Source organism: Lichenostomus cassidix, chromosome 2, assembly GCF_008360975.1.
Source record: "Lichenostomus cassidix isolate B80296 chromosome 2, HeHo_3.0, whole genome shotgun sequence".
Classification (NCBI taxonomy): Eukaryota; Metazoa; Chordata; class Aves; order Passeriformes; family Meliphagidae; genus Lichenostomus; species Lichenostomus cassidix.
In genome coordinates this window covers 5205656-5349130 of record NC_139482.1, presented here as the reverse complement: position 1 = coordinate 5349130, position 143475 = coordinate 5205656, and the positions used below count along the sequence as shown (strand labels likewise).

The 143475-nt window shown below is 44.5% G+C and overlaps 1 protein-coding gene across 3 annotated transcripts; it reads left to right on the top strand.

Annotated features, from left to right (window-relative positions):
• The first annotated feature begins 37999 nt into the window (after window positions 1–37999).
• Window positions 38000–143180, top strand: ACVR2B (activin A receptor type 2B). 3 transcript variants are annotated; one of them, XM_085050206.1, is made up of 12 exons: window positions 38000–38259; window positions 38779–38983; window positions 114027–114234; window positions 118187–118296; window positions 119859–120010; window positions 121437–121580; window positions 122672–122815; window positions 123658–123806; window positions 127378–127492; window positions 129998–130136; window positions 132454–132584; window positions 134145–143180. In XM_085050206.1, exons 2-12 carry the CDS (start codon window positions 38932–38934, stop codon window positions 134337–134339), a joined length of 1539 nt encoding a protein of 512 aa, XP_084906332.1. In that variant the 5' UTR covers window positions 38000–38259; window positions 38779–38931; the 3' UTR covers window positions 134340–143180. The 3 variants fall into 3 exon arrangements, with proteins under 3 accessions (XP_084906332.1, XP_084906331.1, XP_084906333.1); XM_085050205.1 differs by lacking the exon at window positions 38000–38259 and having other exon boundaries at window positions 38539–38983; XM_085050207.1 differs by lacking the exons at window positions 38000–38259; window positions 38779–38983 and adding an exon at window positions 77758–77835.
• Window positions 143181–143475: the final 295 nt, after the last annotated feature.

The window sequence follows — 143475 nt, the reverse complement described above, 5'->3', positions numbered from 1 at the left end:
AGCATACTCCTCTGGCCCCCACCTATTTTTTTTTCCATTTTCCTTCCTTTTTCCCCCTGTTTCAATCAAATTTTGGGGACAAAAACACCCCGTGCTGGTTCTGACCGGGCTTACAACTGACAGAGCTCTTCACAGCTCAACACCCCTGATGTCCTGCCTGTGCCAAAGGGGTCTCATTGTGTAAGGGGTTTCCTTCTGAATAGCACAAAGCAAAACAGCCAAGCACTGGGATTACTGGGCTGCTGAAGGGAGACAATGGGGAAACAAAACTCAGGCCGGAGAGACATTTATTTTTCGGAGGGGCATGGCTGCCCTTACACAATCCCTTTTAAAGCACTGTGAAGTTTCTCTAACACAATCCAGTCCTGCAGCCAGGCAGAAATCCAGCGTGTTCAAAAGCTTTTCATTCCATCTTTAATGCAAAAAATGTGCACTCATCTACTACTGCAAACTGCAAGGGTATTTAAGGTATAGGAAGTTCTAACAGCAGGCTTTGGGGTGTCTCTGCTGGAGCACCTCTGGATGTTTCAGGCACAGAATGATGAGGGCAGGCAGCTCTTTCCATGTTGACGAGCTGATGTGGAAGTCTGAGTGGGTGCAGGTTTTGGTGTTCTGCTGCCTGCTGACTGAGCACATCTCTGTCATTCCCTGTCTTCTACCGGCTTGCTTTTGCCTTCCCACCTAGATTTTGGTTCTATTTCCCCCCAAACCACCTGAGGTTTTTCTGACTGGGGGCAAGGAGAGGGTACGTTCCTCTCTTTCTGGCTGTGATGGGGATTTTCATCTGCAGAGGGGTGAAAAGGGAGTGTTAATTCTGGGGATGAGGGGGTGCTGTTAGGGTCAGGGTTTGCTGGCTGTTGGGGATTCAGGTTGTGACTGTGTTTTATCCCTTGTAGGAATTTTCTCTGTGTCACCTTCCCTAGGCTGGAAGTTGACCTTGCAGCCATCCAGGAGCACTGAACACTATCTCACTTGTCACACGGGCTGGGAATGAGGGAATGAGCCCCTGGATGTGCCCGAGGGATTCATTTCCTCTTAGCTTCCTACATGCCAGGCTGTGACTCTCTCCCTGCCCTTGGCATAATGGGAAAAATGCTGGAGAGGGAGCACTGAGCATCCCACGGGGCTGCTTGCTATAGGGCTAGCTCTTGGCACTCTTTTGTTCCTCTACAAAGGCATGTGGGATGGGGGGAAGCCAATCCCATCATAAGTAAACAAATGCGCTGAGTTAAATTTTTTAAATGGAGTCATAAATAAAGAACTATCAGTGGAGAAATCCCTAAAGACACTGTTTTTGCTAAGGTTTTTTTTTTAATGTTGGCAGCTTCAGCAACTTTTGCAGAGATGTCAGAGTAAATAGCCTGCGATCCTACAGCATCTTATAAAAGTCTTTAACAACAAGAAGATTTTTATGCTTTCATATAATGTGTGTTCCTAATAGACATTCTGTTCATGTCTCCTTATTTTATGTAGTGTAGAAAAAAATAATAATCCCTGTCAGCAGCATATCTCAAAATGTACATCTTTAGCAATTTCTGACTTGAGAAAGAAAGAACTTGGTGTCTTTTGGACTGAAGATGATCAGGGTTTTCTGGAATTTGGAACATCCCATGGTTTCTGCACCAGCTGTAAAAGTGGAGGGAGGGGAAGAGATATTTATTCTGTTTAACTTAGCAAACAGAAATTTACTTGAGACTTAATCACACTGTGCAGGTAAATTTCCTGATAGACTATTAGAAGGCTCTTTCATCTTGCAGATTAAAGGCTACCTGGAAAAGCTGTTGCACAGTGAGGCAAAGGGTGCATCAACTCTCCTGTTCAGTAAGTACAAGGAGGCCAATTTCACTTTCAAAGTGGACCAAATTTTTCTCATGAGTAGAATTACTACAAGCAGCATTAGTACTGTGTGCTATATATTTACAACTTGTATTTGGGATAGGGTTGTTTTTCCCCAACAGAAGAGATCAAAACCATGATGAAATACAGTAGCTGAAAGATGAATATCTCAAAATTCAGCCTAAAAATGAGCATACACACATAACCATAGGCATTTTTAGCTCCTGGAACAACTTACCTAAATTCCCCATCATCTGACAGCTTTAAATCAAGTCTGGATGTGTTCCTAGAAAATACACTAAATTAGCTAAAAGTCAAGAGTCTGATTCGTGATTCCCACAGGGAGAATCTGCAGTCTACATTATGAGGGAGGTGAGACCAAATGGGCAGAATGGTCTCAGGGATGTTGAAGCCAAAGAACAACATGTTCTACACCACTCTCGACCAACTGCATCTCCCTGCAGAGGGAGTGACTTCATAAATCACATTTATTTCCTTGTGGTATCAATTCCTTTTCCTGGAGTTGAGTTCCTTCACCAAGGCTGGCAAGAAACTTTAAGGCTCGAGGTAAATACAGGTTTTGTGGGACTGCTGATCCCATTTTCTGCACAGGTCCAGCTTGAGGGCACAACACCTTTCAGACCCACAGTTCCATATAACTGTGGGAGCTCTGCTGGTTGTGTATAGGGACAACTCAAGCCTTGCCTGTACTGGAGCTACCTTCAGCCCTCTCTGAAAAGGCTCTTTCTCTTTTCCTATGTTTGCAAACCATCACCATCATAAACCATCACAAACCATCATAAAGCATTTCCTTTAATGCTGTAAATTGTCAGACTGCTGCTTCCATGACTGTGTTTGCCCTCTACACTTTTCAACACTTCTTTCATGGATCTCTCTTGCCTTCATTTCAGGCTATTATCAAATCCATGTTAAGATAGTGATACTTAAAAATGCTTTTCGATGAGGTAGGAATCATCCCAGCTACAGTTGCATCTGGTTTTGCTGCAAAGGCATTTGAACTGTCCCTACATGGATAATCTTGGAGACATTGTGAAGGCAGAGAAGGAATTTGGAAAGGGTGTCTCCACCAAATCTGAAGAAGTGACTGCAATTGAGGTGGATGCCTAATGAGCTTGGGCAGATTTCCATGCTGCTGTGGGTATTGAAGGCTTGATTAAAGCCAGGGCACCCATGTGCTGCTGCACAGACCATTCAGAAGTAGATTTGACATCTCCCATTACTCCACATGTCCATTCTATGGTGTTCATAAGGCTGTCTAAAGAGGGCTAAGACTGGGCCAAAGGAATGACTGCCACCCTAGAAATCATGATCATTTCTTACCAAACCAATCTCTGACACTGTGGAATGGTTTCCAGAGGCAGGTCTATTGCTTAGGACATGTAAATCTAGATCTGGAGACAATAAAAATCGGTGACAGGATATGACCATCCAAAAGGCAACCTCCACTCCACTTTTATTGAAACCATGAATGGAAATATGAGACCATCCCTGGCAGATGGCACTGGACCTGTTCTGCAAGATTCTGCCCAGACCCCACCCTCCCAACTGCTACCAGCTACTGGGTGAGACACGTTTCTCAAGCAAGCTGAACAGAGTCCTTCCAATCTTCTGCTGAGCCACAAGGAAGTCATTGTTCCACCAGGATGTAACAAGGGGTGATTTAGATTATCCTGTTCATATCTGTGCTGCCCATGCTAATTTGGCATCCAAGGGCACTTAAGCATTTAGAGGGCTTTTTGCACAAGCAGCAGAGTAATAGGCAGGGGGTTTTATTTGCTTCTAAAACCTCTGCAGACAAATTCATATCTTTAGTGCACAGAGCTTCAGGAATTATCTTGGTGGTTATAGTGTCTTTGAAGCACAGAACATCCTGGATACCAAAAGCAAAAGACAAGTACCAACAGGAAGTAGATGGAATTAGGGTTGCCTAGCTGTGTGGAGATGTGAAGTGAGGCTGGGTTCAGACAAGGACCTTCTTGTTGGATCGTGATTTTCTTGTTTGAACTGTTCTGCATTAGCACTTTCTGATCCAGCAAATCTATTGTAGATAAGCCACGTGTGTGCCTGCTTATAATGGTTGGTAAAAACAGAATTGGGAGTGCAGCAGTAACCAAAGGTATGGATAGCCCTTGCCTACTCCCAGAACTGGGGAATTTGCAGCTGGAGCAATACACTGGGGACCCAAATTTATGTTCCCTGGACAAAGTAAATTTTGTGTATTGTAGTTCTAAAAGTTTCAGTTGGCAGATCATGGAAACTCCAGTGAGTCTATAAAAACCACAGATCTTCTTAAAGTGCCTTTGGAGAAAGCAAAAGCAAATAGTTTGAATATGGGTTGACTTCCTGATTTGCTTCCCTTCTGTTTACCAGGACCCACACCCTGTCTCATTCCCTTTATTCTCTTTATACATCAAATGGCTGAATAGCTACTGTGAGTAAATCTGTCATTATGACCTTACTTACCTATTAGACCAACTTTCCTGTTGGATGCAATTTGTAGGATCCTAACTTTGCAGACCTAAGGCAATTTGGGTGATTGTGTCGATATAAACCAAAGCTTGTGCATTTTGAAATGTTGCAACCAAATGATCCCATCTGTACTTGGGAGTCTGCAGCAGGCTAACTTACTGTTGTCTTTTTGTCTTTTGCAGTGACTATGAAACTGCTCTGGTATGGAACTGCATTTTGGCTGACCTAAAGCTTAGCCCCCATAGCTTTCAGCTCCCTTGCAAGACGAGGTTTGTAAACCCAATGGGAAACTTGGCATTTTGCTTTTTAATGATTTCTAGGAAGACTGACCACTTAGTGACAGTATCTCCTGCTGTTTTCCAAACATCTCAAGTATTCTATGCTTCAATATCACTGTAAGCTTCCAAGCTGACAGGAAGGTAAGTTTATCTCTAGCTCTTCCCTAGTTTTCAGGCATTTCAGTTTTTTTGTTAAGTACAGGAAGACCAAGAGAAGATTGCTGTCATCTTCCAATTCAAGCTTTGCCCAAACTCCTGATAATGAAATATGGTGTTGCCTGGTTTCTTCCTGCACAGCGTTTAAGTGGGATACAATGAAATCTTCATCAACATTGAAAATTAAAATTAAATTCCCCTGCTGCTTATTTGTACTGTGTTTTGAAAGTATAGGCAGATTTATTTTTTTTTTTACAAGTTGGATTTTCCTGGATCTGTGTTCAAGATCTGAATACAGGTTAATAAGGGTTTTCTAAACACCAGTCTCCTCTTCCTGTAACTGGTGAGCTTTGCTTAGTAGTTCTGAAAAATCACGTCCATTGCTAAAATGTGCTGCCAGACAGAATTTGATATCTATTGTTAAAGTTCATTAGACTGAAGCCAAAAAAAAAAAATCCCCGTCTGGTTTGGTGCAAAGCTCTTTTTCCCCTGAGTGCCTTTGGCTATGAATTCTGCATATTCAAATTTTAAAGTATCATTCATTTTCTATTTGGTGATAAATGCTTTCCCGTGTAAGAGTCTTTTGATTGCTCTGCTAATTAAAGTGGATAGTTTCCTTTTATGTTAGGTGGCTGGGCTCCTGGGTAACTGCAGTTTGCAGGGAACAGCCAAGGTTACATGGCAGTGTTTATTACCTTTGCTCTCATCACCAACGGGTACATGTTCTGCAGCTCCAAATTCTCAGTAAGAAAATGAATTAAGAAAATGAGGAATTTGTCATTTTGGAAGCTTTTTGGTCTTCCTTTCCTAGTAATGGTTTTTTATCTCTTTGCTTTTCCATCTTCATTACGCTGTGAGGAAGTTTTAATGACTTAAATGGCACAGAGACAGAAGTGGGAATGGAAATTCCATGTTGTCCCTTTTTTTTCCCCCCTGAGCCTATTTGCTCAGCATAGATACTTGTGATAGGGACACATAAAAGTGGGCTTGGAAACTCACTCTTTTTGAGAATGTTGTTTTAGTTGGCAAATGATGCTGTGCCTTCTCTTCACAAATTTCTCTCTCTTGATCTGAGCTGCTCTGGCAAGTGCAGGGGGCTTGATATGAAATATTAGAGAAAACATCCTGAACAGGACAGAAAGTGAATATCTATGTCCAGTCCAGTGCTGTCAAAGTGTATCATTGGGGTCTTTAGCTGTTCTCACATTGTCGGGGTGACCAGGAATTCTGCTGATGGTGTGGAAGTGTTTTTGGTGAGGGGAAACCTCCCTGTTTTTTTTAAAGTCTATGGAAGATGGTCTTCAGAACGTCCATGGTGCAGGAAGGAGTACAGAACCTAAAGGCCACCTCCAGAGCCAGTGGCTAAAGGGATCTTAGACTCAACAGCACCAAAACTAATGGACCAAAATGTGGGTTTAATCTTACATCACAATGACAGCTCTTAAGGAAACTCTGCCAGTTGTCTTCAAGAGAAATTTGGAGATATCTAGAGACCTAGATTGACTGTTTTGTACTGAATGCTAGTTATCCCTTTCAGACCACAGTTTCCCCTGTCCTGAGTAGTGGCAGAAATTGTCAACCTTGCAGGTCACTTCAGCAAGGGAAAGCCACCATGGATGCCACATCTGCATATAGGGCAACTTGTTTCAGACAGACCCCTGAAGCAGCAGGAGCCATAAACTGAAAACTCTGTAACAGAACAATTTTCAGACTGCATGGGAGTAGAGGAAACCCAGATTGAAAGTCTTTAGGCTTGAATGCTTTGATCCTCACAGGACCTCTTATAACCTGAGCTGTGAACAACTCCCCCCCCCCAAATGAACTGGCTTTTGAGATTAAGAGTTTGAAAGGCAATGTGTGCTGATACCCCATAACCTTGTCTTCAGGTTATCATGTGAGGAAAAAAAAATCAAATAATTTTGCCCAATTATTTGCTCTCTGCCTACCCAGGTTAAAGTGCTGGGGTCCAAGATGAGATCAGTCCTACCCCAAAATGCAACCTTCCTCTTTGTACCTCCAGCAGCAGACTGCATGGCATATTGCATTATATATAAAGCTACACTGTGCACACTGCTTTGATTTGTCTACAGTAACCAGGAATTTCCTTTTATAACCCAGACAGTACATATTGTCTATATGATTTCCCTAGAACCATCTCTCCTGCTGTCCCTGAGGCAGAGGCACTGTGTGAATCACCAGCAGGATTAAAGAAGCTGCTGCAGTCTTCATGTTCTGCACTTCTGCAGATTTGCCCCTTCCTAAGGAACAGAAACAAAGAGCTCAGAGCTCAGGAACCTGCACAGCACAGCACAGCCTCCAGACTTGTTTACACAAGGTTTCCCATTTCTAGGAGCTGAAAGAGAGCCATCACCTCCACCTGCAGGGATGCCAGCACACTTAAACAGGAGGGATCATGACTCTTATTCCACATTTTCTGTCTGTAATTGCAGTGACAGATGAGCAGTACTATGTGTTCAAAGCCAGGACATTCTCAGGTGGGTGCCTTTGAAATTCCCCTCCTTACACACTGAGGCTTGGAGCTCAGGATTTTGCCTTGGGACCATCCCTGCCCACCAGCTGTCATCGCTGAACAGTGAGTCTGACTTTTGTCAGACTGTTCTGAAACCCCCCTTAAAACATGGAGGGACACAGGGGAAAAATCCACACTGCAACATCCACAAGTCCAACACCCTTTCACTCTGACTGTAATGGCTCTAACAAGCTGCCATTCATTACCAGGCAGCCTTACATGGAAAACAAATGTTGTTCATTTTCCAGGTATCCTCTTGTGGGCAGGATGCTGTCTGCCCTGTGGAGGTTAATTTGCTATTTTAGAAGTGCCACTTCAGGGTAATATGCTGCTAATAGGTAGCCAGCAGGTCCTGAAAACAAATATTCAACCAAATAACTCTAGAAAGCAGAAATTTCTCTGGATATTATGGCGTCACCATGAATCCTCCTAATAATGCATTTTAAGCCTGGCTGCATTGGTTCACTGCAGTTGTAATTCCAGAGCCCCTGTAGAGCTGATGTGGATCAGGGGAGTTGTTTAAGAGATGGTTTCATTCAGAAGCTGGATGAGAAGAACTGCTTGTTAGGCACAGGGCAAGAGCCTGTGTGAGGATTTTTTAAGTGTTCAGGTAGCCTTCCAGCTCAACACATCTCTGTCTTTGAGGCAGCAAAGTCAGGTATGGGAGTAGAGACTCAGGCCAAAACTCTGACACCAGTATGTAGGTGGGAGACTGTGTCAGGGAGTGCTGCTCTCTGAGTCCTCAGTCGGGGTTTGAAGTCCCTTTCTGTGACTCCCTGATCTTATTATGGGATGACTACTGTGAAGTCTGGGAGAAACATTTTGTTATTCCGTATTTCTTCTTTGCACAGCCAAGATCTGCAGCCTGGTATGTCTGCTCTGAATGACTGAGCCCCAAGGTCTTTGGGTAGAGTCATTACAGTCATCTGCAGTTCTGCTGAAGCCAGAAAATTGGACTTGAACTAATCAAGCTCCAGATTTCTTGGTGACCAAGAGAGGGGTTCCAACGCACTGTCCTTCACCGAGATTTTCAACAGAGGTTGCATTAAGATTTTTTGTCTATTCCTGCCTTGGGAAGTCATAGGGCCATAGAAAGGTTGGAAGAGACCTTAAAGATCATCTCATTCCAGCCCTCCTGCCCTGGGCAGGGACACTTTCCACCAGACCAGGTTGCTCAGAGCCCTGCTCAGCCTGGCCATAAACACTTCTGGGAATGAGATACACAACTTCTCTGGGCAGCCTCTGCCAGGTCCTCACCACCCTCACAGGAAAGAAGACCCAGAGCTGAACTTAGCTTCATACAGGTGTGCCTTTATTTCCTCCAGTTCTGGTAACCACTGGTAATGAAAGCCTTGTGCCATTGTGGGGGTTTTGTCTCCTCTGTGAGAAGACAAACTCATGGTCAGACCCACAGCTGTGTGTTTGTGATCAAGGGGAAAGAGTTCTCAGCAACTTTGATGAACATTGGTTTGTGTTTCCCACCATGCAACCCCAAGAGGTAAAAAGGAAGTTCTGGAAGGAGTGATGTTTGATGTTCATATCACATCAGTAATTGCTCATTATGGCATGCAGAACAAAGTGAGCTGGATGATTTTCCTTGATGAGAACACTTTTTCTATAGGATTCTTGGTGGCACCCTTGTTAAGGTTAAGGTCAGAAAAACCCCTTAAATGCATTGCTAGTGCTATGAACAGAACCATGAGGAGCAGGTGAGTTTGCTACACCAGGAGTGCAACTGTAAAGAATTTTAAATCAATATAGGTCTAATCTAAACTGAACTGAGCTTTAGGGATTAATTAAATCTTAATTACAGATCAAACCGCACAGCCACAGTTATTTCTAAATTCAGAGGATGAGCATTCATGCGAGTGCTAGAAACTAAATATCACCTTTTTGCATTACTGTTATTAAACATTACACATTCATAACCTTTTCAGTTGTAAATTATTAATGTGTGTAGTTATACTTTTAATTAAGACAAAGTCTTAGGGACACATTCTACTACTGTTATTTATCTTGGGCCCTTTTCCATCAGGAGTTCTCTTAACTTCAGTGGGTTGGTTCTGTGATAAAGGTACTATTAATTTACATTTATTTTTGGAAGAGTGCATAGCATGTTAGACCATTCAACAAGGGAACATTTAAGTCCAAAACAACTTGAAATGTAGGACTGACAGGCAGGAAGACACAGACTAATAGAGAAGAAAGAGTGATACAGGAAAAGGATGGGAAAGCAAGGTGATAAAATTTATGGCTAACATCACTCCTGTGTCCACAATAAGTGATAAAGAATTTCTGAAGGTCATAACTGAAATAGGCAAGTGGACAGCATGAAGGGACCTGACAAGTCAGTATTAGCAGCAGCCTTATTTTGTGGGCTTAGCTGTGGATCAAGGTCTTACTTTGTTAGGCACCATATAAACCCACATCAAGGTGAGAGACCTTGCCCTGCTATCCTTCAGCTAAACCATTGCTGTTGAATGGAAAATAATCCATATGGAAGGGGCAGAAGGGAATATGAGAACACTTATCAGCTGCAGATGCAGCACTGTCATAAGACTGCTGCAATGATAGATGGCAGAGGGTCTCAGGGTAATTTAAAGGGACTTCAAAAGGTTTACAAAAAACTTCTATTAATTAAAAAGATATTAAGTAGGGGAAAAAAATCCCTAGTTATGTTAACTTTTATTGGCTCAATACCAGTCCTCTGTGGGGGCTGGTGAATATTTATCTCTGCAGCCACCAATTACAGGTGCCTCCTCCACCCTGGAGGACCTGAAGTGCTGGCAGCAGTAGGAGGTGCAGCTCCCTATTTGGAGCATTGCACTGGAAATATGAGCTCAGAGGGGGAATGCCCTTGCAGAAAGCTTCAGAAACAATGAATTATCTTACTAACAGCATTGACCAACAGAAAGTATCTCTGAATCATTATTGCACCCTCCTCACTTAAGTTTTCAGCTTGGGTGCAGCTTCTGTCAAGCAGGCAAACAAAAGGTTAGGATGTGTAAGAAATGGGATGGAGTAAATTTCAGCATGGTATAAAACCAAGGCTTCTCTCTCATCTGGAATGCTATAAGTCACTGCCAAGGGAATTAAAGGATGTTCAGATAAGGATGACAAGAATAATTTGAGACTTGGGGGGAAAAAAAATCTTATATGGAGAGAGATTGAAAAGATAAGTGGTGTTTACGGTGGAAGGGAGCTAAATAGAAGGGCTGTGATAAAAGCTCGTGCTGTCAGGCCTGTGGCAAGGGAAAGAGGGGGAATGGTGAGAGGAACCCAAGAGATGTGAAAATGTCTGAGCCTACAGGCAGAGGTGCTGCTGAGCCCACTGGGGAAGGTTTCAGGGTGATGGGAGAGCTGGGAGCATCAGGAAGGAGCCAGGAATCCTGCTTGGCTGGAGGATGTGAGGCATCCAAAGGGAAGGGAGACTCATGCTGGAGTTTTTTCATGTCTCCCAACACACAGTGCAAAATAGAGTAGAAGGCAGGAAATTCAAGATTAGATGTCACCATGGAGTGTGTGACTGGTTTGTGGAGCTCAGTTCCCCTGCATGTTGTGGTGGTCAAGGTCTTAGGGAGATTCAGGAGGGGACTGACCATTCATATGGAGAATTAAAACCCAGTTCTGCCACAGTGAGCATGAACAGACTGTTTGGAGTAAACAGCCATCCTCCAGCCCCAGAAATCACATCATCTTCTAACCCTTAGGGGCTGAGGTGAGACCTTCATGCAGAATGAGGTCTCCAGAGGGTTTCCTTGCACACAGCCTCACCCAGCCTGAGACAATGCCCAGGGCAGGATAGAGGCAGCTTGGGTTTGCTGTGTCCAGCTGCCTGTTCTGAGGTCCAGTGAGTGTACAGTGAGAGGGAATGTGCTCTGAGAAGGTCAGCTCTCATGCAATTAAAGTTTTCTCCAGGGCTTGGGGAAAGCCAGGTGCCTCAGCACTGCATCTCTGAAGGCAGATGAGGAGCCCTGGGCTGTCTCACATCTCCACTGCAGGTTCCTTGGGTGCTTTTCTCCACATCATGTTTTCCTCACATGTAAAATGGCATCAATGACACTGACCACACTGGAATCTTTGATAATCTACTACTAAAAGGTGCCCCACAAGTATTAACAACCTATATTTTTTGGGCACATCACATTTGCTCAGAATTTGTTCCCAGCAAGAAGATCCAGATCCCATCCTTGCTCCAAACAAGAGTTAAGCATCTCCTCTCCATCTCATTCAGAAAACCATTTCAGCAGGAGGCCAAATTAAGTTTATCCAAAAGCATTTAATTTAGCTTCACTAAGACAGTTATCCTATATTAGATAAATACCCACTGGATTTTAAGAGCATATTTATTTGAAGATTAACTGTAAGGCAGAGTTGTTTATCCAGTGGAACAACTGGATTAATGAGGTGAGAACTGAAGCACCTATCCTATTCTTCTACAACTGATGACCAAACTTTGATATTTCTGTGTTTTAATTTCTCCTAAGACACTTTCCCTTGTGTTTCTGCTCCTCTTGTCCAAGCAAAGCTGCTGCCCTCAGTCTGTCCAGCTTCAGAACAGGGAAATCAGCTCAAAATGGGTCAGTAGGGTCAAAGATATTAAAGAAGTCTTTGGGATGCAATCTGAAGTCTTTGTTGTCCTTCTTGCCCTGCTCCCAGGGCTCATCTCTTCCAGTTTTTCTGCATTACAGGATCCCTGAAGACCTAAAATCTTTATTCTTCAGCTTCTTCCAAAACTTCAGTCTTTGTTTTGCAGTAGTTTTGTATCCATTTGTCCAATAATGCTCCTCAAAGCAAATTCTTTCCATTAGCCAGAAGCAGCATGTTCAGTTCCCTGGAGATCTGTGTCTAGTTCCATCTGAAATTGTCAAACTTCTCCCACTGGCTGCAGCAGAAGAGTAAAAGTAGGTTTTAATGCCCCAAAAGTCCTGGATATCCTTACATCCATTTACCACATACCTACTTTTTGACAACCAAACCATGCATTTCTGTGCTTCATTAGATGCCTCCTCCTTCACTTTGGGATATGAGAAATAGAATTTGGGATGTGAAAACATTATGGCTGTGAATTTAGACTTTCAAAGTAGAGGAACCAAGTGTCAGGTCCTGTTGATTTTTCAGCTTATTCTCTGAGTTTGTTTGAAAATACCAGCCCTGCTCCTTGCAAGACCACAGGTAGCAGCTACTACCTGTAGCATCAACAAACCAGCCATGATAGCCTTGCCTGAGCCAGCTCAAAGAGCTGCTTTAATCACAATTGCAGCAAAACATTCACCTCTACAAATCAGTGATAAGAAAATCAAACTCTCCAACATACCTCTGATCAGGGAAACATGAAACATTTTTACAGAAAAGACAACTGATATTCTAGACCAAAGATGTGCAGCAGACTAGTCCTTGTGGGTGTTCGTGAAATGGATTTAACTCCAAATTTGGTGCTAGTTTGGCAGAGTTTTGATCATTGTTCTCCATCCACCTAAACCTCTCATCCCGTTTTTTATGCAATGGCACATGGAAAATGATGAGTTAGTTGGCAAAAACAAGAATAAGCAGTAGACTGTGAGAAGGGCAAGGAGTTATCTTGAGAAGATATGAATCAGTTGAGTTGAGCAGTGACTTCTTTAGGGGATAAAAGACACAGATAGATCTTGGCACCAAGGGTAGAAGGGAGGGAAAGAAATGTGTTGGTGACATCAAACTGAGAGGCATTATCAGTCCTGAAGGGGCTCCAGATATCCTACAGGAATATCTGGATGACCTCACAGATTAAAATAGCAGAAAAGGGGTGAAACTGTAAACCCTGAATGCACTTTGCATTAATTCCTGACACAATCAAAGATTCTGTGGATTCACTGAGATTGCAGAGAAAGACCCAGATGCATTGGTTAATCATGAGATGTCTGAGCTACTGACATCACATCATGTCATGCCAGGAAAATGCAAGCCTGTGATGCATCAGGAGACATTTCTAGCAAAGCTACAGCTGTATTAATGTCACTGTACACGTGGCTGGCAAAGCCTCCTCTGCAGCAGTGTGTACAATTCCCACCCCTGGTGTTCAGAACTGATGAATTCAGATGGAGACAGGAAGGACCACTGATCAGGGAAACATCAAACTGCTCTGCAAGTGCAGATTACAAATGTGACTCCTTCTGCCTGGGAAAGACAAATGTACATAATGATGTCTTATAAACCTATCAGGAAGGTAAACATTAAGGGGGGAATAGACCTATTAGCCTGAAGGACAACACTATCAGAAGAATAAACAAGAATGAATTGTCCATAAATTTAAGGGAGTAAGGACAAAGAAGTGTTCAAACAACAGAAGTGAGTCTGTAGTAACACCTTTTCAAAGCCATGGAGGGAAACCCCTGGTTAGGTGCAATTTGGAGTATGATCATTTCTGTAAAGGAAAATATGGAATACCTGCCTCAGTAGGGACTTGTTAATAAAAACCCCGAAAAACAAAAACAAAGAACCCCAACAAAACAAAAAGAGGCACTTTTAAACTTTGAATAACTTTCTTTTTGTTTAAATTCAAGTTCATTGCACATGATAATGTTGCATGGATATGAAGGGGGGAGATAGAAACCTTTTTAAGTAGAACTCCAGAACTCACACTGAAAGGAAGACCTCACTGACATGCACTGCTGCTGTTGCTTAACTATTCTTCATACACTAAACCCAAGAGACCCATTTCTCCAGGCATTCTACAAGTGCATAAGTGCAGCCCCTGCCCCAAAATCTTACAAACTAAGGCAGGACCTTTTGTTTTGTTAAAAATGTTTTATGGTGTCTCAGGATTCTTTCCACAGGGGGCCAAAGTACTGAAATAAATTCAAAATATGCTTTTAGTGCTCAACTGATATATTAAACTGGATTATAGAGTTGTATCATAGGAAATTATCCTTGTGCTTCAGTTCCATTAGCCTACTTTAAACATCAGTATTAAAAGCGGATACTTACTTAAATACCAAACAGTGCCTGGGTTATAATCTGTTTCTCTGATATCATAGATCATTTGCAAGCCACAAAGCCCCTTTGATCTTGCAGAATGCTCAGCTGAACTTAAAAGGAAATTAAATGCAGAGCTCAATTTTTCATTAAATTGTCACCCACTGTTTTAGAGTTATGACTCTTCAGATCTGTTTCTCCTAACAGGTGGACAAACAGAATGTTAATACTGTGGTATCTGTGGAGTTATAAAATCTGCACTGGCCAAGAGATTTTCTAATTATTATCACTTCTTTATTAGCAAGGCTAAAGCCTCATTTTTCATAACAGTCCCAGGACACCCTAAAACACGACTGAAAAATCAGGTCTGTAAAAAACTGGGGACAATTCTGTAACCTCTGATGGTTTAAAGCAATAAGAGCTGAACACATTTTATAAAATTGGAGCTACAGAGATCAGAGATTATGTGCAATTAAAGAAGTTCTTAATGGATGTTTTGCCTTCATAAAAAAAAAAACCAAAAAAACTGGTAACAACTCCTTAAGACCTGCAGTACAGTCTCAGACTTTGACTGCAAACCCAAAACTGCAGCATGAATTCTTGCAGGTGCCTCTGCCCAGGGACACCCACAGGTAAAGAACCCACCTCCCTGAGGGATTCCCAGCTTGCTGTGTCTCACCCAGCAGGACTGCAGGAATTATTCTGCACCCTAGGACTGCATCTCCAGCTCCCAAAATGCTGGCTGTGCAGGGACTGTGAGAGGCTGGGCTGGGAAGCTGGGTGACAGAAGCCATAGGTGTGTGTGGCATGACTGCCTTGCTATCTCACCCTCAGAGAAAAGATCTGTAGCAGCTCCATCAAGACAGCCTTTGGTGTCTTTAATCCAAGCTGTGGCAGCTCCCCATTTTAGGCTTGAAAGCCTCCAGGTTTGGCCAAGATTGTGGTGGTAATAGATCAGTTCATCCAGCTGCCTATTAAGGGCACAGTCAGATGCTGCAGATACAGCACAGACTGGCTGGAGGGGAGAGGAGATTAGAACTCTGCCTGTTGAATGCAGCCATTAGTAACATCCATCCTTTTGGATTGGGGTTGGGGTCAAGATGTGCTAAGAGCAAAGTGGAATTAAAAGCTGAGTTGGATCTGTGAATTACCTGTTCTCCAAACTCCAGTTTTGACATTCCAGAAAGGTGCTGGTGAAAGGGAATGACTGCAGTGAGCAAGGTTACTCTCTGTAGCACTTTGTCTGAATGAGGCACACTTCTGTGCTTTTAATTTCTTTGTTTGCAGTTGGACTTTGCTTTAAACTGAGATTTTTTTTTTTAATTTAATTTTTAATTGCAGCAGTCTTTAAATTGGGGAAATTTGGGGTGGATTCTGTCAGGTCCAGCAAGTCCTGTTCTTGGAAATCTCAATTTTCATGGCAGGGTTTTGAATAAATCTCACTAAGAGCTTTCAGAAAACTTTCTGTTTTGAGGACTTGGCTGAGCTTTTGTTTGTTCACACAGGCATCCCTCTCTCCCAGGAAATGGGTCCGGATCTAACATCTTCATCTGTGCACAGCCTGGCTGGCTCATGGGTTGTCAGGAGCAGCACTGCTAGTTGTGTTTATTGCTTTTATACCAGAGCCATTCAGAAATGAAGAGCAGAAGATGTTTTCAAACAGTGCAAGGAAAGAAATGGTGAGGATGTCTGGGCCTAGGTGGGGAGGCAGACACCCTTTTCATCCTGAATTTCAATGAGACAGTGAAAGCACAGCTGCTATTTCCCAGAAGAAGACTTTGAAAATACTGGGGAAATGCTTTTATTATAGGAATCTAGCCAATGCTCCTACAATAAAAACTAAGGGCAACAATTTCCTCTGAGCCAGAGAGAGAAGACACACTTTGTTTGCCCTCTTTACACAGAGAGTGTGGAAGGAGCAGTATTTAAGGATGCTTTGGTAAAATTAAGATGGAAGTGTATGAATTCCATATCCAAGACCTATTGGGAAGCACTGTTAGTTGGGTATCACAAAAAATTGCAACTGAAGGCTGTCAGCCCAGGCTGGTTTTAGCTGAACCCTGGGGAAAGTAGGGGCTTTGAGTGTAGCCTGGTGGAAAAAAAATCTCAAAAAGTTGCCTTTTCCAGGTATATATCTACAAGGCCATAGCTGTACTGGAAAAAAATTCCTAACCAAAGGGTTGTAAGTGAATCCCCTCTGAGAAATGTCCTCTTCTCTTGACATGCTCTCCACACTCTCATTTTTGACAACATGAGAGGACTTAGCATCAAGCTGCACCAGGGGAGATTCAGTTTGGACATCAGGAGAAATTTCTTCATGGCAAGTGTTGTTAAATGTTGGAATGGGCTGCCCAGGGCTGTGGTGGAGTCACCAGCTCAAGGAATGACTGGACATGACACTCAGTGCCATGGTGGATTTGACATGGTGGGTCAGTCAAAGGTTGCACTCGATGGTCTCAGAGGGTTTTTCCCAACCTAAATGATTCTGTGATTCTGTGACACCTGAGTGAGAGCAATTCTACTGACATAGACTTGGTTGATCCTGATCGATTCCTCTATCTGAGTGGTTTGGAAATCTTTCCCCAGTTAGTAAACCAGTGCTAAAGAAATAACTCCAAACTCCTTTTGAGATTCCAACAGCTCAGATCCAGCTCCTGGTGACATTACCATCCATCAGTGGTGAAGATATGCCAAGACTGAGTTTCTCTTGAGGTCTTTCTCCTGGACCACCCATTGAGCCTTTCAGGACATGCAGTTGCCCTCACACAAAGAGAACATCCCTGCCTAGAAGAGAGCTTTAGGAGGAGGCTGAAAAAACAACAGATGGGTGCGAACACAGCGGAAGAGCAGGAGGTAACAGCAAGAGAGTTAAAACTGGCTTGGAAATACCTTGGACCTCTTGACCCCTGCCCCATCCCCACTGTGGTGGTTCAGCTATTGTGTGCAAAAAAAGAGCAGGGAGGAGCAGCTTTAAAAATGGCACTGCAGTCAAAGGACTTTTTAAAAATTCTTTACGCTTAGTCTCCATTAGTCTTGTAATGTTAATTAGGTCTCCTGGGAAGTAAGTGTTCTTCCAGGACAGCCTTTTGCTGGGAGGCAGAGTATGGATTGGAGGGAAGATGATCATTCTTTGGGAACAGAAGGCTCAGAAATCCCCTCTGATAATTGATAGGTCTGGCTTACTCGCAGATTCCGTGGGATAATACCTGTCTATCTGGGTGGGAGAACCACAACCCAGGAAATCGAGCAGCGAGGGTTAAGTCTTTCTTTGTGTGGCCATAATTTTTTAACTTCAAAAAATAGTGGGCCTTTAACAAACCAACCCTTACCCTCTGGTGGCTGGAGGACTCCTTAGGGCTCTGACTAACATCAGTGATGTGTTTGATATGTTTAATGCTTAGATTCAACTTACTAACTACCAATAATTAGCACTTAACCAGAAATACTTGGCCTCTGAAAGTGAGAGGAGATCCTCATTACAGAAGCACTTCAAACCCTGTGACAGCAGGAAAGGCTCCACCCAAGGGGATCATCATTTGCATCATGGTGCTTAGAGGGTCTCGATCCATTTAAGTATTTCCAAGGAACAGTTTACTGACAAATAAAAAAAACTTTGCCCCATCTTCCAGGCTCAGGAGAGCAAAGCTACCAGTATATTACATGACTACACCACATAACCTCCAGACAGAATATGTTATTAGGATTTATTAGGTTATAATCCTTTTTTGATTAAAAATTATAAATCAGCTCATGTTTGATGTTAACCCATAAATGCATAGCACATGTCAAGCAAAGCACAGTGTACATGGCCCCTGGGCATGCATGGAGGATCCCACCCTGCTGCTCCCATCACTTTGCACAAAATAATGGACTCGATCAAAGCAGTGTGGCCCTGGCTGTGCCGGGGATGTGGCTTTCAAGAGGTTAACTCTCAGAGATGGGGCATGCTAAGCTGTTGCATTTGATTTATTGTCCCTCCTTTGTTCTTGTTTCTCCTTGAAACATAAAAGCTTGCAGCCCACAGACTCTTGACATTTCTTTTAAATGCTCTTGTCATTCAGAAATTGCCACAGTCATCTCCTGTAACTTTGCACTCAGTGTTCCCAGCCTGTTTGGGGTTACTTGCAGAAGTTGAAAAGGAAATACGAATAGATTACAGAGTTCAGTCCTGCAAGGTGGAGATCTCCTAGCTCTGAACCAATAAAACACTTAACCATTTCCTTAACTTCCAGGATGGGGGTAGTCTGACAGAAGTGTGTGGCCAATAACTGAATTATAATCCTGAGAATGAAGTGGTGAAGATGTCTGCAAAATAAACAGCCACTCCAGCTGCCGAGGGCAGGTGATGCTCTGTGGGATTTTTACAGAATCTTGTTGCTTCAGGAGCACAACTGTGGCTTGCACTGGAACCTACCACTTTAATGCTTTCCTAAAAATGTGCCTTTCTAGTATCTCTAGGTCCCTGGGCACTTTGAATTCCCTATTGCTCAGCACAGCTGTTTTTCTGCTCATCTGACCATACCATGCAGGTCTCCTTCTCTCTGGCACTTGCTCATGAGGGATGGAGAGTCTTTCAAAGTGCAAGACAGTTTAGGGGGCTTGGAACTTATTATCCCAGACCCAAACAACTCCCTGGGAAACTCATTCTCTGGGCTTTGTAGTCATCCAGGGTTAAGAATAAAATCCGAGGGCTAAGAATAAAAGTTAGGAAAACCCTGAACTTTTGGGAAAGCACCTTTATTTGCTTCAAGACAGTGCAAGAATGCCAGGCTGCCAGGTGGAGCTTTCATACCTTTATGAGCCATTGCACTAACAGCATATTTTTTAGCTCTATTAGCTAGATATATAAACAGTGATGGAGCTAATCAGCTTGTAAATGGTGCTACACTCAATATGAAAACAAGTGTAGTGTCACCTTCAATATTGCCTTCTGAAAGGCAGCCAAACAGAGGGAAGACACTTATTAGGACTTTCTATCTCCTGACCTGAGTGGTGCAGTGGATCCCAGATGGTGCTTGGGTTTGGTTTCTTGCCTGTTGTGAACCTTATCCTGCAACCAGTGTTCATGTCCAGGATAAGTTCTCTGTGATCTAATCCCTGTAAACATTTTTTTTTTCTTGGACGTTTTCTTCATTTATCCTTTTTGGTGAAATTTATGTTTTTGTGACTTATGCTTCCAAAATACTTTTCTTTCAGCCCTGAGCTCTAGGGCTGAATACTAGCCTACTCTGAATACTAGCTGACTCTTCCAAGGGCACATGGAACTCGTATTTCCAAGCTGAATCCTGACAGTTTGCTGGGCAAGAAAGTTGGGGGTTTTTTGTCTCACGCATGCTGCAAATTGGAATAAAAATCTCAACCTTTTCAAGTTGTTTGTGGCTGGATGTAGCAGTTGTTTCAATGAAGAGATCATGCTAGAAAAGCAAGGCAGGGTGATGGCAGTGGAGGGTTTCAGACCTCCTCCAGCAGATGAAAGGAATGGACCTGAGTTCTCACCTTCTTGGGTGATTGAAGATGAGGTATTCATGGAAAAGATGGTCCCTTTTCTTTCCACTGTAGCACCTTGCCCTCTGGCTGGGGCATCCTGCACATTTTGGGCACCAGAGTGTGGGTATGGCACCTGGATGCCATAGTGAAGACAGGGACATCCCCAGGAATGGAGGAAAGCAAAACTTCAGAGAGTCTTTTCAGGTTATTTTATCAGGGAAATGTGGACACAGCTTTGCAGGCACCTGAGTGGGATGGCATTATTTTTTTCCCAGATCTCTCAGTTCAGATGAGGTGTCTATATTCTTTGCAACTGCTGTTTTAAATGTTGCCCTTTGGGATTTGCAAGATGAGGCCTCAGGTGGCTTCAGGAAGCTGTGGTGCACTGAAGAGGCACAGCTTTGTCTCAGAAATCCTGGCTAAGATAGCAGTGACAAGTGACATGAAAGGTGTGTTTTGCATGATGTACGTGGAAAAGCCAATTACATGTAATTAATGTTGGTTAAATGCTTTGAAGATGAAAAGCTTTTATAGAACTGTGATTAACATCTCTTCTGTCAAAATGATTGTCTTTCTAATGTTTTAAGAAGCTTAATAGCATGCTTCAGCTTTTCAGTGTTTATCTCTGAGATGTGATGACCCCATGGAAAGCATTCACTGGAAAACTATATAAGAAAGGCCTTCAGTGGGAGTTGATGTTGGCCACAAACCAAGAGTAAAGACTGAGACACTGTGAGATAGAGATGATCTGCCTGCTGACAGCTCAGTGTCTTACAAAGGTCCCTAATCAGCAAACCAGTTGAACAATGCTAAAGTATTGTTTGATACAAGGCCTTAATTGTGGGTGCTCACTGGAAGACAGCTCATGGAGCCTCTGGAAAGCTGGTCTGTGTGTGCTGGATCCAGGTGTAGAAGGTGCATGGGGAGGAGTACCAGCCCAGGCTTAGCAGGAGCCCAACACCTGGCACAGCACTGGACTGACACCTCCAAATGGGAATTTTGCCATTGGTTTCAATGAATGCAAGAAATGACTACATTTTAGCATGCATAAAAACAAGCTGTTATTGACTGAAGGCTTATAGTCAATTGTCTTGCTCTGACATATTTTGCTTTCCACTGTAAATAAAGCGGATTTGATTGTAAACCACTCACAGGAGATGAGAAACAATAAGGGCCGGACACTGAACAATGGGTGTTCTGAGAAAATAGTGAGTTCATACATTGGCAGTTGTTGTTATTTTCTGAAAATGAGTGCAGATGTTTTACTGTGCTGAAATCACTCAAGACTTTTATGGCAGAAAGAGGACATGGAGTAAATAAACTGGTGACAGGTATAATGAAAGATATTCCATTTATTTGCCTGTTCAGAGTTATTTTATTCAAGGGAGCCTTGTTTTGCCTACTACAGGCAAATCCTTGAGCCCATCTTGAAGGAGTATCTTCCCGGAAAGAAGAATCGTGCAAGATCATTTAGCAAGCCTGGGACTTCTGGATGACAATCAAATAGATTACTTAATTCTTTGTAAGCAATTCCTAGAAAGCATCAGTTCCCAGAAAAGACATATATGAAGGCTCTGCTCTTTATTTGCTGGTGGGGAAACACAAAAGCTGTGCCCCCAGTAGTGCCTTTGAATTGTTCTTGGTGCTGTTGCCAAGAAAAGTGTCCAGATATCACTGAACATCAGCCAGATAAAGGTCAGGGAGGTTTGCAGGCCTACAGGAGGGAGCAGAGATCATACTGTTTTCCTCTGCCAGTCAGTTATTTTCCTATATGAGGTGATCCATTTGGGTTAGGATCAGTCCCTGCAGCTTTTCCCTGTTCAGTGAAGGCTGCCAGATAGCTGAGCTGCTGGGACCATCTTCTCCTCCAACGTACAGCCAACCTGTCAAAACCCTTCCCTGCACTGCCCTGCTGGCAGTTGTGCATGAGGGGTGCTGGGGTCACTATTGGGATCAATTGCACCCATATTTGCTACTCAGTACCAGGACAGTGCCACTCTGATCTGTCATCCCTCAGGACAGCTCTCTTGGTGTTCAACAGATCCCTCAGAAGCACCAGGGATGGGTCTGGGGGCATTCAGGACTCACAAGGTGCCACCTTTACCCAGAGCAAGGTCCGTGCTTACCTTGTCAGTCTACACAAGGCAAAGCAGGTGAGACAACTTCAGCTTCACTTGGACCTGCTAACACATGGGGAAGAGAGATGAGGTCCTCAGGGCTTATCTCTGTCAGTTCACATTTGTTAATACTCTGTCTGCTTTGCCTTCACTAGGATTTTACCTCAGGTTAATTACTCTGTATTTGCTAATGCCATGTAGGAACATGCATTTTTCCCCCGGTGAAAGGAAGCTGGATCCAGAGAAGAGCTCACTTTTCCTGCAGCTTGCTGGAGCACTGGCATCTTTGTCTTTCAAAAATGCAATTGGAAAAAATGTCAAAACCCTTCCCTCATAGCTGTTGCCTGAAGTGGGGATTCACACCTCTCCCAACAGGCACCAAGGAATGCTGCTGGAAACCAGCCTTGTACCTACCCCTGGCATTTGTTGTGGTCAGGTTTTCAAGTCCACCACCTTTCCTAAACACTAAATGCCCAGAAAAAAAGTTTTAGAGAGAGAACTGCAAGACAACCAACCTTTCCCTCAAAGGGAGGCATATGATAACTTCAGCTTTTGTTCTTGTGACCTGCCCTTGCAAGACTGAAAAGAGCTTTGAGCACACACCCAGGAGAGCAGGAAATCTCTCCTACGGATCACTTGTAAAATGGCCTGGTTTGAAAAACATGCTGCAGAAAGAATGAAGCCTGACTGCAAAGGAGAGCGGGGTTTTTTTTTTTCACCCATGAATAGGATTTCAAACTAGCAGCCAAAGTGAATCATTATACATCCTTGCCATATGCCACTTTCAATCAATAAGGCCTTATGCTCTGCTAACAATCATCCTAAACTATACCTATTAACAAGAATGCACATTTTCGTAGTAATATTCCATGCACGTCACTGCACACAGACTGCAAACAGTTGAGAGTGATCACAGCCGAAGGGAGATGGCTCCTGAAACAACGTGTGGACACACACCACACTGTAGAGGCTGCCACTCTTACATGTGTAGGCTGGTTTTCTTGCTTTTTTGCTCCCACAGTCTGATGGGTTTTTTCTCTCTTTCAAGCACACGCTTTCTTGATGACCCAGACAGTTTATTTCCTGATGACCCAAGACTTCCTCAGAAGCAGCTGATGCTCTGAGGATAAGGTGCAGCAATAGCCATGGGGAATGAGATATGGCTTCAACAGCATCCCTTCAGTTTGGAGTGAGATGACAGCAATCATCATGAACTAATCATCGGTATGATGAGTTCACACCTGAACTAATCTCTCTGTGAAGATATGAAAACCTGGTATAAACCAGACGCAGGTTTTGAGATGAGTGCTGCAGGAGCAGGAAGCACAGACTTATTTCCTACTGACCACAGGGCATCTCTGTTTCCCACCTGCTGTTTCTTTTGTCTTCTTACCATTGCAAACTCCTCCTGAGGGGTGTCGCTTCCCCAAAAATACCGTGCTTGCCAGAGTAGTTATTGACTGAAATGCCACAGCCTGAGCTGCTCAGAGCAGCCAAGTCCCACACTACAGGCACAAAGCTCTCGGCATGCTCACCCCAGGAAAGCAGAAATCTGCTCTTGGGCAGGTCACCCGTGGCTCCCTCGTGAGTCAATGGAGAGCTGATCAATACTGTCGATGGAGTCTAGGGTGATTCATCTCTTCCTAAAGGAGATGGTTAAAACACAGCAGATGAATGGCATAATAAACCCACTTGTTCCTCCTTCTTGCCTGGAAAGCCCAGCGTGAGAGCTGGGTCTCTCAGAAGCCTGCTCTGTAAATATCTGCAGTGAGTTGAGTCTAATCTCACCATCACTCTCACGCCCTTCCCCTGCCCTGCTGCTCTCGGTGCTCCTCAGGCGTTTGCTGGTGCAGCTCTCCCTGCTCCCTGCAGTGCACAGAGATTTACAGCAGAGTGGCAGTCCCAAACCCAGGCAGCTAAAACATTCACAGCCCCTGTGTGCCCCTAAGACCCCAAGACCCCAATTCCATGTGAGTCAGAGCTGTGCACTGGGATTGCATCAGCGCTGGGTGTCTGGCAGTGCAGAGCTCCACACAGACTATACAAAGTCCTGATGTCTGTGCATCCTGGATTAGTAGAGCATGTTCAGCATGGCAAATCCTAATACAACGGCCTTCAGATGCTACCACATCAAAACCCCTTCTATCTTCCTCTCAAAGAGTGAATTTAAGCTTTGCTTATTCCTGTTTTATAACTAAAGGCTGTTTCTGCAGCCCTTGTGTAGATAATTACACATGGTCTGTGTGACACTCTTCCTGAGTAATCCTCGTGTGTTTTGCAGGGTTCAACACAAAAATTCTTTGCTAATCAAAAGGTATTACTGCTCGGATGTTTCTGTGCTGCAAAATAACCCCCAGTCAATCAAAACTCCTTCAAACAACCCTCTCTGTTTTTTATTTTGCAGCCCTGTTTCCTGTGAGTGAAGGTGGGAAAGGAGAACGTGCTTACCTTTCAGCACAAAGCTGTGCAACTTTGGGTGTCAGTGGTACCTCTAAAATACAGCTGAGGTGCTGCAGTGCCCTTTTTCTGGCTTTCTGTGCAAGTACACATCCATAACAGCATCATCTGTTGCAAAGGTTGCACTTTGTTTCCTCCTCTCTGGCACAGTGTTCACTCATTGAATCAAGAAGTCCTTATTCCTCAGACAATTCCTCTTGCCTTTGATGAAGATTTGCAATCCCGGAAGGACTGTGCAAAATTTATACTCCTAATTTTTCGTATTTGGAGATGTTAATGATGTACAAGCTACTGGATTTGGTACAAGAGAACTGGCCAAACTGCTGCAGTCTATTTTATGAGTGAAGTAAATACACACGATCAAAGGATTACCTCTGGCTTGAAAAGGCATTAATGCTGCTAATATCAGCTGAAGTAATTAAACCACATGTATTTGTTGAAACATTTAGTGTAGGTGTTGACCCTATGGCATCCTCTCCCTTCTTTTCAAAATCCCCAGACATTTCGACATTGGTGAGATCTTTAGGAATGAGGGCAGTGAAGTTGGGAAGAAAATAAGTTTTGCCGTCACAGGAATGCTCAAGACCATGTAATAAACACACTTATCCCAAACTGGGATGAAATCTCAAAACCACAGCCCCACAATTCAATCCCCACAATGACAAAACCAGACAGTCCCCAGTTTCACATCTGGAAAATACAGACAAACACCTCCAAACACGTTTGGCTGCTGTTTCTGGCTGATACAAGCTGCACCTGCTCCCAGAGCAGCCCTGCATCCCTGGGGATCCTGTGGAGGCACAGAGAGGGATGCAGGTCCTCCCTTATGGCAGCTGCTTGGGGGTAAAGCAAACAGAGGGCTTTAGCTGGGGCTGAGCAAACAAGGTGGATATTTCATGCAGAAATGTTCCTTTTCCATTACTTCAAAGGGCTGTGGCTGGTTGAGAGATGGATTCACATCTGCCTGTGGCAATTCCTCCCTGTGGTGTCCCCAGGCAGGACACGTTGGGTGTTTGGGACACAGGACTGCCTGCTGTCCTCTCTGACTTTGCAGGAAGGATGACAACTGTTGAGAGAATTATTTCATTGCTCCACACTACACCCAGAACAGAGCTCAATCTCGTGCTCAAGTGTGTTGTTTCAGACACAGCCTGTGGGGCTGACTCTGCATGGACATGTTGGGCTGAGTTGGGAGCAAACTCAACTCCCTGAGCTGCAGCTAATTAGAAGGTGCTTCCAGTGGGTGAGAGAAGAGCTTTAGCCAAACTGTGATTTCCAGCTAGATTCAAATCCACACTCCCAGTAAGTGCACAAGTGTGTTTCCTACCCTGCACAGACATTTATTAGTATTTGTGTGTTGTCAGTTTTTTCATCCCTCATTTCCCTTTACATAGTTTTATTTTTCCCAGTCAGTAAGAGTGATTTTATTGTTCTAAATTAGATTTTTTTAGGTTCCCCATAGTAATTAATGCACTTTTCTTCAGCAGTATAACCTATTACAGTAGTTAAAATATTAAATCATGACTGTTGCCAGATCTAAGGGAGCAAGAAACATAGGATTTTCAATAGCCACTTTGTCTTCATCTTTTGAATTAGTTTGCAGCCTGCTTTACATTTTTGGGTAAGTAATAAGATTTGTTGATTTGAATGAAGAACAATATAAAAATAAATTGCATTGTACTTTTAATTACATAGTCTTAATTTTTTGTGGTGACACTCCAGGCTCTCATATAATGTTGTTTAATGTTTACATCTCGTTATTGATTTGATAATTTAAATACAGAAATGAGGTTTAATTTGCAAATTTCTACATTCATTGTCGGGGTGCTGTGCTCATTATGGAATCAGGGGAATTCTGTATTTTCCCCCATCTCCCTCATGCACAGACAGGGATGTATGTTCTATATTTGCTTTCTCTTAGGCAGGAAATCTCAGCTACAGAGATGTTTTCTTTTTCCACTGTTGTGAAATTGTGATCCTCCCTGTGCTTGACATTTCAAACCAGGGGGCTTGGTGTGAAATGAGCTGCTCTCCCCCTTTAGAAGGGGTAAAAAAGGGAGCCCCTTTTTTGGGACTCCTTGGAGGTGGTTGAAGATGGTGGTGGGTAGTGGACATACTAACCTTGATGGATTTTTTTCTTCACCTGGAAATCAAATATCCTCAGAGCACTGAGAGGGGTTTGAGTCTACCCTCCCCACTGGGGCAGAGTGGAAACAGATCTTGCAAAACTCCACAGAAAACACAGATGAACCCAGCTGGATCTCCCTAGCTTTAGGGTGAGGATGATGTCCTACTGCTCCCCAGGTGTCATTCAGGAACATCTGTGAGAATGCAACCAAACACCAGCAAACCTTCCCTCCTCCATCAAACCAACATCTCTAACTCACATCTTCACTCACCTCAGCTCTCCTGGAAAGGAGCCATGGACATCTCTCCATCCTACCCCAGGCACTGCCAGCCCCTGGGCTAAATTCCCCCTCTACAAACAATTTTTGAGGTGGTGGTATTGTAGTTTTAGTGCTCCAAGCATATTTCAGAGTTTCTACAAGTTAAGCAAAATTAAACTTTTCTTTCAAAAATCCATCACCACAAAACTGTTTTCCCCTCCTCTTCATTAATTATTTACTTTCTGTGGAATAAATGCACCAACTGAGGACAGAATCATTATTAAAATCTCAGTTAACAACACAATATTACTTTGGTCCTTTCATTTCCTCCACTATTATAAAATTCAAGATTCATTTCATCTATTAATATTAGCAATCTATTTTTTTTTTTAATTTTGCCCAGGCACAAATTAAAAGGGGAATGATATTACGGAAGCGGCACTAGAACTTATGCCTTTTTATTCTTTTTTGTAAAATCCACTTTTCCCTTTCCACCAGTTCTTTCTTTGCATCTAATATTGGTGTCTTTTGCATTGATATTCCGGGTGACTTCATTTGATATCTGACATTGCTCCCATGGAAGTCAACTGGAAGGAGCCAACAGAATTTATTGGAAGGTGATTAAAATTAAGTGTCAATGAAGAGAAAGCTGGTACATGGGCTTGGGAGCAAGGGAGGTGGACTCTGGTCTGAGCCCTGCCAAGAAATTGCTCTGTGACTCTGTGCAAGCCATTTTATTTCTCTGTTCTGCAGTTTCCATGTGTTTAAAATAGGAACAGGAGTGTTTGCTGCTCATTGTTCAAGTCTCCCAGCAAATAAAACGTGATGTATCAGGGCTAACTGAGCAGGCAGGCACAGATCCTTCTCTCAGGAAAGCTGTGTCCTGGAGCAGCAGCAGACAGTGAAGACAGGGCAGAACAGAGACACACTATTTTTTTTGAGGGCTTTACAAATTGCTCCTGTTCCCTTTATAACAGATCATTGTCATTGGGCTCTAATGAGACTTCCTCTGTGCCTCTGTAACACTAAATTTAACCTGTGATATTCCTCATGTGCAGCATCTCCTTGCGAGGGAAAAGCTGGATTTTCAATGCTTTAGAATAACCAACTTCTGTAGTTACAGGTACTTCTTAGCTTGATTCTGTGCCTCCACAATCCTGGGAGCTGCACATCAGCTCAGTATGCATGAGATTCCTCCTGCAATCCTCTTGATGACAAACAGGGGATTGCTACTGTGGCAGGTCTTCCCCAACGCTGAAGAGCTGAATTCCAATGATTTCAGTGGCAACTGGAAGAAAGAGGGAAAAGCCCAGCTGGATAAATCCCTTTAAGAGGATCCCAGTACAATCAACAACACCTCAACCATCCCTGCAGTGAGGACTTTGTCAAACAACTTCCTGCAGTGCCAGTTCCACAAGAGCCTGTGGGAGCATCCCTGAGCTGAACTATCCACAGCCCTGGAAATTGTTTCCTGAACTTTTACCTATGCTGTTCCTACTGGTGCTGAAGCCCATTTCTCACCCTGCTTGCAGAAGGGTCAAGGACACATTGTGCTGCTCCTCTCTGCATCAGCCTTTCAGGTATTTGGCAACTTGTTTTGTCTCAGCTCAGTCTTCTCTTCAGACCTTACACTTTTCTCTCTCAGCTTTACCTGAAAGTTAAGTTTTCTACACCTCCAGACACTCCTCATGCACTTCTTTGGGCTTTACCCAGCTAGGCCATTTGTTTCCTGAGGTGTGGAAATTGTCCTTGAGCCAAGACCATTTCCAGGTTGAATGGAAAGGTCACCCTGTGTCTTCTGCAATGTCCCCTCAGAACAAGCATCCGAGGAGTACTGCTGGATTTTTGCAGCACTGGGTTTCTGCTGTACTCCCAAGCATCACAGTCGTGGATCTTTTTCCACATGGCAGAAGCCTGGCCAATTGCTCTCCATCTTGCATTTGAGAAATTGATTTTAACTCCCCTGCCAGGGAGTGCAACATTTTAATTACTTCTGTGGATAAAGTCCGTTGTTCCCATTCTGATCTGGACTTAAGAGATAAGTAAAGAAAAGCCTATCAGAAATTCTGCAGAAACTTGAGCTGGAACCCAAGGCAGCAGAATACCCCAACCAGTACCTCTGCCATGTGTCCTTCACCCTTCTCATCCTTGTCTCATGCTATCCTTGATTTTTTTGGTTTTTTTGTTTTTTTAAATCTTCCTTCTCCCTCAGTTATTACTGAATTCTTTTCACACCTGGCATTAGTAGCCACTTGCAAGCATTTAACTATTGTAGGTGGGTCTGTGCACCATCCCACAGAATGGATAGGCCACAAGAAATAGAAAAGAGTGTTTGTTTCCTGTGTTATTGATAATTTCCCAGCTGCCAGTACCTGTTTCTCAACACCAGTGAGTGGCAAAAATAAAGGACAAGGTCAGTGGCCTCTGGGAGCAAAAGAGGGCTGGGTACATAAAGGGCCAGGAAAGTCAAGATATAAAGTGCAGTCTTCCTGCCAAAGGACCTAATCCCTATTTAGGGAGCACCAAGACACCTACAAATAGATAAAAACTTGAGGCTGGCTATAAAAATATTTCTGTTTCATTCGTCTGAAATCCACAGAGAGGCACTGCTGATGCCAAGAACCCATAATACCCTGGCATCACAACCTGCAGGGCTGTCTGCTCTCACTTGTGAATACATTTATCACTGATAATGTGCCAAAATGTCCCAGAGTTGAATACTGGGGGGCACTGGGAAGGAAAGCAAGTTCTCACAGGGTGCAGCAGGACTTTATCTGCGTCTGTAGTGGCAATGTGTCACTCTCATGTCCCTACAAAATTGACAGACCAGTGAGTGGAACCTTAATGGACTAGTTTTTATACTTCATGTTTGTTATGACACATGGAATGTCCTCTGCAGAAAGTGCACTAAGGCAGCTTGGCAAGAAGTAGGTGGCAGGCAGGTAAAGAGGCAAGACAAAGATGGAAGCACATGAAAGGCAGAAATTGCTTGGGTGAGTCCATCAAGGAGTTCTTCAGCACCCCAAAGACATGCAGTGTAACTGGGATGCCTGAATCCAGAGAAGCCTCCCAGAGCTGAGGAGTGGATGACAGAGATGTTGGCATGGGGAGTCCAGGACTTCAGCAAGGGAATTTAGCCCCTGAGATATGGTTAGGCAGTGAGGGTCGTGCTGCACAACCAGAAACAGAAGGAATGGACAAAAGAATTGGATTGTTTTGGCTTTGGCAGGATGAAGAGAGACAGTCTTCCCACGTGAAAAAGCTGAAAAAGAGAGAAAAAGAGGAATCTTTCCCCATGTACTCAGTGAGGACCAAACTATGTCACGAAAGGCTGAGGTTACACAGGAGAGAAAAAGTATTGGGAAACTCATAATGCCTTGGAAGGCTGGAGGTTGGATGAGCATTTACCAGGAATGCTATAGGTCAGTTAACCACTGCCAGAGGGAGGAGGATGGATGGGATAATACATGAAGATCCTGAAGATCCCTTCCCCTGTTAGCTCCCTGCTTGCACACTGCCAGCATGTGGGATGAACTTCCTCCAGGAGGGTTATATCAGCATTTCCCCACAAGACAGACACTTTATGGCGTAAAAACAAACTCCCAATAAAGACAAAGGAAAACTACCTCGTTATAATGTCCAATTCATTACTCAATACCATGTAACACAATAATGTTGCACTTTAAATCTCAGTGCATCTGCCTTGCTCTATTTATATTGTGGTCTTGAGTGTTTATCATCTCCTGCTAATGGCAATAGAGCATGTGCCACAAAAACTTAATTATTTGCCTTCTCTGAGAGGGTATTTTTCCTGATTAAAGCCTTCCTGAGAGCAAGGCAGGAAGCACTCAACCCCACCGGGCATTCTTATACCCTAACCACTGAAATCTGGGACAAAGGCCAATAATCTGGGACAAACTCTAAAAATACACCAACCACTCCAGGACATATTTTATTGGTCCTTCCACACATGCCTTGAGTGTGTCAGGAGGCACAAGGCCACAGGTAACAGTGAAAGTTAACCCTGCAGTGCAGTCCAGCTGGCTGCAGGAGGGATTGGGATTCTTTCCTTCAGCAAAGCCATTTCAAAGGGACAGGGCACCTCTGCAAGAACTTTCCTGTTGTTAAACCTTAATTGCAACCAGTTTAAAACCCCCAAGTCGAGCTTTTTAAATAAAAACCTGGAATTTGAAAGATGTTCTTCTGCCAACTAAACACCTGGGGAGAGAGGAAGGCGAGGGAGCAGGAGAGATGACAGGCTTTGGCTCTAGGCTGCTGTAGCCACCATATGTGCTTTAAAAGGCCTGCATTGCATTTCCAGGTAAAATATCAACACCTGAACACAATGTGGGTAAATAATTCCTATCTTCTTTTACAGGGGATGGTAACTTCAGCAGAAAATGTTGGGGGGCATTCTAAGGGCTCTTCCCACTGCACAGATTGTTATATTCCCAGGCTCTTTTTCAGGTGTTGCAAAACCCCAGAGGTTCTGCTGGCAGCCACCCAAAGGTGTGGGTGGCTTCAGGCTGCCTTGACCTGGCCCAAACACCCTCCAAGCTCAGAGCAGGTTTAACACCTTGCCCTTCCCCCAGACAGTGTGAGAAACGTGGGCTGCTGTGCACAGCAAAGTGGGACGACCAGGGCAACTCAGCAGCTCCTGAACCCCATGTTTGCAGTGTCACACCTTGGCTGGCCTTATGCCAACGATAGGGACATTTTCTTCAGCCTTTCTGCTTGTCCATCTCACCCAGAGGCTTTGTAGACAGCATGCATGCAAGCAAAATGATCTGACGATGGGACCTGCATTTATTTACCTTCAGCTTTTAATGGATGGAGGTCAGAATGCTTTATGGCCACAGAGCAAGAGATTAATAGATTGCCATTACTGGGGGCTGTCAGTCAACAGGGTTGTCACCAAGAAGTGATTCCTGTGTTACTACACCAATTTGGGAACACATTTTCCTGACAGGCAACCAGGCAGTCTTAAACAGAAGGAATTTTGCTGCCATGGCATTGGTAAACTGTTTGAATGGTCACGTACCATCAGCCAGTAGAAATAGCTTTCTTCCACTGAATTTAAGCTGCATTGACTTCAACTGGCTGCAACATAGATTCTTAGAAGTTGGAAATATCTACTTTTTTATGAGCTTAACATCATCAATGCTTTAATTTGGATTTTGCAGGGAATCTCAGGGAGAGAGAGCTTTAAAGTAGGACATGTCTAAAGTTTGGGATTGTAGTCTGCTTATATATATATAGATATATATTTCTGTCTCTAAACTGTGCTTTTCCTGACTCCTGGTCACTGGCTTTGGAACAGCCAGAGCTTTTGTACCCAAGGCTGAGGGAAGGCCCTCTGTGAGCTGTGAAAGCAGCACAGCCTGGTGTTTCAGGGGAATTTGAATGCTGGTTTCTCAATGCTAAAAGGCACAGTAGTGCTTGAGGGCATAAGACAAAGCTGGCAGCCACAGTAGCCTTAAGTACAGTGCATCTCAATGAAGAAAATACCTGAAAGGAACCTCAAATATCGGGCAGTCCTTTGGCACTGTGACCTGGGTTAAAAAAGGATAGAAAATGCCGTCCTTTACCAATTAAACACATCCCATCACTGCAGAATTAGTCATGTGATGCCCATAATCCTCCTTGTGTGAGCACAGAAGTCTCCAACTCAAATGTGGGCACACTTTGGTACCCAGCAAGCTGGCATGACTTGGGGGTATGGATTAGAGGCTGGACTCTCCTTTTTGGGGATGGGTAACATGCCAAAGGTACAGTTACTATCCAGCATCAGCTGTCCTCCAGAGCCTTCACACAATTAAGTTCCTCACCCAAAAGGCCAGACAAGTTCTTCTGGATTTAAAAAGAAATAATTATACAACGACTGCTGGTTACAGTGGTAAAAATAATGAGCTATGCCCCAGAAGTCCTAACAAAACTCATGGATGAGTAAAACGACCCTGAAGTTCCAACCTGAACAAAGCTTTGGCACGTGGCTCTGATGCCAGCTGACATGTGCCAGTGGCTGCTATTTACACTCTAATCAAAATACAACTGCAAACCAAGGGAAAAGTTCAAATTCTGGGGGACGGCAGAACTGCCGGATTGTGGGCATTTCAGTAACAAATCCCTTTGCTCTGTATATTCCCTGCTAATTTGTCAACATCTGATGCCTTGCTCTTTAGTCTGGAGCTAAGAAAAGCTATCAAAAAATATAGTTTAGGGCCCATTCTGTCTGCTGTATCACTTGCTATTTTTGCCAGCCGCACTGAAGCCAGACTGCAAAGGGCAAATTTGTAAACATGGGTGGGCTTTTTTAGTGTGAAGCCCAAGGGCTTGCACAGACAGTAGCAAAGACTATCTGCATCCACGTCTGGAAGTTCAGGCTCTAATTTCAAGCGGCTTCAAATATAGAAATTCCAGCAAAGTTAATTGTAGCTGCATTATGGAGAGGTGACAGCAGCGAGTCCTTAGAAAGCTGGGGAAGGTCTAAATCTGCCTCAGTTGTGTTCCCTTTGGAGTCAGGCAAATCCACTGGGAGCAGAGTCAAGCTAATACTGGGTAAAAATCCTACTGGGAAATTCTGCAGGTGAGGTTTGATTTTGCTGACCACACAGCAACAGCATTTCTTGAAAATAAGGACAAAGCTCCTCAGCTAAACCACCTTTTCTCCACATGATGAGAACTATGCAACGTCACCCTGCTGTATCAACTGGCCTGTGCTTTTAAAAGCTTCCTAATTCTGCTCACAGCTGAGAACTTGCCTTACCATTATATTAAGAAGCAGCTCCATAGTGTGGGTTGGTTATTACCGGGAAGTGCTTAATTACAATAAAATGTGTAGTTAAAAGTGACAATTTATTTACTCGAGGTTATGAATATAAATTGGTTTTCCTTACCCATGCATTTTGAAACGGGGAGGTAGAGGCTGGCATCCCAGGAGATTCTTCAGGCTGGGTGATTTTCTGCAAGTAGCTTTAGGGACCAATGTGGAAACTGAAGCCTGAGAACCAGTCTGCTGCCTCGAGGCCACAGCACACAATTCCCACCTGTTGCAAGTAATGTGAGTTTTGCTTAAGAACACTGGAAACAGGTCCCTCTAATTGCACCAGAGCTGTGTAACCTGCAGTGAACCAACACTGAGCTGAAAAATGAATCCCCACTCATGAACACTTGAAGAGATAAAGAAAACGTTGGGCCCTCTCCTCCCAGTATTTTGTGTTTTGTAACACCTCTGCCAGTATAAATTTCCATTCACTGAAGAAATTACACTTCATGAGTGCTACAATAGGGTTTTAAGACAAATGACATGCGAGCACTGCAGTTTTGTGCAGGCTTAAGTGATCCAAGTACCTTAATCACGTGCGTGGTATCAAAATACATGAGTTTGACTTGTTACAACAGTCACACGAGAAAGATTGAGTGTCATGTGAGGCTGCAAAGCATAAACCATCTCAGCTAAAATTTATTTTTGCACGGGAGGGTTTTCTACCCGTTAAGCATAATTATTTAAAAGCGGTCTGAGCTGTGCAGGTCTAATAAGTGGAAACAGAAAACAGCTCTTGAAAACGCTGCTGGTAAGGGCACTTCTTGCAAGCACTGCCTGCTCTTAGCACTTGCTGCCTTTATTCATCGCTATTTCCGAAATTCTTGGAAGGCAGATGAAGATTTTAAGTATCATCTTGCCAAAGCTGCGACATTGTTTCTAGCGACTAAACTCCTGGCCTTTTGTGTTGCGAGTAGAGAAAACATTTCAGCTTTTCGGGTAAGGAAACACCTCCCTGTGAAACAATGTAAACAAGATGGGGAGCAATTAATTAAATGAAATTTCAGGGTGTGGTCAGCTTTGGGCAAAAATCCCCCGAGTTTCATGGGTGGGTCGGTTCACTCTGTGATGCAGCAGGAGCTGCAGAGAGGCCACGCTGAGCTTGTCCCACCGGGTGGCTTTGGGACAACATCCGAAACGCCCTGGGCTCGTTTCCTCAAAAGCGATGACAGCCGCGTGATAAACGCGCTCCCAAATCGCTGCCTGCAAAGCACCGACTCAGGTGCTGCGGAACGAGGCTTTTCATAGCACGGGGATTAAAAATAGGAGCAGCGCTGGCCGCGGAGGGTTTGCAGCCCGAGCGATCCTGTGTTACTCACCCCGCCTGCTCCCGAGGGCTGATGTTTTCTTGGAGCGAGCTAAATGTCTCGTTTTGGCTAATCGTGGGGGTGATGGTACAGCGAAGCACTAGGTCATGTTTTGTCACGCCACACATTTCTCCATACTTCAGCCACGTGGTAGCTGTTTAACAACTTATTCCCCAAACGAAATAGGCAGAAATATTGACCTGTTATTTGCTTTCTAATGAAATAAGCATCTTTATAGGAAATACTGACCTATTGTTTGTCACTTCTCTTGAGGCTCCAAACGCATCCTGGGCTGCTGCAGCCCACGGCCAGGACTTTTACTTCTCCTTTGCCAACTGTTCTGCATTGCCTTTTGCATCTTGCCCGGCCTTCTCAGTGATTTGTGCCACAAGCAAGGGACAAACATTTTGGTGGCAAACATTTTGGTGACAAAATCAGTCCCCACTGTGTGCAGAGTTAAGAAGCAACAAACCCAAACCCTACTTGTGTGTTTCTGAGCAAAGAGTGATCACCCCTGACCCATCCCTTTGACAGACACAGATTATTTTCTGTCCTTGGTTTTACCAGCTGTGTGGCAATATCCACCTTTATTTCTCTGTGCCATAGAACAAGCTCAGAACTAGCTCTTTGTGGGCTTCTTTTTCCATGTTTTTTGCTCTAAAAATTATTTTCTTGAGCCTTTCATGAAGCTTTACTAATTGCATTGCCCTTCAGTGCATGTGTTAGCTGTAACTTTTCCCCCAAGAGTATCGTGTTTAAAGTCACAACCACTGTATTCCTGCCAATGTATTCCTCTTAACTTACAGGAAACCTATGAATGAGGTATGATACCATGAATGACACTATTAATCACTTTATTGCAACTGCACCCAGGAATCCCATTCACTGTCAAGACCTTGTTACGCAAGTGCTGTACGTATATAAAAACAGTCTCCAGCTTCAAAGTGGTTACAAGCCTTTGTAAAAGCTTCCTGAAGTTTTCTGCAAACTTGTTACTGTAGGAAGAAAAAAAAATTACATGTCTTCTTGGAACAAAACATTTCTCAAACTTTTAGAGGAATGATTCATGTTTACTCTTATCTCCCTCCAGAGGAAAAAGAAAATGAGTTTAGGAATATTTTCAGCCTTAGTCCCCATTGGACAAATTCGAGGGAGCTGACCTGAGATTCACTGCCGTGCACAGCATCCATCCATGCCACAGCCCTTTCTCTGATGAGTCAGTGGACCTCACAGACCCAAAGCCTTGGGAATGACCCAACTTCAGCATCTTCCCCTTTCCCTTTCTTCCCCTTAAGATTCCTTTGGTGCTCCCTATTGCCATATTATTTAGCTAGAAATAAAATAAACTGCGGAGACCGTTCAATCCCTGTAATCTTGGCAACGGAGAAAACCTTATTTATTAACCCTGAAACGGCCTGAAAATGGATTCTGCTGAGGTGCCCCTTCAGCCCTGGGGACCCTGGACACTGTCACTGAGCCACTGCTCCTACTGGATCTTGGAGTCAAGGGGCTGATGTCTGTGCAGGGGGCTCCAGGACACGAGCAGGGAGCACACATTTGCACACATCTGAAGAGGAGGATTGTTTTTTCTACAAGGTTACAGTTCATTCCTTCCCCTGGTGGGGGCTGTGCTACCCTCTCCTCTGGGAAGACAAGGGGCCAGAGAATTTCTCCAAGACACTGAGGTGGCTTTGCCCTGTGCTACCCCACCCTCCACCCCATGCACAGCCCTGCCCTCCACCATTCCCTGACCCTAATTCCCCCCACAACCACCCCCTGCCCTTAAAACCTCCCCTGCCCACCCCTCTGCCAACCCCTGCCCCTGTTCCTAATGCTCCCAGTCATTCCCTGTCCCTAAACCTGTGTGCTGCAGCCTCCTGCCCCTAAACCTTACCACAATCTCCTGCCCCTAACCACACACATCCTCTGCCACCCCCTGCTCCTATCCACTTCCCTAAACCTCACCCCCCAGGCCCTTCCACCACCCCCTGCCCTACTTGCACTTCCTGCAACCCCTGCCCCTGAATCTGCCCCTATCCACACACACATCTTCCTGACCCTATTCCCCCAAACCTTCCTTTCCAGCCACTGCCCCTAAAACTCCCCGTACCCCTAGACCTCCCTTCCTCTCCTCCCTGCCCCTAAATCTCCCCTCTTTTCCTAGGCTTCCTCCCTGCAGCCCTTTGCCTCCAAACCTGCTTCTATCCACACACACACCCTGCCATGTTCTGTCCCTAAACCTTCCCCCTGCGGCACTCTGTCCCTAAACCTGCCCCTATCCACACACATCCTCCACCTTGTTCTGCCCCTAAATCATTTCTCCTGCCCGCCCCCTCGACCATCCCCTGCCCTATTTGCATTCCCCACACCCCCTCGCCCCATAGCCTCTTCCTGCCACTCCCTTGCCCCTAAACCTGCCCTTATCCACACAGACTCTCTGCCACCTTCTGGCCCTAAATCTCCACCCCCAATCCCCTGCCCCTAAACCTCCCCCTCCAGCTGCTGACTCTAAAACTGCTCCTATGCACACACACCTTCAGCCATCTTCTGCCCCTAAATCTCCCCCCGCGCAGCAGCCCTCTGTTCCTAAACCTGCCCCTATTCACAGGCACCCCCTGCACTTTTGCCCTAAACCTCTCCCTCCATCCCCTAAATCTCCCAAACCTTCCCCCTGCAGTCCTCTGCCCCCTTATGCCCCTAAATGTCCCAAACCTTCCCTCTGCAGTCCCCTGCCCCAATCCACACACACCCTCTGCCCCCATATGCCCCTAAATCTCCACTCCCACATTCTGCCCCTAACCACACACACACACCTCCACTCCCACCCTCTGCCCCTAAATCTCCACTCCGCAGCCCCCTGCCCCTAAACGTGCCCATATCCACACACACGTTCTCTGCCCCCTTACGCCCCCAAATCTCCCCTCCCGCCCCCCGCCCTGCCCCTGCCCGGTGCCCAGCGCTCCCCGCGGGGCGCGGCAGTGACGGGCAGCGCCGCTCCCCACTCAGCGCCCGCGGAGCCCCCGCGCCGCACCGCCCCCTCCAGCCCCTTTGTATCCAACATCCGGGTTTCCCCGCTGGCTCCGCGCTGCCTTCTCCCTTTTTTTAGAAGCCATTTTGGACGCGGTTCAGGCTTTTTTTTTTTTTAATTATTAAAAGAAAACCCCCCCAAACAACAACAACAACAACAACAAAACCCCAAACCCCAGCAAAGCTCCCTTCCCGCTCCAACGCTGTTTCTCTGTTTTCTCTTCTCGCCTCCCCATCCCGCACATGGCACCTCCCGCCGCGCCCCCGCGCCCGCCGCCCCGCGCAGCCCCGCGATGCCGCTGCCCCCCGCCTCCACCTCCTCCTCCTCCTCCTCCTCCAGCCCCCCGCGGCCGCTCCGCGCCCCCTCCGCCGTCCCTTGCCTGCCGCTCCGCAGCCTCCCGGGATGCGGGGTGCGTACCAGCCGCGCACGGTCCCGCTCCTGCCGCCGCCGCGCTCGCTGCGTGCGCGGGGAGCGCGCGTGGGTTGCGCGGGGACGAGGAGGAGGAGGAGGAGGAAGGGGGGATGCGCTGCGTGTGCGGGGGAAGGGGGGAGCGCGCAAGCTGCGCGGGCACTGCGCGGGAACAGCGAGGGGGGGCGTGTGCGTGTGCGCGCTCGCCCCTCGCTGCTGGGGGAGCCGGAGGGGCTGGGTTGGGAGGAGGAGGAGGAGGAGGGGGAAGGGGAAGAGGAGGAGGAGGAGGAGGAGGAGGGGGAGTCGGTGTGTGGTGCACGCCGCGCTCCCAGCACAAAAGCCCAGGGAAAGAAACTCTTGGAAAGCTGGGAGCGAACGGTGGGGCCGGGCAGGAGCAGGTCGAACCGTCCGGGTCCGTTCGTCTCCACTGGATACATTTTGCTACTGCGAAGGAATTAAATCCGATTTTCTTTTTCTTTTTTTTTCTTTTTTTCTTTTTTTTCCCACCCCCTACCCCCAGGATTTTTTTCTTCTTTTTTTCTTTTTGAGAGCGAGAGGGAGGGCAGAGCCGCGCTTCTCCCCCCTCCTTTCACGCGCTCGATCTTTTTATTTTTATTTTTGTTTCCCTTGGGGATAGAGGTGCACGCGAGGAAAAAAAAAAAAGTAAAGGACTATGTTTGCTTCGTGGCTGACTTTCGCCGTGCTCTGGGGAACTTTCTGTGCAGGTAAGAGCCTTTCGGCGTGTTTACCTCCCGCTCGGGCTCTCGGTCGCGTCTCCAAATGCAGAATTGAATGGGCCGTGCGGTTATTTGCAGCCACCCTCCGACATCCTCCGAAGCACAGCAGAGCACCCGACCTGGGGAATTCCCCCACCTCTGCATCGGCTTCATTTCTTTTATTATTATTTTTACTTTTTTTTTTTTTTTTTTTACTCCCTCGCTCTCCCTCTCCGTTTTCTGCCTGCTCGCAGGACGAGCCTTCTCGTGCTGCTTTTTGTTCCCTCCAGGCAGCCTGTGGGAATTCATGGCAATGTAAACACGGCGCGATCTCGAGGAAACTTTGCAAAAATGGGCATTTACTTCTGGGCGGGGGCGTGGGGGAGAAGCCGAGGAGGTTGCGGTGGGGGGAGAAGTTGGGAGCAGCGGGAGGAGACCCGGGGGTCGCTCCGGAATGATGCGGGGTCTCTCAGGTAGTGGCCATGTGTGAGCCCCGCTGCTGCCGGGCTGCGCTTGTGTAACCCGGGGGGATGTGGGGGAACCCCCTTCCGCCCCAAGAGACCCCCCGGTTCCCCTGCAGCCCCCCGGAACACTGTGGGGTTAGCACGGAACGAAGCTATAGGGGCTGGCTGGCTCCGCGGGGAGCTGGGAGAAAGTTGGGGGAAAGGGGGTGTGTGGGGCGGGGGGTGCCTGGGGAGCATCCCTCCGGAGGAGGCTGCCGCGGCGGCGGAGGGTGTTCACTTTGCATCTTCTTCATCCCATTGATTTCACGGACACGGGCTGGCCCCCAAACTTCATCTGCAACCTGCGGGGTGCGCGTTGTGCCCGGGGACGCGGGTGGAAGTTCGCCCAGAGCCCGGGCACGGCCGGGGGAGTAGCAGGGAGCGCCCGGGCAGCGATGGGGAGGCGGGGAGAGGTGGGGAGAGCTCTGTCTCCATGGGGTGCCCCATCCCGCAACCCTCCACGGGGGCGGGAAGGGTCAGACCCCTTGCTGTTTCCACCACTGAAAACGCGGGCACGCTGGAAATCCCCGCGCTCCCCACTTTCCCTCGTTGATCTTATTTTTCGTTGTATTATTATTATTATTGTTATTATTATTGTTATTATTCCTATCCCTTTTTATTTCCGCTGCATTTTCCTCAGGAGAAACCGGTGCGGCAGCAATTTTGCCCCCCCTCTCCTGGTCAGCACGACCCCCCCGGGGCTGATCCCGCAGCCCCCCTTCCCAGCGCTGGGCAGTGACTTGCTCCGTCCGTCCTTCCCGCACCCCGGGGCTGGGGGGCCGAGCGGGCTGTCCGTGGCCGGGGGTTCCCGGGGGCAGCGTGCGGGAGAAGCGATGCTGCGGCCGTGCGCGATGGGCAGCGGGGAGCTCCCGGCGGCTTTGGCACCGCGGCACGGCTGGGGGCAAGGGGGGGTTTCCCCGCTGTCCGTGTCCCCCGGCCCGGGGAAGGCGCTGCCCGGCGGGGCCGCGGGGGGAGCGGGCGCGGAGCTGGCCCCGGGGCGCTCCTGCAGCCGGGCTTCCTTTGTTCCGAGTGCCCATTAAATATGCGCTGCCACCGCCTGCCTCTGCCATTACCGGCGGTGCCAGAGCTTCGTTATATTTTAAGTCACACCGAAAGTGTGCGCGAGTGGCAATAAAATAGGAGCGGGCAATAAAAATTAGGAAAAAAATATAAATTAATGTCACAGCGAGAGAAGCCAGCTCGGGCTTTTTTATCTGATGGCTGGGACACTTGTACGCAGCTTTGTTTCCATGTGCTGGGAAGGGGGTTGTGCGGGTTTGTATTTACATAGCAGTGCTGAGGAGAGCAGGTATTTTGGAAGGAGCAGGCGGTGGGGTGTGTGTGTGCCAGCAGCATTCCTGGTGCTTGGCGTTGCTAGCATCACAACAGCTCTCCTGGCTGGAAAATTCTATTATGTGCATAAAGGAGATTTATGGTCAATGTATTTTCTTTCCATATATCTTGGAATCCTTTTATCTCGGGTGATTCAATAAAAGAGATGACTTCCGGATTTTTTGGTTTTGTTTTGGGTATGGCGTTGGGTTTTTGTTTGGTTTGGTTTTGGTATTTAACCTGATCCTATGGCTATGTGCATAGAGTGACTGAAATCTGAGTTGGAGGGAAAAAAAGCAATTGTTTTAAAAACAAAAAAAACCAAGCACCCTGAAAGCTTCTTAAATGTATCATGTTATGAAAAAGATAATCTGACAGGGCATACCTATGCTGACTTTTTCTCCCCCCTCCCCCCCGAAAATACAATATGGAACCCCCAGTAAATGAATATAATTCCGTTTGTTTGGAAAGGTCCTCTTGAATCACTAAATCAGTGCATTAGCCATTCTGTAAATCCCTCCCTCTCTTTTAAATCCTTTCTGCCTTTCTTGTGATATTTATGAGTATTTATCAACATGATCTTCATTGTCCAGTTTTTCCTAAAGCTGTTCTGTTAAAAAAAAAAAAAAAAAGGAAAAAAGGAAAACAAGCTCAGATACCCAAAGTTGGAAGGTGTTGCTGGAATTCAGAGCACTGGGCTTTGCTCAAAGTATGTCTTTTGTGTGTGTACATGGTAGGGCTCTGTGAAAGTGGTGGGCTTTTCGAAAATCGCTTGACCTCCATTGTTGATGCTTCTCATCGCTACCTTGGCTGGCTGTAACAAAGCAAGCATGGGCTGCTGTTCTTGAAAAAAGTAATAAATCTGTTATGCTTAATTTTTTGGAATACTGAGGATTCATTGGGGAAAACATTATGTTCATTTTTAGCCCTTTGTTTGCAAATTCTCTGCAGCCCAAATGTTCAGAAATAATGTTTTAATCGATGAGCTTGAGAAAATACAGAAGGTGTAAAAGGATTTGTCTTGCAGAATGCATTGCTAACATGTTTTCCGAGCCATTACATTACTTTTATTTTGGTGCAAGTTTAAGTAATGCCATGCAGCAATGAACTGTGCTGCAAATGGATTTGGTCTCCTCTTTCACTGTCTTGTATTTATCCTCTTGTGCTTGAGAAAGGGAATAAAACTGGCTTCATTAGCTTGCTAATTAAACACAATGAAGTGCGTGGCCCAAGGTTAATGGCAATGGCCTTTAAAAACACAAAACTCTTGAACAGGTGTTTAGGATATATATTTTTTTTAATCTGCTATCAAATCTAGATAATTATACCACCGAGATAACCACTGTCAGAGTTCTGTGGAGAAGAAAATGCTGTGTTAGAGACGCCAGTGATCAGTGTATTATTTTTAGTGGCATTATTTATAAACACCTCTCCAGGTCCTGCACAGCCTGTGGTTTAACTCCCCCCTTCTCCCCCTCTCCATTTCGAAGCATCTCCCCTTTGCTTTCTGTGGATCGAGCAGCGCTAAAAATCCCGCATCCCTGGACCAGAGTGAGGGTCTAACCTGAGCCTGGGGAGTTAAATAAAGTGTTTCCACCCTGAAATTTCTGCCATGGCCGGTGCCTTTGAGCAGCCCGTGCAGGCAGTGAGGCTGCTGCTCGCTGGGTGCGATAGGGAGAAGCAGCCAATTAAAGCGGAGGGCTCTCAGTCCCCGCGCTCGAGCTGTCACCAGCCTCCTGTCCACTCTGCTCTCCATCAGCTAAAACACGCTTGTCAGGTTTTTTTGTGCTCCGTGTGACGCAACAGTTGTGGACCTCCCCTGCTGACACTGAATAGATGGTAGAGAAGAAAGAAGCAGGCCAGCCTCACTGTTTTTTCCTCCCCCCCCCGGCTTTTTTTTTTTTTCTTCTTTTCTGTTTTGTTGATGTTTTTGTTCTCCTCTCTCCCTCTCACCATTTTCCCCCTTCCCCATGCACATCAGCCTAGCAGGGCTCCATGGCTTCTCCAGTTCTGGGAAGCAGGACCAGTGCACAGGTTGAGATGGAAGAGGGCATCTTTAGGAATGTTGGTAATGGGATGACAGGACCAGCCCAGGAATCTTGCTGCTGTGATTTGCATCGTGCCTCTTAATGGGGTGGGTCCTCCTGCAGGTGTAAAAGGAACCAAAGGATGTTTATATACCAGGAGTGAAGGAGGTGGATGGCAGAGATTTTTTGAGGCTAAATGTCTGTCAGAGGTGTGTTTGTGTGCTCTGCCCAAAGGCAAAGGTGCCTGTTCCTAGAAAGCCGGGACACCTTTAAAATAAAATAAATAGAAGTCAAAGTTGCTCCATGTTTGGGGCCTTGTAGCAGAAGGTGTTTTGGATGTCATGCTCCAGGACCTGCTTTTAGAAGCGTTTCTAAAATTTAGTGTTAAGAGCAGTTGACCTTGCGGTGCTGCACTAGAGTAGTCAGAATTAAATGGGATTTTAGGAGCACTGGACCTTTCCAGCCCCAGAAAATACAACACCTTTCTATTAAACACACCCAGGACAGTGGTCTCAAAGTCGTGAAAGTGCCCTGGTAACCCCCTGCCTCTGGCTGTGCAGGGCCCAGGCAAGGAGAGACCCTGATGCCCCTTCTGCAGGGAGTACCACACCCAGTGCCAGGCACAGCCTCTCCTTACGCTGCCTCCTGTCCCGTGCCTGGAAATCTGTGTGTCCAGCCCTGTCAGCTGGCACTGGACAAATGTGGCTGTAATTCGGGAAGGGTGAAGGTAGGGGGGAGAACCTAGCAGAGGTCAGTGGTGATCCAGACCCAGGTGAAAGCCCTGATGGAGTCCTGCTCTCAGCTTTGCCAACTGCAGAGCTGCTTGTGCGTGGAGAGCCTGGCGAAGGCAGCTTGGGCAGTCAGGGCTGGTTGTTTCCTGCTGCAGAGTTGGCTTTTTCCCGCTGCTGGGCTGGAGGAATGGTGTCACCAAGGCAGGTGGCCGTGTTTCCCAGGTCCCTCGGCCAGCTGTGGGCACTGAGGTGTGCACGGAGGTGCTGTGCCTTGGCACCACCGCAGAGCTGGGGCTCCAGCGCTCTCCTCGCAACAAAACCTTGTGGGAAGTTGGGAAATGGGAACCGCAGAGTGTAATCTCTGCTTTAAAGAGGTGTTGTCTTTCTCTTTTATCCCTCCTTGGCCTTTGATTTTAAAGCTAGCAGGGGAGTGTGATTTTCCTGCCTGGCCAATAGCACTGCCTGGATCTGAATTATTCAGTGTAGCACTTGGCATTCTGCACCCTGTTCCCACTTAAGCTCTTTTTCGCCTGTTCCTTCATGTGGAGATTTTCACATCAGTGAAATTGGATGTGTTTAAGAGAGGTGTTTGTGGCCGAAGTATTCACCAGTATAAGCTCTGCTCTTCCCCTTGCCTTTCCCCTCCATTAACCATTGAGGATCAACTAATGTCTAATCTCTTCTCTTCATTATTACTTCATTCTGAAATAATTTTGTATCTCATTAGTCATTTATTCCTTTAAGGTATATTAGAAAAATATACATCACTCCCCCCCAATCTTTTTGATAAGGCTTCTTGGAGCCACTGAAGTCAGAGGGGCAAAGAAGTAAATTAAAGATGAAACGCTCTGCCCACGTTCTGCAGACCCAGCACATTTTATGCTTAGATTTGAATACAACTGTTGGTCTTTTTCACCAATTTCATGTTCTTTCTCTCTGTCATCTTCCTCCTTTACTAGGATATAGCCTCAATTCAAACTAAAAGTTAAGAGCAGCAATTGTCACTGTACACTGTAAAATAATAATATGCTTCCCTCCAGCACACAAGTGCCTCTTATTTTGCCAGTATTTGAGTCTTTTACTCTGATTAGCTTATTGCATGTGGCATTGGTCCATCATGCTACTTAAGAAAAAAATCTGTTTCTGGTGTCTAGGTGCCTCAGAAAAATATGGTTCCTCTTTTTGCAAAGTGCTGTTTGTGTAGAGAGAAAGACCCTGCCCCAAAAACACTGAGCAGAAGGGTCAAGAGGGAGATGATTCTGTCTGCAAGTGCTCCCTGCTGCATCCTGAAGGGGCTCACCCAAGGTCACACCAAATATTTTGCACCTGTACTAAAAAAATAATCTGCGTGAGGAAACGTTTCTGCATAGGGTAAAATCAGGCTTTAACCTCAGCGTGCTCTGTCCACCTTATGTGATTTTCGAATTTCTTTTTTTTCTGGTGACTGTGCTGAAGGTGGTTGGTGTACATTTGGCCTTGGAAAGCTCAGCCATCCAGGTGTGCAGAGAGCAGTACAGGGAAGAAGCAGCCTGTTTGTGCCTGGCTGGAGGAAGATGCGACTGACCCGTTCCTCATTAATAATTCCTCAATTTCCACCTTGGTGTGCCATTTCACCACAGATTCGGTTTCGGGCTTTGGGGGAGCTCTGCTCAGAGGAAAGCACTGGCCTGGCTGCAGGGCAGGAGGCAACTTGGACCTGGGGCACCCTTTATTGCCTTATTGGTGGGGTTGGGATGTATCAAGGAGCTGAAACAAACCTTTGAAAGTGTTCTCTAGAAGTAGAACTTGTATCTCTGGATGTATCATCTGGGAATGTAACAAAAACTTACTAACTACTTATTTACTAGTTACTAGTTTACTAGTTGGAGTGACTTCCCTGAGATCTTGGAAGTGTGGCAGGGCAAGGGCATTGCTCAACATCCCCTTGGGTCCGTGGTTGGTGCTCTTACCTCCACATCATCCTTTTTTGTCCACCTGGAATTGATTGGGCTGGGAAGAATAGAATGTTCTGGTAATTTTATTAAACCAGAGGTATCGTTTTGGTTTTTTTTTAATTCCTGTCTCAGTGTCATAGTAATGTACAATGTATGAGTGCCTCTTTAAATAAAGAGAATAAAGCACATGCATGAAAAGATGCAGTGGTTTACAATCTGAGCACCATTAATTTTCCCTGAAGTGGATACTCATGCAAATTTAGACGTGGAATTTGAACTGGATTCTTTATGTCTAATATGTACCCTCGTGTGACAACAGGGGAAGGAAAAGGTGCTCCTGGGAGCAGAGGGGGAGAGGTAATCCTCCTCCAGTAAAGCTGGAAATGGAATGTATTGCTGTCAGTTTTATAGAGAAATAAACAAAACCTGGGAGAAATGAGTGTGTCTTTGGCACTTTCTGCACCAGCCCCAAATCTCAGACCTGTGCTGAATGAGTCCCAAACCACAGCAGCAAAGGTTGTCATTTAAAAAATTCCATAGTAGCTGACGTTGTAGTGTCTTAGGTGCTGTGACTGCCTCTGCCTTTTCTATTTATATACTTAAAAAAAAAAATTAAAGCTTTTCCCATTATGGAACTTGTGTCCTAAACAGTAGCAGAACTTTACATTTTCAATGTGGTGCCAGTAGTGCTAATGTAATGCTCCTTCCTAATTTATTTCTCTGAGGTGTGAGATGATAAGCCTTTGAGTGGATGAGAGGGATAAAGTTAGCTCCATTTGTGCCTGATCTATCAAATGGTCAGTCTAGGTGGCTAACCTTTCTTTTCTCCCACATTTAGCTCTTCAAAAATGCCTCGTGTAATGTGTGCAGCTTCTAAAATTTGGCTTTTAGGAATATTTGGCTTATACATAATTTACCTCTGCAGACTGCTTTGAATTCCTGGGGAGGGAGGAATGCAACCATGCGTCTGAAGTGATGTTCAATCAAAACTGTTGCCTCCTTTTAGTGACTTTTAAAAAAGCATTTCAGAAAATAAGGATATTGCAGGGTTTTAAAGCACTTTCAGTGCTGCTCTCTTGTTTTGAGGGCTGAGGGCTGGTGGCTGTCGCTGCAGTTTGGCTGAGCTGTCTGCAAACTCTGCTCTCCAGTTGCTCTGTTTGCCACTGGTACTTCCTTCTTCTGGGAAAGGAAGGCATTTGAGCTTTGCACAGTGGTTGTTCAAGCCTTTCTCTGAGGCAGCAAGCTGAGCTTCACAATGGGAAAGTTGTGAGGAGGCTGTGGCATTGCTCTTGGAAGAGCCTGTGAGCTTTGTTGGTTCTCCAATGTGAGAAGGCTTTGGCTTTGCTTCAGACCTGTACATTGCCACATGGATTTGAAGGAGTCCCTGTGCTCAGCAGAGGGAAAATACAGTTGGCTTGGGATGCAGCTGCTCAGCAAAGTGCAGATTTGTGGTTGTCCTGGTGGTAGCCTTGTCCTCACTGTTGGGACAACTGAGCCATGGCAATGTGACCTTCAGGCTCAGAGCTCTCTCCATTCTCCAAGTCTTTATGTTTGGCTTTTCTCCCCTCAGTATGGCAGCTGAAACAGTGGGATTTGTATGGCTGCTTTAGTTCCTGAGAGTAATTAATGGGTTAAGATTGCTAATTCCCCTGTATATTTGCAGGCTGAGAAATTCAGTTGTCCTTGGGTTTTTGTGGCGAGAGTATCCAGTTACAGCCCAGCAGCAGCAGCTATTGGGCAGCTCTGGGTGCACAGAAGTTTGAACTCATAATGCTTTGCTTTCACATGCACCCACAGCTTATCAGGCGCTTCTAGTTTTATAGGAAAGCTTCTGTGAAAGCACATTCTTACACCTGGGGGAAGGCATTTTTCCAAATACCTGTTGTGCTGGAAAACACTCACCTGCTTGGCTCCTGAAAAGTGAGTTTGCGTGGTGGGCAGTGGGCACTGGTACAGACACACCTGAAATTTCACAGTTCCCTGCTGTGAAATTCCTTTTTATGTGAGGAGCCTGGGATGCAGATAAAGCTCAGCACAACCTGCAGCAGGATGGTGCTTCTGATGCTTGGTGCTGCCTTGCTGGGATGCTGGCTCTGGCTGCTGGTGTGGAGCTGAGTGCCCAGGTCTGGTGAGAATTCTGGAGCTGTAGCATCACTGTGGAACCTCAGGTGGGGATGCTGTCGTGTCAAAAAGCAAACCTCAGAGAAAGCAAAAAAACCCCAAAACACAGCAACCCAAAACTCATGGAGATGAATGCCTTGATCTGATTGCTACTGTTTTACTGCCTCAGTGTTATGAGAGACCTTAGCCTCTTCCTCAGGCTGCTGGAGCATCTTTGTAAAGTGAAATCATGATGGTAGAAGGGCTCAGTTACAGCAAGAAATTCCCGTGTAGATTTTAATTACCTTTTACAGTGTCTGAAACAACACAGTGGCCCTCCATTCCCAATTTCTGGGCTTCTTTAGGAGTGTGATAGAGACCAGCAATGCCTGATGGAGCCTTCTGATGAGCTGTCACTGGGCATTTCCTCTCGTGAGTACAGCTTGGTGGCACCAAGCTCATTCAGCCTGAATTTTGATGGATGCAAAAAAGAAGAAAAGGAAAGGAAAAAGCCCTCAACCCACTGAACGTGCTGTCCCCAGGGCTCTTGTCTTCTGATGCCCTGATACTCTGCCTGTTCATATTGGCCAGAGATGTGCCTGTTCCTGGAGGGCTTTTTAACATTTATATTGTGTCTTAAATAGCTATGGAAGTCTTTTACAGCTAATTTTTGTTATTATAGAAAGTTTTCTGTAGATACACAGCCTCTGTTATCATCTAATGGGACAGATTTAGTGCTGCTAACAGCAAACATGAGAAACTTTTTTTTTTTTTTTTTTGTAATTGGTAATAGAATTTCCTTTCCTGTGCAATCCTGCACAGATCGACTATTTATTATGCAGCAGCTAAAAGTAGCCCTCCAAGGTAACTGTGAGCCTCAGAGGTAAACGAGATGCAAGTGTGTCTGGCTGGGTAACTGTGTCTGTAGGCTCCTTCTCAATGAATCCCTGATGAAAGAAGAAACCCTGAGCGAGGGATGTGCCCTCCTCCTGCACCCCAGGGTGGCCCCACTGACATCCCTGGTGCTTTTTGTGCATGGAAATTATTTTGAACGAGCTAACACGCACAACTTTGAAGTGTGGCACAGCAAAATAAAGTTGGCTAAAAATAGGTCTGAATATGAAAGACAGGCAAAAACTGGGAGAGGGGGGAGCTGAGAGTCGTTTTACAGGCATTGTTGATAGAATTTCAGGGTCCTGAGAAGGGAAGATGAATGTCTTTCTGTTACAGTAACAGCTGCTCTCTGTCCATCGGGATCCAGTGTTTGCCGATCCAACTCATAATAATTAAACAAAAGAGTTATTTCATAGCAGCCTTGGTGGGGGATTTATGTTGGGATTTTATCTTTTTCGATTTAGACTGTTCTCTGTCTAATTAAGAAAAATATAAAGTTAACCTCTCACCTGGACTGGGGCTTGCCCTCGTCAGATCCATTACAGCTGTCTGGTGGCTGGGCATTCAGAGATATATTAATTAAACAAACAAACAAAATCATTAAATTTCCCTAATGCACTTGTTCTTTGTGAGCTTTTCAGGGTTTTTATGTCCTGAATGGGTGATTCAGGTGTTAGTAGCTCCCTAGTATGGCCATGCAATGCAACGTGCAGATTTCTCTTTCCTTTTACTTTTCAATGATTTCCACCCACCCCTCCCCATCCTGAGAGCTAGCAGGTTGCTCATCTCAGAGAAGAGACCCAGAGAAGTTTCAGAAGCAAAGTGTAGCAGCATTTTGGGAATGCCTCTGCATTTTGGGAATGGATCTACTTTGTGGGACTTTATTCTGGTACAGTTAGCTCTCCAAAACCCTTTGGTGTGGGTCAGTCTTGAGGGCAGATATGTCCAGAGCAAGGTAAAGCTTCCTTGCTCAGTACCTTCCCGTGTATTCAGCCTCAACCTTAAGACAATTTGGGGTTACAGCCTCCCTCCTCTTTGCAAAACTCTCCCACCACGTTCTGTCACCTCCCTCTGCTCCCGTGGAGGCTTTCCAGGAGATTGCACCTGGAAATAGCTGGTTTGTCACTTCTTCCCATCACGGTGGCACAGCTTTTTCAAAAAAACACACTGAAGCTGCCATTCCTTGAAGATCACAGGCTAGAATTTATCCAGTGGTGCTGGAGCTCCACAAGCAGCTGCCTGCAGTCCAGGGTTCCTGTCACAGGATCTTTTCCCAGGTCTAAATGGAATCTGTGCCTCTGTGCAGCTGCCTTTTGAACCCAGTCTGTTAATTTAATACCATTTACCCCTCTCCAAAGGAGAGTAGGCCCAGTTGGATGGTAAGGTTAAAACCTGAGCTGTGCTATGTTTATATTAATAATTTCCACTGGTGAAATATGGATCTGAGACTTTGCTCATTCATTTAAACCTCATAGTTAATAGGCAATAGTGGAAATGTACCATGTACATGATTATTGCAGTGACCTGATTTCATGTGCACTTCTGATCTGACTCCTGGTAAAAAAAAAATTAAATAAAAAGGAAAAGAAAAAAGAATTATATATAAAATTGATTTTGGGAGCCCTGTGAAGGAGAAAGAAACCACTTATTTCAACCCCCAAATTCCTCTGAGCTGTAGAAACATTGTCAAAGTAATTGTAGCCTTTTCAGGTTTTTTTCTGTGTAGATTTCTTTCTGTGTAGTCTCGGAAAAACTGTGCTCTGTTGATGGATGTCACTGTTTTTTCACTTGTGACAAATATCTCCCAAGGTATTGTTTGAGTGATGTAAAATTGGTTCATGTGTAAAATTCTAGCTTTTCATGAATACTTTATCATGAATATGTGCATGCTAAGTTCTTCTGGATTGAGGTGTTATACCTTTAGTGGTTTGCTGTGGGATATCATCTTAATCATTTTTACTGTAATTTAATCATCGTAATTAAAACTGCATTGAATTGTGGAAAGTAATTTGGGTCTGGAGAGCAGTGGGTTTTGTATTTGTATTTTTTTTTGTCTTGTTAGGTGATGGTAATGGTCTTGGCAAGGTTCTGCTAAAAATTAGCACAGTGTATAAAAACTCATGTTGCCAAGTTAGTCCAGTATTTCTCCAGCTAATTGTGGCCTTGAAGGGTATAATATAAAAGGTCATCTTTGTTAGTGAACTGCAGGCTTCTCCTGCGAGACAGAAATCCATGTCCTTATCAAGGATGAAATCTTGGCTCCTTGGTTACACAACTGAGCTTTGCTATAATTTGGACATCATTAGGCTCTTTATTAAAGCAGAGGAACACTCTAATCAATCTTGGTGCTTTACTTTCTTAAATGTACTTCTGTGTCCGAATTCGTTTTCCGACTTCCCTTTCTTTTCCTGCTCCAAGAACCCCATGAAGGAGAAGGGTCTGAAGAATAACATGGGATGAAAAGCTGCTGGTTTCCTCTTTTTGGGGTTTTGTTTCCCAGAAGGCTCCTGCTTGTGACAATGGTTATGAGAGCTGGGATGTTCAACCTCCTCATCTTGTGTTGAGAAGTAGGAGGAGACATTCTGGAAAGAGCAACTGCTCCCTTTGGTTTGTGCTCTTAAACAATAAAAAAAAGGCATAAAACTTCACCAAGCCAAAATTGAATTGTGACAGTGGTTGGCATTGCTTTTTCTTTAAACCCAAACAAAAGGGGTTTAATTGTTTTTTTGGTGGAAAAAAATAAAGCCTTCTACCCAAGCCAGATTTCTGTTTCTGTGGCCCCATGGTCACGGGGCAGAATTGTGGGGGAGAAAAAGAGGTTTGTATTGTGCTTTTATCCCTTTTTTTGTGTTCTGAGATTTGTTTTCATTGGGCTGTTGGCACTCCCAGGAACATATTTTTGTGGTTCTGACTTGTGCATTGTAAAACATAGCCAACGCTTGCCATTTCTTTGTTTGATTGCTGTTTCTTTAACCAGCAGAGATTTTTCTAGTTGGATAGATAAATGGATCTTTCCCAGTTACTGGCAGTTAGATCTGACTTTGCACAGCTATAAAAGTTACGTCTGTGCTTAAGCAGAGCTTCCTTCCTGAGGTTTTGGAGAGTCTAAAATTTGGATGCTTCCATCACCCCTATTTGGATGGATGATGTGACAAACCCTGCCTAGTTTTGCAGTAAGTCTGTGCATGTGCTGTGGCTCTGCTCAGACAGCACATTACACCTTTAAAAACAAGTAAAAACTAGAAAAGAGGCTGTGTTGTGCTTGCAGATGGAGAAAGCTCCATCCAGGCACTTTGATATCTAGCAACTTCTTTTCAGGAGTCCTGCTGTTCCTTGAATCTGCTCCCAAGGGCTTCCTCATGCTGGAAGCACCACCAGCAGCTCCTCACGGCTTGATGAGCTCTGAGGTGCTCAGCAGCAGCAGAAATGGGTTGTGCACCACCTCATTTACAGCCCCCTGGTTGGCACTTCCCCAGCTCCTGCCTCATGGATTCATGTGCTCTTCAGGAGCTCTCCCCTGGATTCCCTGGTTTGTGCAGAAATCTGCTCTTTGGGTAATTAGGAGAGCTGGATGTTTCTGCTCTGGAGGGGTGAGCTTCCTCGGGCTGCGAGTTTTTAATGAAAACTTTAGGTTATGAATGTGTCATCGTCTCGTTACTGTTCCTTACTGCGTGGCATCCTGTTGGGCTGAGGTAGTTTAAGTGTCTCCAGCCTAAATTGAGTGCTGCTTTTGGTATTTATCAACTCCACAACTGTTAAACCGAGCCAAACCTCCAGTTTCAGCAATGGCAGCAGGGTTGAAGACAAGGAGTTGTCTCTAAGGAATACAGTCTATTATAGGTTGGGTATAAATCAACCTCTGACTTGTGGGTGTTGGGAGGAAAATTTCCTTGGGGACTAGTAATCCAGAATCAGCCTCCTATAAATCTCCTTGGATCTTCTCCTGAAGCATATGGTGGTACTGGAGAGCTGATTATGGATGTAGACCATGGATTTGGGAGTGTGAAATACTGCAGCTTGTCCCCTTCCATCACCACGCTGGACAGACAGGTCCGAGGAGCAGATTGTTTTCAGTGTGTTAGAAGTGATGAGTTCATTGTTCTGTTCTCTCCCTCCTTCCCTCCCTCCCAGTAAAACCTGCAGACTTGGCTTTAGATATTGGGAATTGAAAGCACACAGCAACAAATACAAGCAGGTTGGTTTTGTTTTCTGGGGTTTCAGGCGCAAGAATGCACCTTGATGATGTTTTTATGCTTTTCTGTATTTCTCTTCCTACTCCAGGAGGGCTGGAAAATATTTTTCTTTAAATGAAAAGTGATATTTTACATCTTCTAAATGTCGTTGAGGGATGCAGCAGCAAAAATCCAGCTTCTCATGGGTGGTGAGAAATCCTGGGAAGGAAGAACAGGGCAGGAACTGACACCACCTTATCTGCAGGGGCAAGTTGGCTCTTGTCAGCTGGACAGTGGCGGTGTTTGTCATTGCTTGTTTCCTCACAAAAAGAGTGTTTTTGTTGTTTTATGGTACCATCCTGTTGGCAGCAGCTCTCTTATTGCTGCAGATCAAGGTTCCTCTTGAAGGATGGGTTTTGTGAGAGTTCTGGACCTGTGGGGGCTTTCCATGTGGGGCAAGATGTGGTTGATGTCCCTGAGCAATTTGTGATTGAGGAAATCTTCCTGGGAAAGGCAAACCATTCCTACTGCAGCTCTCAGATGTCATCCCTGCTCTATGCCAGAGCCCCACCAGCAATCAGGGCAGCTTTGCTCAGTTGTCTGGTGGGTTCATTGGCCTCCTGACCCACTAGGCACCTCCTGTAAGATGCTGGCCTTGTCCTTGCCTCATGTTGGTCACCTCCTTTTCATACCTGTGTCCATCCTGGTTTGCTCAGAGCTCAGATGTGGTGTTTACAAGAGGTTTCTCCTAATGGGAAACATAGCCAGTAGCAAGTGATACATGAGCTTGGTTTGTGAGTTTTTATTAACCTTTTTCTTTTATCGCTTCTCATGCAGCTTGCCTACTTCTCTCATTATTTGGGTTGTTTTGCTTTTTGTTTGTGTCCTCTCCACCTTTCTCTCTCTTTACAAGAAGTTGTCTGCTCCAGCTTCAGTAATTGTTTCCTCACTTAGCAGAACAAAAGCAGCTGAGCCTGGTGGATTTTTTTGTTTGTGTGTGCGCAGGGATTTTGCCAGGGTGTTTTTATGGGCACTGCTGCTGAGCTCATCTGCAGTGCTGGGCAGCACAGCCAGGCTCTGGTATAGATTAGGGTTCTTTACAGATTTTTATCTCCAGTTTGCAGGAAAAGGATGGCCTGAAGTCAAACTTCATGGTTCAGTAGAGGGAAGGAGTGATGGGGCTGTGGGCAGGGACCGTTTTGCAGCATCTCCATTGCTGGAGAGATCATCCTGCTATGGTCATCCTGTGGATCCTTCTGTCTTTGCAATGAACTCTTCCCCTCCCCAAGTAAGTGCCTGTTGCTCCTCACAACAGGAGGAGCCCCACCTGGAGCTGGAGAAACCCATCCCTGCTCATTCCCCACTGAGGGTGAGATCCTCTGCACTGCCCAGAGAAGCTGTGGCTGCCCCATCACTGGAAGTGTTCAGGGCCAGGTTGGACAGGGCTTGGAGCAACCTGGGACAGTGGAAGGTGTCCCTGTCCATGGCAGGGGGTTGGAATGAGGTGATCTATAAGGTTCCTTCCAACCCAAACCATTTGAGGATCCTCTGGCTTGCCTGTTGGGGTTCTACTGACAATTCACAGTTTGTCTATTCTCCTTAAAACCATGCCTGATAAAAGCTTTTCATTTATCTATCTCCTAAGTAGACATTTGGGGGTGGATGCTTGCAATGCTTTATGCTTATTTCCTTCCCCCTCCTTGCCTTCCAAGAGGTCTGGAGAGAAGCGTGGATCAAACCCTCTGGCTGGAGCATCCCCTGCCTCAGGATCATCTCCTTCTCCCAGCAGGACCATGCTTCCCACTTGATTTTGGAGTTCCTGCTGTGATTCGATCCCTTTTGGCTGCAATTTCAAGATGTTGCAGGGTCCTCTTGTGTGACACTCATCCCTCCCCCATCCCCTGGGTATCTGGGACACCTTTATCTGCTGCAGCTCTGTTGTTTGGGGCAGGATGAGCTGTCAGGAGTTAGATCCCAAACAGGCAGCAGGTAGCTGGACTGAATTAAGCTGGGAATGCCCTGCTAAACCCCTTCTCTCTCTCCTCACGTCTTTGGAAATGTCTTTTATCTGGACTGTAAATTAAATTATCAGTGTTGATGCAGCTTCAAAGAAGCAGCAAGAATGAGTTGATGGGAGCTCCTGAGAGAGGTCTTCCATAAACACCTCCTCTTAGTAAAATGTTCTGGCATCTTTTTCCCTTTCTTCCCTAATTTTTTTCAAAGTTAGAATAGAAATAATGATTCTGTGTTTTCAACTTTCATGATACATTTATAGAGAAATAAAAGTCCTATAAATGTCTTAAGTATTATCTCTTCTTGCAGGCCTCATCGTAAAAATATTTATTGAGGTTTCACTGGTTTAAAGTGTTGTGGTCAGCACCATGAATGTAATGGTTTTGTTTAGATGTTTCTTTTTCAATGACACTTAAAAAAAGCCCCAAAACCAAAACAAAGCAAGAAAACCCTCATAGCCTGGAATTACTTGTTTTCCTGGCTTTCTGGTATTTATTTACCATAGCTGAACCTGAAAAGGAAAAGCAACAGTTCCTTTCTGTTGTCAAAGCTGATCTAGCACCAGAAAATAAGTGTTTAAAATAATACAACAGTTTAGTGGCATGCAAAGTTTGTTTAAAAAGATAAGGTACAAAAGGAATAGTTTTGTGGAGGATGTTTTTCTTTGTTTTGTTGTTTGTTGGGCCTTTTTGGGGGGGAGGGAGGAAGCATTGCTTTTTGTTTGCGGTTTTGTTTGGTTGGTTTCGTTTGGTTTATCACAGTTTCGGAGCTTTAGAGGGTCCAGTTCCCAGGGAAGAGAAGGAAGGGGAACATGGAGCATTAACACGATTTAGAGAGGAAGGAGTGGAGTGACGGGAAGATTTGCAGGAAGAGAGACAAGGCAGCCTGTCAGTGCTCCCATTATTTTTTGTTTGTCCTCTTCTGCCTCCGGATCTCGATATGCACGTGACTGAACGTTGATGGATGTAGCACTTAACGTTGAGGGATGGAGCACTTCTCCTGTGAGGAAAGGCTGAGAGAACTGGGGTTGTGCAGCCTGGAAAAGAGAAGGCCCCAGTGTGACCTTTTAGTACCTAAAGAGGCTGCAAGAGAGCTGGAGAGGGTCTTTTGGGGAGAGCATGGAATAATAGGGCAAGGGATAAACTTGTGATGTGATTTAGGGCAACCTGGTTTAATGGAAGGGGTCCCAGCCCATGGCAGGGAGGCAGGGACTACTTGATTTTTAATGTTCCTTCCAACCCAAACTATTCCATCATTCTATTATTTTATGGTATCTGCATCTCCTACGTGTCTGATTATCCCTCTGCTAAACCAGTTCTGTTGGAATGCTGGCTTTCATCCCTTGGGGCTGGACAAGGGACACTTGGGCACATGGGGGTGCAGGAAGGTGGTGGCACACACTGGGGTGTGGACATGCCTGGGGGCTGGCCAGCACAGGGGGTTGCAGATCCCCTGGGAGGAGAATTAGTGATTATAAAGTAACAGGGAGGTGTTCCTGACCATTCTCAGCAGTGATGCCCCTTTGAATTTCTCACGGAGACGTTGATGTTTCTTGTCAGAGGTGTAGCTGAGAAGACTTATGGGCAGTGGGGCATTTGTGGGTACCAGAGCATACTTGGAAATCCCCAGTGTTCAGGAAATACAGGAGGGAAACCTCATTGAAATTCATGTAAATGTCTCAGGCTGATATCTTTTCATGAGATGTAGCTACCTAAATTTTTCTTACTCTTTCCTTCTCTGTAAAGGCAGGAGGCTCAGCCCTCCTGTGGGCTGTGGTGGCATTTAGCCAGGCCTGGGTTCTGGGGCTGACGCAGATCAGATTTTGGTGCAAGAGATAGACTTTCTGGAAGTGACTGTTGAACTAATTCCCCTAATTTGTCAGTAAAAGTACAAGCTTTGGAAATCTTGCCCCTGTGTTGGCCAAGAAAAGACAAAACCCAGCCGTGGAGAGTTTCTGTAACAGGGGTATTGCTCCAAAACCCAGCAGCAGTTTCTTGTTTCTTGCCTGCCAGAGCTCATTGCAGCTTCTCCTCGTCAAGTGGTTGTGGTGGCTGACATAAATATTTTTCTAGTAAAAAAATCATCTTTTCTGCAAAACACGAGGTCGCTGTGTGTATGTGCAAACCTTCCATCTGCGAGGGGAATAATGTAACCTGTGTCCTTCCAGGCTTCACCTCAGCTGATCTGCACCACATGTCCTTCAAGGTAAGCTGGGTAAGTGGCTCGCAGTCAGAGCAGGGGAGGAGAAATCCCATTTGAGACTGACCTGATGCCATCTGACATTTCACTTATTTGAAAAGAGGAGGTTTGAAATGGAAGTGGCGGGGCTGGTTCGGAGTTGCTTTCGACCCTTACAATGCATTAATCTTCAGGTTGAATTACAGCCATGTGAAATGAGGGATTTTTCACTCTGTGGTGAAGAGTTATTATTCTTCCATGGGTCTTCTAAGTTTGGTTGGGTTCTTCATGTTCTGTGCCTCACCTGGCGCATGTTGGGATGCTGTTGTGTACCAAGCTTGTGCACCCATTCTCTCAAACAGAAGCCTCCCTAATGATCCCTCTGCTTAGGTTTTATGGATGATGTAGTGCATGTTCCCTACCTGGAAATGGGGCAATAGATTCTTGCTTTCTTCTTAGTCCTCTTCATGGAGGAGCTGCAAGTTAGCAGTGTGCTTCCAAGAGGAAGGAGTTCCCAGCACATTCTGCCTGTGCTCCAGCAAATGCAGTCCCTCCCCTAGGGAAGCATTCAGCCAGAGATTACAGAAACCAAAGCACCTCTCCATGCTGTAGTCTTTTTCTTTTCAATGGGGTCTAGTATTTATAAGCCTGGGTAGGTCTTTCCAGCTGCTGCTCTGCTTGATTTATTTGGTCTTTGTGTAACAGCATTGGCTTTGAGGCATCATGATGCTTTCTGTTGACTTTGTGTCAGGGTGAGGATTCCTTGAGCCTGCCATCCAGCTTTCCATGGCTGTATGGTTTGGAGCCTACCACCCAGCTTTTCAATACTGTCCAGTTTAGGGTGTGCCATCCAGCTTTCCATGGCTGTCCAGTTTGGGGTGTGCCATCCAGCTTTCCATGGCTGTCCAGTTTGGGGTGTGCCATCAGCAGGCAGCAGACACAAGCAGTCCTGCCTTGGCATGGGAGCCACTGCCCTGCCCTTATTCCAGCTCCTGGTGCTTGGACTGGCAGAACAGGTGCAGCTGCTTCAGGGATGGCTGAAGCAATGAAATGCTTGTCATTGGGAGCAGAAGTTGCTGAAAGGTCGTGTTTTACTCAGTTTTCATTGGCACGTGTGGTGTCTCCAGGAGGAAAGAAAGGCAGTATCTTCTCAGTTCATCCGTTTCCCAAAATCCAGCAGCTGGCTGGTGAGCTGCTGCTCTGCCCCATCTACATCCTACTTGGTGCAGCAGTGTGCTGGGCTGGGGTTGCATTTCTCTCTGTGCTCTCTGCTGGGAACAGCCAGAAGAAAGATCTGATGGTTCCTGTCCCATGAGGATGTAGGCAGGGGAATTCTGCAACCCCAAGCAAGCTGGGTGCTCTGCTGTTGCACATTCTGCCCACACCCCTTCTACAGCTGCATCTCATCCCACATTCCTGATCCTCCTTGTCCCAGCACTCATCTCCCTGATGCCCTGCTGGGTTGCCCTTTAAACATCACTGTAATGCAGACATTGGCTCTGTGTGGTCCATGGGCCACCAGCCAGGCTGTGACACGGGAGCTGCTCTCCAAGGCACTGCTGTGGCCTTAGGGACATCTGCATCCAGATGGACATCAGGATGGGCAGGAAGATAGAGAGGATCCTCAGGGGAGCAAGGGGGCTTGCATGCATTTGGAGGGTGCACACAGTGGCTCTCCCATACCCCTTTTCTCCAGGCAGTAGTGTGTATTTTGGAGAGGCAGTCAGGGTTTTCCTTCTAAGAAGGAACTGCTTTGAATAAAAATCCCTGTGTGGAAAAGCTGCTGTTGTCCTGGTAGAATCTCGTTTGAGAGTGCCATCTAATGTGAAATCACAGCTGAATCAAGATTTGCATCTTTCCCTTTTTTTTTTGCTTTTTTTTTTGGTTTTGTTTGCATTCCTAAAAATCATCCAGACATTTTCTCCTCTTTAAAAGCAGCAGTGCTCAAACCTCTCCAGCTGCCGTTATGAAATGAGTGAGTTATTCTGGCTAAATTGAGTAGATTGGACTGGAAACACTTCTGGAAATACCGTGCAGGTTGTGGACCAGCTGTTGGCAAAACCAGCCAGGGTTTCATACACAGTGGGTCCCAAAAAAAGAAACAGTATTTTGCCATAGTGATTTTCTCCCCCTATTTATTCTGCTACAAGCACAATCCTGCCCTTTTTAATTAAAATTTGAGCTGTGTCAGCACTGGGAGGGGGCTGTAAGTCTGCAGCATGAAAGGGCAGTTGTTTCCTTTGTGGTGGCTGGTGACCTGAGTCAGTGGCATGTGTGAGGGGACAGAGTGGAAGGAGCTGCTTTTCCTGTGATAGCAGAATTTTCCTTGTTTTCCACCCCACAATGAGGTGACTTTCCCTCTGCTGCACTCAACTGGTGGCCCAGCAGCAGAGGGAGTAGAGGCAAAGTTTGCAGTAATTGAGATAACTGAGCAGAACATCCAGTGGGGAGCAGAAGGGGTCCACTGGGGACAGGTACACCCGCCCTGATCCTAATCCAGCTTGGCACTTGTGAACATCTCTGTTTCCCTAGTGGTCTCTCCACATCTGCCTCAGTCTAATGCTCCCAGGCCCAATGCAGTTTCTCAGAGATTTTCTGCCTTCCCCAGAGGGTACCTGAGCTCTTTAATTGAGGGCTGTGGTAGTGCATGAGGGCTGGCCATCCTCCTTCCCTGCCCAAACATCTGGGACAGGAGGACCAAGCACAGAGGCTTCTGAGTTACTCTTTTCTTGGATGCATTGTCAGAAATTCTCCCAGCAGCATCTCCCATTTTCCACCAGGAAGAATATTATCATCAAGCGAAACGGAGAGAGCCAAATTCTTGTTTGAATGAAAGAGAGCAGGTTTAGATTGGATATCGGGAAGAAATTCTTCACTCTGAGGGTGATGAGGCACTGGAACAGGTTGCCAGAGAAGGCCAAGTTGGATGGGGCTTTGAGAAGCCCAGTCTAGTGGAAGGTGTCCTTGCCCGTGGCAGGGGATTGGAAATAGATGATCTTTAAGGTCCCTTCCAACCCAAACCATTCTAGGATTTCTATGATGTTTGAACATAAGGACCTTTCCTCCAGTCTCCCAATGGAAAAATCTCTAAATGCTTCAAAGTGTTGTATTCAAGTGTTCTATTCTGTAACTTGCTCCAGCCAATTGACCAAGAAGGTGACAGAACTGTGGAACTGCTGCTGGTTGCATCCCATCTGCTGCTGAGCTACTGAAGAAGTTTTGACTCCTTGGAACAACTTCGAAATAGTCTTTGCAGATTGAGATGTTCCTGTCTGCACTGAGCATAGACAGCATTTAAAAGCAAAAGAAGAGGTGGATGCTAGCCCCTCTGTCACTCCACAGAAAACCTTGGAAGTGCTACAGCTCCTTGCAGTCTTGGCCAAAGACTTGCTTCCATTTTGATGCACTTTAGCAAAAGCAGGATACTGGGAGTGTTGGCAGCTCATTTCTTGTTGCAGAGTGGCAGCTGCACGGTGCAGACTCCCTCAGCTGACTCTGCAGCATCAAACTAAGGTTTTGAAGTGTTGCTTGTGGTCCAACAACACGTGGCTTTAAACTAGGCTGTGCTCTGATTCTGGGGAAGCCCAGGTGATGGGGAGCGGTGACAGCATCCGAGTAGGCGTGTTGTGGTGGGAAGGCAGGAAACTGCATCCTCCTCCCTGCGCTGTAAATTTTTTTGGAGATGAGGCACACATAGTGTTCATGGTGACGTGGTTAGGTGACCTCCCAGGACCTTGCTTAACTGTGGGTGAGAACTGCCCTGCTTTGCTTTTCTGATGGTTTCAGGGTGGTAGAGCTATCATGGAATTGTTACCTTGTGGTAAAAATACAACTTGGGGGAAATTTTTCTCTTTAGCTGCTTTATCTTTATTTTGCGGTTTGAATGAAAACGCCCCAATTCATCCTGCTGTGAATGGGGTCAGAGACCCTGCATAGCTTGTGTGGAACCCAAAGGCACTCAGCAAACTCCCAGGAGAGATTTACTTGGGTGTACTTGGGATTGTGGTATGCTGATACACTGCTCTAAAATGCCCTGTGCACTGTGGCTGGGGATTTTTGCTGGGGACTCCACGTGCTTTGGAAAGCACTGCTCTGCTCTAGGCAGGAAAACAAGGATCTGAGGGGGCTCAAATTGCTGTGATCGACCTCGGAAATCCTCTGCCTGGCTGTGTTGAGTGAGAGCCTTGCTCTTGGCGTCGGTGGGGAGGGATTTCACCCTTTGGAAATGTTTCAGAAGCATGAAATGCTGTCCCTCCCAGCGTGCCGACCGCGCTGGGCTGAATTTTTCCCCTGCCCCCTTTCGCCAGGGTCATATTTATACCTGCTAAAATCTCCCTTTGCATTTTTCAAATCTGCATTATCAGCACAATTTGCTTTCTCCTCTCTCTCTCTCAGGTGTAAAATCCCGTTTTGAGTGGCCAGCCCGCTTTCCAAGGAGTTATTTAAGCACAGTAGGTCATCAATGTATCGCACATATTACGGCCATGCCTTGGCATTTGTTTTGCGTTTGTAATCCAACACCCAGCTGCTTCGGCCTAAGACTCCAGGCAGCTATTTAGTGCTTCAGCTTGTGCTGAGGAATGCATTGTGGTGCTGTTTACTTCGTTACGTGCAAGGCTCAGATGGAGTACAGTGAGCTTCAGTTAAAAAAAACCCAACAAAACCCAACGCAACAACCAGAGTTGAAAACCAAGGGTGGAAAATAGGCTTAATGTAGATGTTAAGTCAGGGTAGAGGGACCCAACTGAGAAAATTTGGGTTGCATTCTGCAGTCAGTGCAAGCATTCTTGCTGATGAAAGCAGAGGTTACTTACAGTACGATAGGGAACTGGACTAAAAAAAAAAAAAAAATCCATCTACTCCTCTGCTGCAGCTGTTCTGTTGCTTCTCCATCTCTGTCTGAGCAAAAAGCACTGGAAAACCCCACCCCGAGCAGTAAATGGGGATTTCCTCTGGGAATACTCAGGTTTTGCTGGTCCTGATCTAGGCTAATGTTTCAGTTGCAGACTCTGGATGGTCTCACCCAGCATTTCCACCTCCCCAAACTCTCTGCTTTCCACTGAGCTGCTGCGGGGTGACTTACCCAGTGCCTTGGTTTGTGTCTAGTGAAAGTGTGCGAAGCCAAGGCGAGTGGAATTCATTACGTTCAGCTGGATAATTAGGATGCTGCTGGTTACGTAAGGGGTGGTAGTAAGCAAAGCTTTTGATCAGCTGATGAGGATTTTGCACGTATTCCTGCTGAGGCTCTCTAAGTCTCCCCGGGGGTGAGGAGCACTGGTGGCTCTTAAGCGGATCTGTGGTATGGAAATCTTGCTGCTCAGGGAGAAGGGGGAGAGGGCAGAGCTCCTCCTGCTCTTTAGCAGGTGAACACTGTCACTGTGGTGTTCTCTTGGTCACAGAGTAGCTGCTTATGGTGGGTGAATTTGTTGTCTGTGAAATGAGGAGTGATTGATGAGGGGGCTATTCCCGTCCTGTGCTGCCAAAGCTGGCACTGGAGGAGGGATGAGATGATGCAGAAAAATTCAGAAAGCTGAGTCCTTATCCCTTGCTGTCCCTCTTGTTGATGAATTTGGTGGGCTCTAGGTGGTTACCTGGACTCCCAGTTTAGGCCGAGCACAGCAGGGATACATACGGGGTGTTACCACAAAAAGAAGTGGAAAAAAAGGTGCTTTACTGGGCTGGAAGTTCAGCAAATATGTTGTTAGCTCTTGGAAGATCACTGCACTGCACTGCCACCTCCAATTCTCCATCTGACAGGGCAGGATGCTCAGTCACAAAGCTTTGCTGGTCCAGAGAGGTAGCACAAGTTTGGGTCACTTCAAGGTTTTACTGGAAGAAAGTGATAACCTTCTCCTCATGCTTTACAGAGTCTGGGCCTATTGGACTCAGATTTCTTTAAAAAATAAGGGATGGCTTGAAAAGAATAAGGATGGGATTAGGATACAAATCTCCTGGCAGCTTGGCTGTGTGAACAGTGCACAGTAGGTTGGTGGTTTTTTTAGATATTGGGGCTAGAGAACAGTTATTCAAGTTTTAGGCTTGAGTTGGTTTTTTTATTTTTTTCTTCATTGTTTTGCCACCGGGCTTTTTGAAGATGAGATCATCTCCAACTCAAATCATTCTATGACTGTTTTAGCTTCTCACTCTTTTTTGTGGTCAAGAAACAAGTGACATTCCCTGTGAGGGTACAAGAATACATCCAGGTAAGGAGTGAGGGGGCAGGGAGTGCTGGATGGACACAGTTATCCAACAGAGCAGGTTTAAAATGCATTTGGGTTTATATAAGCAAAATGTCCCTTGGCAAATGCAGCTGCATCTGGCTTGGCATTTATTTTTTTGGGTTCAGAGATCTGCTTTAAGGCTCAGGTGTCACACATTTTTGAGGGATGCCATTATATCCAGCCAGCAAACTAGGCTGGGCTCTAGGAATGGTTTAATGAGTAAAGGTTGGATCAGTGACCTTTTGCCCATGTGCTGTTTTGGATGTGATCCTGCTGTAGAGCCTGAAGAGTCTGAATGCCCTGCATTTGTGGCTGGAGTCAGGGCTTTATCAGTTGAACTCAGCACTGCTTATCAAATCCTGAGGCAGGAGTTCAGTTTCATGGCCAAAAGGCAAAAATACTTTTTCTTTTTCCCCCCTTTTAATTTTTTTCCCTTCCCCCCTCTTCCCCCCCCACCTCTTCTTTTTCCTCTTCCCCTTCCTTCCCTTTTATCTTTTCTTCATAGGAATCATCCTTTAGAAACTAACTCTGCTCTGTGTTCCAGTGTTGAAAAGAGAGGAGAGAAAAAAAAAAAGAAATCTAAGCCTATTTATAACAAGGCAAATAAGAAGAACCAGTATTTCATTGAGAAGAGACTAAGACATCCCTTAATTCCAATAAGCTCTTTGTCCTTTGCAGTGGCAGTAAAGAAGGATCTTCCTGCCTCAAAGCTGATGCTTCCAGAAGGGTTTCCTCCTGTCTTTAGATTCGGAGAGGTGTTGGATCCTGCAAACGTCTTGAGCTGTGAAATTGTTATTATCCAGCTATTTCTGTAGCAGAGGGCAGGTAGAAGTGTCTGTGTGGATTTTCTTTGCCTGTTTTCCCTGTCAGGGTATGTTCAGTATCTTACACTCCGCAGTGGCTTTCATTAAGGTGGTTTCCAAGCAATAGCACTTCAGTGGTTTTGTTTTCTTTCTTTCTCTCCCTACTTTTCTGCTGGCACATCTCAGGTTTGAGAAGAGTTGAAGAAAGCTAGACACATTTTCCGTGTTTTCTCACCTAACCTGCCAATCTTTCCCTGCAACCTGAGACCAACTCCTACCTGTGCCCCATTTTTCCAGACTCCCAAACCTTTGCAGTACCAGGCTTTAAAAAAAAAACCTAGCTGATGCTTTCTTATATGTTATGGGATAGTCTAAAAATAGTGCTCTGCCCTTTTTAACAGAACCATGTATTATTAAAGAAGGAATGAATAGGTGATGGAACCAGAATAAAATCTCCCTTCTCCTCGATGAGGAGAAGCTTTAAAAACCTCTAAGTGAAAATATTTGACCATTTTGAAAACAGGAGCTTTTCCTCGGGGAATGCAGTGTAAACTTTGAATTTCTGAGCTTGTGGCGAGGTGCTTGTTTACCTTCATAAATTTAGTACACAGGTGATGGGTGCATTTTTTTGATTTTGTTTTTTTTTTCCCTCCGAGAGGAGCAGCAGCAAGGATGGAGCTGCAACAACCCACATTTCCCTACCTCTGTGCCCTCGTGTTGCTGCCAGGTGCTCGTAGGTGGTTTCCATACAGTGATAACGGGGCCAATTGAATTTATCCCGGGATGCAGAGGTATAAAACAGTCCTAAATCGGGCTGGTGGCACCTGACCCTGCACAGTCACCCACGGGGGTGCTGCAGTGTAAAATGACACCACACTGCTGCCGTGGCATCTTGGATTCACTGCTGGCACAGATGGAAGTGAACAAGATGCCCTGTGCCTGTTCCTGTCTGAATGACCGGTTGGGACAAATTATTGCAGGGTGTTTCCAAGCAGCAGACTCCTCTCTTTGGCTCAGTTTTCTCTGTGTGGTGCTGGTTGAATAACAGTGTGTGTAATAAGCAATTAATGTCTATACATTTAATTTTAGAGGACACTGTAAATAACAGGTTTTACTTCCCTCCCTCCCCCAACTGTTGCATTGAATTTCATTCTCTTTAATTATACTAACAAATGTGGGGAAAATTATAAATATTTATAGTGGAATGGGTGGCTTTATTCCATGAGTGAGTGAATGTCCCAAGGTTGATTATAATCTTCCATTCAGTCACAAATCAAAAGTATCTATTATACAACTTCAAGAATGAAACTCCAAACTTCTGCCAAAGGCAGAATGAAGCAACTTCAGATGTCGGGAATGTTGTTAATACGAACCATGGTGTGACTGGCCAATACATTTTTGTTATCCTTTTTTCTGAGCAGCTAAAGAGTGAATTATATGGCTGTAATTCTGGTGTGACAGTGCATTTTAGATGCTGCCAGTAACTAATTTTTGAAAAACAAATGTCAGGCATTGTGCTTTGACATTGACTTTGATTCAGCGCGTCTCTTTTAATTTGTTAAAGGATATTTAGCCAGGCATATGAAATGATGGGAACACAAGTATTTTTCCCACGTCTTTTTGCATTTATTGTAAAACCTCTCCTTTCAATATTGCATTTATTTCCCAGGTTTCTCTCTGGCAATCTGGATTTCTTCTGGATGCATCCTTTCCATACATGCTGATCCCAGGAGAAGCCATCCTCCTGGCAGACCAGAGTGTTACTGGAAATGCTGTATATATATTCATCATGAAGAGTATTTATTAGCAGTATAACTCTTTGTATGTCCTCAAAATTTTTTTTACTTAGTTTTTTGCCTTTTTTTTTTCTCATTTGAGGCGTGCTGTGCCATTACAAAAATTGGTCTTCCTGCAGTAAGAATAGTTTCAAGAGGAGCTATGGATGAGTGGAGATTGATTGCTTGGTGGAAAATACGAGCTAAAAGTTTGATACAGTTTAAAACTAGTTAGTTTGCATCAGCATGTTCCTGCTTCTGCTTTATGACTCTGTGGCTGAGAAGAAAGGAAAAGCATCTCAGCTTTCATTACTGAATGTTTGATTGTCACTTTAGTGTTAGTGCTCTGAGGAGCTCTTGGTGGATGAATTCCTCAGCCTGTGCTCTACATCTCTGCTGAACTGCTGAGACTGCTCTGGTGGGCTCTGCTTGTGTATTTGTATCAAGCTGCTCCAAAGAGGAGCTGCCTAAGCTTTTTACAAATCAGAGCGGAAAAAAAAAAAAATTTATATATATATATGTGCATATGTATGTCTATAGATAGGTACAAAAAAAGCGTTGCAGCTATAACCACTGAGTAATGGTCTGTTTGATTAAAATATTCTGTAAAAAGAAATATAGAGAAGACTTTCAAACCTTCTTTCAGATCTTTATTAGCTATTCTTCTTTGTATCATCCAACTGCTGTAAGAGAGCTGGGTAGATTTTTAATGGTGTGGATTGTATTTTATAAAGAGCCCAGCATAATAGAGTCCTAACTGGAGCCTGTAATAGAGACAGTGATCATTATTGGCAATAAAAAGTGGAAAATTTGCTGGAGGTGTCTTGTGATTTTATAACTTCAGATGTCTATCTTAACGGTGTGCTTAAATAAACGGGTCTCAAATTAGGGATTTTAAGTTAGCCTAATATTCCCACAGGTTTCATGATTTGTTTTGACTTTGAAGAGCTGAAATAAATTCACTTTGGTTTATCACTCTTCTCCTTTTTTATTATTGAAGAAGACAGAAGTGACAGTATTTTCTAAGTGGTCAGATGAAATATTGGTTGTTTAACTTTTTTAATAGGCGCCTTCAACTTCAAATAACAGGTTTCAGTTGAAGCTTGAGTAGAAGATGTCAGGCATAAATTTCCACCCTTTTTGTTGTTTTTTTTCCTTAATTTTTAGTTTTTAAAGTAAGTTATAGTGATGGACAAATGGTGTATACTCTCTGATGTCAAGGCTTATGGCATCTGTTCCTTGGGCCTTCCTTCTCCAGCCACCAGCACTCCAGCCATCCCTTTGAACATTCCCCACGCTTTCCTTTTCCACTCCAACATGTCCTCCACCCCCAGTATCACACCATCTGTTTGTAAACTCCTTTTCCTCGTCTTCCAAGCTCCATCCCAGGTTGCTCAGGTGATGTGGTGCTTTGTCAGGTCTCCTGGATGATGCCAGCCTTTATCACCTGTTTATCTGGCTCTCTTGTGGGTATCCGCAGCAGCTCTTCCATGTGCTCCTTAAGTGGGTCCATGAAGATGCTTCTTCTTCCTTCTAATTGTTCTTTAAGACTCCAAGGATCCTACAGAGGGTTGGTATTCACACACACCAGGAAAAAAGTCCTTTAGATTTACTCCGATAATTCAGAAAATCCTGGAGATAAAATTCCACAGGATGATAAGGGAACTTTCCAAACCCGATGAATTTTAGGTGGTGCCTGTGTAAAACCACATTATCTGTGTGTCTCCTGGATTTCTGTTCTTATCTCTATTGCTCTCCCTTCCCATCGTTTCTTCTCAAATTAAATTGCAAATGACAAGGTGACAGAGCAGAGAGGGGGAAGGGCAGGAACCCTTCATGGAATCGTAGAATCAATAAGGTTGGAAAATACCTTCAAGAATCATCAAGTACAGACATTATCCCAGTATTTCCAGGCTCACCATGTCTCTGAGTACCACATCAACACATTTTTGATGGTTCCTACCACTGTGAGAGCTTTCTCTTTTCTCAGCCCTTTTAATACTACTTTAATACAGACCTTTCTGTTGAGTGAGACACATAATTCCCCAACATACCTATCCCCTGGCACCTTCCTGGGACTTCCTTTGTGCTCCCTGCATGGGCAGACAATTTCACATATCTTTTATAAGGACCACCATGATGTTGTGATACTCAGCAAGGACTTAGTTCCTTCCTAAAGCTAGAGTAAGTTACTTATGGAGTATGATTGCTGGTAAGGCTCCTGGTAGCCCAGCTTCGTAAGTCAACCAAAATACTGATTGTGAAATGCTTCCCCTGTATTTTAACCTCAAATTGTGTCACACTGGGTCTCAATGGCCACACCATTGGAAAGAGGATGTGTTCTCACCACAGCGGGAAGACTCAGAGCGCTCTTCTGTGGGCATTTGTAGTGTTTAATAAAGGTGATGTTTACAGACTGGCAGCACACACTGTCTCATTCTTCAGTAGTGATGATTTGTACTTCCCAGCCCAGGAGGCACCCAAGTGTGTGCCGAGGGTGAGAGCCATTGGAGCTAACCGGGAGCCAAGTGCAAGAAGGAGGGGGAGCAAGCAAGGTCCTAATTTTTCTAAAGGAAAGCATGGCTGAACACCTGCTGTTCCCCAACAGAATAATATGAATTTGCATCAAAAAGGGGTCCCAATCAGTTGTGCTGGCTGCTTTTGAGGAGAGCAGTTGTGTCTGGAGGCATTCTGTTGGGGGAGATGTCTTCCAGTGAAAGCATTTTCCACACAAGGGCCGTGGGGCCCACCCCGCGGCTGGCATTTACAGAGGGGTGGAAATGCTATTTAAATTTCAAATGGCCTCAAGTTTTCACAGTTGCCATGTCAATAGATCAAGTTCCTTGAAATACATTTTAAGCGGAGTTTACACAGAGCCGCGGGAGCCCGCATTGACTCCAAGGGCTGCCTTTATTGTGCCTCTAGCAGCGGTAAGTCAATATGGCACATTGAAAGCAGCCCTTCTCTGCCGCTGAGTGAAAGTTACCAAATTCCCCCCTGTCTCCTTCCAGCTCCTTTTTTGGGTAGCAGCATGTTTAACCAGCTGAAATGGTCTTTTTCCCCCCTTCTTTATTCTTTCTGACTCGTTTTGGGAAGGCGGTAATTAGATCAGGCTGCTGAACTCATCACATCTTCCAAACGCCTGTCCAGGCACGGCTGAAAAGCTGGAGTGATACAGGGGAAGGTAACAGGAAAACAAGTGGCACTGGGACAGAGCTGATAAGGGCAGGCAGTTGCTTAGTACAGAACAATAGAAAATAAAACTTGGAAAACAAGACGGGCCAGAAGAGTGGTCATATTTCATTGTAGGAGGTGATGAAGGTTACAAACCTGTTGTTCCAGGAGCAACATCCTCTGGGAGTGACCTGATCTGACCCTCTCTCCAACTGTTACCCATGCCTCATTGTAGTTCTCACTCATTTATCTTCCCTCCCTATCCAAAATAGCTCCAAGCAGGTTTGAGGCTTGCAGCACATGGGGGTTATGAGCAAAGACTGCTGGAGATGGAGTTGTCTCCAAAGAGAGGTGGGATGGGAGCTCCCAGCATGGCTGGAGGTGGCTGCTCCTGGCAAAGGCTTGGGATGTTGTCATTACCTTACCCAGCTGATCCGTTGGGGTACAAATGTATCTGACACAAATGCATGGGTTAAAACCACTAGATTTTTTTCCTGGAGGGATGGGGTATGGAGCAGTGCGTTGTGCTTCGGCAGTGCTGTTGTTCATGGCTAATCCTGGAATCCAGTTTTGTTGCTGGTCTCGTGGTGTCTGCATTTGGAGCATGCACTGAGCCTGCAGCAGTGGAAACTGTCTTTGATTTCAGCAAGGCATGTTTGAAACACTTCTGGAGATGCTGTGTGTGCTTCCCTCTCCATCATCCACTCATGCATGAAAAACTGTTGCTTGTCCTTGGCGTGACCACCATCCGGGCTGCCCTTAGAAAAGATGCTCTTTAATTATTTCTCCCCGTGCCTTCCCAATGGATAGGTGAATCCAAACATCCCCATCCATGGTGAGCAAATGCCAGCAGGTTCTGATTTTGGGTTTGGCCTGCTTTGATATTTTGCTATCTGCGGTCTTCCCCCTCATGCTGGAGTAGCCTGTGAGGAAGCTGCAGCAGTCTGGAAACTGCAGTCTAGACTCTGAATTTTAAACGCTCTGGGATGAGCTGTTTTGTTTCTGTTTGGATTGCGCCTACCACTTCCATCCCCTCGTCCTCCCCTGCCAGGATAAATCACTCCTGAGGTGACCACGCATTTCCTGGGGAACACCATTAACTTGAACAAGCAGAGGGATGACCTGGCACGGCGCCGTGTGGTGTTGGGTGCTGATGATTGATCCTTTGATTCTGCAACCCAGGGAATGTTCCTCTCGCTTTTCCAGGGCTCTGGTAAAGCTCTCTGATTGTGGTACCCAAAAAAAGATGGTTAGATTTACATTCTACCAGAAATAGAGGGTGGCATGGCAGAAACATATGTCTTGATTCCTAAGTGGGGAAAAAGAAAATATTTAGGAAGGAAAAGCAATGTGTCTAAAAAAAAAAAATCTGTGACTAATTATTTTTAATTGTTGTCTTTTTTTAAAAAAAAGATCAAGATTGTTAGAGTGCTTCTTTCCCTCCAGAACATCTACAAGTGATCAGGCTACCAAACAGACTAATTAGATGTCAAATAGACTTCGGTTCTTAAATTGGTTTAGTTACACAATGCAAAACATCACATTGGGAAGCAGATGGCGTGTCATTTTTAATATGTCTTGTAACTTGCATGAAACCACTTCAAAGTTTCCTCAAAGAAAATATTTTTACTACTGACCAAAAGAGATGCCACTGAGTAGCTCTCAGCATAACAGCAAGATGTTGGGTCAGTGTCCTACAAATATTGCCAGTGCCTTCAGAGGCTTAAAAATGGAGGTATCATTTTAAAGGGGCTTATATTCAGTGGATAAGGAGCTGGTGCTGTCTTAGAAAGTCAGGACCCTTTAATTGGGACCCAATTGGACACCAGAAAAAATTAAGGCTATATATGACATAATTAGTTTTGAAAAATTCTTTCTCCGTGCCCAGACTATACAGTTCAATTGGCAAGTCTGCAGGGCTGTGCCTTCCTTAGGAATGCCTGTGTTGCCCTGGAATCTAAATGATCCATTGAGTAGGAATATGGAGAAAAAGAAACCCTGCAGCAGCGGGTGGAACCCTCACCCTCGTTTGCAAAAACATGAAAATGGCTCAATATCTTGTAACTCGAGTCATTACAGCATTAATAAAAACAGCATTAAGTGCTGCCAGGCTGTTCCATTACAACCTTAATTACAGAAAGAGTAGGAAATGAGTGTTTGGGTGAAAAACAGCTTTAGGAGGGTGGTGGAGATTAAGCAATACCAAATTGGAGGGAGAGCTGTGCTTGAGTGATCAAAGCTAGGAGATAACCTCAGTTGTATCTGAAATCCATCCCCAAAGCTCTGCTTCAGTGGCTTTGGAAGGGATATTTGTCATATGGGTAGAAAAGTCCATGAGATACTGACAATAGCTATGGAAACGAAGTCAGCAGTATGTGAAGGGATGAGATGATTTTGGTTTTTTTATAGGCTCTAATATATATAAAAGGTCAGATGATTTAATGCTTGAAGAAATGCTTCTTTCCATTATAAGTTTCACTAAATATTAGAAGAGTATCAGTTTGGGTTGGGGTGAAAAACAGAAAATAATTCAGTGTAGGCAAAGTAAGGGAGAGAGTTTAATTTCTCTCTAATATTCTTCATTCATACACAGCTATTAGTTTCTTCTTAGTTACTTAAAATTCCATTTTCTAAAGGAAAGTGATAAATGCAAAGAATTAGTTTGAAATGAGTATCTTAACGAGTTGTGCACACTTTGGAAATACCTTCTTTTAGCACAAAATAATAAAAAAACTAAGAAAAACCAGAGGAATTTCCTCTCTCCCCTCCATCCCAAGCTCTTAAATGGCAGGAGGAGCAGGGCAGGCTTTGCCACGAGGCATCCTCATATCAAGGATGCTTAATTTCCTATGAGTCTGCTAATCTAATATGTGAACAAATACCAAAACCATTAGTTGTGTTGATTTAAAACCCATTTCCCCTCTTTGCTTTCTGCTTCCCCTTCCCCAAATCTCTTTACATATTCATCGTGTTGGTGACAGACCATCAGTTGGGAAATTGGGGTGATGTTTCGACCTTTTTCGGGGTTGGGAGGTTGTGGCTTGCAGGTTGAGTGCTCCTTTAGGAGGAGTTTGGATGCCTTGGAGGTTGGGGATGATTCTTGCTGGGATGAGGTGTGGTCCAAAACCACTGTTGGAGGTGGGCTCTTTGGTCATTCCCCTGTGGAAAGAGGAAAACCAGGCCGGATAACACCTTCCCTGGGAAGGGAAAAGGGGAGATGGCCCTTTTGAGTTATTTTCACACCCTTTAGTCCCCCTGCTGGTAACACAGTTTTTAATTAACCTCATTAATAGGGGTATGCAGGGCTTCAATCAATCTCTGGGAGATTGCTCCCGAGAATGTCTTGCTTAGGGACTCTCTGATAAGTGCATTTGGCACCAGAATGTGCTGAAGATCTTTGTCTGTGATGCTAATTGCTTGTGTCATCCTCTCCCTGCTGCCAGCTACGAAAGGTTCTGGAGGTTTCCCTGAGCAGTAAAGAGTTTCTTTGGAAAGAAAACAACCTTGACTCTACTTTTGATCATTTTACATGGCAGCAGTTGGTTTTCAGTGCTGCTTGGGGGGATTGGAGGAAGTGGCAGAAGTTTGGAGAGGAATCCCACGTGGACCTAGTGGAGAGCTGGGGGGTTCTAAGGTACTGCTCACCTTTGGGTGCTTTAGCAAAATCTGTTTCTAAAATACATTTAAAAAGCAAACTGAAGATGTAAACCCAATGAAATAATGAGCTGGGTTGCTTGTCCTTGGTTCTTTGTGGCTTCTCCAAAATGGGAGTGAAGGGCAACATGGAGCTGCATCGAGGTCATTGCAGAATAGCAACCAGGTGGAAGAGAAGGCAAAAGTGAACTCAGAAAGACTGGAATTAGTTTAGTTCTTTGGTGGAAAATGGCCATCCACTGTGTTTTCATTGCAGGCAGCTTTCTGTTGGGTGCAAATGACATCATACCATTATATTCAGCTCTTGGAATGACTTTGTTATTCTGTTCCTGATTGGTTTCATCCTATGTGGCTTTGTGGGGACCCATCCACATTTTTACTAAGGATTTACAGATCATGGGGAGCACCTTTTAATAATATCGGCAATAGATCAATAGACTTGCTTTTATTTGCTGCTTCCCTAGATGCTTCATAAGCAATCTGTGCATCAACACCTTCAAAGTCCTCATCCCTTGAATTATGGTAATGCCTAAGTTTGTGGATTTGGATCCAGTGGATTTGGATCCATTCAGTTCTTTTTTTTTTTAAAGGCAGAGCAAAACTGGGAACTTTATTTTGTTAAAAACGATTTATGGAAACTTTTAGCGCAACCATAATTTTTTATCTCTGTGGCAGTAAAGATGCCAGAGCATTTGAGAGAAATCTGGGGAGGGCAGGTGGGTTCTGGGGGCCTTTGGTGATGGATGTTGGTGTGTTCTCACCTTCCTGGTGCCATTGGATTATTGGCTTTGTGTGGCTCTGGAATAGGAAAAGGTTTTGGAGAGGAAATAAGTAGCATCTATTGCCTATCTCACATGTTGAACCCTACCTTTCTTGTTATTTTAATCACAGATGTTTTATTTTGCTGTTTGTATGCATGGAGGTTTTACTCTTGCAGTAACCCCTTGACCATACACTCAAATGAACACAAGTCACCCCCAAAATCTTTCATTCTCCAGGCTATTTTCAGTAACTAATTTTTGTTTATGTCATATAAAAAAACCTCCCACCCTTTTAGCAGCCTCCCTTGGTGGGCTGCAGAAGAATGGGAAGGCCCCCTAACCATTTCCCCCATTATATTTTCCATAAAATGCAAGGATTTTGAACAGAAAACCTGACAAGTTGTTTCCTATCATGCATTGTAATTATCTATTATAATAGGGAATAAAGGATTAATTAGTTTTCAAGCTGCAGATATGATTTAATTAGTTTTCAAGCTGTATCTGAAACACCTGTCTTGGCAAAATCAAAGTGTTTTCATTTGAGGGGGGGAAATAGGGGAGTGGAAGAGAAGGAGGGAGTGAGCTCAGGGTGTCTGATGTTTGCTCACCTGGGGGATTGTTCCCCTATTTTCCACCCTAACTGAGGTGTGATGCGCTTTTTAACTGCCTAATTTATAATGTGTTTAATTATTCTTATCTGCACACACTTGCTCAGGACACATCATTGCCAGTTCCTGCCACTCGTCCCTAAAATCAAACAAATTTTGAGTGTACTAGTAACAACAATACTACTAATAGTAGTAATAATAATAACAACAACGACAACAACATATATATATATAGTTCTATATATAGTATATATTACATCTATATGATATGTTTTATATTGCATATATAAGTATTATTTATATTATTACTGTAATCGTCATTATCATCAAAATCTGCAAGAAACTAAGCTGGTTCTTCCTCTCTCCCCCCACGAAACCATATTTCAGAGTCATTGTCTCCCCCCACAAAACCATTTATCAGAGTCACAACCTCTAAAGAAGCTTGCTAAGGATTAAGAGTTTTGCTTTTTGGAGGTGACAAAAACGGACCATTTCTGGAAAAAAAAAAAAAAAAGAGTGTTTTTTTGGTTTTGTTTTATTTTTTTTTAATTCAGTATATGTTTTTCTTGTCGCATTTTTTTTTCTCTCCATCTTCCTTTCTCCCCCTCCACTTTCAATTTGAGTCCTCCTTGTGGAGCAGCTCTACCTCCCCATGCAGGCGCAGGGTGCAGCGTGCTTCCCTCCTGTAGTAGTAGTAAAGGTCACGCTTCCCTGCGGTGGCTTTTTTGGCTGGGTTATTTTTAACTCGGATCAGCCCATCCACGCTTCTCCCTCTCCCTTTCCCCCTGCTCACAGCTCAGCAAGGTCCACGCGAGCAGAACAACGAGCCGGCTCCGCCGGAGTTCATTTTCTTGCCGTTATTATATTTTTTCCCATTTATTTTTGGGGTTTTTTTTTTGTTTGTGTTTTTCTCTTTTCTCTCTGGAACCGCTGGGGCTCTGCGGTTGGGTTGCGCCTGGGCGCTCGCCAGCAGCTATAAATAGCGTTGTGTACAAGCAAGAAGTGCCTGAATGAGGTTGAGCGGCAGGAAAGGAAAAGCCCCTTTTGGCTTCCAGCTGGCTGCCGGCCAAGCAGCGCATTGCTTCAGCAGATGAGTGTTTTGAGGTAGCGTGGGAAGGAGAGAGCAGTGAGTAAGATGGTCTTTCTCCGGTTAGAGGTGTGTGTGGATGTCGCTCTGAGTGTGTCTTTTGTTGGGTTTTGATTTTATGAATGGCTGCCGCCGGGCAGGGTAGCTGGTGGTGCTGCGGGTGAGGTTTGGTCCCTCGGGAGGCACCTGAGGATGCTCTGGAGGATCCCCGGTGAAGTGGTGCTGGGTTGGGCATCAGGTAGGTTTTGGGTGTGATTTTGCAACTGATTCTGAAGTCAGTCAGGCTTCTTCTGCCTTTTTTTCCTGGTCTGAAAGCATTGCATGTGAGCTGGGATGTTGTCGCTGTTGAGCAGCTAGCAGAGTAATGAAGGCACCAGTTCTCAGTGGCAAGAAGGAATGACCTTTATTGTTTTGATTTCATCATATATATAGAGTTTTCAAAAATCACCCAGATTGGTTGGTCAGAAGCCTTCTCCCAGGCCTGATTGGCCAGGCCTGCACTGTCCAAGTTCTGGGACACTGTTCCAATAACATCCAAACTTTATCTTTATTTATAAAACACAAGAAAAATTCTCATGGGAAAAACCTGTGTTAACCACAGGATGTCGCACGTGTGGATGGATGTTTATCTCCAGTGCTTCCCAGGACAGCTCAAGATCCTGGTGGGTTTTGGGCTTCCAAGCTCAGGAAGTGGGAATGATCCCTCTGCTGCAGGAGAGATGGGACTGTCATGCACTGCTCCCTTCTCCCCCATCATCTCTGGGGCTGAGCTGCTGGTTGGCTACCCCAAAGAGCACCTGCAAGCCCAAAGAGCACCCACAACCCCAAAGAGCACCTGCAACCCCAAAGAGCATCCATAACCCCAAAAAGCACCCACAACCCCAAAGAGCACCCATAACTCCAAAGAGCATCCACAACCCCAAAGAGCATCCATAACCTCCAACTTGCATCTGAAGCTCTTCCTATCCATGCTGTGGTGATGATTTCTTGAATGACTGTAGCACCCTGGTGCAGCTGAGGCTGTGCAAATGGACTAGAAGGAAACACTCGAAATCAATGCTTCATAAATACATTTTTCCCCTCAGTGCATAGATAACTGATTTTTAATCAAAGGCTTTCTTAAAGAAGTCTTTTATCTCTTTCTCTCTCTATATATATATTAAAGAAGCAAGTAAAAAGCGCCTTCAAGTGCCATATATAGAAGCATGGATTAAATGGCAGTTACTATTGAATTAAATGAGTTTTTATCAGAGCACTTGGAGACGCTTTTTCAATAAAGACTGAATTGGAGTGGGAAAAACCCGACTTCCCTCTGTCCAGTTCTTTCAACTCCACTGAAAGCTTTCTAGGAAGAACCACAGCTCAGTGTGGAGAGCCTGCTAGGCTTGTGGGAAGGAAAGAGGATGAGGAGAGTTTGGGGTCTTTGGCTTTCACATTTAAAACCAATAAAAATCCCACAAGATTTCTCATTTTTTGGATTGACTAAATTTTAGTCTGAAACTTGCGTATTTCAATGAGTTATGAAATACTAAAACTAGGTGCGAAAAGTAGAAATTTAGGGAATTTTTCACTTTTCCCTCTCCCTATGATAGTTTGTTCACAAACTCATTGAGAAACATTTATGCTAAAAAATTACAATGTTTAAGACATACAGTTAATGATTTACTTAACTGGGTAAGATTTCCTTAAAACTTTCAAACTGATGAATTATCACTGCAAAAAGCTGAGCAGGTCATTAGGGATCAACTGATCTGCTGATGATGGCAGCACTGGATTTTAATAGTGATGATAATGAGGCAGTGATTGCTTGTGTGGCAGGACAATAGAATCAGATGTTTATGGTCTCTTATGCTATGTTATGATATGAGTTAGTAGTTATTGTCACCAGAATAACCTCAGAAAAAGCCATACACTGTGGGGGTTGCTCTCTTAAGTATTTTGGGGACTTTCCCTTTTTTTGTTGGTTTTTTTTGTTTGAAGCTTCCTGCTAATTGTGTTGACTATCCTGCAAGGCGGGTAATGCAGTGTTAATTTAAAAAAAATAAATCAATCTTCTTCTTTCTGGTTTCATAGCTGTTCAAATGCTATAACTGCATTGTATTGCTGGATCATTTTTTCTTTTCCTTCTGTAATTGAATAGTCTCAAAATGCAGGAATGACACTCTATTTATTTGAACTGTTTAGAGGAAAATTAATAGGGCTATTTTTATGACTGGTCTTTTGTGTCATGGTCTTATTTTTCACTATCTGATTTATGTGGCTAGAGTAAAAGGACCAAAAGAAAAAATCAGCCTCATTTGAATTGCTGATATTTCTTTTATAGAGGTTTAGGCTGGGATTTTGTAATTTCTGCTTTTGTAGCAGGACACAGAGAGGTCCAAGCAGGAGGACCTGAAATGTGAAGTTTCCTTTGTGCTGTTGTGATGTCAGGGCTGCTTTGATCTCCCATGGTGAGATGTAAGATTCTCCAAAATGCAGGATTGCTTGAGAGACCCAGGGATTCTTCTCCCCCCAATAAATTCTTCAGGTGGCTGGATCAGAGTGGGACCCTCTGGAGGGAATGGGATGGGGTGGGAGCTGCTGGCTGGAAATGCCATTAGGGGAATTTGAGTGGAGGAAGGCTGGCAGAGATCTTTCCATAACCTCAAGTGAAGGTTGTGACCCCCAAGTCCTGGTGGGGCACCGTCCTCTTTGAGGCTCCAGGATCCCTCCTGGATGGAACCCAGACGAGCAGGACTGGCTTTCCACTTTGGAAAAGGGAACAATTTGTTCTGCGCGGCGGTGTTTGCTCAGCCCGGTCAGAGATCAAACGTCAGGCTGGGCTGGGAGTGAGCAAGGGACAGCTGGGAGAGTCTGAGAAGAAGTGGACATGGGGACACCACCTTCCCGGCCAGGTTTGATCCTTCTCCTGGGCTGTTTTCTCCCTGCTGCTGGCAGTGAGGGTGAGGGAGGTATTTCAGAGGTGCTGCTGCCTTTTCCTGGGCAAACACAGGGTTTGGGAGGGGGCTGAGCGTTGGTAGCTGGAAATTAGTGACTGCTCAGCCACTTGGGTCTGTGCAGGGGACTTGCAGTGCTAACGGGGTGACTTGAGCCCTGCAGTGGGGCAGGGGGCTGATGTGATGTCCCTGCCTGGGCTGAGGGGTGACTGATTCCTCAAACCAGCCTTACTCAAACCCAGCTTATCTTCTCATCCCCCTCTCTTAGCAGAGGAGTAAAGCATGAAGTCCCACACTCTGTTTGTTTTGCCTGTGGTGAGCAGCCCTGCTTTGATATAATCCATTTAAAATGCTGCAAGTTTGGGGTTTTTTTCCACCCCTTTGCCTTAGAGATTATTTGAAGCAGACAGATATCATCAGCTTGAGGTTCTGTCCCTTTCCTCCCCCTTCCTGGTGTGAAGGTTTGTGAGGACATGAGGAGGTGCAAAGGGACCAGCTGCCCCTCCAGGGGCTCCCCAGCATCTCTGTCATGCTGAGCCACATCTGGAGGTCACCAAAGCCTCCAGCAAGAGCTTGCTAGCCAGAGAGACACTGTTATCTTGTGATAAAATGCTATTTATGTGGGTATTTTGTTGTGGCTTTTTTTTTTGAATTTATTTTTTAATTTTTTTTTTTCTTGACAAATAGCATTCTTACAGTCACAACTCTGGAAGAGTTAAATCGTCCAGCTTTAAGGAGCCTGAGCCAAGCAAGGCTTTTTTCTGCCTGGTCCCTGGTTGCTCCCTCTCCTCAGCAGCCGTGGCTTGTTTGTGGAACCACAGCTGATAGGGAAGTGTTGTCCTCTAATAAATGAGAGATAACGACTAAGGGGATGTTAAGAGCAGAAGGTGCCACATGAGAAACAAACACCCAGAGCACTTTGGGGGTGTTGGCAGTGATTGCCTTCCTGTGTGGACTTTGGTTCATTCCTGGGTTGCACAGTTCATGGACCACATCAGGGTGTTAGGAAGTTACTGTTCTCTCTGGGGCCAAACCCTTCTTGTTGCTAATTATGCTAAAATGCCTCTGCATTTCACATTTTACACTGATTTTATTTTATTTTTTTAAACTCTGTTGAGGTATTTTAGGTTAATACCCAGCATGATAGAGTTTTTTTCTCTCTAAGCACCTAGTGCTCATAGTTAGGAGCCAAAAACCTGGTTGAGGTGATGCAGTGCACCCAAGTTTCACCACTGCAGAAGGGATTCCCATCTCCTGGTGCAGCTTGGGAGGTCATGCATCAGTGCTGAGAGACTGACTGAAGCCACACTGCTCGTTTTGAATGACAGGCAGAACAAAGTGTGAGACTTCATGCTTTAGCTCCTCTGCTAAGCCAGAAAAAAGGGGCATGAAAGGATAAACTTTTTCCTCTAAAAAGCCCCTGTGGCCATATTGGTTTTATAGATGTTATAGCCATACTTGAGGGCCACTTTTGCTTCATCCTGTTGATGAGAGGAAGGATGAAGCAGACATCAGACATGCTGGGCATGTGGAATGTCCTGGGTTGGTCCCCTCTGGTCCTTCATATGTCACTTTGTCTTCTGGTGTCTCAACCTCATGCCTGTAAGCACAGAAAACACTTTCCACCTGCACTGGGAGGCTGCAAGTGATGTATCAGTGTTTGCAGGGTACTCAAATAATAGAAATAATAATTAAAAACTAATGCATTATTAATGGTTTATTAATAATAAATAACAAACATGAATGAATAATTATAAGTAAAATAAATACACAAATGAACTCCATGGTTTAAGCAGCAGTTATGTGCTCACCCAGCATGTGCCTTATGAAATTGTCTCCTGGTTATATGCAGGATAAATTGCCACTGTGCTAATCCTACATGAGTATAAGGTGTGTCTTAGGAGGTGAAGTTGCATGGGTTCAGGTTGGATTGAAGGATACAAGTGAGTTAAATATGCAAAGAACAAGATGCTTCTTGTTTAGAAAGAAAGAAAATCTCTTCTTTATTGCTACTGTTATGTACTCCTTATGTTTTCTTATGTGTATGTGGATGGAAATTCTGGAGAGGGGTTTGTGGGGTGATTTCAGGAGCAAAAACATCACTGGATACTTTCTCTGTTTGAACTTTGGAGTGTGAGATTGCACACCTCCAAAACACCCCTCTGTACAAAGGAGTATTGGTGTGTACAGTGTAATTAGAAGTGTAATTAGCCTCCTAATTAATGAAAGCCTTGATTTTGACATCCAAAATAGTGTCCTGGTGGTAAGGAGGAGTACATGTTGCTATGACAGGGTTGCTCTGGTGACTCACTGAGGGCTGCTGGTCCAGAGCACTCCTGTAGGGATCCCAGTGAAATATGTAGGGCAGGGATATGTGCTATTAGGAGAATGATGTAGGCACAGTGCCACGGAGGTAGAGGTTAAATCATTGTGGCCTAATGCAGATTGGCACTAAACCTTGCCAAATTAAATGTTCAGCCTTTCCTCTGTCAGAGGTTGCATTAACCACCAGTGTAATTAAGAAAAAAACAGTAATTTTACTCCAAGAGAGAGTTCTGAGAGGTCTTGTGCCTTGAGTTGCAAGAGTGAATAATGCAAATGTCTGTCAAATTCAAGTGTTCATACTAGCAGGTTTTTACCAAAAATGAGCCATCAGGCAGAATTAATTCCAGTGCCAAGCAGAAGCCCCTGCTGCAAAATGTCATGGCCCAAAGAAATGGGGAAGAATGGAGGGTTGAAGGGAAAGGTAAAAACACTCTTTTCATTAGTGAGGTGTTGATGCTAATGAGCTGCTTGATGGTTGCCTTAGCTGTATCTGATGGGCTTAGGGTCAGACCCCACCCGTTTCTGGTTTTCCCCATCTGAGAAATCCTTGAGGTAATAGGTTTTGTGCTGGGTCTTGCTTTTCTTCTGCCTGCCTCTTTCTAGGAGTTTGGAGCTCTGCTGGTTGTAAACTTGGTTCTAAAAGCTGGTTTTTAATTTTGTTGCATGTTTTTCTGTTTTCTCCACTGAAGGAGATGCTCTTCTCTAACTCTTCATTTAAAAGCAAGAGTCATGCAGGTCTCCTCTGAGCAGAGGTAGCAATGAATCAGAGGAGGAGATTAAAAAATCAAACAGTTTCTTGCTCTTTCCTGTTTCTCTCCTCTTTTAACATGGAGGCAACTGGAAAGCTTGTGGTAAAAATGATTTCAAGCAGTTCAGACATTTAAACTGGGTTTCATTTTTGGCTTGTTTCTTTGGCATCATCATTCATTCTCACCAATGAAGTTTGCTGGTGACCAGTGTGGCCTCCTGGTCTGGAGAGGATGAGCTCTACAGGGGCAGGGATGCCTGTATGGTAGCCCAGACCTTCATTAGATTTTATGTTCCTTGTGATGGTGCTATTTTATTATTTGGAAGCTCTTTTCTGGTGTAGCTATTTGGTGTCATCTCAGGAAACTGTGCAAAACTGAGCACTTTGGCTGCAGTAACTTTGCAGTGCTGGAAAGGAATGGTTTGGTTTTTTTGTTGGGATGAGGTGTTGAGTTCCTGACCCTTTCTCTGCCAGAAAACAGAGCTGTCCATCTGCAACTGATACTTTCCATGGTGGAAACAACACAAATGTGTGTGTGGGAATACAGAGGAGACATCCACTTTCTTGGGCTAGAAGGTCTGTTTCAGTGGGAGAACATCCATGTCCATGGGGTGGAGAACCAATGTCAGTGGGAGAAAACCCATTTCCACGGGCTGGAGGGGCAATGCAGACTCATCATAGGTGACAATCTGCTGGTGAGGTGACAATCAGCCAATCTGCAAGAAATCTTCAAGTGGAGTGAGACTCCCAGGAGCCACTTAGTCACTGATAATCCAGCCCAGGCTCAGCAGCTGTGCTGCTCTTTTCATCTTCCCAAGATGACCCGAGTGCTGTCACAGTTGTTCAGGTATCATGAAAAATTCCTGATTTAATGACATGGCCCTGACTGCTTCAGCATCAGCCCAAGCTCTGCCAGGAACAGCCCCTGTGGGTGTTGTTTGCCTTGACAGATTGAAGGTGCTCCTTCAATTAATGCTGCATCATGGTTCTCTTGCAATAACGCAGGAGGTGTCAGCAGTTTTGTTTACAAGCCTCTGTGCTCTCTGCTTTAAGTCATTCCTGACAAAAGGAAGTTTAAATGCTTGCATTGATTCCTGGCTCCGCAGTGCAAAATATCCACATGTGGCAAAGACGTGGAGATTTTTCAAAGCAGCCTAGAGGATTTAAAGTGCTTTTAACATCTTGGGCATTGAGCTCCCAGGCCTCGGACCACTGCTTTTAAGCATTTGTGAGTCACAAATAGATTTAGAAGATAAAATGCTGGATGCTGCTAGTCCTCTCAGCGCATCCTTTGCTTATTTATTCTTTTGAAGAAAGCACACTGACTAAATTTACCCTTTTTAATGTTTAGAGATTCATATTTACAGATTTGGTCTTTCTAAAAAACATGTTGGAGTTTGTGAAGAGTGTGATGGCTTAGAAGTAAGATCTCTGGGGACTTTGTCATAAGTCTCTTCCCTGTCACTGAATAAACTATCCAAAAATATAGTCCTTAACAATTTCATATGTGATGCATGTAAAAAACTAGTATGCTTTCTAGTTTTCAAATAAAAGCTTGCAAATAGGGAGGTGGGTTGTGGTTTTGATTTGTGGTTTGGTTTGTTTTTTTTTGTAGAAATCCAAGTTTTTAACAAAAGTTGTTAACTCTTTCCACTTTTCTATGGACCTAAAAATGTTCCACCCTTGAATGCTTGCTTTGAATTTTTGTTTTTGAGAAGGCTAATTTTGTGTTTCATTCAGACTGTCATATATTAAGGAGGCCTAGTATTGGAGGAAAAACATGGGAGAAAAAAAACCAAAGCCCATAATTTCAGTGTGAAACTATTTTACATGTCAGGTATATTAGAGTTAATTGGCTTTTGTATCATGCTCATCTGCAGTGGATCTACCAAAATAGCCTGTGTGATTGCTCTGCTCCATCTGGTTATTATCTTGCCTGTTATGATATCCCTGTGCCATGCTGCTGTGGCCAGCCATGGCTGGGAAAAGCCTCGCTAGATATTCCCAAAGATCTGCTCTGTTATACATTACCAACTTGTCAGGGGCTCGCTTGACAAATTGAAAATTAGCCAAATGCTTTTTCCGAGCCAAAAGTAGCCTGAGATGATGTCTATGCATCATACCAAAGAGCTCTTCTGAGTTCCTGAAGGTGCCTGACTCCAAATACTGCTCAGATTATTAATAGTGCCCTGATAAACCTGGAGAGCGATCCTATAAATTTCAACATGTTCGGAGGTCAAACAGTGAAGTCAATATTAATTAATAGTCAAAAGCAGTGTTTTATTTCATGTAATCAGCCTCCTGACAGTCTGAGCAGACTTGGAGGTTAGTTACGCTCAAAGAGTGGGAGAGATGCCAGAGTGTCCCATGCTCTGTCGCTATAAAACAGCAAATAATCTGGAGCTGTTGCATTTAATGGCTGAAAATTTAATATATTGCTCAAAATGCTCTGTGCTCCTTTATAAGGGGTGGTAGGAGCACTGTGCTGGTGGACCTCATGGTGGTTTCTCTTTGCCCTCTCCACCAGCTCCCAGTTGCAAAGCAGCAGAAGAAGTTGGCTTTTTGGTGAGGGCAGGAGAGAGGTGCAAAAAGCCAGGGCTTGGGGTGACCTCAGGTGGTTGGAAGCTTCAGTGGCTGGAAGCTCCAAGGCAGAAGTTTGCAGGGGGAAAGGAAGGACACATGGAGAAGCTCTGCACTTGTGGAAAGCTGGAAAAGGAGAGGGGCTTCATGGAGAGGGAAGGTGTAGATGTGGTGCTTGGGGATGTGGTTTCTGGGTGGATCTGGCAGTGCTGGTTGGACTTGATCTTAGAGGTCCTTTCCAACCTTAATAATTCTATGATTCTGAGAGGATGCCCCAGTGCCAGTTCTGGTATAAACTAAATGACTTCAAATTTGTTTAACATGCACTACTGCGAGTATTTAAAAGAGTAAAATTGTATTTTGAGGGGGCTGTCAGATTACTGTGCTCCAAAGCCATTCCATTAATTCCATTAATTTAGAGGAGTGATTTATAGATTATTCTGCCCTTCAGTAGCTGATCTGCCACTCTGGGAAATTCCTCATAAAATGTTCTCCTTTGTCTGGGTGGTAGTTGACATCTCACCTGATTTTGGCTGTAGTGTAGAGTCACTCCTGGTGTGTGGATACCTAGAACTCATTGCAGGATGTTTGATAATAGAAAGCCCATCTTGCCCAGAAGTTCTGCTTTCACTCATTTTCATCCTACCTTGAAACTGCTGCAAACACCACCCTCCACCCCCAAAAAGGGCTGAGGGGGGGGAAAGGAAAACAAAAGAGTATTTGCCAGGCAGATGCACAGATTCCCCTTAGCCAAGGATATTTGACAGTGCAAAGATGGATGCTTCATCCAGGTGTTTGTATTTTCTCCCCAATCCGTTATTAGAGTGAATTAAGATACCTTTAGGCTACCATCTCTCGTCCAAGTGACAGGCTTCTCATAAGTTATTTATGTGGGATGTGTCACCTTATTAATTATATTCCCATATAGCCTGACTGATGCAAAGTGTTCCCTGGCGTGAGGAGGATTCACGTGTGATGGAGCCTTGCTGGATCCACGGTGCTCATCTCCAAACCTGCACCATTCTTCATTCTTGGGGGAAGAAAAATAAAAAATATTTGCAGAGATTTGTGGCCAGCTAACCCAGGCAATGCTTCATTTTTGTGGAGGGAAAAAAAAGAAGAGATTTGTGGCCAGTGAAAGGTTTACTATTGAATTTTTTAAATATCATGTATATACACACGCACACATAAATAGAATACATGAATATAAAATAAACATATATTCACTGCCGGTGCTAGTTATGGTACATTAGTGTTTTAATTCAATTTAAATACATTTTGCCTGCCATCCCTTGCAGCTGGAGTTGCAGTTTCCAGGTTGCAGTGTCTACCCTCCCCATGGGGCAGCTGGGTGCAGGGCAGAGTTGAGCATGTTGATCCTTCCAAGGCAAAACTTCCCTCTCTTTTCATTTTTTCTACATTTAAAGCTGCTTAATTCACTCAAAGAACATGAAATTTTGACTGAAGCCATTCTATATACCAGTTTTGGTCCTTGTTCAGTGGAGCACATCTTGTTATTCTTGTTTAGACTCAGCATGTATTAATTTCTATTGTCTTAATTGTCATGGTTAAGGCCTTTGTTGAAAGAGATGGACTAAAGCATGTGGTCTGAATGCTCTGAATTGGTTGTTTCTGAGGACATTAACCAGATGTTAGGCCACCTTCTGGGGGGACATTTGTAGATGGAGTGCAGCACTGGCACATCTTTCTGTCATGCTCTAATACTTGAGAGTGTTCATCATCCATATTTTTATATCCTGATGAAAATAAATGTTCCAGGTTTTAGCTATTCTTCAAGAAAACTGTCTAAACTGTCCTTTGCTATAGCTTGGGCTTTCTTTCCATGAGCTCTTCTTATTCCAAATGTTTCCTAGAGGGAATGTTTGGTGATGGCACCACATCTCTGCCTGCTCTGTTCCTGCTCAGCCTTTTGATGTTGGTGTCATCTCAATGGATGGAGTTTTTGAAGCTGACATGTTCCTGCTGCTGCCTTGAGAGAGCTGTGCTCTGCCATCATCTTGGCCAGATGTTTTCTCCCATCTGGACAGTCTGGGGTTTTGGGGTGCAAAGCCCAACTGCCAGGTGGAGCTGCAGGAGGCGTTGCCCTATGGGTCAGCCTTCCATCAACTTGTCCAGCAAACCTCTGTCTGATGGGGAATCCCAGCGCTACTGCAATCCTGAAGACTTCTACAGTTGCTGCCTTTCCCCACCTTTTTTTATTGATAACATTTTCAATTAATCTCTGGCTGTAATAGATTTTGTGCAGTTGAGGAGATGGACTGAGAAGCTCCACTCGAAGGTGCCTCATTGTCAGCTTCTCCTCTGCCAAGGAGTGCTTTCTTGTTCTGGCCACATGTGGTTTTTACCCTAAAACATCTGAGTTTTGAGTGTGTATAGTCGAGCACATATCGAGGCTTTTTGGTCAGCAAAGCACGTGTGCACTGAGCCCTGAACAGCCCAGCATCACAGTGGGTTTTCTTTTAATGCCAACTAATCAAAATGATTTAGCTCGATCCCTTCTTTCTACACTGGTGTAAAAGCAGGAGAAATAACCAGAGATCAAATAATTTATTTGTGAGATGGGCTTTTGGAGTGTGTTTTTTTGCTTTTAATCCAAGGGATCAAAATTTCATCTTGGCTTCAGTGGGGATGAAGATGTGTACCTGTGGTATGGGTTTAGATTTAGCTGCAACCTGATACATCTTCTAATGAGAAAACTGTCTGCCTCCTCTCCCCTGTAGCATTTCTTACTGGGTTTTTGTTGCTGTTGTTTGGTTGGGTTTTTTTGAGTGTCTGCCTTCATAGAATCATAGAATGGTTTGGGTTGGAAGGGACCTGAAACATCATCTACTTCCAACATCCCTGCCATGGACAGAGGCACTTCCACTAGACCATGCTGCTTCCACAAAGCCTAGAAGCTCCAGTGTCTTTCAGTTTAAACATGTGCATGTGTGCTGCCTTGTCTAAGGGAGGATTAAGTCCTGAGCTGCCACTTTCCCTGAGAATTTGTGTAAAAAATTATCATAAACCTCCAGCTTTCTTCAGCTATACCTGTGACTTGAGTAAATAAATAGCTGGGTGTTTAATACATTCCAAAACTATATCCAATAACCCTTGTTGATTAGACAGGGGTATTTTGGGTGAGACCATTCACCCATCTGGTATTTTTTTCACTGATATGACTGTGGCTGTAGTTGAGCTTATATTGCTGCGGCCACATCAGCCAGGGATGGTTCAGCCACAATGCTGGTGGAAGCGTCGGGTGATTAAATATCTGCTTTCCAAGCAAATTCCTCTGTTGTGGGACAGGCTTGAATGGATGGAGCCTGATTAATGCCCACAGCTGAATCTGGGCATTCATGCCTGAGCTCCAAGTGTCATTTTCCTGATAGGGAGAGGCAAAAAAGCAGTGTCAGGAGCTGGTTTAACTGGTGAAGTGTTGGCATTGAGTGAGAGGAAGGGCATGGTGGGTGAAGTCTGGGGTGCCCACCTTGGCTGTGCTTTGTTCTCCAGCCTGGCAAAGACATTGTAGGCCTCAGCCATAAAAAAAATACTTAACTACCTCAATATCCGTGCAGGTCTGAGCCTTAGAGCTGTTTTTTTTTAAGGATGTTGGACTCCTTGTGTGACTTGGGTTTAGGTGATATCTGCCCAGGCACATCCAAGTTTGGCAGCAGGTGCTGGGGTTCTGTCTTCCACCTTCATCCTTGTTTTTTTACCAAGCACTGAGAGGCTTTGGGTGGGATGCTGAGATCCCCTTTCCCCAAACAGGTTCCTCCTGTGTTTGTAGGGGAGGTTGAGTGCACTGGCAGAGAGGATTTAATGCCAATGCATCCTCCATCAAAATTCATATTAAATGGACACTCAGGGCTCACTGAGCTCCCCTAATCTCTGGTTTTTGTGGCTGAGTGGTGGAGACAGTCTTGGCCTACTTTGAAGAGAGGAAGGGAATGTGTAAGGGGAAGCAGGAGCTGGAGTTGCTAGGGAAACACGAGCAGGGATGCTCGCATGGCTCTCACCTGATCCTGCCACAGCAGCTCCTCAGCGCAGGTTCCCTTTCAGACAAGTGTCATGTGGCCTCCTGGGTGAACTCACGGCCACAAAAAGCTGCTGGAATTGTCCCAAGGCTTGAGGGGCAGCTGTGGTGAGCTCCCCCAAAAGAGGTGGGGGATATGCAGTCAGCCCCATGACTGCTCTGGGGACATTCATCAGCATCACAGCTGGTCCCTGAGGGCTGTGCTGGGGAATGAGGCAAATGGGGATTTGCTCCTTCTGGGATCGCATTTGGGGAATTGCCAATTCTCCCTCACTGGGAAGGAATGCAGCAGGGTCAGTGATTTCTCCACTTATGCCCATATTGTGGGGGATGGGGATGATGCTGGACCCATCTAGGGTGTCCCCATTTTCATCACTCTTAAAATTGTTGTTCCCATTTGTCCCTCTGGACTACAAGTGCCAGAGAACTTTGCTACTTAATAATTAGTGAATAATTAGTGCCAGGCCATGTACCTTGTGCTTAGCACACCCTGTACCAAGAAAGATGACTTCCATCGGATTTATGATTATGCAGGTTATTTTATTCCTTGCAAATGTTTTATTTATTGCAATGGTTATTGATAGCAACACTCACCAATTCTGTTGAGGCAAAACAACCTTCTACAACTGCTTTTTTTTTTTTTATTTGTGTGTGTGGAATAAAAATCAATCCTGGCAAAAATTTTAATACCTGGATTCCTCTTGGCTTCCCCACCTGGTAAAATTTAATAATAGCTTGTAAATGTTTTCATCAGCTGCTCCTCTGTTCTTTAATTGGGCACAGATGAATCGTGAATGAGTAGTTTTTGTATGACTGGGTGGTTTTTTTCATGTTTAAGCAGCAATTCATTCAGTTTAAGCAGCGAGCGCTATTGGGAGACGGATGCAGGACTGTTTGCAGCATGATGGTTTTCTAAAGTTTGGAAAGAAACAGTTGAGGAGGAAAGTAATTGAAACTTTCCCGTGCTGGCGGGTTCCTTGGGAAGCAGCCTGTACCACGGAGGAATTAGAAGCAGCTGGCTTTGCGTTATAACTAATCAAGGGAGTGATTATCTTGTGATAATCTTGCCCCCTTCATCTCCTATTGGATGAGTAAACACAACTTCAGCTTGTATACTTTGAGTTTGGCCTTCCCCCTTTGCTACCAGAGATGAGAATTCAGGCGTGCTGGGATGCACTGCCCCTCCCTGAGCTCTGCCCAGCGCCATCCCCATCGCCCTGCATGGTGCAGGCAGGGAACGAGCTGGGATGGCTGTGCCAAGAGCAGGGATGGAGCCCAGTGCCAGCTCAGGGGTGAGCTGTCCCTGGCCACGTTTCACAGCCAAATAGCCACGTGGGGAAGGTGGGTGCTGCAGGGCTCCAGCTGTGTGCCGTGGACTGTTCTTTCTGTAACATCTGGCCAGAGGCTGCTGCTCTGAGCTTCAGACAGGAGAAAGGTACCAATGAAAGACTGAAAGGTCCCTGCTAAGGAGTGAGGGTGTGGAGTGAGGAGTGAGGCACTGTGGTGCCCAGAGTCAGTGTCTGGAGTTCAGCAGGGTGGCACTGGGTGAGATGAGCTCAGATTAGCAGCACTCCTGTCCTTAAGAGCCGTGGTGACATCCAAACTCGATGGGCTTGAGAGGCACCTGGCACGCACACGGCAGGCTCCGGGGCCAAGCCTCAAATCCCTCCTGGCCAGCTCCCCCAGTGCTGCCAGCAGGTTGGCATTGCCACTTCATGGATCCCAGCGCCTCGGGATGGGGTTTGCCCTTCCAGGCTGCTCCTAGGTCCTGTTTAAAAAGAAGGAGAAGGCATGTCTAAACAACAGACTCTGCATTCATGTCTATTTTATTCCTTACCCTTCCCCTGCAGTGTCTTCCCTCTGGGAAGGTGAAACCATGAGCTGGAAGGATCTGGCTCCCTGCTTGTCAGCGGCGCCGGCGCGGCCGGTTTGCTCGCCTGGAGGCGGGGGACGCTCGGTGTCAGCTCCTGTTCAAAATACATTTGGTTGCTAAATTGAGACGGGGATTCTGCACAAACACTTGGCATAGGTGAGCTGGAAAAAGGTTTTAAGGGTAAGCAGGTTATTTATACTCTGTCTTGCGTGTCCAGGCTGTGTTTGTGCTGCTAAGTCGTTTATGTTTATTTTATGGAGAAGGACCTCTGCCGTAAATACTGCTCTAAGCAGCAGTCAGCAGCAAGAGCAGGGTGCCTAGGATGCCGTGGCCAGCTTGGATGGAGGAATATGGCTGGGAAGGGGGATTTAAATAGGATTTAGACCCTTTCCAAGAGCTGCATCTAGGGTACTGTATCCAGTTTGGATGGAGGAGTTTGGCTGGGTAGGAGGTTTAAATGGGGTTTGGTCCCTTCCTGAGGACCACATCCTGCACCATATAGTGACTAAGAAGTAACAGGGGCTTGGGTGGTGCAGGGTCTCCTTTTTCCATCTCTGGACAGCTTAATTTTCAAAACTGGGAAGATTTTCAGGCACCTTGGGCTGGGAACAGTCACAGGTTCATGCATATGATAATTTTTTAGCAGGTATTGGCCATGCTCATATGGCAGTGATCCTGCTTGTGAAGTCCCTGGAAAATACTGTGTAATACACATTTTCCTCCCTGGGATGTACGTATGAACAGGCCATTAGACACTCAGATGAGTAAAAGGGGTTTGGAGATGCCTCTTGGTACAGGGATGGAGAAAAAGACTTTGAAATCTGTAGGGTATTAATGAAAATCTCTGTCTTCCTGTAAAATGTCAGCGGGACATTTATCCTCACATTTGTCTCACGGACTCTTTAGTGGGAAAGAGTTAAATGTCTTCTCACATGTGTTCATTGCTACAGCCTTGAGTAGGTTTCTCTTCTTCAAGAAATAAATGCAGCACGTGTTCAGCTAAAAATACTGCAGGAGGAATCCTTCCTTGGCCACAGCCCCGATAGGGGAGAGCAGCTGTGAGTCGTGGGGATTTTGTTTGTTTTTAAACTTCATCTGTCTTCAAAGTGATGCTGTCGTGGGGAGTTAGAAGAGCCAAAGTCCCTGTTGACCTTCTTTTGCATCCAGTGATGGACATGGAGTAGGACTTCCTGGCAGCTATTTGCAACATGAGTTGGATGAGGCTGATGGCTTTGTTTGCACTTACCTGCAAAAGCAGAAAACCTGGAGGTTGCTGGGATGAGTTGAGCTTTGGTAGCTGCAGGATGGAGCAGCTTTGAGGTTGCTCCTCAGTGTGACAATCTGCTGCTGCACAGAGGTGGAAGGTGAGGAGAAGAGTCTCAGCCTAAATTTTTGCAGCAATCAGTCTGTGACACCAAAACTTCCTCTCAGAGCAAGGTGCCTGGTTTGCTGTGTTAATGGGCAAAATGAATATTGACCCTGGGAATTGACTGTCTTCCCCTGGCTGTGTGTGCCTTTGATCAGTTCACTGCTCTCAAGAAGTCAAACTGCTCCTGTGTGTGTCTCAGTGGGGTGGGATTTCTTACATTTGGCTTGAACTTCTGCTTTAGGGCCTTTTACCCCTGCAGGAAATTTCAGTTCAGTGTTTCTGTTCCTAAACTCATAGCGTGGGGTCATTCTTCCTTGATAAATGGGTGGTGTGGGATGGGGCTCCCTGGCCAGCTGGGTGGACTCTGCAGGTGGATGCTGCTGCTCATTCACACAAAGGTGCTGGGAAGCTGCACTAGCTGTTCCCACTCCCAGACAGATCATTTTAAATGATGCTTCACTCTGCATTGTAAAAGCAACCCTCCCCTCTTTTTTCTTTCTCTCTTTTTTCCCTTTTGCATTGCTGTCCAGTCATTTGCCCACCACCCCAAATCCCAATTGAGACCTGATGCTGAGGGCCAGATGAAGCAGCAAATGCATTCAGCCCGATGATTTCCACATGAGCAGGGCTCTGTGCCGGTGAAAGAAGTGAACTCATTGCAGAAACCTCCCAAGAACAAAGCTTTGGAGAAAGGATCAACCTTATTAGCACATTTAAGGAGAAAGGGGTTTTGTCACTGTATCAGTTTATGCTTCAGCACATTAGCGTTGTAGATCTCTTTGTGGAAGGATTGATTAAAAAACTATATTTGCTTTCCCCTTTTAAAAACCCAGAAAGAAAAAAATCAAATCTCCAGCACACTAGTTTGCTGTAAATCTTTTAACAAAAGTTTACAGGGTTTGAGGGTTTGAAGCCTCCTGCAGTTAAAATGATTTTTTTTTTTCCCAAGCAATCTTTTGGTTTCCCAAGTATTCTTCTGGCCTTTTCACTTGAAAAGGAAAGGCAAACTTTCATGAATTGAGCAGGGGCACTCTTTGAATGAAGTGAGGGTCAGTGCTTCTCCAGGCTTTTCTTGCCATTGTTTGAAGAATACACTGAGGATGGTAGGAGCAGATGTGCTGCTTCTATTTGGGCTTATTTTGGCCCTCGTATGGATGGATATAGAGGAGCTGCCATTGCATTAATTCCTCCCATGGTTGCTGTGGCTTAGTCTGTGTTCCTTAATGTGCTGAAGCTCTTTGCAAACACAGAACGAGCGTTGGTGCTTTATATTGACACCATCCTATTAAAAAACTTCAATAAGAAAGGTGAAAGATATCAGTGGAAGGAAAAATCAGTGGAAAATCTCTCTGTTCTGTGGTTGGTGTTGTGGGATATACACCCTGCACTTGTGACCCCTTGCAGAGGTGTATCTGCCACAGTCCTGCTGCAGCTGGGATGGGCAAACTTAGCCAGCTCTATTGGTGACTGAGGGTGAGCAGGCATCATCCAGCATTGACTGCTGAATCTAACATGTTGTTTGCAGTAGTTCCTGCCACAGGGATTTAATTCCAGAGGGGAAAACAAAGCGGAAGGTGAAGGAGTTTGTGTTTAAAAAAAGTGCATGTGAATGATCTGTCTGTATTTCTTACTCTACAGGAATGTTGGCCATGCTTTGAACACTAGACTGCTAATTTTGTTTGGCCAATGACTCTTGATTTATTTATGCTATAAATGAAATGGAGAAAGGACACTTATGGGCATGAATGTTTTAATATTAACAAAAAAAAGCTCTGTTTTTTGTTAGGGTAGAGGGTGAGCAGTCTGGCTTTGGAGCAGAGATGTTGCAGTAATTAAAGGCATCTAGAAGCCTGGCAGATTTTTTGCTTTTGGGGGCAAATCTTTCAAACAGAGGCTTGATTCTGACGACTTCAATGGATATGAAAATCTCTGCTTTGTGTGAGTTACAGAAGTGCCATCCTCGGCTGGGCTCTGTCCCCGTCACAGAAGCACTGCTATAGCACTGCATATTGTAGCTGGGTTCCTGCTTTTAAGGGAGGTGTTCTCTCGTGGGCACACATCATTGCAATCACTGTTTCAAGGACAGTATCTCTTTCATGAGGACCATATCTCTTTCACCCTTTGAATCTCTCATCCTCTTGAAACAGAGCAATTGTTCAGTGGGGGATGTAAAGTATGCACTTATCCCACCACTGACAATGGAGGTGGTTTGTTTTGGTTGAGGAAAAATACATATAATACATAAAATACATATAATTGCTCACCTATTCATCTCCCTTTCTGTCCCCTTGTTCACACAGCAGTGTGGGATGTGGTTTGCCCAGGGAGGAGGATGGGGCTAGGCTCAGGTCTGTGCCACACCAGGCAGCTGTGGGAAGTCCCTCTTTGCAGGAGCAGTGCCTCCAAAGGAGCAGATCATGGTCTGCTTGTCCCTTTGTAACAGGCAGGGAATGATCTTTACCCCATGAAATGCCCATGTGGAAAAACTGTGACATGTGTCCCTCTTCCCCAGAGGGGGATATACTGGGAAGAAATCCTGGTCTGCTCTGCTGGAGCTGCTTTTGCTGCAGCCCCTCCTAATTCAGCCTCGTCACGAGGAAATTACTGCTTTACACCTGATGCATTGTCAAAAAATATTCAGTTGCAATGAGGCTGGATTAGCCATGACATTTTACAAGGCCAGCTGAGAGGAATACTTTGTGATGAAGTGAAGCTCATTTCTAACGAGCCCTGTGCTTTACTTTCCAAAAGATCCCATTTTTGGATAGTAGGATGTGTATTTCTCACTTTCTTTCCAACAAGCACATTTTGAAAACAGCACTAAACTGCAATCAGTCAAACTTACTCCGTTGCCCTGGTCAAACAGAGCTGGAGAGATGCTATCTTCAGCAGGATTTGTGATGTATCTGTGTGCCTGGAACTTGCTGTATGACACTCAGCCACAGGCTGACCATTCAGGGAAGCATTGGGGTGACAAAAGGAATTACCCAGCAGAAGCTTAGTGTGACCTGGCTTGAGATTTTGTAGGTATTAAGGCTGTTGAAGAGGACTGTGATGCACTAATTTAACCTTCTATGTAGCATGGACAGAGGAACTTGATCTGATACCCACAACCTGTCTTTTTTGTGCTGGATGCTTAAAATCCATTCCAAGATAAGAGACTACTTAAGCCTTTAAGATTGCTTAGCAGTCAGTAGAGCTGGAAACAGCACGGTTGGCTGAGGAGCAAGATGATACTGGGTAAATCAGTTCCAAATCCTGCAGGGATACCCATGATGAGGCAGAGGCTGTTGCTACCAACAGAAAGTTCTGCTGAAGGAATGGGACCAAGAAACCTAATATGCATGCTGGTGTTTGAGTTGAAAACCATCTGCTTGAGCTCTCCTGCTAGTCCAGCATGAGAAATTAGTGTGCTTCCAAGAGGAAGTGGGAAAAAGTTGTGTCCTTCATCTGTAAGTGGGAGATGGAAATATCAGGAGATAGAAATTGTTCATCCTGTGATAATAAAGAAATATTCCATCCTAGGACAGTAAGATGAGAGAGTATAGCATTGAAGAAAGTACTGGAATGCACATTTGGCTGATGGAGATGATTCGTTGGAAAAAAGAATTGTCATTCCTAAATCTCTTACTGAGGATGCCCTGAGTTTGGGATTCCTATTGTGCCCCAAAAAACATTTTACAGATTTGTTGAGCTTCCCTGTGCGCTAAAAAGCATGAGAAAGAGTTGCTGGCTTTCTAACACTGCTGCAATGAGCTCTGTTCTATCCATCCCTTAGGCAGATGGTTTGCAAGGAGGGATTTCCCAAAAGCACATGATGTTGACTCAGCCCTACTTCCAGAATCCAAGGGAAATATCTGCTGAGGCACTTGGAAACCCCTCCTGGAGTTGCTCAGGTCTGTGGGGACTTCCACATGTGCTTTGATCTTTATGTCTGCAGCTCTTTGCAACAAAGATTTTGTGGAGAGCAGATAGTCAGCATTCCTGAAGACTTTTAATTTCTGTTCTGCAGCAGCTCTCAGCACATTTTGCCTTTATGGTTTTGCCAAATGAAGGTGATCATTGCTAGAAGATTCCCACGCAACGCAGCTTCGGCACAGGGAGACACAGAGCTGCATGTGAGATTTTTCATACAAATAAAATCAAGGCAGTGGCTTTGTGGTTTGCAAACTCTCCTACTTGGTGAGCAATAGGATGCCCTGCAGAAGGGGACAGGGCAGGAATATGGGAATTTGGCTGCAACCAGCAAGTCTTGGTGCTAAAACAACAAATGCAGCGGGGAAGGTGTCCCTGTCCTGAGTGCTGTGCTCTTTGAGTTCTTGGGTGACTTTGAGTCTCTGGGCAGGTGGGTTGCCAGTGAAATCAGCAGTGAAATCAGCAGTGGAATCACATCCACGTGAGGCTTTTCTCCAGTGACACAAACCTGCCTCGTGCTGCTGCCAGCAGCTCCTCAGATGCTGCATTGGCCAGAGCTCTTTGGACTGCTGTTGTAATGCCCTGGCTCAGCACACCCCGTGTTTGCCTACCTGGTTTAAAGTGTTACTAGTTCCTGAATGGAGAAACTATTTGCAGGAACTCAATAGCTTCCCTGCAGCTTTTAGGAAGTGGCAGCTGCAGATGTGGTCAGATGTGCTGCTGAAATTAAAACGCAGTATGAATTTAATGTGGAATAGCTGCTCCCAAATGGCTGCATCCATCCAGATATTCCTAATCCGGAGTGGAGATTAATTTTTTTATCTGTTTTATTTCACTGCAATATATCCACGAGGCTAAATTGAAACAAAACAGTATTATTGCAGGATAAACACCCTCGCCTGTGGGTATTGAGGAGGAACAGGAGCTCTGCTGGAGCAGCTCTGTGTGTGCAGAAGCCACAAACCCATTGCAGTTGTAAGAGGGAGCCCATGATGTGGAAAATCCCTTGCAGCTGATATGTCAGTCATACCTGAGGATCAGCCAGGAGGGAGGGATAATAAACAGCACTTTTTTGCTTCCCAGTTGAAGGTGTGCAGCTTGAAAAATTCTTGAGTAAATCTGGAAATAAGCTGCTGGGACTTACTGGGGAATTGCAGCGAGGGGAACAAGTGGTTTTAGTGTTGGAGAATGAGGAGTAAAAACAGTTGGAAAAACAGAAATAGGAGCTGGTGCTCCTGATCTTGATCAGTGTTGTAAAAGCAACAAGATTAATCAAAATTCCCACAAAGCAGCATTTTCTGGGGTGCTGGCACAAGGCCTGCTCTGAGTTAGCCAACTCTGTCACAGGTGGCTCTGCAGGACTTGTTTACACTGAGGGTCGTGTGAGGAGATGAGGAATTTTTCACAGTGGTTCTGGGAACTCATTAGGCTAAAAAACCCACATAAATCTATGGTGGGTGTATGTTCCCCTTTTAATGTGCCTAAGCTGGGCTGCCTCACCCCTCCATCACCCCCTCCTCTCTTGGTACTTTGCCTGTGTGGGTTTGGACATCCCAAACCAGAAACGCTCCTCCCTGACCCCTTTGGACAGATTTTTGGGGCAGGGAGAGAAGTTTCCAGCTCACAGGGGTTGAGGTCCATTCCAGGTACCTCCTCAGCAGCAGAAGTTCCCATGCCAGGCTGCCTCCTCATCCTCTCCCTGCCTTTGCAGCTGGCACTGTGCTGCTGATCCCAGGCAGGCTGGTTGTCCCCAGTGTCCTCACACCCAGTGCTGTTGTTGCTGGGCAGGATGGAGGGATTTGAGACTCCTGAGTCCTCTGGAATCAGTACAGGATGCTACATTTTCTCTTTGATAGAGTTAAATAATGATGGTTTTCTTCTTTTTTTTTTTTTCCCTTTTATTTCCTTTCTTTCCTTCTCCTTCCATGGGGAGTTGTGATGCTTTTTTATACATCCAGACAACCTTTCCCCACTAGTGCTGCTCCTCTTCCTTTGAGGTTGCCTTCATCTTTATTCTGTGATAAAATGAGCCCATCTTCACCCTGGTGTTACCTTTAGGGCTGTGAGTTAACCAGGTTAAGAGCTCTGGTGTTTTTCTCTTGGTCATTTAGAGATGCTCAAAGCCCTGGTGCTAAGCAGCTGATCCAAGCTCCAGCTGCCCAGGGTTGAGGACAGATGTGGAAATTGGGGGAAATATCTCTTTGTTTTTTGGAGTTTTGTATAAAGTGGTTTTGGCAAAGTGGAATAAGCTCTCAGAACTGATTTCCCTGTTTTGTTGCTTAAAACCCAAAACCATCCATCGCTTCAGAAGAGTGAAGAGGGGAGGTACAGGGCTGCAGCTGAATGTGCAAAGCAGTGAAATGCTGTGGGATCCTGGACTGTTGAGACTCATCACACCCCTGTGGCATCTCCTTGCTGTAAGGGAACACTTGATTTCATCTCAGCTAAACCCAACAAGTGGTTTGGGATGATGGCAGTGAAACCAGGCCATTGTATTGTATTTGATAATGTGCTGTTTCACCTCTGGTAGAAACTGGATGCTTTTTATGAAGCCCCAACATCATCTGTGCTAAAGGGGTTGATGATTGATGTGATTTTTTCCCCCCTAAATTCAGGGAAATCTCAGCAGAAGGGTGGAGCAGAGCAGGAAGCAGCAGCAAACACCATCTCTCCCTCATGGGGAAAGAGATCCTTCTCCTTCCCTATTAAAAGACTCACAATAAAGAAATTATTCTTTTACACTCGCAGCTGATCAGAAGATATTGGCCTATCTCAGGACACTCCTCATGTGTTTTCTGGGAATCTTTTGCAGGATAAGGGGGCTCACTTTTTTCTAGTTCCCATCCCTGGAAGTGCTCAAGGCCAGGCTGGATTGGGCTCTGAGCAACCTGGTCTAGTGGAAGATGTCCCTGCCCATGGCAAGGGGGTGGAATGAGAACATTTTTAAGGTCCCTTCCAGCCCAAACCATTCCATGACTCGAGAAAATTGCATCCTTGCTGGGAGCAATGCTGTAATAATGTGTTGATGGGGAAGTGATCCAGGCATTTTGGCTTTCTCTCAATTAAATCTTACAGCAGGCTTACCTGCTGGAATCAGGAGGATTTAAAATTAAAATGGAGACATTCAAATGAAGGTAGCACACAGAGTCTGATGGTGATGGAAAATGGCTGTGAAACATTATGGATGGCAGACTGAAATCTCAGAGAGTCAGAAGGCAAATGAAGAGTAAAGATAAAAACTTCCTTAGAGAGGTTTGCTTCAAAAAGAAAAAAATTAAAATAGAAATATTGTGGAAGCAGATTGGTACCAATGCACACCTGAAAGATTTGGTAATTCAAAGAAAGAAAATGCTAAAAAAAGAAATTAAAATTCCATGTATTGTTTGAAAGGTAAGAGACTGCTGCCTTAGAAGTGCCATTGGCATGTGTGGCATGTTCTGAAATTGCTTGGGAGAGTATATTGGATTGGGGTGGGGAAGGGAGGGAGAGACTAATTATATATAATCTTAAAATGAATTAGGTGATATAAATGTAATGAAAGCAAATCCTGTTCCTGGAGAGACTTTTCAGTTTGCATTTTGATATCCTAGGGCAATGGCATGTTGCTCTCTGACAGACAACCATTTGATTTGGAAATATGTGAATAATTGGGAAGTGAAACCTCTTTGAATTTGTTCCTTTCCCCTCTAGCGTTTGAAGGACTAATTATAGGAAGAGATGCAGAATGCCCTGTGCGGGCATGGATGCAGCCAAGTTCCTACTTTGCTGGTTGCATGAGTCACTGTGCTGCATCCTGTGCTCTTTGATATGTGTCCTTGCCTCGAAAATTATATATTTATTTTATAGCTGGAGAGGGAAGTGTGTTCTGCTCCGTGTGAGTGAGCTCTTGCTGAAGCCACCTGTGCCAAAAGGATGCTCAGCACAGGTGGAGGCTGGGAATGAGCTGGGAGGTGAGGGTGGTTGGGTAGGAGTAAACACCATGTGAAAAGTGAGCTCCTGAAAGCTTCAGCATCTTGGCAAGGCTTGTGCTGCTGGCTCGACTGGGAGGCAGCGCCCTATTTTAAGATGATTTTAAAATGGGTCTGAGGATCCTCCTGTCTGCAGCTCTCTGCTTAGCAGCAGCCAGATGCTGACCCTGTTCCGGGCAGGAGGGACCATCTCCCCACTGCCAGGCCCCTGGATGGCACAAGCAAAATCGATGTGACTCTCAGAGGAGGAGAGAGGATTAATCAGCCACATGGCTGGTCTGAGGCACTTGGTCTCATTTATCATCTCTGCCTGTGCTCAGCTCAGGATGGTGGGTGTGCCAGGGGAGTTAGGGCCAGCGTTGGGGCGGGAGACACCGAAAGCATGAATAAAAATACTGCTCAGTCTGGAAAAAAAGCAGGATTTTGCTCTGTGGAAGAGCTCACAGATCCTAAATAATAATGCTGTATAAATGTATGAATGTCTTAAAAATATATGAAGTCCTCTCCCACTGAAGGTGACATGCATGATGGGAGCAAAACTGCTGCTGGGTTGTGCTGTGTGGGGGAAGAGAGGGAAGCACTCACAGCAAGGTGATGGATAAAAATCTCCCAGCCTGTGTGTGAGATCTGTACTTCCCAAGCTGTGCTCAGCGGACCTGTTACAGTGCCTTATAGTTAAGCTTTTGTTGTTTAGGTAACACAGAAAGTTTGGGATCCTCCGACATGGATGAGTCAAATATTCCTGGTGGCTCGTTCCTGACTCGATGGATAACCTTGAGCTTGGAGCTGTGCCTCCTCCTCCGGCTCTCCCCACCTGTGCTAACTGGGATGGTGACATTTGCTGCTGTTTGTAGAGCAGTGCTGGCATGGAGACCTGCAGAGTGAAACGGGGTAGGATGCAGGATGCTCTGCTCCCTGTTCTGGCCGAGAGCCGATGCGTGAGGTTGCTCAAAATGCAGCACATCCTTTGTCTCACCATCTTTAGGCAATATGGTGTTTGGGAAGAATCTTAACAGAGCGAGGACCAGATGTATGTTAAGCCCTTGGGGCCATATTGAAATGCAAATGGAAATGAAATAGTGCATTACTTCCAAGAGTAGTCTAAAGATGAAAACACCGTGTTGGGAGACTGTGCATCGAAAGCGGATAGCTGGGTGTGAGCCCTGACAATGCTTTATCCTGTTGGGAAACCTGCATGCAATGCAGTGTTGTATTTGGGGTTTTGAGGTCATTGTTACACAGATTATTTAAGCCTGGATGCATTTTTAGCTGGACTTTGTCTAAAGGATAAACACAGGCAGGGCTGTTTTCCAGTCATCAGCTAAATGGCCAGATCAAGGGCTTGAGTCAGCGATTCTTGCAAAACATGACTGACTGTCTTCAAAAATATTTCCTAACACTTTTTGCTTTTGAAAATGTAATCATGCATAAAGTGATGTGCGTTAGTTTTGCTTTGCAAATGATTCTGGTGCCTGGATTCTGTGTGTGTCTGTGTGTGTGTGTGTTGGCTCTGCTTCTCACTTGCTTGTATGGTGCTCTGCTTCCTACGTTCATCCATGTGTGCCTGAAACAGCAGCCCAAAGATGAGACTCGTCCTCTTCCAGGAATAAAAGAGCTTCATTATCTCCTTCTGAAAAACCAGGATTTGTATTTTTGCTGCATTAGGAACGTGTGGCTTGTATAAGCAAAACTAACCTATATATCCTACTGAAAAAACTTTTGCAAATGAAGGGCTCCAGCTCTTGCTGCAAGGCTTGAAGGTCTGCCTTGGATTTTGATTCAATCTGTAGAGCTACTTTTCAGTAGAAATACCAATATCCTTTATATTTCATGGTGAGACAGCTAATCCCCATTAGTTGTCCCATCTAGAAATGGGACCTTGTATGACAAGGAAGACAAAATGTTCATTTCTCACTATGCTCAGATGAAAGGGGGTTGTGAGATGCCAGCTTGGACCAAGCACTATGGTGACTTCTCCTTTCCACTTAGATTTTTCAAAACTACGTAGTGACTTGTGGTTACTTAACTTGAGACATTTTAAACATTTTTTTGTTCTCTCAAGAATAAGGTACCTTTTCAAGATAGCTTAGGCTGCCTATCCTGCAAGAAAATATTTGCTCCCTTTGAAACTCTTGGCCCTTTCAGAATACAGCCAGGCAGGCACGTGGCTTTCTCTGCTTCAGTGTAAAGGTCACTTATGATGTGTTGTTAATGAATAATTACTACTGCATGCTTCCCTCTTTAAATGGCAGGGGCATCCTTGCTACATAAAACATTAGGAACTTGTTAAGATGGAAAATACCAGTGAAGAGATGAAAAGCCTGTGCAAAATCTCTGTCTGTTGGGAAATGGTTGCAAGGGAAGCAGGCATGGATTCTGGCAGGGAGGAGGCTTTGTGTTCTCTCAGCAGCTGTTGGCTCCAAATGGCACTTCTGGGCTTGGGGCAGTTGTTCAGAGGGATTGGGTTCCTCAAATCCCAACATGAAAAGAAATGCAGACTGGATGGGTAGACATGGAAATCAAGAGCAAAGTTGCAGTCAATAACACACTGCATTTGGTAGCTGCTTGGGTCTTGCAACCTTTGACTTATTTTTAAATGATGTTTTTAGGTTGAAGACATTTGGTATAGGAACTGGACAGTGGCCAGACTAGGCCAGAACAAAAGCCCACCCAGCCTGGTGGTCTGACCCCATCTTTTGCTGAAAGATGCCTGGGGAGGAACAGCAGAACAAGCAAATACACATGGTTCTTCTTGAAACGTTCTGGGGAATCTTCTGACAAGAGGCTTCCCACATCTCCTGCCCTTGGGGTGAGGAACTGCCTTCTCCAGGTGTGCTTTAAGCCTGGATCCCACTGGCTGTGGTTGGTTCACCCTTCATCACTTGTTATTTACCACTTGTTTCACTCTTCAGCAGTTGCCTCACTCTTGCAAAGCAGGGACCATTGAAGAGATGGAGGAGGTTGATCAGCAGATTTATTCTCCAGTTTTAATAAAATATGAGGAATAGTCCATCTCTTAGTGCTCACCAGAGCTCCCAGGATATAGCCAGAACAGAAGGTTATGTTTTCCTGGGCTTATTGTGTTAAAGACAGTGAATCCTGTACTAAAGTAATTATATTGAAATGCTTGAACTGTGACAGGATGCCCATGGAAAATGTGTACAAGCAGCATGGGCTGACATTTTCCTATGATCTTATCTTTGTTCCCAAAGAAAGATATAAAGGTGGAGGGATTCCTATCTGTGCTGCTGCCTTGCCTGGGGCAGGTGTGATCACCTGCTTGTTGGTGTGGAAGCAGATGGTCCTGCACCCTCCAAAAAGTTATCAAAAGTTTTGTTTGCTCTTCTCAGATGGCTGCAATGTCTTACCAAAGTTCAGGGAAATTGGCTGAAGAGCACTGAGATCCATGTGTTCAAACCTAGTGGGGAGATTAGTGGTTTTATTGCTCAACTGGCTGCTGTCACCCTGCAACTTTTCACATTGCCCTGGAACTTTTTATTTCCTTTAGTGAAAAATGGAATTTACTGGTGGCATGTCTTTCATTTCTGTTCCTGCTGATTAGCAGGAGTGAACAGTAATGTCACATAAAGTATGTTTTTATTAGAGAGGTGGGAGTAGTTTGCATGCCTGTGTCCCCAAGTAAATCTGGGCAGGGGAAGGCAGTGAGAAGTCGTGTTCAGGGTTGTAGTTTGCTCATCTCTCCCTAGCTGCCAGTTCTCTGTGTGTACATTCCTGCAGGCACCTCTCTCATCTTTCAACTCAGGCACATGGGCCAAAACAAGTGATTGTTCCAGCTTGCTGATGAAGCTTTTGAGGAGAAAGGAAAGCGTTTGACTGCAGCCTAAAATGATCATGTTACAGGTTATGGGGAGAGCATTTGAAAGATTTGGGCTGGAAGGGACTTTTAAAGATCCTTTCTTTCCAAACCCCCTGCCTTGGGCAGGGACACCTTCCATTGACCAGGTTGTCCCACACCCAATCCAAACTGCCTTTGAACACCTTCAGGATTGGGGCATCCACATTTTCTCTGGGCAACCTGTTTCAGTGCCTCACCACCCACACAAGAAAGAATTTTGTCCTAATCTGAACTTACCCTCTTTCAGTTTAAAACCATTTTTTCTTGTCCTATCACTACAGGCCTTGGTAAGAAGACTTCTTCCACCTTTCTTGTAAACGTCCTTTGTACATTGGTAGGCTGCAGTAAGATCTTGCTGGAGCCTTCTCTTGTCTTGGATTCTTATTGCATTTCCAGCCATAAATCCCTCTAAATACTTGTGGTGTCTCTGAAATCTCTTTATTCTCAATACATTGGTATCTAAATACATGGGAGCAGCATCAGAGATGGTGCTAGTGGAGATTCCCCACCTATGTCCAAGGTTAGGAAATTGGGAGTACTGTGCTGAATCTTATAATATTACTTTATGCTCTTTTATGTAATATTGGAGCCTGGTCACCATGGGAACTGGCATCTAAGTGGAGAGTCGAACTGGAAGGGAATGCACCCAGTTTCTGGGGTGGAAAACTTGGACTTCCAGAAAGCTTGGATGCAAATGGAGGTTAAGTTCTTCTTTCATTCCATGTGTGCACTGTGGTCCAAAATGTTTTAGTCTTCCTGTGGTGTGAGAAAACCAGGAAGGAAAAGATCTGTCCCAGAGCACAGAGTTATTTTATTGCTTCCCACCTGTGAAACAGGCAGGATTTCAACTTTCTGGGACAATCTGCTCAAAACCATTTTTATTCCAAAGTGGGATTGGGATGCTGGTGAATGCATGTAATCAAAATGAAAGCTAATAGGTGACTTGCTTTCCCCCCATACCCCTTTACATAAAATCTCTTCAGCATCTCTTTTATAACTTGTCTTTGGAGAATCACTGCAGTTCTCCAGCCGTTTCTTCCGTGCCTTTCATTATTGTAACAGAAACAATCACTGGAAATTGCATGATGGTATTGGGTTGTGCTGCATTCCTTCCTCAGGTCATTTGACAGCAGCTTTTTTCAATAGACCCAAAGGAGAAAGGTACATTTCTGTAAACATGAGACAAGTCCTAGATGTGCTGTAGCCACTTGGGAGAAAATTCCATTGTAAAAGAGGCTCTTAAAATTGCTCATGTGGGATTTGCCATTAAGAGCATAAAGACTGGAGAAATGGACTTTTGATTCAGCTGGCAACTTGCTTCTCATCCTTGAAGAATTTTAGGAATGTCTTTACTTCCGTTTGGAGGGTTTAAGGCTAGTTTGTGATTGCAGGGGCTAGAGAGTTGCTTTTTTCCTGCCTCTCTTCTCTTTCAGGCTAGGTTCTGCTGGCTTGTTAACTCTTGAAATACCAGTGTACACAGGAAAGAGCTTTTTAAAAATCAGTGGTTTCTTCTGCAAACCTCGAATCTCCTCAAGGTCTAGAGTGCAAAGGAAAAGATGTCCCTTGCACCAAGGAGTTATCAAGTATTTTCACATGTACTGCTGTGGGCTGGATGGAGGAATCTCTTCCTGGGATGTGGTAATGGATGCTTGTCCTTCATCAGTGTAACACTGCCTATAAATTCTGCTCGTGCTTTTTTGTGCACTGCAGTTCCATCTTGTCCTTATCTTTGAGCTGAAATGTACCCAGGTGTCAGACCACTGGTGATTGCTCAATGTTGGGGGAATGTGGGTTGGACTGGCAGCTAAAATGTGCATGTTTTATTCTGTAGAATATGGAGAGATATGGGGATTTTGTCATAGTGCATTTTGTATAATACACGAGTGGTCTTTGCCTAGAAGGCTTGATTCCCCATCAGCACAGTGAACCTTCAAGCTGTGCTGCAGCTCAGGGCTCTGTGCAGAGCTGGACAAGCATCCCCTGTGTAGTCCTGCACCATTTCTTGTCACTGAAGCACTTGGTTCCTCTGAAGCAGAAGTTTGGTGTTCTCAGGTGAATAAAGAAGAGACCTCAGTTCACATCAGCCAACAACCATCCTTTATCATCCTGGATGGATGGAACTGAGGCTTGACCTTAGACATCTATAAGACTTTGTCACTTGCCTCCCCTTCAGCTGGCTGGCAAGGAGAAACTGTTGTAGCAGAAAGGTAATCTTAGAAACCTGATTTCTAGGTAGAGTGAATCTTCTACCGAGAGCATTTTCAAATTAATTCTTCCCTGAGTTCCCCACTTGCTCATGTAATCTGCTGATTAAGTGAGTCATCTCTATGGTGTGTTTGAATTCTGGTCAATGATGGAGTTTAAAACAGTGATTTTTGAACCGGTTCCATGGTTTAGAGTGGTTGTGGTTTTTTACTGCCTTTCTTCCTCCATCCTGCTGAGAAAACTGCTCAACCCCAAGCTTTGATTATTCAAGTAGAAGAGGGTGACAGGAACACAAACAAGCATCATTTAATTCTTGGGGACACGTTTTCCTGATGCTTGACCTTTTGGACTTCCCACATCTTCTTGTCCATTTACATGCATTACAGTTTTTCCAATTACCAGTGAATTAAATTTGGAATTGTGGTATTTGGAAATGTCAAGCAGAATCAATAGAAAAGCACTTGGGGCCCAGTCTTAGTAGACTCAGCACATTTTAAAGCATATTTGAAATGTCCCTGCTGATAAATCTCGGAGGACCCTGTGCAGATTATGAATTGAGGTGCTGCTGTTCGGGTACCAAAGCTCTCTGTGGCTTGCCAGGTGTGCTCTGCTGTGTTGGACACACATCACTCCCTTTCTGGAGAAGAGCTTAAAAACTAGGAGCTCTGAAAAGCATTTCTGCTGGTGGCAGCATCACAGGATGGTGAGGACAGTGGGATGGAGCAGGCACATGTGAAAGAGCTGGGAAAGGCATCGCCACATGATTATTGCTGTTCCTTAAACCTCTGCACTCCTCAAGGAGATGCTCCCGTACCCTCATCCCTTTGCCTGGAAAGGGATTCATTTTCTAGGTTTGCTTTGAAAGCTTTTCAAAACTCTGCTGTATGTGGTGAAAATATTTACGAATGTACGTGATTTCACTTCCTCCTCCCATGCTCTCTGCAGACCCCATGCTGGCTCCCGAGGAGAATGGGAGAGAACAAATGATTGTGTTCTAAATGTCATTCCAGAACTTGCTGCATATTTTGCTCGGTGATTTGTGGCATCTGGTCAAAATCTGCCCTCTATTTGATTTTCAGGAGCGTAGCTGGAAATACCTTAATCTTGCAATTAAAGCCTAATATTTTCTGTTGGAGAGGCTGCAAAGTTTGGCTGCTGAGACAACCTTCTTGGTAGGTTGTGTGCAGAGTGCTCAGCCCACAAGGGGCCATTTTTCATGCCAAAGAGTAGTCACTGCTGTTACAAGCCTAACAAACAGGTCTGATCAATGCTTTTATAAATGCACACCTTGAATTCAAGAAAAAGAAATCTTAATAACTATATGCCTGTTTGAAAACTCGTGGTCTGGGGGAGAAAACACAACTTCTCCTTTATGGAACTCCTCTAAGGGGTAAAGCATTTTCCTGGTGCAAAGGAAGCCTGGAGGTGTCTGCTGGTGAACCAGGGGATGGAGGAGCATCGTTTCAGAGATGCTGCCTGAGGTGGCATCCTGGGGATGGTCAGACATGGATGGGCAGCAGCTCATCAGCTCTGGGAGTTTGGATGGATGATCTGCAGCTCCTCACACTCTCCTCCACCCAATGCTGTGAGCAGGCAGGCAGCAGCAGTGTCCTTTTGGATCTGTGACTTCGTGTTTGTTGGGGCTGCCTTGATTTTTTCATTCTCTTGCGTGTAGCCGAGGAGGAGTGTGTATCTATGCAAAAACAAACAAACAAACAAACAAAAAAAACCCACACAAAAAACCCCCCAAAAAACCCAACAACAACGAAAAAACCCCCCACACACAAAAAAACCCAAACCAACTCCAAAAAACCCTAAAGATATTAGGCCTTTTTTGTGTGTTATTGCTAATCCGGTTTGAGCTCTGCTGTCCAAATTGCCTCGTTTGTGACCCAAAGTGCATTTAAACATGAACTGCAGAAGCACCACGGCATTAAATGCTTTTGATTGATCTCCCTGATGGTTTTATTAAAGAACTAAAACCTTTTTGGGGGAGACAGATACAGTTAGTGATGTGAAGGGAGAAATATAATTACATTTTTGGCTTTATCCTTAACTGAAATGATACAAAATAGGATTTTTCTAATGGATAACTAAAATGATCTCTTCTTTAAATAAAATATAGAAATGACCATCTGAGTTCAAGTCAAAAATGCTCTGCTTCCAAAAATTGATTAACTGCTGGCAATGTTTCTGTCCTGCTGCACACCAGGCCAGCCGGTGACCTGGCCAAACCTCCTTGGATCACTCTGCCTGGCCAGAGGAATGATTTACTAAACTTTTTCCTGAGTGATCCTCCCCTTTGGGCCAAGAGATTAATCTCATCAGCTCTGTGTGCATGGAGGTGTGTGTGTGTACACTCAGTATTTCACTCAGCTGAGTGTTGCTGTCATCTCACTCAGCTCTGCAGGAATCTGCAGGTTTTGTGGACTTGTGAGGAGCTGGGGTGCTGCATGTCCTTCTCCAGGTCCTTCTCCTACCCACCCTGTTTTACTTAAAATACCAGAGAAATTATTCAGAAGAATTTAACCTTTACTACATCCTTTCCCCAAGCTGGTAGTAATAACTCCTAAAACAAACTGCTTATATTTTTTGAAACAGGTTTTGCTGTCAATTTAGGGGAAAATTCTAATAAAGGTCTAATTCTTTTGAATAATTTCCTTGTTATCTTTTAATGACTTAAACCCAAGTTAAAAAAGAGATATATATGGGGGGGGGATTGCTACACAGATGTCCGTGGAAGCTGTGAAGTGTGAGTCATGGTGTGAATATAGAAGCCCTGAGTTGTCATCCCTGGTGAGCAGGGAGGATGTATTTGTTAATATTAAAGTTCCTTTTTTAATTTTAAAAGAAAATGACTTAAAGCCTCCTGTCCTTTTGAGAGTGGTTGTCAATGGCATCATTGCAGGTTACCATGGCAATATATGCTGAGATAATAGATTAACAGCCATTGATTGACTCAGAAACTTGGAGCTCTTTTACTGTGGGATAAGCCAAATCTATTGACAGAAAACAAAATTCCAAGCAATATCTTCTGTTGGTGTTACACCTTTGCTTTCTCAGTGCTACCTGTGCCCAAATTTATCTGATCTGCTGTAAGAACCAAAACATTTTGCAGCAGTCAGTGCTTCTGATTAGCCAGGGTTTAGTTCCCATCCCTGCATCCAGCTGGTTGGAAGAGGCATCTCTGGCCACCAAGGTCCCCAAAAGTGGGTGAAGTTTTGTCCTCAGAAAGAAGCTCTGCAGAGTCACAGTGGCTCATTTCTTCTCTGTTGTTTTAAGACTCTTGTGAAAGAGCAGGGGATAAAAGCAACAAGTCTTCAAATCCTCATGTACAGTTACGTGCTTAACCACAGATGTCATCACGAGTTTGATGCTTTGCCTAAAAAATGTATTTAGCCCCTATTATTTAAGTGCAGCAGGAATGAAATCACCCCACTTGGGGAATAAGTGCTGGAGCAACACTTAAAAACTGTGCATTCGTTTTGTAGAGATGCAGCTGGGTGGTCTCTCCAGAGCAACATTTTCCAAACATTCCCAGTTGCAAGCCTTCATCTGGCTTGATTTTAAATTTCCAGCAGCAACTATTTGAAATTCTTTAATTTGCAGTCCTGCACGTGATTTCTGGGCAGGTGTCTGGGAGAGGGAGGGCTGGGAGGCAGCAGCCCTCTTTCCCTGCCTTTCCCTCCCCACCAGTGCCTCCAGAGCACTCCACATGTGCTTAGACTGTGGTCCCCCACTGGAGGGTGTGCCAAAATGCAGCTGTGGGCTTGGAGGCAGCTGGTTTAGCATCCCCTGGGAAGGGGCTGAAGTGGCTCATCCCAGCAGCCCCTGATTTCCCAGCTCTGCTCACCCCTGCCACGGTTGGAGGGAGAGCTCTTGAAAGCAAACCCAAACCTCAAACAAAGGGCCCGACTTCCCACAATCACACGTGCAAGAATGCATCCGCAGTTGCTTAATTGCTTCGTGCAATTACCCTCCAAATTAGAGGGCAATTACCCCAATTCAGTGTACAATCTCCGCCGTTTTATATTATAAAATTACGTCTACAAATAGCTATATAGGGACATAACGAAGTGTTTGCAAATAACTTCAGTTGCATACACAGTTTCATATATAAAGCCCCATGGTTTTGACAGTCAGGCAAACAGACTGTCTGGTAAATCACTCAGTGTTTATGCAGACTATTTTGACACATCCCATCTTTTCGTATATACTTTCATTTTAGGTTTTCAAAAGGGGACAGGCAGAGATAAAGAGCTGAGATTTATAGCAGCCTCCAGCCTTGGGGAAGATATTCCCTATGTATCTAATTATGAGTGAGGAGCCCAGCCCTGCTAACACCTAGACCTGGAGCTGCTGCACTGGATCTTGGCTATAATTTAGAAGCTGTTGGATAATGATACAGCCTCAGTGATCTGTCAGCGCCTCCAAATTAGGAGAGCAGGCTTTAGTCTCAGATCAGCAGCAAGGTCCCATGTCTCAGCAGGCTGAAGTCCTTCAGTTCACGAGGATCTTTTTTTAATGAGCTCCCTCTGTGCCTTGCAACTCCTGAGTAGAGGCGAGAGGTCTCCCCATGTCGCATGGTGCTTTGACTGCTCTTCCCATCATTATGGGCCTCAGATGGGTGCTGGGGGTCTTGCTTGGCAAAAACCTAGTGATGCTTCAGTCATTTGGAGCAGAAAATTGACCCAGGGGAATCAGTGCAATGACAGTTCCTCAGGACCAAGGTCAAAAAGTTGATTTCCACCCCAAAAATGGGTGATGGTGGGTAGCCTCCCTCTGCCTCCGTGATGTATGGGAGTTATTTGGGATTGGTATTTTGTGTAAAGGTATTTCTGTGTGGCTTTTGTTCGAGGAAAAGCCACACTGCGTCATCCCCGAAGCGCTGGGTGGATGCAGTGGGATGCCAGAAACCCATCTGCTCCTGCAAAGCCTGATTCTTCCTTAGGCTTTGATTTCAAACAGGACTTCGGGCTTTATTCCTTCAATGACTGTTTGTGGATCATGGTATTAAAATGCTGATTGCTTTGGCCTGGCTGCTGACAGGAGGATGTTTTCCATGGAGAGAACTGGGGCTGCTAGTGGGCTACACTGCTGGGAATGCTGTGCTCCTGCCCCGTGTCCATTCTGCTGCTTTGCAACCTTTTTCCCCAAATTTTGCATTGTGGCTGGTGGGATAGGCTTAGGCAGGAGAGGAATGGGGGCCCAATGAATGAAACCAATCTTGAAACACTTGCTTAGCAAAGGTTTTGTATCTCATTGCACCCGAGTGCCGTTGATTTTCTGCCAGAAGCTAAGCAGTTCTCTGGGATGTTTATTTTCCATCCTGCATGAGCAGGATGTTACCAGGCAGTGCCACCAAATGAAGGAGCTCAGGAGCTTTCCTCTGTACCAAGGCTGCTGTGAGGGGGATGACAAGAACATTGTGAGGAGGGAGAGAGCAGGACTGTGGGGACACAGCCCCTTTAGCCTGGCTCAGGCTGTGCTTTGTGACTGTGCTGAAAGGCTTTTGTTTCAGGAACAGCTCTTTTGGCCAAAATTCATTCTGTCCCTTCTGCCAGATGCTCAGGTTTGGTACAACACTTCTCCTGAGCCAGGTTGCACTGCTGGGGGCACAGGGAAGCCCAGTCAAGTCGTTATTGTGCTGAGGCATTGGCTGTGTCTGGTGGAAGGAGATAAGCTCTTCCTGTGCATATTTTGGGGTGATACCCTCTGATTCTTCTTGCAACTTGAAATGAGATGCAGGACTTGGTTATCCACGCCTTTGTCACTTGGCAGAATCACAGAACAGTTTGGGCTGGCAGGGAGCTTTAAAGGCATCTACTCCAACTCCCCTGCAGTGAGTAGTGGGCATCTTCAACTACATCAAGTTGCTCAGAGCTCTGTCTAACCTGACCAGGAATGTTTCCAGGGATGAGGCATCTACCACCTCTCTGGGCAACCTGTTCCAGAGTTTTATCACCCTCATTGTGAAAAAAATTTCTTCCTCAGATCTAAACTGACTCTCTTTTAGTTTAAAACCATTACCCCACGTCCAGCTCAGTGTTTCTTACAGACCTACAGTAGCCTTGGGGGTATCCACTGCCCTAGGAGGGAAGAGGAGGCAGGAAACACTACATGGCTCCCTGTGGATGCAGGAGCAAAGCTCAGATTTCCTTCTCTTAGGCACCACCTTTCTCCCTCAAAGGGCCAAGGCTCTATTTCGACTCCCCCTCCCTCTGTTCCGCGAGGGTTTTACCGCAGCGAGCGCAGAGCAGGCAGTTAGCTGCAAACTTTGGTCTCTGCGTGATCCATTACAGAGCAAGGTGTGAGTGTTTCTTGATGAGCTAAAGCAGCAGGTAAATTAATACCCAGACCTGGAGCCATGCCCCTTCCTGCTGAGACCATCTTGGGTACAAACAGAAGGGTTTCTTGCAGTCGTGAGCACCCAGCGGGGTGAGGATCCTACCAAATGGCTTTTAAAGAGATCTGAAAGCAGGTAACAAACACGCAGGTTTTTAAAGTGTCTTCTTAATGCAAGCATCCTTAGGAGCTGTTATAAAGAAAGCATACATATATTTAGTCATCCAAAACTTTATTCATGCTTTTATTCAAATCATCTAAACTTTGACAGCGGGGGGAAAACTGGGAAAGGCCTTTTTTCCTGGCGCGGTTGCTGTTTGCAGAGTTGGGTTTGCGTGTTTGCAAGCAGCTCTTAGTCTTCAGCTGAAACTTGTTCCAGGAAAGACAACTGTCTTGGGGGAAGGGAGCCTGGGCTCAACACAGGATTTAGCAGCCTCGGTTTGCTGGTCCCAGAGCTGATACAGCTCCTGCTTCACATCTTTTTAACATTCCCTTTCCAAAGCACAGTGGAAATATCAAATCTCACCGCAGCTCTGTGCATTGCATTGGCTGTCATTGCAGGTGGAGAAAACAGGCTGTGCAGTATGGCTTGAGGTTGCAGATGATGGTGGCTGAGCTAGGATTTGATTTTGGAGCTGCTTTGCAGTGAAATGGTTCATTAAACCTTCCAGCTTTCTGGAAGATGGAGTTGGAGACAGAGAGGAAATTTCCATCTCCATCAAAAGCAATATTCAGTTTGGGGTGATGAAAATGTTATTACAAAGTGTATTTCCAGGAGTGGGGCAGAAGGTGATAAGTGAGGATTAGGTGTCAGGTACCAGCTGGAAGACATGTGAAGTTCAACAATGAGGGTGGTGAAACATTGGCACAGGCTGCCCAGAGAGGTGGTGGCTGCCCCATCTCTAGAGGTATTCAAGGTCAGGTTGGATGGGGCTTTGAACAACCTGTTCTAGTTGAAGATGTCCTTGCTCATTGCAGGGACATTGAACTAGATGACCTTTAAAGGTTCCTTCCAACCCAAACCATTCTGTGATTCTATGAAGTTAAAATATTTATTCTTTCCTTTATAAGTAAAAAGATATCACCCTCCACCCCCACACACAAGAGAAAGCTCTTTCGTTTTCCTGCTGATTTAACCAGTATTTAGCAAAAATGCTTAATCTGCCCTAAAAAGGCATGGTGTAAGTATCAAGAGAACAAATATCAAGGCTTTAACAAGGAGTGTCAATATTGACATTGTTCTGTGTTGAGGGATATTGGTAGGTTGTTTTCATTATTGTAAGCAACTTGTCAGAGGAAAACTCTGATGGAGCTTTGCAGGCGCTGATAAAACCTGCAGGTGCTATTGAAATTGAGCTCTTGCTCGTGTGTGCTTTGAATATAATTTCCAGTTTCAGAAGTCAGCTTTATGACATTCTCATACCCCTACTCCCTTGCAGTCTCTCCCATGATGCAGATCAAGCAGTTTTCTTAAAAAGGGTTATTGAAGGATTGAACACCTCTTCAGCCTGCAAAGGGATCTTCCTGTGATGAGTTTGCTCTGTACCATGAAAATTACCCATTGCTGAGTCCAGGTGTTGGGACTGGGAGCAGGTTGGGTACATCACCCCAGCTTATTCAGAATTGTGGTTTTCTAGCTAGAAACTTACTTCTAGGCTTCACAGAGGTCTGGCTATTCTGGGAGCACAGCACTTTCATTTTGCCATCCTGCGGGACCTATTTGTGTTTTCTCCCCAGTTGTCAACACATTTTATTGAGATACCTACATTTTCCGTGGTTGCAATCCATCAAAATAATGGCCAGGCCTGACCTTGCCTTAGGTTGGGTAATCCCAAAGAGAGATGGCTGCAGGGCATTTCAGGATTTACAGAATCATCAGCTTCATGGTACAGGGCTCATGGTACCTTTTGTGTTTGTCTTCTTACAAGATGTGTGTTTGTTTCATTCTTCAGTTTGTTTTAAACTAATCCTCAGAATGGCACAAAGCAGAGTATTTCCAGATGAAGAGAGGATTTCTAAGCGTTAGGACAAAAGAGGTCACCTGCAGATATCAGTGTTCCCTGATTTGACTCTGGTTTCAGTGGAGTATGTGCAATTGTATTTTCAGTTCTGCCATATGGTGGCATATGTGGGAATTGTTTCCCTGGGGGCAGTAGGAGCTCCACAATCCTTTAGCACAAAGTTCTAAAGGAGGGAAGACCCACAGGCTATGGAGACTCCTTTGTTTGTGGTGGCCAAGTGTCCCCAAGGGGTGGCCAGAGTTGTTTTGGGAACAGAATTGTTTGTTGCTGAAGGTCTTGCTTGGGTGGAGACGCACCATGAGCTGTGTCAAACACATCTAGAAACATGGCATTTATCAAAGGGAGACTTACCCAAATAAGCCTGAATAGGGATCTAAGTGAGGAAAGGGCACTGGTCTGGCCCTCCTCTACGGGGTGAATATTATCTGTTCTCAGTTACATCCTACCCAAGGAAGAAATTGTGTATTTTTTGGTGGTGTTTCCCAGAGTAGTGGTGAAGAGGGAGAGTAACTCCACTGCATGACATCCCAGCAAGCATGAAGCAGCACCGTGGGAGATTGTCTTTCCTGAACAGGGTTTCTGTGGTTAGGCATTACTGGGTATGCATAGCCTTGTGCATCCCCATTTTTAGGGTCCTGAGGTTGAAGCATTGTCCAGAGGAGATCTGGAAAGATCTCAGCTGGGCTTTTGACTTCACCATGAGCTCCTGTGAGAGCTCAGGCAACCCTTACCTCTCCATTCCCCACCTCACCCCAGAGGAGAAGAATAATCTCCACACTGTGCTGAAGCTCACGCTGCTGAGCTGCCCAGCTCACGAATGTATGCATCACCTAAAACAGAGCCATACATTTCCCAGGATCTATTTCTGCTTTTACTTAAATGTTCTTGGGGCTTGGCTTCTTTTTCAGGACCAGGCCATGGGGAGGCTGAGACAAGGGAGTGCATCTACTACAATGCCAACTGGGAGCTGGAGAAGACCAACCAGAGTGGCGTGGAGCGCTGCGAGGGGGAGAAGGACAAACGACTCCACTGCTATGCCTCCTGGAGAAACAACTCAGGCTCCATTGAGCTGGTGAAGAAAGGCTGCTGGTTAGATGACTTCAACTGCTATGACAGGTAACAGCCTAACTGGTTTATCTAAATACAGGTGTAATTGATCCTCTAAGGGTAAAGGCTCGTGATTTTTTGTGTAGAGGGAAAGAAGGCAAGTCCAACTTACCTGGCAAAATCCATCCCCTGTAATTCTGTTGTTAGTGCATATTTCTGAATTGTCACTTACCTACTTTGACTTTCTAAATAGAAGCTGCAAAAGGTACTTCTAGGGATTTTTTGTTGTGTTTTGTTTTGGTTTTTTTTTCCCTAGCAAAGCTTTGATAATTCTGGCATTCACTGTAAAACCTGTCCTGTACTATCAAATGAAGAGCTAGCAATATATGTTCTTCCAGGAGCATTTGGTGATAGAAGTGAAAACTTGTAATCATTTGGAGCTGTCTAGAAAAGCACAGATATCTGGGGGCAGTTAGGGGTTGAGATATTCTGGCATTTGTGATGTACCAAAAGTTTCAGTGTTCTTTGGCTGAGCAAAGACAGGCCAGGAGAAAGAGTGGGGCAGCAAAAGCAATGTGAGTTTGTGTGTCACTGCCTGTACAGAGCTGAAAAGGAGTGAGGTTTTGTAGTGTGAAGGCTCCAGCCTCATTAAATAGCTGGGAAAATTAACTAGTCTTTTTTCACTTCCCTTGATGCAGTTCTACAGAGGGGAAAAGAATTACAGCTAAAGAAAACAGCCCTGTGAAGTTTCACAGTTGAAAAGGACAATGTTCAGTGGCTCTAGGCTCAGGATTTGTGTTAAAAAAAAACCACAAAAAAAAACCAATGACCAATGAATCAAGCCAAGCCTAAGCCTTTCAATAATGATTAGCAACATAAAATTCAAGGATTTCCCTGGTTGTAACACCGATGTAGGTTGATCTCACCTTTGTGCAAATCTCAGTTGTACAACTTCATAGCTTCTCGTTCCGAAAGTTTTAGGAAGATCAGGTGCCCAGCTGTGGGGTTAAGCTGGGACTATTTGTCCCATGGCTGCAGAGTTTTCTCCCTTTGGTGCTGTACACTTCCCCTGCTTTTGTGCCTGTTGTCTTGGCTTATCTCGCCTGTGAGTTGTTCCACATCTTTGTTCTATTATTAGCTCCAGGGTTACTTTCCTACCACACCTATTCCCTTGCCAATGGAGTAGCCAAGCTCTATATATAGTTAAATTTTTATTCTTTCCCAATAAATCAATCCTCCTTGGCCCATTAGTCATCTTAATGCCGATTCTTCTGAGAACAGAAGGTCACTGTAGTTTCCTACTTCCAAGCAGAAGTGTTTACTGTAAACAGATTTCTCCTTTCAGTGCCTGCTCTCATATCCAGTGACACTTGTATTGTCACTGAGTGTCTCTGCAGGGATGTAGTGGTTCTTAAACTTTGTCATAATGTGTTGCTCTGTTACAGTGGTAAAAAAATGCCAGGGCTCCTCAGCAGCCTTTTGCAGCCCTAGAATTGAGCATCCAATATCCCATAGCCTGACTTTTCAAAGCCACAAGTTCCAGGGCAAAGCTAAAAAACCTTCTGAGAATTAAAAAACAGTACAAGTATCAAAAGCAACATTTGAAATAAAGGTTAACTTTAATTATATAAAGGAATAAAGCCTCTTTAAATGCAATCCTTTTCATTTTTTCTCTTCCCTCGAGTGCCCTTGGCAGACTTTCATACAGGCAGTGTTGCATCCCAAGGCGGCAAAAACGGCTAAAAAGATGATTTTTCGATCAGCGGTGCTGTGCTGATGCCCTTTGTGTCTCTGGCACCTGTGCATGCCGAGTTTCTGGGAGCAGCCTTGGCAGATGCACCTGTATTCTGTCTCCCTGGATGCAGGGCATGGTCCTGTTCTGCTGGCTGCTGCTGCTCTCAGAGCACAGGCAGCTCGTGCTGGGATGTGCCGAGCGCTGCCTCCTTTGTCACCAGGACGTGGAAAAATCTCGGAGCGCAAGGGTTGGGACATTGAGGGTGACAGCTCCTTGCTCTGTTCTTTATCTTGAGGAAACAAGAACGTGGCACATGTACTTTTAGGGTTATAGGGAAAAGGTAGTGTTTAAAAATCGACTTGTGTGCTCTCGTTTATTTACCCAGCCCTGGCGGAGAGGTCATGTTCACATTCCCCTGCAGAGCACGTGAACCTCTCCGAAACGTGCCCTCCCTGCCACAGAAAAATGTGTCATCCTCTCCCTCTGCCTCATTTGTAATATTTGCTAGGTGTAACATGTCATCCATACCTGGATGGCTTCACTCAGAGACAGGGATAATGAATTGCAGATGTGGAGCAGGCTGTTTTCTCTCATTAGCTTGATTTCTTAACCAACAGATTTAGCGAAGGATGTGTTTTCTATTGAAGGCTGCAACACGGATGCTGTTAAATCCAAAGGGCTTGTTATCTGATTTCACGAAAAAAGCATCTGGAAACATTGTTTAACTTGTTGAAACATCTTTGTTCATTTGAATAAGTCAAATGGCCACTTTTTTGCTTTGAAGTTGAAAAAAATGAGAGCCTGAAAAACAAACCAAGTGCTTCCCAGCTGAGACCTTGGAGGAGACAGTTTGGCTATAGCCAGTTTTTTCCCTCAAAGGGAATAAAGCACTGAAAACTACCCAGTGCTAGGATTGAAGAGACAGCCCTTTCCATTCTTCTCGTGGCAGTATGTCAGTGATACCACAGAAAGGGAGGCTTGGCATGGGTTCAGAAATGAGTAATAATGTCAAACGCATATGATTGTTTTGCTACTTCCTCCGAGTGGTTGAAGGAAGGAAGTTATGCATATAATTTAGCTGGGCTTCAGGAAATAGTTTGTTACAGTTCTCTGTGGAGAGCAGCTCTGCAAGCCTCATAACTAAAAGCAGAGTGTTGCATAGCAAAAGGTGGCAGGGAAGAGTAGCAGCATTTAAGAAACAGAAAGAAATGACAGCTAGAGTACTGCAGAAGTCACTGCACATCTCTTTTGGCATTGATCTGTGGGGAAAGGGAGGATGTGTGGAAGTGGAGTTGGTCTGATCCATGGAAGTCCCCTAAGGCCTTGCACAATGTGGAAGGAAATCTCAGTGCTGGGAAGGCTGTAGCACTACCTGAATAAGAGGCAAAAGCAGAAAATGAGAGCTGCAACCTGATTTTCTTAAAGGCTTTTGTGCAGAAATAAGCTTTTCATGGATGTGATGGTACTCGAAAACTCAAAAAACCAGAAACAAAATGAGAATCATAGAAGCCTAGAATGGTTAGGGCTGGAAGGGACTTTTAAAGATCATACAGTTTCAACCCCCTGCCCTGGGAAGGGACACCTTTCACAGGATGAAGGATGATCCAAGTCTCATCCAGGCTAAGCTTGGAACACTTCCAGGGATGGGGCATCCACAGCGTCTCTGGGCAACCTGTGCCAGAGCCTTGCCACCCTCACAACAGAGAATTTGTACCTAATATCGAATCTAAACCTGCTCTCTTTCAGTTTAAAGCTATTATCTTGAACTATCACTGCCTGTCCTCAGACCTGCAGCCTTCTCCTGCCTGGTGCCCTTCGAGTGTGCAGAGCTGGTGATGCTCAAGGCTGAGCAGTCTTAGCTCAGTCTTCATCATGTGTGCTTTATGGCACAATCTTTAATTGCATGATCAAATACTCCTCTGCCCTGGCAGTGTTCATATGGGCTGTGGGAAAGTCACTGTTCAGGCATCTCGCTGTCGTTTTTCTCCTTCTCATTCCGTTAGCAGCAGCGGCTGTTATTTATTACTCACCATCTAATGCCCTCAGTACATATGGAAGCGTTTGTTTCCTTTACAGTCTTTTCAAGGGTCTTTGCTATCCACTGGGGTATTTGAGTGCCAAGTTGTTTTCTGTAAGTGGAGACTGCTGATCTGTGCAGCGCAGCTGCAGGAGAGGTGTGTGGAGAAGACAGTTTGGGGCAGGCTGGCTCCCAAAGACAAGAGGCAGGAGTTGGCTGATGTTGTTTTTCTCTCCCCTTCATTCTGTGTTTGTCCCTCCCTGGCACAGGCAGGAGTGTGTGGCCACAGAAGAAAACCCTCAGGTGTTTTTCTGCTGCTGCGAGGGCAACTATTGCAATGAGAAATTTACCCATTTGCCTGAAGTCACCGGCCCAGAAGGTGAGTGACTGGGAGGATGGGGAGTTGGGGTCTCTTCCTCCAGACCCAGTGACTTTCATAGAATCATGGAATGTCCTGAGCTGGCAGGGACTCACAAGGATCATTGAGTCCAACTCCTGGCCCTGCACAGGAAATCCCCAAGATTCACACCCTGTGCCTGGGAGTGTTGTCCAAATGCTCCTTGAGCTCTGTCAGGTTGGTGCTGTGACCACTTCCCTGGGGAGCTGTTCCAGTGCCCAACCACCCTCTGGGTGAAGAACCTTTTCCTATTATTTATCCTAAACCTCCTCTGATTCAGCTTCATGCCAGCATTGGGTTGTTGGATGTTACAAAGTCAGAAATCCTTTTGCTACAGTTCTTTAAGAATAGTTTTTTACAGTTGTTTTACTCTGTGGGTAAAGCTGTACCAACACTTTGGATACAGTAAGGGTTAGGTTTTCTTTATGGTGGACAGTTCACAATGGGATATCACAAAACAAAATCCCACACAAGGGAGAGAGGGCAGAGTGGTTACAGCATGGATTGAGCCTCAAACTCTTAAAAGGTGTTTGACCCCTTTGTCATTAATTTTCATATGTCACACTTCTCCAGATACCTTGAGCATCTGGGATTTTTGCATTTGATTCTGTTTTGTTGGTCTGGGGATTGAAAGGGAGAGGATGTGTGCCAGCTTTTAGAGTCTGTGGATACACATCAAGGGAGAAAAGTAATAGCAGGACCTTCTTCAGAGGCTACCAGAAAAATTATGATTCTTGTAGCGGTATACTTTCTAAAGTATCATTCAATTAAAAACTATTAAAGCAGGTGAATCCTTTCCTTAGGTTGGTTTGTACTGCTTTGAACCACCTGCATTTACTGAGATGTTCCAATAGACCTTTATCAGATTTTCCTGGGCTTTCCTGATAGGTTTTTAATTGTTTACATGGGTTTTATTATCTCCTGTTATTAACGTACCCGTAGCAACCTAGTAGCAAATATTCTCTCTCTCACAGTTTTTTGTTTAATTTGGCAAGTCTTGCTATTTTTTCCTTCCCTGTCTCCAACATAGCAACATGGCTCCATTTAGTATTCCCATTGTTTGTGTCTCAACTGCACTGATGTAATTTGGAACAAGAACTACTGTGGGAATAGTGCATTTGATTGTGGCTCCGGCAGCATTTTACTAAAAACTGACAACTTGTCAATCACTGTGAAAGGTAAAGCAACGCTGCAAGGGATTTCATGCTCTCTTAATACATTTGGAAGGGTTAAGAGGAGGAAATATTCTGCTTTTATGTATCCCAGCAAGAAACACCTATCTTAAATAAAGGTCAGATGGAGGCTCAGCTTGCAGAGTGTGGTTTGGACCATTGCAACTCCATTACTTTCTGTTACTTCTGTGGAGAAGACAAAACCATGGAGCCTTATGAATAGTGTTGGGTGTGATGGGACATACCAGCCAGCACTGCCAGCTTTGGAGTGGAGGGACAGATGGGGTTTGCTTGCCTCTGGATGTGCAGCTGAGAGTGCTGCTGCATTCCTGAAGGTCCTTTTCCCTCTCTCACCCTGCTCTTTCCCCACAGTCATATACGAGCCGCCGCCGCCAACGCCCTCCCTGCTCAACATCCTGGTGTACTCCCTGCTGCCCATCGCCGTGCTGTCCATGGCCATCCTCCTGGCCTTCTGGATGTACAGGCACAGGAAACCTCCCTACGGCCACGTGGACATCATTGAGGTGAGGCACTCACAGAATCACAGGGTTGGAAGACACGTCCAAGATCACCTTGGAGGTGATCACTTTATTTATATAAAGTGATCACATCACTTTATTACTCTTATAGTCATTCCCCTTTGGGCCTTGCAAAAGGCATGGAGGCTGCTCAGTTCACATCCACTTTTGCTTCACTCTTTTCAGGTGGCCTAACTTTTATTTTTTGAAGTTGGTGGCACAGTTGTCCTCTATGGTAGTGTCAGACTGATGGCTTTAGGCGAGGTTTTTCCCATGTCTGAGACACCTAATGGTTGGAATTAGACTGCCCTGCTTGGTGGCTACCATTCCTCCCAAACTCTCAGACCCATTGCCTGATTTCAGCCAACTTTTGTAGAGCATCAGAGATTCTGGGAGATGGTAAAGTTCCTGCCAGCTTTATGGGAGGAGGGAAGATGCTTTCTCTGATGAGGCTCAGTTTTTATGAGCCCTCAAAGAATGGATGCAGGAGGCTTTGGGGTAACCTAATTGCAGCCTTCCAGTACCTGAAGGGAGCCTACAGGAAAGATGGAGAGGGACTTTTTACAAGAGCCTGGACAGACAGGACAAGTGGGAATGGGTTTAAACTGAAAGAGAACAGGTTTAGATTAGATATTAGGAAAAAATTCCTCGCTGTGAGGGTGGTGAGACACTAGCACAGGTTGCTCAGGGAAGCTGTGACTGCTCCATCCCTGGAGGTGTTCAAGTCCAGGCTGGACAGGGCTCTGAGCATCTTGGGATAGTGGAAAGTGTCCCTGTCCCTTGTAGAGAGGTTGGAACTGGATGATCTTTAAGGTTTCCTTCCAATCCAAACCATTCTATGATACTGTGAACCTTTCCTATCTGAAAGCAGGTAGGACAGAGCTCCAGCCCCATGCATCCTGCAGGGTTAAGTTTTTCTCCTGGAGAAATGCAGAGTTTAAACAGACAGGATCTGTATGATGCTGACAGACCTGTTCACTGCCCTTTGCTGGGGTGATGTGGAACATGTTAATGAAGTGCAGAGCAGTGGGAGGTTTTAGGTGTAGTTGACTGTCAGGTCACAAAGATCAAAAGGTTCCTACTTTTGGCAGGAGGTAGCCTTGAGGACATCGATGCTTTACAACTCAAAATAACTTTTGCTTTGAAAACATAGGAGAATTTAGGTTTTGCTCAGCGCATGGCAGGCAGTAGTGTCACAAAGTAACACTTGGAGGTGTAGATTGTTATATGGGTTCTATACCAGTACCCTAGAGAGCAAGCAAGGTAGGGAATTTCACTCCGTTCTTGCTGCAAACAGTACATCTCAATAATTTGTGTGAAATAAAATGTCACTTCTTCTCGCTTCTTTCCCAAAGTGCAGTCTATCCATTTCTCCCCTCCCTTTATTTTACAGTCCAGCTTCAGCTGGTGACAGTGTTTTTCTGTTGTGCAGGACCCTGGCCCACCACCCCCTTCTCCCCTGGTTGGCCTAAAGCCTCTGCAGCTTTTGGAGATCAAGGCAAGGGGACGCTTCGGCTGTGTGTGGAAGGCTCAGCTGATGAACGACTACGTAGCAGTGAAAATCTTCCCTATTCAGGTGAGAGGGACACTGCATTAGGTTCTTCCTTGCCAGAGGCTTCCTCATCAGTGCTGAGATCCTCTAAGTGCCTATGGAGATTATGGTTTTTAAGACCATAACAAAGATGCATTTGGGCTCTTCTGCTGGGGGAAAAAGTTCAAGGACCCTTCCTTCCTACACTTCTCGCTGCGTTATCTCATTACCAAATGCTTCCTGTAGTAGCACTTGTTGCAAGAAGGGCAAAAACAAGCACATGCTGAAATCTACAGGGTATTTTAACTTCCCTGCAAATGCCTGTGTTGTTAAATCCAGCAAGGCAGGGTGCAGCTGCAGTGCCCAGGGTGTACACAAAGGGCCAGAGCCTCAGCTTTGTGTGTCCTGCCTGGGTGGATTGTAAATCTGGATCCAAACCGAGTGAGCAGTTTACAGCCTCCAAAGGCAGAGCCCTGGTGCTGTGAAAGCAAATTGCACTTCAGCCTTTCTGTCAGCTCCTGTCTCCTGCTCTAGGAAACCTTTGAACGCTCCTGACTTGATTCTCTAGGAATTGCAGATGAAAAGAGTAAAGCAATCAAAAGTCAAGTGAAAGAAAAAGACTAAAACATCCTTGTGCTCCTCTGCTATCTCCTTCATTACTTTCTCACCTCGTATTTGTTGTCATAGCGTTGCTAAAGGAGATCTGCACATCTTCTGTCCAAGCCAGCTGTGACCTACTAGTAAATATTCAATAGAGCCTAGATTAGATTTTGCAATTGCAACAATTACAGCTACAAGGCTGATCTGGGTGCTGTATGCACAGGCTTTATTCTTGCAAGTATCCTTAGGAAATCTTGACAAATCTTATTTCTCAGTAAGGCTGAGTTTGGCTTCCTCTCCGCTCCCCACACATATCCTTTAGGAATAGCTGAGGATAATTTTGGAGAGGAGAGACTGAGGACAGCGACTTCCAGTCTTTCTTCTTTAGGGAAACAGCCCTATTTTGAAGGGATACATCACATCCTAACACTGGAACATGATTTTTAGAGTAGTGTGAGCAGCTCTGACTGAACTGAAGGAGCTGTTTGCTTTAAAAGGAAGCATGATCTTTGATGGTGCATTTCTCCCTGCTTCAGGATAAGCAATCTTGGCAGAGTGAGAGGGAGATTTTCAACACTCCTGGCATGAAGCATGAAAACCTTTTGCAATTTATCGCAGCAGAGAAAAGGGGGACAAACCTGGAGACAGAGCTCTGGCTGATCACAGCTTTCCACGACAAGGTAATGTATCACTGCATGCACATTTTGGGAAGGCAGAGAGGGAGCTGGTTGTGATACAGCAGGATTATAATCCCTGTAATCTATCCAGTCTGTTGCTGCTGGGCCATGACTCTGTGGGAGCTAAGAGCTCCTGCTCCCCTCCTTCAAAGGCCTTTCCTTTAGCTTTCAAGGCTTTTCTACACAAACAAAGGATGAATAAAGGTGGGACCTGGGAAGAGAGAGAGGCACAAAAGGCCACAGCTCACATCTGTATGGCCACTATCTCTTGATGTGTGTAGATGAGCATCGTGGGAGACAGGTTTTGCAGACCCAACTTGCCCCTTGCAGATGGGCTCCATGTTTGTTTTTGGGGCTTGGGGCACATCTCCTGTTTCGTGGATTGCTTTAGTTATAAAGCATGACTAGCACTTCAAACAAATGTGCAAATCTGGGGTTGAGCCAGCAGTGTTATCCCCCGTTAAATCCAAGGTCTACTGAGTCAATCATTGCCACAGCCAGCTGATACCATGCATCATCTTCTTGCATGGAAGGCTTTCCCCTCACTTAGGTCAGATGAATTGCTCTGGTTAAAGATGATTTTTTCCCTTCCTTACCTCTCTCCCCTTCCCTGGCAGATAAGTAGACATCAGGAGGTCTGTGCTGTCAAGGGCTGAAAACTCATGAATGCTTCTGATTTTTATTTCTTCTTTTTACTTTCACTAGTGATTTTTTCCTCCCCCCTGTTAAATCAAGGCTCACATTTCTCAAGCACTCTCTAAACCATTCTCTGAACTGATGACTTGGCACATCTGTCATGTAGAGGGGTCTACAACTAAGAACTGACCTAGTGTCCTGTTCTGCAGGGTTCTCTGACGGATTACCTGAAGGGCAACATTATCAGCTGGAATGAGCTCTGCCATGTTGCAGAAACAATGGCCCGTGGCTTGTCCTACCTTCATGAAGATGTCCCCTGGTGCAAAGGTGAAGGACACAAACCTGCCATAGCACACAGGTAAGGCCTCTTTTGTTGACACTATCTTTGAAATGATGTTGTTGAATGGAGGAGGAGGTTGTGCTTTTAGGAAGTAAAGGCCTTTTAACCCAATAAATCCTGTGCTATGACAAAATTTTTTTCAACCACTTATGAAATGGTGAATGGCAAGTAGGTGTCTTGCCTGTGAAATAGCATGGCTGGTAGTCGTTGATGAGGAATATCCAAAGGGTAGGTGCTTCCCTCATCCATCACCTCTTCCCTTGTGGTGGGAAGGGAATACTGGTTGCTCAGATCTGCTCTTTGATAGGACTTTGCTTGATAATATCATCACATTATAACCCCTGTATTTCTAAGGCTGTACCAGGAGCTGGACCCTATTTTTCCCTGTTTTACACTGATAACTCCACTGCGTGTTTTCCCACAGAGTTTTCGATCATTTGGTAAAAAAATGGAGAAACTGGAAACACAGAAAATGGCTGCTAGTTACATTTCCCTGTAGTTTTAGATGCTTATGAGAGACACCAGAGCAGGTGCCACCCTGCCCCAGAGACCTCCTGGCACACACTTCAACCCCCCTGGGTGGCAGCACAGTGGGGACAGCAGGAAAGCAGAAAGCAATGGGTTTAACCATCCTCATTGCTTTAGCCTTTCTCCAGCATCCCACACTGCCTGCCCTAGACTAAAGCATCTCTTCTGAGTGGTTTGCTGGTTGCAGGGCAGGATGGTGGAGATTTCCAGAAGGGATTTACAGGCTGTAATCTATGGCCATACTCCCCCACCGCCCACCGCATTTCATCTAGGAGGGACTTAAACCCCACGCCCAGCTGCAGCAATTTCCACCCAGCCTAGCAGGCCTGGCTTCATGGATGGCAGGATAATCCCTGGTGTTGCAAGGGTGTCCCTGCCCCCAAAACACCCCACCTCCCTAAACCTGAAAGTTTTGGAGAGCTAGGGGCTGTTGAAAGAACCTGCAGCTGCCTTTGTGCTGCCCCTGGAGCTGACCCCTGTGTCCCTGACATTTGTCCCCGTGGAATAAAGGCAGTGGTTTATAGAAGAAAATTCCTGAGGGTGGGGAGCAGAGGAACGCTATAGAAAGGCTTTAAAGCAACAGATCGTGCTCATTAGTGTCCCTGTCCATTTAGCAAGCGATAAAAGCTGGAGAATGCAGCATTTGTGGGAATTTAGCACATACCTAGTGGAGGAGGGATTTCAGGACACAAGGGATTTCCCTCGGATTACCCCACTCCTTTTAATTTTATTTTTAAAAGAAAACACTAAATGCATTTTAAATCTGGGGAGGGGGATGTTTTTGAATGGCTTCCCACAGTGCACATGGATGGAGATGCTGGGGTTGCCAGGTGGAACTCCCCAGTCACTGCTGGGCAGGGGTTCAGCCAACTCCTCTCTGGCCCCCGGCACTACAAGGAGGATTAAGGTTATGGAATCACTTGTTGGTGCAAAAGTGCCCCCACGTGGAAGCTGAAAATAAAATCTCCAGTGTTTCAATCGAGTTAACTCACCCGTTACTCATAGTCTGCTTGCTCTGTATTCCCTAGTTTGAAGTGTTATATTAAAAAAAAAATTTCTTTTTTTCATGCAACTTCTCTTTGTCAGTGACCATCCTAGGATGGTCTAATGCATATGATGTTATGGGAATTCCACCTGTCATGGCTTGGATTAATTAGGTCTTTCTCCCTGGCGAGGATGCATTTGCATTGCAGCTCAGACTTGCCATTTCAAGATGGTTTGTGGAAGGAAGGAAAGCATGGCAAAATGGGGCAATGTATGGAAATAGGGGGGAAAATGGAATTGCAAAGGGAAATCCCTGCATCCTGTATCAAGATCTAGGAGTTAACTGCTGCAAGCCCAAAGGGCACTGCAGGTGAGCAACAGCAGCACATGCCCGTTCAGTAATGCTGGTTTACATCTCGTTTCACCTTGGAACCACATTGTTCAGGCAGATTGTCTGATAATTTCTGTGTGGTCCTCACTGAGCCACTGCTTTGCAAAAATCTCGCGCACAATCTGTGCCATCCTGAGGGCATAATCCCCTAATGCTGAGCGAGCAAAGGCATTTATCCATGTCATTAGATGATGGCTGTTTCCTAAGCCTGTGGGGAAACTGCTACAGCATGGAAGCAGGCAGTCTCTAAGATGACAGGTAGTGGTAAATGCAGTTTTTCTGTGCAATGGAGGGGTACCAATGTTTGGGAGGCTCTGCAAAGCTGTGCTGTGTCCCTAGAGGTGATGGAGGCTGGTTTCTGCTGGGGTTCACCGGCTCTATGATGCCCTCCAACTTCACACCCACTTCCCCCATCTTAATCCTCAAGCCAGAAATGCCCATCATGCTGTGTTTAGCTTAGAAAGGATAAATCCTCTCCTCTGATATTTTAAGCTTGGAATCAGGGGCTGGGTGGCACAGGGTGATTTTTGCTTGCAGTGCTTTGAGCTGATGCTCTGGCATCCGAGGCCGCAGAGAGAGCCCCTTCTCTATGGTCCAGCAGTTTCTCTCCTCACAAAGAATTTTGACAGGTCTCTCTAGTGCAGAACAATCCTATCTGCCCTCATTAATTATTTTGTGCAGGCCTGCAATGTCCTGCAATCAGCAGGGTCACCGAGTGAATTGATGATAGGGAAATTATAATGCTGAGCATACAGGACAATTGCCATCTGCTGTCTAAGGTCTGTAATTTAATTAGATTGCCAAACATTCCTTTTCAGATGAAAATGCAGGAAGCCCAGGGAACAGGGCTCAACTGGTTAGGCATCTCAGTGTGATCTTCCTCCAACCCCCACCCTTTCCAGTCCCTGCAGATTTACCTGAGCTGCCCTGAAATGATCCTGCTGCAGCACAGGACTGACACAAATGTCCCCTTCAAACACAGACCCACCATCTCTACTGTGAATTCTTACACCTTCCTGCCAGCTGCCTGCTCCAGTCCTGACAGCGTGTCTGAGTGTGGCCTCACCCCCTTCCCTGCCTGCTTTCCAACCCTCCAAATTCCCCAGGGAAGATCAATCCAGCAATTACAACAGAAGGCTAATAGATGACTATGGCAAAAGTCTGTTGAAGCATATAGTCAGGGTGGAGAGAGTCTCATTAGCATCTGCTGATTTCCAGAAAGATCTAATTTTGTAGATAGGAGCAAACATCCTTTCTAGGATAAAGAGTAATGCACTCCCTTAACTTAACCTGCCTTGGTTTTGTTTTTGGAAATGAGAAGAGCCCAGAGGTGGGTGTCCAGAGCTGGTGCGTGGGGCAAGAAATGGTGCCTTATATACAGCTTGCTCTAATTAAAATAGTCCCTTCAGATCAGATTTTATTTTGAGATCAATCCACTGTGGAGTTTGGCTGACTCTGTGCTGGTCAGCTCAGGGCTGCTTGGTTGTGTTTTAGGGACAAGGGCAGGGAGGAGCAGCCAAGTTTGTCAGCACTGGCCATGCTGGGAAGCTGGGAAAGAAAGGAAGAAAGGAGCTGATTTATTGGGAACTGCTAAGGCTGTAGACATACAATGTGTTGTGCTGTAATGTGATTTAGACACATGCCATGATAAACCCTTCCCAAACTCACTTCTTGGCTTGTCCATAGGGACTTCAAGAGTAAAAATGTCTTGCTGAAGAACGACTTGACGGCTGTGCTAGCTGATTTTGGACTGGCTGTACGGTTTGAACCTGGAAAACCTCCAGGGGACACTCATGGACAGGTAATCATTACCTTTAACTTTCTTTAAAAGTTGTCCTTGCCATAGCTTCTCCAGAGTGGGGGCCAGTTTGTATAGATGCATTTAATTCTCTTTGAGATGTGTATTTTTCCATCAAAACTTGTGCTCAGACATAAATTGTGGGAGCTGCTTTAATCTGGGTGAGTGGGGAGGATGCTCAAACCCTTCTGACAGCTGTGCAGGTGAGGTCCCCCCAACCCTGGGGTCACAGGGCTTCCTCCTCCAGACACAGGGCTTGTTGACTTTATTGTTTCAGTAATAAATACTCATAGGATCAGAGAATCACGGAAGACCATGTTGGAAGGAACCTCAAGCTTCATCTGGTCCAACCTTTCTTGACCAAAGCAAGGCAAGACAGCTCAGCACCCTGTCCAGCTGAATCTTAGAAGTGCTCAGTTTTGGAGTAGCTACCACTTTCCTGGGGAGATTGTTCCAATGGCTGATTGTTCTCATTGTGCAAAACTTTCCCTTTGTGTCCAACCAGAATCTCCCATGAGTAACTTGCACCCATTGCCTCTCATCTGCTCCATGTGACTCCTTGTTATGCTCTTTGTAGCCACTTTTTAAGCACTGGAACACTGTGATAAGGTCTCTCCTCAGCCTTCTTTTTCAAGGCTGAATAAACCCAGTTCTCTCAGCCTTTCCTCATACAGCACCTTCCCAGCCCTTGGATCATCTCTATGGCTCTACTCCAGATGCTCTCCTGCCTGTCCACAACTTTTTTGCATAGCAGGGACCAAAACTGCACACGATAATCATGACATGGCCTGACAACCTTGAGCAGAGCAGGATAATGACTTCTGTCCCTGCTGGTGGTGCCATTGTTGGTGCAGCCCAGTGTGCCATTGGCTCTGCCACAGCAATTCACTCATATTGAGCTTGTAGCCCTCAGGACCTTTCCCACAGAGCTGCTTCCCAGCCAGGTGGATCCCTGTGCTGCACTCCTGGAGTATGTTTTCCCAGGTGCAATACCTTGCACTTGTCCTTGTGGAACTTCTTGCAGTTCTTGTCAGCCTGCTTTTCCAGCCTATCCACTCTTCTGCAGAGTGGCTGCCCCTACTCAGTTTGGTATCACCAGCAAGCTTCACCTGGATATACATGATCCCATCATCCACATTATTTATAAAGATTTTAAACAGTGTTAGGCCCAACGCTGATCCCTGAGGGACCCCACTTGTGACAGGTTGCCAGTTTGAGAAGGACAGCTGTTGGCCAGTCCCCACCCACTGCACAGACCACTTAGCTAGGCCATAACACAAATATTAAAACTCCTAAATATTAATATTAATACCACAATGCAAATATTAATAATCCAAAATTTATTGATTTAATTTTAAGAATTCAGCCAGGCTGGCTGCTTGGATGACCTTTGGCACAGCTGGCTGTGCACTGTGTAAACAATATACTACAATTTTTTGGGTCCTTAATTTTCTGCCTTGGTGTTGCAGCAAGCAGCCCCTCATTCTGCTCTCATGCCAGGGCACAAGAAGTCTGTCATCCCCTCCTTGTGCCTCCAGGGTTTTCTGAATTCCCATCTCCAATGCAGTTTCCCTTTTTTACCTCTGTCTCAGAAGGAATGAACATTCTTCTGGGTTAGCCTTCCCCAGCTTTCCTCATTTTTGTCACCTTTTCTTTGACTTTTTCAGTATTTTGCATGTCTTTCCACACCCTGGCTTCACTCTGTCTCACCTGCCTCAGGTAACAGCATGAACAGAGGAGAATTTCCTTAAAGGAATTAATTAAAGGTGTTTCAATTCCCATGTTAAAAAGGTGCTAATTCCCTTGCTGTCCTGTCCACTCTCCTACATTATGAGCTGTACTAAACATAACAATGCAGGAACTATAATGATGACTGAATCCCCACAAAACAAGAGGAGGTCTTTTCCAAACTATGGCAAGCCAGGCTTCATGTTTTACTACTCCTGTGGATGCAGAAGACTTGTTTTATCCAGGGCTGCCAAACCTTCTTACCATTTCAGGATATATAAATTTTTCTCTTCCCTGTTTTTTGGCTGTTTGGTTTTTGTTTTTTTTTTGTTTTTGGGGGGATTTGTTTATTTCTTTGTGGGGATTTTTGTTGGGTTTTTTTTTGAGGAGGGTGGTGAAAGAGGATTGAACTTTCAATAATTAGGATAACTAAGTCTGACTTGACCTCAGGGTGTTGTGTGTTTATACATTTTCCCATGCAGGGTGTTCTGCTGGAGCAACATGCAGTAGGATGCAGACCTGCAGTGTGCACTGAATGAGTATCACACTCACAGCCTTGCACTTTGGCTTTCTCCTTCATGTAGCTTATCTGGACTCCAGTGATCTTAATGAGAATTTGTGTCAGAAGAAACAGCTCCCCTTTGCTTTGTTTTTCCATCGAGGTGCACCTTTAGCAGCAGTGGCCTCCAGGCTAATGGAACCAGCTGTCACTCACCTCCAACCAGCAGAGGCTGAGGGGACCACATGCAATGTAACTTGAGCTGTGCTTTCTCTCTGTAGGTGGGAACAAGGAGGTACATGGCTCCTGAAGTGTTAGAGGGAGCAATCAACTTCCAACGAGACGCCTTCCTGAGGATAGACATGTATGCAATGGGACTGGTGTTGTGGGAGCTAGTCTCCAGATGTAGAGCAGTTGATGGTAAGTTGATCCTCTCTTCCCTGGGCAGGGCTCTATTTTAGTGTGGTTTAGTGGTCCAGAGAATGGATCTGTCTCTGTTTTAAAAAATAATAATAATCAACACCATATTTTTATAAAAAGCAGCTAACCCATTTTTCATTTATTTTTTAACATAAGCTGTTACTCTCTGAAGATAATAACCTTTCTAAGTTCTCAAGTCTCAAAGTGCTTGTTACTATGTTGTTTACTTTGCAAATTGCTGAGAACTCAGAGAAGGAGCAGGTGATCCCTCCAGGATGGATGTCCTTTAGTCCTGAGCCTGCTCTGTGCTGGCATTCTGAATTCCTGCCTGTGACCAAGGCAGGCTTTGTGCTCCAGAGAAGAGCCACACAGCTGGCTTGGCTGTCACCTCGCTCATGCAGGGCAGCCTGAATAGAAAGCACCTTAGTAGAATAGCAGGAACATGGGGCTGGAAGGATCTCCCTGGGTCAGCAAGCCTATTTCTCTGCTATCATTAGTTATTGATCTTTGACTTTTGCTGATCAGGCCCTCTCAACAGTGGGCTAGGGTTTGTTGTTTCACTTACAGCTTTGGAGGATCTCACTTTCTCCCAAAGGATCTAAAAGCGTGAACTTCATGGTGTCTCCTTTCTCAGTTTTTTATCCTCAAATGATGCTGAAAAGTGGGGCATCTTTTCTGTCCAGTTAGCACATCTGTCCTTTGGTGATCTTTGCCATGTGCAGGACCTCAGCCCTGGACAGGGAAGCTGTCATGTTATTGTAGTAGCTCCAAGGCTGCTTCCTCCAAATTTTTTCTTCTTGTATAGATATGGGTGCTCTGAACAGAATATCAAGTTCATAAAACAACAGCACCTCACCTAGACTTCAAATCTTTTTGTCAGCATTACAGTTGGGCTGAGGAGTGTGATAATAATTAAGATGCCTGAATAAGTGTGTTGTAAGAGAAGGTCTCTTCTTCAAAAATTTAGAGTCTAACCAGGAGGAGCAGGGAGTTAGGAGCACAGTAGAGTAAAACAGTGATACACAGATCACTCATGTAGGAATTGTCCTCCTCTGTTGAGGTGCCCCAAATATCCACTTTTGTTTTTCTTGTTATGTTTGTGATCTCCTGCCAATTCAGGCAGCTGAATACTCCAGGTGACACACACAGCACCATTAAATCAGAGGGAAGGCTTTCTTTGGGATCACAGTGAGTTTCACTGAGCCTCATCTGCACTTCTAGCTCAGCAGTGATGTTGTGTAAACAGCAGATTTAGCTTGGAGATCACCAGTGCAGCTCTTCATAGCCTGGGTTCCTCTGGGAGGAAAAGGAAAGTTCATAAGTGACCCTGTGCCATTCATTGAAGCAAGTGCTTCAGTTTGGTTTAGTGACTGCCATTGAGTAGACAAGAATACTGATAAGCTGGTTTAGGGATTTCATTCTTTAGAGTACCTAAACATCACATTGTTAGTGTCACAATTCATGACCAGATGAAGTGGTCAGTTCTTTTATTTTAGTCTCGAAGAAATATCTTCACTCTGGAAAGAGATCACTTCTTGCTACTGAGAAAGCATAAGTGATGCTGTGAAGCACCCTGAAAAGCCCAGCCAGTTAAGCTGGGCTGCTCTTTCTGTGAGAGCATCTATGCATTGCCAAAAGCCAAATGATGTTTCAATAAGCAGAAGTTATTGCTATCATCCAGCATCTGCACTGATACTCATAACAGTTGTCTCATTCCCGTGGCCCTGGGCAGTTCACAGCCATAACTGGTATAACTAAAGCGTTCAGAAATCATTTTATACTTAGGAGCTGGTTCTTGGGACAAGTGCATCTGGCTCCAGTGTGTCAGGGCTGACTCAAACCTGTGAACAAGCCAGATCACAAAGCAAGAAATTATAAGTGTTGTATATGCTTTACCTTGCTAGTCAGTGCTAAAATGAAATTATGCTCATGCTGGAACCTTTCTCTAGGTTATTGTGTGTTGAATTGCTATGTTAAAATGTGGGGAGGGTGAGCTGATTTGCTTTTTCTATTGAAATAAATCATGGATCACCTGGCAAACTTCCTCAAGGCAATGGTGGGATCCAGAGGCCTGGCTGAGGGTTCGGATTCATAACTCAGCGAGGTGGAAAATGCATGGCCAAACAAACAGCAGGGACAGCAAAGACCATTGTGCAGGAGGAATGTAAATCACATTTGTCTGCAGTGACATGTGAACGTCAGGCTTTGTTGCAGTGGGTGGAGATCGCTCCGGAGCTGCAGCTCACTCATGCATGGGGAGGACATGGCTCTGCAGAGGCCATTTCTACCCTAACCTGATTCTCTGTGTGCACCTTAGGTCCAGTGGATGAATACATGCTGCCTTTTGAAGAAGAAATAGGTCAGCACCCATCCCTTGAGGACCTGCAGGAAGTGGTGGTTCACAAGAAGATGCGCCCTGTGTTCAAGGATCACTGGCTAAAACATCCTGTATGTTCCCCCTGGTTAACAGTGGAAAATATTTTCCTGTGTGATGGGAAGGAGGGATGCAGTTATGCATTCCCAGTGTTAGAGAGAGTCAGCACTGGGGAATGAGGGGTTGCTCACCACCTTTGTGCTCCCTTTTCTGTTTATCTCTTGTACTTAGAGAGTGAACGAGCTAAATAATCAGCTAGTGCTGAACATGGAGCGTGTGGTGGTTTAGCAGGACTCCTTTAACATGGTGAAAGAATGGAAAACAAAGTCCTTTCATTAAGAAAATGAAAATGATCCATACCATTGGAGACACTCTCCTCACAAGCTAGATACCATCCAAGACTTGGAGCAGTTTATGGAGGCAAAATTAATTAGATATGAAAGCAAGCAGACAATGTAGCAAAATGCAGTGTGGGTTTCTCAGAGGTAGTTCATTTCAGGCTCACGTTTTTAATAAAAGAGCTGATTTTTCTTAGATTGGGAAGATGAGAGATGATGACATCTCACAGGACTTCAATAAGAAGTCAAATGGCTCTATTTTGACCAAACTGCTACAGATTTGGCTAGACTCAGGTGTACTAACTCATTTCCCAGTAGTTAGGGAGAGCTGTGCACTGTAGAAAAAGATGAGTGTTCCACTTCAAATGAGGGTTCAAATAAGATCTGCGTTCTTCAAGCACTGTTGAATTCAGTTATTTTGGGGATATCGAGAGAAGTGATTGCAAACAAAGCAAATGGTTTCATAGTAACTGATACAGTGCTGCCAGCTCTCACAGTTTTATCATGGGAATCGTAATACTTGTTGTCTTTTAAAGCTCTAACTGCTGAATCTTGGGATTTATTTTGATATTAGAAAAGCACTTTTAGGGCTGGATGCGACCAAGCTTTAGAAAGCAGAAGCTTAAAAAAACCATGAAAACACATATTTAAAGTAATTTCAAAGCTTATCTCGTGGTAATTGGCATACTGCGGAAAAAATACTTGTAGGTGTTTTTTAGAGTATTGGCTGTGTTGAATGGAGCTTCCCACCCTCTGCCATGGTGGTGCCCATGATGCCTTAAAGATCTAGAAATAAAACAACACACTTTCGAGACAATATTAATATAGGAGGTAGTATAAAAACTGGTCTTTAATTGGAGGCTTCAAGGGGCAGATATGGAAAAATCCCCACTCCACACAGGGTGAAGACAGTTTTATAAGTTTAGCAAATTAGCATAAGTAACAAGAATCCCCAGTGGAAACACAGGTGATGAGGTAATTCTCCCTCTTGGTTCAACCTCTTCTGGAGCCTGCCCTTGGTACTAGCTGTACTTTGTTTATGAGAAAGTGTCTTGGGGAGGGTAGCTTGTCCTTTATTCCCAGAAAAAAGCAAGATGGGATAGGAGCCTTTGGAATGTGTTTTGTCTTTCTGCCTCTCAGGGTAGGAAAAGCACTAGAGTTAGCTAGGAACTCTATAACTATACAACAACAACCCACAGAGCCACGAATATACATGAAGGAAATAAAACCCACAAATCACTCTGGCATCACCCAGAGCAGTTGCTGAAGGTGTTTTCTCCCCGTTGCTGTCCTCAGGGCCTGGCGCAGCTGTGTGTCACCATCGAAGAGTGCTGGGACCACGACGCGGAGGCGCGGCTCTCGGCGGGCTGCGTCGAGGAGCGAATCGCGCAGATCCGCAAATCCGTCAACGGCACTACCTCGGACTGCCTCGTCTCCATCGTGACATCCGTCACCAACGTGGACTTGCCACCCAAAGAGTCTAGTATCTGAGTCCTGGGTCCTGGTTCACTTTTGTCTTTCCAGACTCAGCGGATTTAAAACAAACAAACAAACAAAAAAAACAACAAGGAAAAAAAGTTTTAAAAAAAAACATACAAAAAAAACAAAACCACAAAAATTCAACAAACCCATGAATGCAGCTGCTATTTTATCTTGACTTTTTATTATTATTGTTATTATTATTATTATTATTATTTTGGATTGGATCAATTTTACCAGCACATTGCTCTACTGTATTAAAAAAATGGACATTTCAGCAAGCATTCAGGTGCCGACTAATGAATGCAGAAAAGGTGCAGGTACCTCAGAACCTCAACAAACTCACTTCAGTTGTTTTTATTTTATTCAGTTTTCTGGGTTTCTCTTTATCAGTCTGTCTTCTGAGCGGAGCATCTGTGACATAAAGCTTATGTGACATAAAGGAAAACCACCTACCACCTTCGAAAATGCAATGCTGCAAACTGTGGAGGAAACTTAAGACTGTTATATAAAGAATACACCTTCCTCAAAAGCATTTTTCCCCATTTTGGTTTTGGGTTCAGTTTCTTTTTTATTTTTTTTTTTTTTTTGGAAGTGAGCTTCAGAGAAAAACAGCAGATGTGTCTTTTACGGATCTAACGGGTGTCATTGTAACATGGAAAAAAAAAGTAACTGGGCAGAGAATGTTAATTCTTGATGGTAGAATTGAAGGGGGGAGCATAGAATAGGGGTGGGGAGAGTGACGTTGGATTTGGCAGCATTCGGGGAAACATCATTTGCTATGGAGCTACTTCTCAGGTAACCATTAGAGGAGGGGAAGGACATTTCTGGACAGAGTATTTACAGCCACAGTGTATGGAGAAAGCAGAGTTAAAGAGACGGTGGTTGGAAGAAAGGCACTTGTTTCTTCTTCCAGAGTCTGGGTTTGGGCAGTAAAAGAACAAAGCAGGACTGTAACTTTTGTTTTTCAATTCCAGGTAGGAGTAGGAAGGATGCTTTTAAGCAATGTCATCAGGACAGGTGGGGAAATGTGCTTGCAGAAGCACTTTGGTAAAATACTGGAATACGGGAAAATTTTTGCATCTCATTTCAAGTGTGAGTTAGTTGAGGAAATTTGGCCTTGGGTTGATTATTTGTCAGCCCAAGCTAAGGGTGCAGATGGTTTGAAAAGGAAAAGGGTGAAAACTGGGTATATAATTTTTTTTTTTTATCTCTCCAACTGGTTTCTTTGACGCTGCTTTCTCCTTACTCTGTGATGAAACTCTTTTGTCTTAAAGTGGTGCATATTCTAAAATACCGTTACTCTTATTATGCCATAAACTCGCTCTAGTCAGTGAATGTTCCTAATGCTGCTGATTCAACATTGAAATATTTTTTTAATTTGCAAAACATGCAATGTTTAAAAAAAAAAACTTAAAAGAAAAAAAAAAAACAAACACAAAACATACACACACACGTTACGTGGCTTCCGAGGTTTAAAATGAAAAAAAATTAAAAACTTCATGACCACAGACCACCTCAAACCAGAAATACCTCAGAATTTTCTACTTGTATGAGTTTTATTATATATTTTGTTAGTTGTGTTGTCTTGTAGTAAGTATATTTTAATGTAAGTTGGCTTTTATGACAAGGGAGTTTTAAAAAAAGAAAAAAAAGAAAAAAAGTTCCAAAATCTTTTAGGAAGTGCTACCATTTTTTTGTTGTTTTGTTTAATAAAGCACCATTGTAAATAACTGTATACAGTTGTAGAATAACTGCCTATATAAGGTACCTGGGCATTATTCACTCTTATTTGTGAAGGCTGTTTCCATTCTGTGTTATACTTTTTTTTTGGTCTGTTTTAGTGAAAGGACAGTACATCTTTTTTTTTTTTTCTTTTTCTTTTTCTTTTCCTTATTTTTTTTTTTTTACTTTGAATATAACATGAATTCTGTGTCTTGCTAGACTGACAAAGTTGTGTCCATTGGATGGCCAGATCTTCTAAATTTTTCTTTGTGTTAAGCCAAAATGCAGTCCTAAACTAATCACCCTGTAATGGAAATGTATAAAGTCTGTATTATATATAAATGAATTGGACTTCTCAACACTGCCAAATTATCAGTGTGCACCCTTGCACAGATATAATTTATTAAGCAAACAAAACCGCCAATTGGAGAAAATATAACAAAAAATTGAAATATATTTCTTGAAAAGTATAGCTTTAAAACCTAGAGGTCACAAATGAGGACATGGTCCTTTATCTTGAAGAGACATTAAGAGAATTGCCTTAATTTGTCTATCTGAATAAAGTCTTAACCTATTCTTTCAAGTTACTGAATGTATATTGCATATTAGTATGTACACACATGTAACTGTGTTTCCGTGTGTAGGTTTGAAAGTTTCTGTTTCTTGATGTGCTTCTGTTGAGAAAACCTTGACAAAACCAGACAGAATGATACCATTTTGACCCAGCCAATGTCCCTGGTGGCCATTGGCACCTTTGGGCCTGATGCTGCAACATACCTATGCTTAGCATTAAGGGTGTAGGTAGCTCTTCTGGTGTCACGACATTAGGCACTCACTTAATGTTAAGTGTGGTTGTAAATGTTTGCAGGATCAGTATTTTTCATGTTTAATACATTTCTGCACTGAGATTTATATGAAAATGTGACTATGTTTTAGAAGTGAAGTGATGTAAGGGTTGGGGTGGAGCGTAGAGCGGTTAAGATTGAGTGAATACTTGTTTCAAGGTGGGCTTGCTCCCTTTTCCCCAGGAATGGGAGCCAGTTCACATTGCTGCAGAAAGAAAAAAGCTGTACTGTCTTTTAACTGTTAATATCTGTTTGCTCTTCTGGATTTTTTCCTTCAGCGTTACGTATTATAGCTAAAACAGGCTTATTACAGCAGTTGCTTTTTTATCCTGATTTCTTTAAGAAGCTTTAAAGTATTTATTGAAAGTGCCATATGATTTTAATAGCCTATTAAACAGTGTATGAAATCTTCTCTTTTGAGAAAGCATAAACACAAATTCTCACATGTAGCTTATCCTACTGCGGGGAACTGCACGACTGTACAAACCTTGACCGAATGTTGATTGTAAAGTGTTACATCTTCCTGGTGTAATGGTTCCTTATAGATCATCTTGTCAGCAGGATTCAGAAACTGATCTGAAAAAGAGTTTCCAAATTGGGTGTGTGCTGAGTAACAAGGTTTATATGTATGTAGGTATGTGTGTCTTGCTATTGCGGCAGAGAAGGAAATCCTGAACTTTTGCTTATTTCCAAATTTGTACCGATTTGGCTGAAGCTGGTTTTTAAACTGGTATTTATTTATTTTATTAACAAAGACAAGCTCTGATTAACTTGTTGGTCTTTCAGCAGATGAGCTGTCAAGCAAGTAGTTCCCTCACCTTTAATCTAGCATTTGAGCTCTCATTGACAACATGGTTTTGGTTCTGTTTGGTACTGCAGAGGCTTTTTCCAGGTCAGGAATTGGGCACATCCATAGGTGTAGCGGTCATAAGCAACTGCAGCTCCTTTCCTCTTAACACTCCCTTGAACATGATGGTGGCAACACCTCTTTATGTTACTTCCAAAGCACTAAATTTCACTTCCCATTCACACTTAGAGGAAGCAGCTCTTGAAAAACTTGGCTGCAGAATTTTATTGGTTCACTTGAGAACTTCAGATGGAAGTTCTCAAATGAATATCCTGAGTTAAAATTTTCCGTAACTTTAAGAGCCAGTATTCTCCATCTCTCTGGTGTAAATCCCTTTTATGAATTTATTGCACTGGCTGAGCTGGTTTCCTAGGTGGAAAAAGTTTGAGTTCACATTTTTAAACTGAAAATGCCACAGGAACTAAAACTGGGGTGTTTTTTTGAGATGATAGAGCTATGACTTGCTGGTGAAATTGTACCAGTACAAGGCTGGAAATTGCATGTGGCTTATATTAAAATAGATGTGCATATTATAAGAGATGGCTATGAACCAGCCTAAACATCAGTTAAATAGTACTAGGCTTATTCATTATGATTAAGGATTTTAGCTGGTCCTGATCATTAAAAAATCTCTATTTAGGATAAAATAAACCCACTTTTTATTCTGCCTTGTTCTTCAGCTGAAATTCTCTTACAGAACATCCAGCGCTAGATAGTTACACCTATGGAAGTGCCAAGGTCTTTGTGTATGTTTGTTTCGAAGAGGTCTGTGAGTGCCCCCAGCAACTCCACTGCTTTTTCCTTGGGTCTCCTGGCTCCCTGCTGTTCCCACTTGAAGTCACTTGTTTCAGTGGAAGCAGATATTTCCAGGCTGGCTGGGTCAGGCCTGGCCATTAGGAATCCTGATGCCCCTTAGCATCGCAGCACTGAAATCGGAGAACACACGTTTTATTCCTCTTGTACTGCTTTCTAGGCAGATTGTCAGACCTTGCCCTGTTTTGCAGGGAAAAGGTTTGGTTTCACTTAGTGTGGAAGGAACTCGTATTGCAGAGGAAGGTGCTGGTTGATAAGGTGTGACAGTGCTGTTGCTGCAGTCCTCTTCAAGCCACACTCCGCTTGGGAAGTTGCTAAGCAGGAAGTGTCCCGCAAACTCTTATCACTTTTACATACAGGATATTGTTTGGTAACATTGTAAATATGATAGACTATATAATAGAGGAAAATAAGGACATTTTGACTTTTTTACTTTTGGAAAAATATATATATATTTTAGTTACATATACAAACAAAAATTCTACATTGTGTGAGAATTCTTTTATACCACAAATTATTTTTGTAATGTCTAATATGTTTCTGCAGGGAAAAGGGAGAAAGGTCTGTGTATGCACAGCAAATAAATAAAGAAATATATATATAATGTTTAAATTAAGTGTGCACTACATCAAAGTCTAGAGGATAGAACAAGTGTAGCCTGAAAACAGTTTGAGGAGCAAGTTTGGATGTACTTGGACATGCTTTGAGGATGGCACTGAGAATATGTTTTAGGTTATCTTGCATGTCACATCCCTTCTGCTAAAGATGCTTATTGCTTTTCTATGGCCATCTTCAGTTAACCCAGGAAGTGTTTTTTCATGTATTCATGTGAGTATCCATGTGTGGGCAGTGTGTCTTTTGGCATATGCTGTGGTGCTGCAGTGAGTTGTGAAGTCAGGGTGTTAAGAATTTACTGAGGCCAAATAGCTGGGCTGATCTCGCTCGCTGCCGTATCCGTTCATAGCAGCTGTGTCTGCTGCACTGACAATATGATCTGTAAGGAGCTGTTGCCAGTGGAGTCCTGATAAAACCAATTCCTAGAAATTCCTTCTCTCTAAAGTGACACAACTAATCAGGCTTCACCAGAACACACAGGTACGTGCTCTGTGTTCCCAAAATCAGATTTAACAGTCTGCGTTGGAGGCACTAAAGAAAAGGAGCACTGTCATGTCCAAAGTCCTACTAAAAAAAAGAGCTTTCAAAATCTCTGTAACCAATCCAAGGTATTCTAAAAGTATTAAAGAATAATTTTTAAAAAATGGGGTTTTTTAACCTTATTTTCCTTTGGACCTAAAAATTCACTCCAGTCTTTTTAGTCCTCTCAACTGCGATAGCACAGTGTCAGTGGGTGAGAGGTACTGAAGAAAGCTTTAAACCAAACAACACGTGGCACTGCCTTGGAGCTGGTTTGACAGTGTGCCTTTTGCAATTAGTGCTCACTAATTCAAGCAGCCTCCTGCAATTGTCAAGTCCCTCAGCTGTGTTCTGGTGAAGTCCTGGCCCTGTGGAAACCAGGGAGAGAGTTTCCATCCACTCCTGTGTGACCACAAGTGTGTGTGTGTGTGTTCCTGGAACACTTTCTAAGCACACCTGGTCCCTTACTTACATGGGACTTCCTTTTTCATGACTCGTTTTAGGGTGATGCTCAGTTCCCTGACTGAAGTAGTAGCCTATGGAATAAGCAGTAATGCTTTTTGTCAGGACACTTCCACAGAAAGAGATCATGCTTGTGTTATGTCCATCCAGCTGTTCTGAAATGTAATGCTATTCTGTTGTGCCTTTATTTTTCCATGTAAAAGCAACTGCTGTAAGCTTTCTTTTTCTTTTACTATTTTTTTTTATTTCTGTCTGAAAAACAACACTTTTCATTGCCCAGCTGTCATTTCTGGATGCAGTCTGTGATCCAGGTATTTCAAGAACCAATTACCTCAAACCTCATGTTAAACAGTATTGCTATCTGGATTCTCCTTGATACTACAATATTGTAACATACACAAACAGGAACCTTGCTCTATATGGGTGTTTATATATATGTATCATATACATATATCCACGTATATGTATGATATATATATGTAAATGGAAAGTGATCCCCAAGGACTGAAGGAAAAAAGCAAAACTTACTTTGTATTCCAATATTGAAACCAAAAGGGCTTCTCTGAAGCTCTATAATGGCATTGTGCTGGATATCTATAAAGAAAAAGTATTTTCTGAAAAGTGCTTCCTTTGTTAGCCTTTTATTTCAGTATTTCAGTGGGGCAGATGATGTGAATAAAACACTATTTCTGCATTTTTTGGCCCATTTTGAAGCAGAGGCCTCTTAATCTTTCCAGTAGTGAAAAAACCCAAAAACTCAGTTTATAACATTCCAATAAGGTTGGTATTGCAAAACTAAAACATGTTCTGGAAAAATTTCACAGCTTCTGTTTTTGTGACAAGGAAGGCTATTCAATTTTTCAATGTTTTGAGAAACTAAAGTTTAACCAGTAACCATCTTAGTCAATTAAAATCCTAATTCAGTAGTCACTGGCATCTCTGCATTGCTACCTCTGTTAAAACACCAAAATAAACCCCAAAACACAATTGAAATTAAAAATCCAGCCATGACAGAGGAGGAGATTGAGGCATCTCATAGCTCTGGAAGGTGGAGTTAGCACCAGAACAACTTTGTGGATTAAAAAAAAACCAGTATGTTGGCAAGACCTAGAGCCTGTTTGGCCCTTTTGCCAAATATTCCCAAAAACCAACTCATAAAATCAGACCTTCAACTATAGCAACTTCTTAATGGTACTTTGATGAACTCTGTTTAGGCCATTTTTTAGGGGGGAAAATAAAAGACCATTTTTTAAATTAACATTTTACAGTACATGTTCCCCTCCCAAATGTCTGTTTTTAAAAACTAACCATGTAGTTGATACAACATTAGTCTGTATTTTATTTGGATGGCATAGTAGCTTTCCTGTCCAAATACTAATGAATTTACTATTACTTGTAATTAATTTAATCATGGGTAATGAATGACTAGTAATTAATTTACTGTTACTAAAGGAAGAGAAAAAGATAATTCCCTTTCCCCATATTTTTCTTTACTGCCTAATGTTTCTATGGCTATTGATGGTTGATGATTATTATCTTTGGTAAATCAAAGTACTAAAATCTCCCAGGAGGAGGTATTTTGCAATGCTGCTGGCCTTCCAATGGAATAACTATGATGCAAAAATCAATCTGTTAGTGGGTGAGGATTGAAGGAGGTGGTTACTGCAAACTAAGTAACATTTTTGGCCTCAATTCTATGCCATAAGCCCGCACAATGCCATTGTCAATCTGTTCAAACTATCTGCTTACGAATTCTGCATGATCCTCATGATAGAGTTGAAAGCCTGATCTTTCACCTGTTAATATTTTCACATTCGTCCTTAAGTTTGACAAATTTTGTACTGTAAAGTTGACTTAAGTACAGTTTGATGTCAATTCTTGTGGAAAGAGCTTTCTGCATGTAACATTAGATGCATACAGTTAAACAACACAGCATAGTACAAAAACTCACAAGAAAATGTTTTGGCACCAGCAGGAAGAAATCTCACCCTAACCATTTGTCATTTTAAAACCATCTTATTGTAAGTTTTACCAGCTACTTCTAAATTTGTGCTTTATTTAAAGAAATAAAATAAAAATCCTAAGACTTGTCTAGCGTAGTGAAATATGTGTATATCAGTTTTAGGATAAATAGCTAAGTCTTATTACGCTGTGTTACTTAACTTGTATATATAGAGTATACATAAGAGTTTGCAGTAACCTGTTTCTCCAGGATTTCCAGTTGGAATGGATTTAAACTCAAACTATGAGATTAAGTAAATGATTTAGAAGATTGCAGAATAAATTGAGTGTAAATTACAGGAAGCTCTATCAGATGGTGAAATAATTTTTAAAGAGTCTTTTGGTCCTTGGCTCAAATTCACTAAGTACTGTTTGTATACCAAGATATGTGAAATGTAAATGTTGTAGGTTATATTTCACTCTTGTAGCTATAAAAATGTAGAACAGAGATAGCTTGTACTACTGAGTTAACAAAAGTTATACTAAAGTATCCTGTTAAAGAAAAAAGTATACAGAGAGTTAAGCTCGTTGCTGTAACCCCTTTTGGATTGAAGTGTGCTGATTTTTTATATATGTACATTTTATATATATATATATGTTCTGCAGAAGTATACATATATAAAATGTATGTATAAAATGGCCTAATGCAGACATCCATTGTATTGCAGTTATGAAATGAAGACATTTTGGAAAGAACATTGTATCATAGTTCATGAATTTGCAGTGGATCTTTGTTCCTTTTTACTGTGGTATTTTAGAAATGAGTCTCAAGTTTGAAATTAGATCTGCCAAGTTGGAGTTTTGCTGCTTCAGCTTTGCACTGGGTGTCCGAATAAACCAGTATGAATGTAGTGTTTGCCCTGTGTGAAGCAGCTACACCCCAACAGATAGGAGGAAAAAAACCTAGAAAGAACTATTTCAAGTTTATCTTTTTGTATATGAAAATAAACAGTAAATTACAAATAACTGTTTCCATTGTTGGTGTGACATTAAAAATCATTGTTATTTTATTGTCTTTGGCATCTAGCTGGAAGATTTCCTTTTTCATAGCTGAATGTTTTTGGTGTTTCAATGGCATTTCTGCTATCTAAAATCCCTAGAAAATCCTTGCAGAGGCATAGGTTGAGGCCTGCCTCTACTACCCATCACTTGCAAACACTTCCAAAGAGAAGTGGGAATTAGCTCAAATAGGGTCATAGAATGGTTTGGGTTGGAAGGGACCTTAAAGATCATCCAGTTCCAACCCCCCTGCCAAGGGACACCTCCCACTAGATCAGGATACTCCAAGCCCCTTCCAACCTGACCTTGAACACTTCCAGAG

Excerpts from the sequence above, each read along its gene's own strand:
- ACVR2B (XM_085050206.1), top strand. The coding sequence starts at position 38,932 with ATGTTTGCTTCGTGGCTGACTTTCGCCGTGCTCTGGGGAACTTTCTGT. Across the intron at positions 114,235-118,186 it reads GACTTCAACTGCTATGACAG|GCAGGAGTGTGTGGCCACAG; the intron begins GTAACAGCCTAA and ends TCCCTGGCACAG. Across the intron at positions 120,011-121,436 it reads GCCACGTGGACATCATTGAG|GACCCTGGCCCACCACCCCC; the intron begins GTGAGGCACTCA and ends TCTGTTGTGCAG.